At 46.0% G+C, this 131,909-nt stretch overlaps 11 protein-coding genes, 1 long non-coding RNA gene, 1 other non-coding gene and 1 pseudogene across 15 annotated transcripts; 5 read left to right on the forward strand and 9 right to left on the reverse strand.

The window, feature by feature from the left end:
* Positions 1-2,113: 2,113 nt before the first annotated feature.
* Positions 2,114-5,157, reverse strand: LOC120687551 (bidirectional sugar transporter SWEET16-like). Its single transcript, XM_039969566.1, has 6 exons — positions 4,836-5,157; positions 4,625-4,661; positions 4,283-4,493; positions 4,011-4,172; positions 3,000-3,119; positions 2,114-2,891 (listed from the first exon to the last, which is right to left on the reverse strand). The coding sequence occupies exons 1-6, from the start codon at positions 4,870-4,872 to the stop codon at positions 2,496-2,498; spliced, it is 963 nt and encodes a 320-aa protein (XP_039825500.1). The 5' UTR covers positions 4,873-5,157; the 3' UTR covers positions 2,114-2,495.
* A 2,111-nt stretch (positions 5,158-7,268) lies between these two features.
* Positions 7,269-13,212, forward strand: LOC120692257 (Fanconi anemia group I protein homolog). Its single transcript, XM_039975517.1, has 13 exons — positions 7,269-8,092; positions 8,173-8,254; positions 8,349-8,540; positions 8,653-8,717; positions 8,828-8,987; positions 9,067-9,306; positions 9,399-9,515; positions 9,657-9,845; positions 9,953-10,034; positions 10,131-11,056; positions 11,518-12,028; positions 12,106-12,296; positions 12,387-13,212. Exons 1-13 carry the CDS (start codon positions 7,332-7,334, stop codon positions 12,897-12,899), a joined length of 4,029 nt encoding a protein of 1,342 aa, XP_039831451.1. The 5' UTR covers positions 7,269-7,331; the 3' UTR covers positions 12,900-13,212.
* A 456-nt stretch (positions 13,213-13,668) lies between these two features.
* On the forward strand, positions 13,669-16,057 carry LOC120691190 (60S ribosomal protein L18-2-like). The gene is made up of 5 exons (XM_039974199.1): positions 13,669-13,802; positions 13,888-13,977; positions 14,100-14,228; positions 14,331-14,513; positions 15,649-16,057. The coding sequence occupies exons 1-5, from the start codon at positions 13,800-13,802 to the stop codon at positions 15,805-15,807; spliced, it is 564 nt and encodes a 187-aa protein (XP_039830133.1). The 5' UTR covers positions 13,669-13,799; the 3' UTR covers positions 15,808-16,057.
* Positions 15,319-15,401, forward strand: LOC120693650. The gene has a single exon (XR_005683107.1). It is a non-coding gene; the product is annotated as a small nucleolar RNA R16 (small nucleolar RNA).
* Positions 16,058-30,359: 14,302 nt separating the features above from the next.
* On the reverse strand, positions 30,360-41,258 carry LOC120687231 (putative GTP diphosphokinase RSH1, chloroplastic). Of its 2 annotated transcripts, XM_039969225.1 has the most exons (24): positions 40,978-41,255; positions 40,624-40,835; positions 38,689-38,862; positions 38,187-38,252; positions 37,975-38,067; positions 37,640-37,771; positions 37,419-37,520; positions 37,239-37,316; positions 37,090-37,161; positions 36,810-36,917; positions 36,604-36,701; positions 36,156-36,216; positions 36,008-36,070; positions 35,866-35,922; positions 35,684-35,785; positions 35,413-35,571; positions 35,203-35,334; positions 35,038-35,124; positions 34,885-34,956; positions 32,259-32,345; positions 31,732-32,182; positions 31,284-31,345; positions 31,063-31,131; positions 30,360-30,937 (listed from the first exon to the last, which is right to left on the reverse strand). In XM_039969225.1, the coding sequence occupies exons 1-24, from the start codon at positions 41,003-41,005 to the stop codon at positions 30,845-30,847; spliced, it is 2,658 nt and encodes an 885-aa protein (XP_039825159.1). In that variant the 5' UTR covers positions 41,006-41,255; the 3' UTR covers positions 30,360-30,844. The 2 variants fall into 2 exon arrangements, with proteins under 2 accessions (XP_039825159.1, XP_039825160.1); XM_039969226.1 differs by lacking the exon at positions 35,038-35,124 and having other exon boundaries at positions 30,363-30,937; positions 40,978-41,258.
* A 12,593-nt stretch (positions 41,259-53,851) lies between these two features.
* Positions 53,852-58,354, reverse strand: LOC120689689 (cleavage and polyadenylation specificity factor subunit 3-I-like). The gene is made up of 6 exons (XM_039972057.1): positions 57,736-58,354; positions 56,796-56,978; positions 56,606-56,703; positions 56,488-56,533; positions 56,244-56,393; positions 53,852-55,741 (listed from the first exon to the last, which is right to left on the reverse strand). The coding sequence occupies exons 2-6, from the start codon at positions 56,949-56,951 to the stop codon at positions 54,104-54,106; spliced, it is 2,088 nt and encodes a 695-aa protein (XP_039827991.1). The 5' UTR covers positions 56,952-56,978; positions 57,736-58,354; the 3' UTR covers positions 53,852-54,103.
* Positions 58,355-58,424: 70 nt separating this feature from the next.
* On the forward strand, positions 58,425-59,402 carry LOC120689690. Its single transcript, XR_005681387.1, has 3 exons — positions 58,425-58,720; positions 58,825-59,109; positions 59,210-59,402. It is a non-coding gene; the product is annotated as an uncharacterized LOC120689690 (long non-coding RNA).
* Positions 59,403-63,152: 3,750 nt separating this feature from the next.
* LOC120690892 (T-complex protein 1 subunit eta) lies at positions 63,153-69,083 on the reverse strand. Its single transcript, XM_039973773.1, has 14 exons — positions 68,914-69,083; positions 68,538-68,798; positions 67,508-67,633; positions 67,213-67,416; positions 66,101-66,270; positions 65,846-65,981; positions 65,645-65,761; positions 65,413-65,532; positions 65,236-65,334; positions 65,065-65,154; positions 64,594-64,675; positions 64,402-64,490; positions 64,246-64,320; positions 63,153-63,593 (listed from the first exon to the last, which is right to left on the reverse strand). The coding sequence occupies exons 1-14, from the start codon at positions 68,926-68,928 to the stop codon at positions 63,495-63,497; spliced, it is 1,683 nt and encodes a 560-aa protein (XP_039829707.1). The 5' UTR covers positions 68,929-69,083; the 3' UTR covers positions 63,153-63,494.
* A 1,913-nt stretch (positions 69,084-70,996) lies between these two features.
* Positions 70,997-73,065, reverse strand: LOC120690190 (mucin-19-like). Its single transcript, XM_039972763.1, has 2 exons — positions 71,580-73,065; positions 70,997-71,421 (listed from the first exon to the last, which is right to left on the reverse strand). The coding sequence occupies exons 1-2, from the start codon at positions 72,891-72,893 to the stop codon at positions 71,248-71,250; spliced, it is 1,488 nt and encodes a 495-aa protein (XP_039828697.1). The 5' UTR covers positions 72,894-73,065; the 3' UTR covers positions 70,997-71,247.
* A 9,241-nt stretch (positions 73,066-82,306) lies between these two features.
* Positions 82,307-88,722, forward strand: LOC120690757 (sucrose synthase 4-like). Its single transcript, XM_039973551.1, has 15 exons — positions 82,307-82,656; positions 82,738-82,864; positions 82,990-83,141; positions 83,955-84,147; positions 84,243-84,361; positions 84,778-84,994; positions 85,095-85,190; positions 85,376-85,549; positions 86,091-86,207; positions 86,280-86,446; positions 86,758-86,982; positions 87,250-87,571; positions 87,674-87,918; positions 88,018-88,156; positions 88,360-88,722. Exons 1-15 carry the CDS (start codon positions 82,328-82,330, stop codon positions 88,396-88,398), a joined length of 2,661 nt encoding a protein of 886 aa, XP_039829485.1. The 5' UTR covers positions 82,307-82,327; the 3' UTR covers positions 88,399-88,722.
* A 10,056-nt stretch (positions 88,723-98,778) lies between these two features.
* On the reverse strand, positions 98,779-99,402 carry LOC120690187 (annotated as a pseudogene).
* Positions 99,403-103,389: 3,987 nt separating this feature from the next.
* Positions 103,390-105,932, reverse strand: LOC120691090 (probable phospholipid hydroperoxide glutathione peroxidase 6, mitochondrial). Its single transcript, XM_039974054.1, has 6 exons — positions 105,432-105,932; positions 104,503-104,579; positions 104,252-104,313; positions 104,016-104,134; positions 103,745-103,912; positions 103,390-103,640 (listed from the first exon to the last, which is right to left on the reverse strand). The coding sequence occupies exons 1-6, from the start codon at positions 105,468-105,470 to the stop codon at positions 103,608-103,610; spliced, it is 498 nt and encodes a 165-aa protein (XP_039829988.1). The 5' UTR covers positions 105,471-105,932; the 3' UTR covers positions 103,390-103,607.
* Positions 105,933-106,347: 415 nt separating this feature from the next.
* Positions 106,348-112,466, reverse strand: LOC120691089 (fumarate hydratase 1, mitochondrial-like). Its single transcript, XM_039974053.1, has 17 exons — positions 112,202-112,466; positions 111,906-112,023; positions 111,265-111,414; positions 110,859-110,969; positions 110,693-110,776; positions 109,904-110,002; positions 109,758-109,808; positions 109,645-109,694; positions 109,141-109,222; positions 108,637-108,731; positions 108,481-108,547; positions 108,341-108,391; positions 107,696-107,791; positions 107,441-107,539; positions 107,327-107,356; positions 107,179-107,244; positions 106,348-106,822 (listed from the first exon to the last, which is right to left on the reverse strand). Exons 1-17 carry the CDS (start codon positions 112,360-112,362, stop codon positions 106,736-106,738), a joined length of 1,497 nt encoding a protein of 498 aa, XP_039829987.1. The 5' UTR covers positions 112,363-112,466; the 3' UTR covers positions 106,348-106,735.
* A 1,016-nt stretch (positions 112,467-113,482) lies between these two features.
* Positions 113,483-116,441, reverse strand: LOC120692838 (alanine--glyoxylate aminotransferase 2 homolog 3, mitochondrial-like). Of its 2 annotated transcripts, none has more exons than XM_039976233.1 (9): positions 116,097-116,441; positions 115,478-115,708; positions 115,218-115,388; positions 114,990-115,133; positions 114,730-114,909; positions 114,379-114,604; positions 114,141-114,254; positions 113,960-114,046; positions 113,483-113,871 (listed from the first exon to the last, which is right to left on the reverse strand). In XM_039976233.1, the coding sequence occupies exons 1-9, from the start codon at positions 116,292-116,294 to the stop codon at positions 113,828-113,830; spliced, it is 1,395 nt and encodes a 464-aa protein (XP_039832167.1). In that variant the 5' UTR covers positions 116,295-116,441; the 3' UTR covers positions 113,483-113,827. The 2 variants fall into 2 exon arrangements, with proteins under 2 accessions (XP_039832167.1, XP_039832168.1); XM_039976234.1 differs by having other exon boundaries at positions 114,990-115,095; positions 116,097-116,433.
* Between the last annotated feature and the right edge of the window lie 15,468 nt (positions 116,442-131,909).

Genomic DNA, 131,909 nt, shown 5'->3' on the forward strand with positions numbered 1-131,909 from the left:
ACGCTTTCCTCCAAGTTTGATGAGATTTGGACTTCGTTTGCTCAAGATTTGCGATTTGGAGTTTTTGTTCGCGGGCTGTCTGGGAGCAACCGGTCTGACCGGTCTGTGAAACAGGTCTGACCGGTCGGCATTTTCAAATCTCAGCCCGACCGGTCTGACCGGTCCGGCCAAGCGGTCAGACCGGTCTGACTCAGCAGAGTCGCAGTTTGAGAAGTTTTCTCGCTTTGCTTCCGTTTTGGAACTTGGGTCTTTTGGCTTTGAGATAGCTTGTCCATAACTATTTTCATTGACCTAGGTTCGAGGGTTTGCGGTGTATTGGGATATAGGCCGACAGGTTTAAATTTCGAAGAAATTTTGATCGGCTCCCATTCACCCCCCTCTGGTCGCCGGCTTCGGTCCCATATTATTATATGACCCAGATTCTCTATGTGCACGGGTGTTGAAAGCTAAGTATTATCCTGATGGTAAACTCCTTCAAGCTAAGCTGAAGAGTGGGAGCTCGTTTACTTGGCAAAGCATTTTAGCAGGCTTGGAGTGTTTCAAGCGAGGTTATATATGGCGGGTGGGTGATGACACTCAAATTAATATATGGGAAGATAGATGGATTCCTGGAAGTCATAATTTGAAGGTTCTTACCCCAAGAGGTAATATTGTGATTTCAACTGTTGATGAACTTATTAATCCGATTGATGGGAGATGGGATGAGGAGATGATCAGGTCTCTATTCTGGCCAGTTGATGTACACCGTATCCTGCAAATTCCTATTTATGATGGGCGGGAAGATCTTATTGCCTGGAACCAAAATCGGAACGGCCTATTTACTGTAAAATCAGCATATCATTGTCAGTGGTCACACAAATTTGAATCTAGAAGTAACATAGTAGAAGCAGGGGCTTCAAACTCACAAACACTATGGAAGAAACTATGGAAGCTGTCAAGTCCGGGTAAGATTAAAAATTTTGCATGGCGTGCCCTCCATGGGTGTATTCCATGCCATGTTATCTTGGTGAATAAACACATCATAAATGTGGTAAACTGTCCGGTGTGTCAGACGGAGGCGGAAGACATAAGACGCATCCTTTTCTCTTGTAGCCGAGCACGGGAGATATGGAGGTTGCTGGGTGTCTGGCAATATATTGAGAGATTATTGATGATTGACATATCAGGTTCAGTGCTTATACAAGAAATTATCAGGAATGGCGGGGAGGAAAGTGATCTCAAGGTTGGGCGAGCTGAACTAATAATCACTGGCTGTTGGTATATATGGTGGCAAAGGAGACAACTAGTGCATGGGGAAGAGATCGAAAATCCTTCCAGATCGGCAATGTCAATTACAGCAGTTACATCAAACTATTATGTTGCGTCGAAAAAGGGGGTTGTAATCAATCAAGGTTGGAGAAAACCCTCTGAGGGTTACATGATGATTAACATTGATGGTGCTTTTGATGAGATAAGAGGAGCAGAAGTTCGGGTGCTGTCATAAGGGACGCAGGAGGTGGCTTCATAGCTGCGTCACATAGTTTTCATACCCCATGTTTTGGATGCGGCGTCGTCCGAGGCTGCAGCCCTTAGGGACGGTCTTCTATTGGCACAACAGATTGGATGTACTCGAATTGAGATCCAATCCGACTGTATGGAAGTGGTTCAAACGATGCATGATGGTGGGTTCTCGGCTACCGCGGCAGTGGCTATCTAGGATGAGATTGTTGATCTTTGGAAGGAATTCTGGGAGATTTCCATTAGTCATTGTAACAGATCTTGTAATGCTGTCGCCCATGAATTAGCTAGGCAAGCTGTACTGCAGAAGAGCTCTTTTGTTTGGATTGAGGAGCCCCCTCCCTCTATCCTTCATTTGCTTGTAAACGATGTAACTGTGTTAGGTAATCAATAAAGTTTGCCTAAAGTTTAAGAAAAAACCACTCCATTTCTATTTATATATATGTCGTATTAATAATTTATTTTAAAATAAAGATGGTGAACTTTAACCAAATCTGCAGAAAATTATAGCGAACACTATACTACCCCTATCAACATATATTTCATTGTAAATTTAATAAAATAAATTGAACCAAATGTACAGAAAAATATAGCCACAACTATACGACCCCTATAATATCTCCGATCTCCATGGGCTCAAAATCAAAGTTAGATCAGCGGGCCATGTCACGCACGCCTAGCGACGGCCCAGGCATTGCAATAGGCCCAGGCTGCTGTGCATACGAGACTTTTTGAAAAAATAAATAACAAGAAGTCAGGATTGAGGAATAATAGTTCTCATGTGCTGGCCGAATTTCCAGCTGAGGCAAAGAAACTAATTGAGCTGCTGGAGAATAATAGTTCTCATGTGCTGGCCGAATTCACGACACCCGAATTCACTCCATTCCAACAGCTACTGATCTGAATTTCTCCAGGGAATTACTATACACACACACACGCTGGCCATTCGGTTCCCGTCCTCTGCGCACACAGAAACGCCGGCACCACCGCCGACGACATCACTGGCCCGCCTCGACGTCGTCGTCCTTCTTGACAGGCTCGAACCGGCCGTGGCCGCGCCCGTGGCCGTGGCCGTGGCCGTGCTGGTGCAGGACGGAGTGCAGCTCGGCGGGGGTGGCGGACGGGGACTTGATGATGCCCCCGAGCCCGTCCCGCGGCGGCGGCTGCGGCGCGCCCGACGGCTTGGGCAGGCTGAGCCCCTTGTGCAGCCGCCCCCGCCGCTGCGCCATCTCCACCTGCCCCGTCACCAGCTGCGCCAGCCCTTCCTCCTCGTCCCCCGCCTCGACGTCGCTGTCTCCGTCGTCCTCCTTGCGCGGCGGCGGCGTCGCCTTCCGGTACGCCATGTACAGCCCCAGCTGCGCCGTGCCCAGGATGAAGCCGATGGCGTTGGGGATCTGCATGAAGCGCGGTGTCAGGTTCAGGTGTTAGCTGCAGACCCTGGAAATGCAGTGAATAGGGACCGAGACGGGGTGGTGGCGATGGCATGCGGCATGCGCACGTACGCCGATGAAGTAGTCCTTGACGAGCACGGAGTAGACGCTCCAGACGCCGCCGTTGAGGAAGAGGAAGAAGGAGAGGGAGAAGGGCATGTACTCCACGCTCTGGGTCTTCACCACTGTCCGCTGCACACGCATCACCCGAAGCCATGATCAGTTCGGTTTCCCCCCCCCCCCCCCTATGCGACATGCATCCGACTGAAAAACTACGTACTACCCTGTAAATTTCACATGCCATTGGATAGTCACAACTCTGTAGTCTGTATGTCTGCTAATAATCTCTGCTGCACAATGCATTACTGCACAGATTGGTGTTGGTAAGCTACAGTGATCCGGTACGGCTGGGCACAGAGAGAGCCCGTGGAATTTCCGGGTCCCATAAAGTTACCAAGGCATATCAAGGAAACTGGACAGATCATACTCCTACTGGCTACTGTCCTACATGGGAAGAGTTGGGGATGTGGCCTTGTGGGTATGTGGATTTAATCAAGTGGTCAGGTTCAAGGAGTCAAGGACGTCTGAATTCGTGATAGATAGGCATTACTGCTTGTGGTGCGGCTATAAATCGAAGAGAATGACATCGGACCAAACACTCCCCAATGACAGACAGGTCAGGAAAGTCGGTGCAAGTGTTTCAGTGGTATTTTGGTGAAAGCTTATCTTAGCATTCTAAGGTAGTAGGCATGCCGCATGCTCTAGAAAAGGTCACTCACCAGAGATAAGATGGGCTTGCAGTTCCTACCAAGAGTACGTGAAGAGAGAGAGAGAGAGAGAGAGAGAGAGCCATCTCCAGTCAAAAGAAACAGTGACACCGGAACACGTTACTACCAAAAGTGTGAAACAAGTTCAGACGTGCAGCATCGAACTTGCTCGTCAGCTAAAAGCTAAGCTTTCGCCCAGCGCGAGTTGACTAGTAAAAGGGAGTTGGCTAGTGCGATGATACTCTGCTTCACAATCGAGTAGTACGTAGTTGGACAGGAAGCGATGGGGAGTGTGATCTTAGTCCGAGCAACTGACCATTGCGCCCAGCGGTGCGGCGTACATCCCGATGGTGAGCGCGGCGCACAGCACCCCCACGGCGAGCAGCCGGACGCGGCCGTGCAGCGCCGCCAGCGTCACCGCGACGACCGCCGCGAGGAAGCCGACGTTCACGGCCAGCACCAGCTTCACCATCTTCGCCTGGTCGAGGAACCACAAGCAGACGTTCAGTCAGAGAGCCAAGCCACCATGCATGCCGTCCGTTCAGTCAGGGAAGGTACGAGAGATGGGCGCATGAAACGAAAACGAGCCTTGGTCTCCCTGGGCGCGTAGATGAGGTAGAGCGTGACGTAGGCGGCCTCGAGCGCGGCGCCGGCGCCGTTGACGGTGACGACGAGGAGGCCGCCGGGCTTGAGCAGGCCGTAGAAGGTCCAGAGCGAGGTGCTGAGCAGGGTGGTGACGTAGGGCAGCCACCGGAAGTCCTCCGTGCTCCCGTTCCTCACGATCCGCCGGAACGTCGCGCTGAAGGATTTCGATGTCATTTCATCCAAACACAAAAGCGAAATCCCCCGTCAGAGTCAGCCCTACGCTGCTTCGAAGCATGCATCTTGCACGAACAGATAGTAGAACAGAGTCGCATGGAATCCACTCACATCGGCGACGCGAACACGAGGATGGAGATCACGTTCCCTGCGAAGAAGCACAGGACGAAAGGATACCATCAGGCGTCAGAGTGGAACGGAACTGCTGGTTGGTGCCAACAGAGGAGAGAACGCGGCGATCGATCCGGTTGGAGAAAGAAAATGGAGGAGACGAGTGGAGAGAGCCAGAGCACGATGGCTCGGCCAGGATGGACGAACTGACCTATGATCCCGACGACGAAGCTCGGATCCGCGGCCATTGCGCCCCCGACCTTGCTCTTCCGCTAGGACGGCTACGAAGAAGTTCGCGAGGATCGCCAAGACCAAGACGACGCCGGACACCGCGCGCCCAGGGTACGTGCAACCGCTCCACGGTTTGCTCAGGGTATATGTAACCGCTCCTCCACGGTTGCGCTCTACACGCCGGAGGCTCCAGAGAGATTCTGCGGCGAAAAGGCGTGTCCGCGAGGGGCCAACCGGCAGGCAGCCGGACACAACCCAAGGGGCGCCCGGGCTCCCGTGCCGTGGGCGGCGAAATCCATCTCGAACGCTCGCCCGGGACTTTCACCTGCTCCCAAACTTGGGCACCGACGGCTGACTCTGCTTTCCGCGGGAAGGTAACCACCACGTGCTCGTTCGCTGCTCATACGTGTCAGCCGCGGGGACGAGTGGAGTGCCCCGCCGCAGCTGGTAGCCTGACGCGATGCTGGTGGCTCCGGCTCGTGGTTCAGGAGCAGCAGGCAGGTACGCCGTCCGGTGAGGCGAAGCGAGCCGCGGTGTCCGGGTAGAATCGGAGCACTGCTGAGACGAACAGGCCGGATCGGACTGAGCTTAGCGAACCGAAAGGCGATGGATGGACAGCGACGCCCCGCGCGTGGCCCGCGGTGGAGGCGGATCTCGTGGCCGGGGGGGGGGGGGGGGTGAGGCCGGACGGGGAGATGGAGACAACCACGATGGCCATGCAGGCCACCGTGAGGCGGTCTAGAGCCGACACGTCGCGCCGCGCTGGTGGCGACGCGGAGGTAGCTCGTGCGCTGGCGGCCCGGCGTAAGAGAAAAAAAAAAGGGAATCGGTGGAATTCTTGCGACCGCTGGTCGGGGAGAAAGCGAGACCTGCTACTTGTTCAGATGCCTTTAAAATTTCAAAATTTTATAAGATTCTCTATCACATCAAATTTTTAAATATATGCATGAAGTATTAAATGCAGTTAAATAAAATAACCAATTACACAGTTTATCTATTTATGAGACCAATCTTTTGATTTTAGTTAACTCATGACAAGACAATAATTATTAAATACAAACGAAAGTGTTACAATATTTTACCGCTAAAATTTTATGCATCTAAACAAACAAAAGCTGGTGACATCGCCGTCGCGGCGATTGGTGCGGCAGCTGCAGCACCGCGTGCCTCGTTGCGGCTGCGAGCAGCGGAGCAGGGCCAGGCGGCCAGGGCAGTTGGATGGAAGGGCGCGGCGTATCAGGCGAGCGGTTTCTCGCTGTTCTGTTTTGTTTCTTGCCTCCGCTCGGCGCCGCGGCGGATGACACCACAGGTGATGGAAGCAGGAGGAGATCGCCGTCCGTCGAGGCGGTGTTCTCAGCTCGTCTCTGTTGGATCTATCGGGCAGGGCCTTTCCCCGCGCCTCGGTGTCCCTGCTTCACTTGGGCACGTACTCGTCGTCGGCGTCGGCGATCGACACGGCACTCGAATAACTAGCCACGGCCCACGGCAGTGTTTGCGAGTAGTAGTACCTGCCCTCTGGCCTCTGCTCGATGGAGACGCTCCGTTTGCACTTTGCAGTGACCGGGGTGGGACGCCTCCCCGGTATTGTCTCTGCTCAACTCCGAGTCTCCGATGTGACATTCCCTTCCATTTCTGTAGTCTAGACTGTTTACACGGCTCACTCTTCCTTGCCCCTGCGAGCTTTGGTGTCTTCGGCTGCTGCCCAAAGCCAGTAATGCTCAACTCGTGATGCATCGCCCGCCGGTAGGGTGGTAACGGATTGCTAGCTGTTTTTTCACAATCCAATTTAATTTTTATATATTTTTAACTTAATCTAATTAGAGTCCAATTTTTTAGGGTCTGATCTTTGAATTACCTAAATCAAATTTTAAGTTCCTTTTATTGCAGACTGTTTGTTTCAGAGCTAAACTTTAGCCCCTATCACACAAAAGAATTTATTATTTAGGAGTACCAACTATCAAATAAAATCTTTTTATCAGATAGATGTTAATTTGCGAGACAAGTCTAATGAGTCTAATTAATTCATGATTTGTTACGATAATGTTACAGTAGATTAATATACCTCATTAGATTCGTCTTGTAGTTTAATTTTGAAGTTCTGCAATTACTTTTATAATTAGATTTCATTTAATATTTCTAAATACTATTTTTTTTAATATGATATGGTCTCAAGTTTAACCTTCGGATGACCTCCGTCTCAGAACGAGAGAAAAAACAGTGTGACACTGGCACTCGTGTTCACGACGATGTCCCGAAGAAAAAGCATCAAGGTCGGACCGTTAAGACCCCACATATCTACGCCCAGGCCCACATTCTACATGGGCCAGCCCATTTCCCGGGCAACGGAGCGGCCGAGCGGCTTGTCAGGCAAGCCTCTCCCTCCCCCGCGAACGGGAAAACTGGAAAAGCAAGCGAGGGAAAACCCCACCTCGGTTCCCGCCGGAGCATCCGAACCGCCCGCTGCCATCCTCCGGCGATGGCGGCGACCACGGCCCCGGCCAGCCAGCCCTCCTCGCAGCAACCGCCGCCGCCGACCGCTGAGACCGTCCTCAGCCAGGCCTCCCGGGACCCCTCCGCCGCGGCGGCCCACCTCCCGGAGCTCCCGCCCGACGCCCTCGTCGACATCCTCTCAACGCTCTCCGCCGCCTCCCCCGCGGGCCACCTCGCCCTCCTCCCCGCAATCCTCGCGCTCTCGCCCTCCCCCTCCGCCGCGTCCGCCGCGCTCTCCTCCCTCCTCTCCGCGCCCACCTGGCCCTCCGCCACGCTCCTCGCCGTCGCCTCCCTCCTCCGCGACCTCCCGCCGGCCTACCGCAACCGCGTCCCGGCCTTCCTCGGGAAGATCCTCTCCCTCCTCCCCAGTGCCGATGCCCAGGACCTCCCGGCCATCGCGTACCAGCTCCTCCTCCTCGCGTCCAAGCCGCTCCACCCGCGCGCCGTCCTCGCGGGCCTCCTGCGCTTCTTCGGCGGCCGCCGCGGCGCCCGCGTTCGCGCCCCGCCGTCCATTGCGCGGCAGGTCGAGGGAACCGTGCTCCTGAATTTCGCCTTCGTGGTCAAGCAGGACCCCGTGCTGGCGAGGGAGGTCCTGGCCGCCGTCAAGGCCGACGCCGCGGGCGCTCTCAGTGGATTCGCGGTGGCCGTGCTGCTGTCCGTGGCGCGGGTGCGGAGGTTCAATGAGGGTGCCGTGGGTGTGCTCCGGGATGCGGCCGCGGTGTCCCGCCGGGATTACCGAATGTCGAGGTGACGGATTGCTCATTATGGTACCTATTACTCTTGTTTCCTCTACAAATGTGTTCTCACTGGAGGTGGGTGTCTCTCAGACGGTGCAAGTGGTTGCCGGATTGCATGAAAGAGGAATTGGCACGGGGCACGCAGTGTGTCGAGAAGGGATTGCTGAAAGCTGTGAGGGATTCAAATCTTGTACCTGCTATGTCAATTGTGAAGGCTGCTTGGGTTCAGTAGTTCTTTTGGGGTGTAAACTGGTGCTTATATGCAGGTCGATGAGAGCATTGTTGGGAGGGAGCATGTTTTGCCGAGCATTGTTCAGGTGGGGTTTCTCCTGTTAGAAGTCCTGGATGGTGATCGAACAGAGGAAGCTGGCTTAGGTAAAGGGGCTATGGGCACTGAAGAAATAGGCATTAATATGCTCAGCTCATTGTTTGAGATCCATGAAATGGCACGGACTGAGGTATGTAGCAAAACACTGTGACCTTTTTTCAATGAATCAGATCATATTTACAAATTGTTTCATTTGATATGATATGACATAGCGTGTTTCAATTTTCTCTACCTGAGATCAGATAATTGAACAATGCAAGTTACGGATTCTATCGGCAAAGCCTCAGCAAAGTGCACCGGTTCTCAGGTCAAATAAGATAGCAACCATAGTTAAAATTTACAAAACACAAGTTATTGTCTACGATTCCGTATATTTTACCTTTTTCAAGGAAATGTCTGACCATCTTTCCTTTACAGGTTGCTTGGATGCTTGATTCGGGGTCATCCATTTCCAATTCTGGAATACATTGCACACTTGAAGGAGCTGCTTGATTATTTTTCTTTTATGAATGACAAGATATCAACTGGTCTAATCACTTGCATCTTGCCACTCACAAAGTTCAGCCGTGATCTGAAGGTCTTCAACCTTAACAGTATTCTGGGTTTTTGCGGTTGTAAAAGGCTTTGTTTGATTGCTCTAGAGTTTAATTTTACAGGATTACATAATTCTGGTTGTGAGAAAGGCGATGTTCAGGAAGGAGGACATGGTCCGAATTGCTGCTGTAAATGCTATTGTTGAACTGATTATCGCAGAAAGCAGGAGAAACAAAGCCAATCCTTTTGAAGACTCATCCAGCCAACCAAGCTCTAGCCAACAGCCTGAAACACGTCTAGAGTTTGGTAGGGGTCTCTTTCAGGAACTAAGTGGATTGCTTCGGAGATGTCTCTCACAACAGGTATCACTGCTTTCATTTTACCATGCAACTGTTCTTATCCTTCATCTCTAGTACGTCATATGGTTCTTAGCACAGTTATTTTGCTCTTGCAGACGAGTGTCAAAGAGGTCTTGTATGAGGGTCTTGTACGTATTGTTACATCTGATCCAGCTATTGCTGGCAATGTACTTGATTTCCTCTGGCCTCACTTCCTAAACTATTACACAGAGGTAACACTCCTTGACAGGCTCTTGTTTCCATTCTGTTTGATGGTCGATGTAGACCCTTATTTCTCAAATATGTTGTAGATCTTAATGCATCCTTGCAAAATGAAGTTGGTCTCATGAGTTCTTGTTGCTGACTTGCTTTAGGATGCAGAATGCCCTATTAAAATTAGTTTGTGCTTTAAACTGGAGAATGCCAAACTATGTCTTGTGGAACCTTTGGATAGCCTGCTGTCATGTATCTCAAGAATTTTACGAATTCAGCAAAATAGTAAATGTGAACAAACACATTATGCATACAAGTGCTTTGGTTTTGCTGCTTCACAAGATAATGAGGTTCGATTTTTCTCACCGAGTTCTGTTGATGAACACCTAAAGCTTTTGACATTATGCTCCTCATTGTAGTCTTTATTCTATGTTTGTATAACCTAAGCTATTTTCAGGCTGGACGAACACAATCAAGTGACTTGTTTGTGAAGGCTTTATCAAGCATCCAAAAGTATTTGAGGATATCCCTCACAGAAGGTTTGTATACATAATAGATAAAGCAAATCAATTTGAGCTCAGTGATGCTATTCAAGAGGACATAGTTTCATGCTTATAATTTCTACATGCTGACAGACCAGCGAGGGCAAAGCCAAGATACTGGATCTCTTGCTTCACCATCTGAGATGGCTCACTGTAATAGCTTGGCTATGCTTGGAATCATTGAGGTTTTTGTTGATTTTGTCGCTTCAAAACTGGAGAAAGCCTCTGATGAATCAAAGGAAATGATAGAAAAGGAAATACTGGAGCTTGTCGATGCTCACAGTGGCTTTGAGAGAAAAACAAGCAATTGTAGGGAAAAGATTGCACGGAAAAGAGGGAATGCAGGTGATGCCATAGATAAGCACACCAATGAACCCAAGGAGAATTCAAATGCTTCCTTGCAGAAACTTCATGAAAAGAGGGGTAAATTTGTGGATTCGAGTTTGTATGAACTTTCAGTGATGTGTGTCAAGCAGTGCAATGCTGATAGCTACAACAACTGCAGTCAGCGTCCTAGCCAAACTAAATCAAACCAGAGCTCCTATCTGGTTTCTTTTGTACTGAAAGCCTTTCTTGAATTGTTCAAATCACTTGCCACAATGGATTGTGGCAACTTCAGAATAAAGCTGTATGAAAACTTAAAAAAGCTAATGCAGCCAATAATGCAGCTCATATGGCATCTTCTGTTAGATTCAAATCAAGAAAATGGTGGAACCAAGAGGAACATGACCCAAGGAAAGAAAAACATTGAGTGCAAAAAGGATCAGTTATATTTGGCTTTGGCGTGCCTAAAAGAACTCCTTAAGCCAAGTGTATCAGATCAATCTAGTGATATTATTGAGGTTATAATATCTTCAGCTCCGCCAAATGTAGAGGATATGATGGAGGCTGGCGAGCTTGACAAGAATGACACCACTATGGTTGAAGATCAAAGCGCAAAAAATGTTCATGTGCTTCTGAACATATTGAAGATGTTATATGCTCGAGTTCTTTCTCAATCACTTTTACGTGAATCCGAGGTAAAATTATTTGCAATCTGGCCTGCAAAGCAACAGTGGATGGTTTGAGATTTTACTGGATTCCATGTAGAATCAGGATGATCAGCTTCTCTTAATCAGCAAAGCAAAGACAGTGGACACCGCATGGCAGCACACTGATGCTTCTTTATTATCTATTTATTATTGATATCTGCACATTGGCTCATGCACCTAATTTCACAAATACCTGCTTACGTTTGGGGTCACCAGCTACCTCAAAAATCAAAATCAATATATTTTCAAGAAAGAATGTTAAAGGAACAAAAGAAGAGGCTGATAGAACTTTGATCTCTTAACTTGCCTTTTATTTGTTGTACCGTGGAATATGTTTGTGTTTCTGTTTAGAATAAACTATCTTTAAGTCGAGTATCATGAAAAAGACTATAAATTATTTGACTTAACTGTTCCTTTTGTAGATATACTAAAGTTCTTCATTTCTGTAGGTTGTAACTGAATTGATTTTGGGTATATCAAGAAAACTGCATCTTGAACAAAGGCATCTTCTCGGAAATTGGGCTACAGATCTATGTAGAAAAAAATCCATGCAAAGTCCCAGTATGGCACGGGAGGTGGTAAAACTCGCTATCCATCTTACACCAGCTCCAGATGACATGATTCTTGTATGTGAGATAGCCGCTGAGTTGAAGAAATTAATGAATTCGGGAAAAGACATTTCTAGAGATTCTTCTGATACATTCCATATCGTTAACTGTAAAACAAAGAGCTCTCTTGCTGCTGTCTGTCTTCAGATGGTGGAGTTATCTCTTACTGAATTGGACTGGGGTCTTGGTAAGCTTAAAGCAATGCTTACATTAGGTTACAGTTCTGCTAATATCGACGAAGATCAGCCAGCAGATGAAAGAACACAAAGGTTGGCTTTGGAAGAAGCACTTTACACAAGATCAACATTAGTAGTTCATGCCCTCTCGTCGTTTGCACACATGAGCCTTAAGGGTAGGTTGTGAGGTACCATAAAACATCCATTTTGTTCCATTTCTACACGTGGCTTGATTTTAGCTTTGCATTCTCAGATACTCAATCAGATCACTTTCTGAAATTGACTGCCAAGTTCTACAAGCTCTTAACTCGCATGTCAAAGTCCCAGATTGCACCTAAAGGCTACGCACAGTCCATTCCAAGCCTCAAGTTTCAGAAACTAGCAGAAGTAACTTGCAGGATGCTCACTTCCCAACTTTATGACTTCGTGTCTTCAGTTCAAGAGGTCTCTTTCATTTTATAAACACATTATTAATGCGCATGGCTTCTATGAGGTTTAACTTGTTTTCTGTTTTCCTTTCCTCTTGTGTCATAGAATCAGGAAACACCCAGAAAGGTGAACCTTGCTAAAATTAGAAGAGAGAGCAAATGTATCCCTGATCTTATTTATCAGATTGAAGATTATGAGAAGTATCTGATACAGCTAAGCAAGCTCACTAAGGTTAACCTTTTGAGATATGCCAAGCGTAGCGTAGCAAGAGATTTCCGAATAGAAGATAAATCTGAGGAACGAGAACAGGAAGAGGATCATACTCCAGCCAATGGTGTACCATCTGACAATGAGCCTGATGAGGATGCAGGAGGTCCAAACACTCCAGTTGAACCATATGCTGACGAAAATGCTTCTGAAAGTGAGCATGAGGACGCAGGAAGTCTGAAAGCTCCAGTTGAAGCAAATGCTGATGAGAACATTAGGTCTAGCATTCCATGTGGTAGCGCCATCCAGGAGTTTGAATCCGATGAAGAGAAAGAAATATTAGCTCGGAGTAAGAGAGCGAAGACACAACGAATAGTACAGGATTCTGATGAAGAAGCGGATGATGAATAGAGGTTTCTGTAGATAGTAGTTCAAAGCGTGTGATATAGGCAACATCAACCCAAGGAGGATATATCAGTTATAACATGTAAATATATGGTTTTGCAGAAGTTTTTATGGTTCATCAAACTCATCATATCTATTATAGGCGTTTCAGAGAACAGATGTAAAATAGGAGTAGATGCTTACGCTTCCTTGGTTTTACAATTTTCGTTGTGATTTTGAACATTAGGAGTTGCATCATAGTTCAGAACTGTGTGCGTACGCATGTTGTACTGTATGAGTGCGTGTGTTTAAAGTTACATCATAGTTCATGTTAACTTCAGTTTTTGTAGGTTACATCGCTGTTATGAATTTAAGCATGACGGTTCGTGCTATTCCAATGATTTATACCATACTAATTCATTCATTAATAGTTATATATTTTGAGAAACGAATCGACTGCCATTTTGCAATGTATGAACTGGAAGCCATGTACCAGAATATGAAAACCATGGACCTTATTTCTGCGAGTAAGAACAAATTCGAACTAGAGTATTCAAATTTCAAAAGAATCTTGGCATAACCCAGGAAATCCAAGAACAGCACTTACAAACAACAGAACGCAACAGAGTATTCAAATTATATTTTTTAACGGAACTGAAAATCCATTTTGAAATAGTTTGATTTCACTTTCCGAAACACAAATCTTAAGGAAATGAAGACAGGATGAGCCTCGGCTCGGTCGGGCCGAACCCAACTTCATCTGACCGTACATCCGCGCCGCGCACAAGCCCAGTGGCCCCGAGCCCATTTGGGTTGGCACCAAGTACCAACCCGTCCCCCCTATATAATGCTCACTCTCTCGACTCGCCATCAAAACCCTAGAAACCGCCCCTCCGCCGCCGCCGCAGGCCGCTCGCCGCTCGCGCCATGGTAACCTCTAACCTCCTCGCGAGGTTCTCGTCTCCGATTCACTTAGCGGACTGTAAGTGACGCGTAGAGCCCCTTCTCCTCGCAGGGTATCGATCTCGTCGCCGGCGGCCGGAACAAGAAGACCAAGCGCACCGCGCCCAAGTCCGACGATGTCTACCTCAAGCTCCTCGTCAAGGTAAGCCCAACCCCCGTCCCGATCTGGAGGCACCAGCAGCCTTCTCTCTGTTCCGTGGCTCGGATTTTGATTCCGCCGGCATCGCGCGCGTCCCGTCTCCTGATCTGTGCGTGTGCTCGCAGCTGTACCGCTTCCTGGTTCGCAGGACCAAGAGCGACTTCAACGCCGTGATCCTGAAGCGGCTCTTCATGAGCAAGACCAACCGCCCGCCGCTCTCGCTACGCCGCCTCGTCAAATTCATGGAGGGCAAGGTCCCCCACTCTCCCCTGGATTCCCATTTTGATTTGGTTGCGGAGTGTGCTTTTTTGTTCCTGTGGTTTTGTATGACATTGTGTTTGTTTGCGGGCGTGCAGGAGAACCAGATTGCTGTGATCGTGGGCAGCGTGACCGACGACAAGAGGGTCTACGAGGTCCCAGCGATGAAGGTGGCTGCGCTCAGGTTCACTGAGACGGCGAGAGCCCGGATCGTGAATGCTGGTGGCGAGTGCCTCACCTTTGACCAGCTGGCGCTCCGTGCGCCTCTGGGCCAGAACACGGTAATTTTCATAGCCCAACCTTGATTCTAATGTTCACTGCTCAGATAAGCTGTGGAGATGAAAAATACCCTGGACTAAGTTTCATTAGTGGGGTAGTTTAAACAATTTGTTCAACTTTAGTTAACTGCTGGTTGGTTGAAATGATTTATGATCTAAACTTTGCTCTCTATATTCTGTCTGAGTGTGCAGAGTTGATAGTTTGTTGGAAAATTTGAATACCTTTCAATTCAAACAAACTCTCCTTGTTATCTCTCAATGACGAAAACAAAGCAGACGGGCGGTCAGAACCTGATGCTATGTTGAGTGTCTGCATGTTAGTGCATTCCTTTTGAGGAAATGCATCTGAGAGCGTCAACAAGTTATTTTCCCTCCATACCCTATTGCTTGTCAATATGCTGTTAACCCTACATGAGCAATAACTTAGTTTGCTCTAGTAAATATCTGATCTAGTCATGTGATGCATATCCTTGTAAGCTGTTGCTGACATTCTTCTGATTTACTGTCGTTGAGTTGCTTAATTATGAAAATGCACCTTTGTTGATTATTTTCTTCTTGGAGATTTCTGAGGGCCAAGGATGTATAACAGGTGCATAGATCTGTATGGTTGTCTTACCAGCCCATTGCATTACTGTATGGTTGCGTTGGTGCCAAATGGTCTAACCGAATTTTTTTGTATCACCTTTCCTTTTTTGTGCTTTCCTTAATGCAAGTTCTTTTTTTGGGGGTTATCAACTCCAGGGTTCCTTTATTATCAATTTTCTATTTCTGATTTCTATTTTTTACTTGTACTATGTCATAATTGAAGAATGGCAGATGATGTATATCATCTTATCCTACACACTGAATGTAATGTGTAGACCAATACTCCGCTTATTATCTGATGCCATTATTTAACAAGCGCTCTGCTGAATGAATTGAGGCTTGATTGTTTCATTTATTGGTTCTAATGTTTGATTGTTTGAATCATTAGTGTATGGTGTTACTTTCACAATGGAAAGTGTTATGCTGGATGCTCTTGTTTGATAATATTTTCAAATATTTGGATGACCAATACCTTTTCTTTAGCTGAGCAAGAGCATTTTGTTAAGTAACTACTGCATGTAAGACTAATCTTATAATTTGCAACAATCCTCAGGTTCTGCTGAGGGGACTTAAGAATGCTAGGGAAGCTGTGAAACACTTTGGCCCAGCACCTGGTGTGCCTCACAGCCATACCAAGCCATACGTTCGCTCTAAGGGAAGGAAGTTTGAGAAGGCAAGAGGAAGGAGGAACAGCAGAGGCTTCAAGGTCTAAGTTGTCGTGTCTCATCCATGTGGTCTCACCTAGTGGACTAAATAGGTTTTGCTTGAGCCTGAGTTCTGTGTTATTACCTCAGTTCAAGACTTTTGAGGGCTATGTTATTTGTATACCGGTTCCAGGATCTGCTCAATTTTGCCCTGAATTTGCGTTTTGTATTGGAATTTGCAAGTGTTTTTGGCAGTATTATGCACTAGATGCACTGTAATCTTTCTTAACGACATCAAAGCGCAGCTAATTGATACTCGATTGCTAAGGGCGTGTTTAGTTGGTGAAATTTCATTCTGAGTGCTCAGATCAGTTGTGCAAGAAAAATGCAGGAAGCCAACTGATGTTCCCTGTCTTGTAATCTCGATTTGTGGGCGTCCTGTTAGTCTGGCTACAGTACTAATATGGCTTTGCAACTGCTGACACGTGTATTATTCTCTTCTCCTTCAACGAAACATGTTCTTAAAAGGTATTTTTTGAATAACTCGAATTATCTTTTTCAAGATATATAGGTTTTGCTATACATATTACATATAGATATATGTTGTGTTTAGATATATTGTGAGAATATATATATTTATCTAGATTTGTCAAAACAACATACAATTTAGAAGGCATGGAGTAGTATGAAACAATTTCCTGTGTTACTAAACTTGAGAACGGGTATAGTGTCTATTTATGGTGTTTAAAGAAAAAAGAGACTTTAGAATGGGTGGTGGCTGTGGTTGGTGTTGATTTGTTATGAGAGAACAGTACTGCTGACTGGCTAATCACTGGTGGCTGGTGCTGATTTACCCCTTGTTTGGTTCCCTTCAAAATTTCAAAACTTAACAAAATTTCTAATCACATCGATTCTTTGAACACATGCATGAGTTTGTCTATAATTTGCGAGACGAATTTTTTGAGCCTAGTTACCCCATAACCGGACAATAATTATCAACGAAAGTGCTACAGTACTTTACAGCTTCCCTTTTACGCATCTAAATAAGGGCTTAGTATGAGAGAAACGAACAGAGCGTAAGAAACTACCAATAGACACTAATTCCCTAATGTATAGTTTCTATGATAAATGAAGAAAATAAATCTTATTCAATTCTCTCTCTTTCCTTGCCTCATCCTATCATTTTTCTCCCTTTCTTAGTTTTTGAGTAGATATGGTGTCTTGCATGAGAAATCATGTCTATTTTTTCTCTCATTAACTCTCTTTTGATGTCACCAAATAGCTTACATATTAATTCTATAGACACCATCCTATTGGGACTGGTCTAATGCACTAATGCTCGTGTGCAACAGACATTACTTGTTTACTTTGTACCAGAGAAGAGCTATAATTATATTGATTAAAAAATATAGGGCAGGAAGCCACAAGGATTAACGTACATCCCAGATGCTACAAAGATTTGGCAAAGAACAGATAGAGGCGTGCTTGATATGCCCCGACAAGCCACAATTACACATGAAGAATGCTCATGAGTAATGCAAGATGGCGCCCCCTACTAGACAAGATGGCGCTGCCCGTGGCTGATCCCACTGGCGCTCGAGGTGCAGTCGACGGCGCCGCTTCTCCAGTACGGATGATGGCGTCGGCGGTAGCGGCGTGCCGGCGACGTGCATGACTCCGCGTCGGAGACTAGCGCCGTGCTTGGGCTGTAGTCTTGAGACGGCCGCGCGCGCGCAGGAGGTGCCCGGGGCATGTAGTCCGGTGATGCGGCGCGCCGGTGTGGACTCGCAGGAGCGCAGTCAGGGGACTCGGCGCCCGGAGGCGGATGCGACGGCCTGTAGTCCGGCGACCCTGCTGATCTCCAGAGACGGCTCACGGGCGTGTACTCAGGTGACGCCACGCGGTACGTCGTCGGTGTCGACGGCGAGTAGTCCGGGGACGCGTCGCGGCTCGTCGTCGGGGTCGACGACGGCGCGTAGCTCGCTGACGCCACCCTCCAGCCGCAACGGACCAGCGGCGTGTACTCCGGCGAAGCTGGGCGCGATGGGGAGCTCGACGGCGAGTAGTCCGGGGACGCGGCGCGACGCAGGGACGTCGGCGGCGGCATCGGTGGACCGAGCCGCAGAGCTGTCGACGGCGCGTGCTCCGGCGTCCCAGCCCTCCAGAGAAGGCTCACCGGCGTGTACTCCGGCGACGCGGCGAGCCAACTCGGCGCCGCCGCCATGGGCGAGTAGTCCGGGGACGACGGGCAGCGGCCGCCAAACTCCACAAAAGAGAGGACCCGCGCCATCAGCGCAGCAGACTGGAGCCGGACGGGGAGAAGGGAGTAGGCGGCGATCGAGCGGCGGGAGGGCGAGAAAGGGGAAGGCGGCGGCGACGAGCTGGATCGGAGGCGAGCAGAGGATCGGTAGGCGATGAGCGATCGGAGTGGGGTGGGGAGACGACAGATGTAGGCACACCCACACGGTCGCGTGGGGGGCAAGGCAGCGAATCCGAGTTGCCAAGGAGCTTGCTTGGACCCCACGCGAGCTGAGGCGGTTCAAATTTGAATTGGAGATGGTTACAGCTTTCTTCTTTCTTTCTTCAAGGTCAGCCGGTCAGGGGCGACGCCAGTCATTTTTTCTGGTGCACGTGCACCAGGGTGCAAGTGAAGCAATTACATAAGAGCAGGTATAATGGCCGGCTGGGAGCTGGCGACGTGCGACATGGGAGGAGGAGAGAGAAGGCAGCGGGCAGCTCGCAAAATGCCGGCCTCAGCAGGCGGAAACGCGCTGCGCGGACGCCGATTGATTGAGTAGCGCTGCAGCAGCGGGCCCCGCCACTGTGCCTATACGCTCCCAGCCGGCTGCCAGCTGGGACTATTAGCCATGCTCTAAGGATGATGCACCAGGATTCTCGTGCGTCTAGCCTCGCCCATGTTCAGGGTTGCTAATGCTTCGTGCGTGACCGTGGAATGGAGGGCGACAGGCCTAATCATCTGATCGTGTGTGTTCTTGTAATTTGAAATAAAAAAGAACAAGAAAAACAAAAAAAGAATGAGAAATTTCCAGTGCAGAGTTTATGCGTGCTAGTCCAAGAAAAATCATTAAGTCCATGTTTCGGATACAGTTTTGAGTTTCTTTTGTGCTGCAATGCAAATGTGAGCACAATATATTGATATCTTAGAGCATCTCTAACAAAGCCCCAATAAATATCTTCTGATAATATATTATTGGGATATCTCAATACCACTTTCATGAGTTCCGGTACCACTTCCATGAGTTATTGATTGATATGATTTTACAGTTTTCGAATAATCTTATTCCAATACAACTAGATATTGGGAGAGCCAAAATTTTCTTTTTATTTGAGAGAGTTGAGGTGAAATATTAGAATAACCTAGACCTGATCACGAGCCACCCGATCTGATAAACCCGACCCAACCCGCCCGAAAAAATCTGACCCGACCCAACTCGACCAAGTAACGGGTCAGATACAGGCTCAAATATTTGAGCCGAAACTCAAAAATAAAGAAAATAGATCCAACCCGAATATTACACACAAAAATATGGGCCAACCCGACCCAACCCGACTATATCATGGGTCGGGCGTGGGTCAACATTTTTTGACCCGAACCCGGAAGTGATCTGACCCGAACCCGACGCGACGGATGATCAAGTCTAGAATAACCCAATAATAATTGATGAAAGAAAGAGGTACTGGAAAACTGCTGTAGATATTAACAATTTATTGGGAAAAAGAGTTTGCTAGTGAAGCTCTTACCCAAGCCATGCCACCACCCACCACCAGTGCTAGCATACAAAACCACGAGCTCAATAAACATGGCTGTTACATTTTCTCATTGATCCAAAAAGTTATATATATATATATATATATATATATATATATATATATATATATATAGGGATTACACATGGTAGATGTTACATCTAACATAAATTTAATGTTTCAATTCTTCCTCTAACAGCTCAATAAACATGGCTGTTACAGCAGCCTTAACAATGGCTATTACCATTACCTTAACCATGAGTTTCATGGCCTCAATTGTAACTGCTGTTTTGATGAGATCAAATAAAGTATTGTAACACTCCCCCCTTTGATTGAGTCCATCTTGAGATCAACATGTTTCATATATATATATATATATATATATATATATATATATATATATATATATATATATATATATATATATATATATATATATATATATATATATATATATATATATATATATATATAGGGATTACACATGGTAGATGTTACATCTAACATAAATTTAATGTTTCAATTCTTCCTCTAACAGCTCAATAAACATGGCTGTTACAACAGCCTTAACAATGGCTATTACCATTACCTTAACCATGAGTTTCATGGCCTCAATTGTAACTGCTGTTTTGATGAGATCAAATAAAGTATTGTAACACTCCCCCCTTTGATTGAGTCCATCTTGAGATCAACATGTTTCTTTTAATTCCTTTGAAAAACCTTGTGGGAAAAAATAGGAATAATTTGTCTGATGATTATACATGCCTTGGTTTATCTCTAGAAAAACTCCGGTGGGGAAAACATGAGATAAGGCATATGCTTGCATCGAACATTGTCTCATTAAAAACTTTGTATGAGAAAATATGATGGTAAAAACTCATAAAAGAAAAATGTGCAATGTGAAGCATTTAATAAGGTCCATCATTCAGAGAGTCTCCCCCTGAAGCTTGCAAATCTCTGAGACGTCTCATACCGATTCCCTTGACACATTTCTCGAACAAGGAAGTAGGTAGGGACTTGGTAAAGAGATCTGCCAGATTATCACAAGACTTTGTCTGTAAAATTTTTATTTCTCCACTTTGCTGAAGCTCGTGTGGATAAAACAATTTAGGAGTAATATGTTTGGTGATATTGCTTTTGATGTACTCTGTTTGCATCTGTGTAATACAAGCGGCATTATCTTCATAGATAATGGTGTGTGATTCTGAGGAACCAATACCACATGATTTCTCAATGTGATTTATCATTCTGCGGAGCCACACGCATTCACGTGATGTCTCAAATAGTGCAATGATCTCAGAATGATTTGTAGAGGTAGCCACTAAAGTTTTGTTTAGATGACTTCTATGATATAGCGGTTCCTCCATGAAGGAACACAAAACCAGTTTGTGATCTAGCATTGTGGGAATCAGACAAATAGCCAGCATCAGTGTATCCAACCAAGTTAGAATCATCAGTTTTCTTACAATTATTTGATTTCATCAAAACAATAGTTACAATTGAGGACATGAAACTCATGGTTAAGGCAATGGTAACCGCCATTGTTAAGGCCGATGTAACTACCATGTTTATTGAGCTGTTAGATGAAGAATTGAAACATTACATTTATGTTAGATGTAATAATCTCTATATATGTAACTTTTTGGATCATTGAGAAAATGACTACAGTTTACTACATCCTGTCTCCAAGATTTTCCTAACAAGTTATCAGCAGCTTCTTCCAATTGAGCAAAGACACTAGATTACCAGTTTACAAGGGCATGAATGGCCCCTAGATCATCCTCCTTTGAAGCTGGTTCATCCCTCCCAAGAAACCTCCGTGCGCGACTCCTTTGCCGCATACTGGATGCACTCCTTCGGACTCCCCAGCATCACGCTCGACATGGCAGGGGCTTCTTCAACCGGGGAGGAAGACGTTGCAGCGGCAACGCTGCTGCCTTGAGAGCTGCTAACAGCAGCAACTCCAGCACCAACGCGAATCATCGTGGCAATTCGGTGATGCCACAGAGAGGACCCGTCATGGTGACAGCATACTGTCCTCGCCATGGCCGGTCGTTCTATCCCTGTGGCGATGACGGATCCTCCTCGCCGGAGTACACGCCGGCGACACCGCCCAACTCCCCAACTCCGGCAACGCCGCCGGAACTCCTCCTCCGCAGGATGATCGCTGCACATCGTGGAGCTCCGTTCTTCTCCATGACTGTGGGCAGCTCTAGCAGTATCGCTCCGGCGACACCGCCTCCACCTCCACGGCCGGCTAACTCGACTGTCGACCGCCCGACCGCAACCGCGGTGGCAACCAAGCCCACCGACCCCACTCCGACCGCACCAGCGGCGGCCACCGCGCGCACCGGCCGCCGCTGTAGGATCAAGAACACCGACTAGAGGGGGGGTGAATAGGCGGTTTAAAAACTAAAACCAACAACACTAGAGAAAATTAATTAGTAACAAAAAAAAGCCCTATGTCATGCTACTACTAACTCTAGTTGGGTTTGCAACCTAGGGTGACAAGATACAAATAAAGCTCTAGTAAAGTAAATTTCTCAAAGTAAATGAACTAAACAAGATGAGCAAGAGATGTAACCGAGATAGACACACGAATTTATCCCGTGGTGTCGATGACTTGCCGGTCACCCCTAATCCACGTTGAGGTGGATACAAAGTTTCAACCGCTCCTCTATCAAGAACACCTCTTGATCTTGAGCAGGCTTGAACTAATGAACCTCTCCACACCTCGATTCCACTAGAGTTGCTCTTCACCGCTCCGGCGAGGTGAGCACAAAGACCTCTCACAACCAAATCGAGGCTCCACCACAATCTTCTTGGTGAGCTCGTCGATTTCACTTCTCCAAGCCGTCTAGGAGGCGGCAACCTTCAAGAGTAACAAGTTGATGACGCTTGCTTGAAGACTCCCTAGTGCCCCAAAGCTCAAACACTTGATGCAATGCACTAGGATGCTCTCACACTCTCAAGAATGCAACCACTAAGCAATGTGAGTGAGAGGAGGAGAGGGCTTGCTCTAGAAGGTCAAGAATGCTTTCAAATGTGCCAAGAGAGCCCCCCACGGCCGGCCATGGGGGTATATATAGCCCCTCCCTCGAAATCCAACCGTTATGTTCAAACTGCGCAATCGCGGACTGTCCGCTTCACAAAAACTGGACCATCTGCCATTCAAAAGCAACGGCTAGAAATGCATTTAATGCGTGTCAGAAACGACCGTTTGAGCCCTGGCGGACCATCCACGCCCCAGGGGCGGACCGTCCGCAGTTAAAAGTTCTGAACCACCAGAGACGAACATCGTCTCTGGTACCAACTCAAATTAGCCGGCGGACCGTCCGCGCCCCAGGGGCGGACCGTCCGCCGTTCAACCATTAAACCCAACCAGAGATGCAGCATCTCTGGTACAACACTTCTAAATGACCGGCGGGCCGTCCGCTCCCCAGGGGGTGGACCGTCCGTCATTCAACTTCCTTTTTCACCAGAGACGACACAAGTCTCTGGTACACTCTTAATTAGTGTGGCGGACCGTCCGCCCATTTAGGCCGGACTGTCTGCCAACCAATTTTAATTCCCACCAGAGCCAGATATGCTCACTGGTACAGGTGCGGACCGTCCGGACACAAGGTCCGGACTGTCCGCCTTTAGGCAGTTAGCTCACAAACTTTAGATTTTTTTCAAACTATTTCAAAAACATCGTTAGCCCTCATGCATGCATCTAGACATTTTGAGCAAAATGGCACTAAATATCCGTCAAGCACGAGTACACAACCCCTCTTGATAGTACGGCTATCTATCCAACAAATCCGGTCACTTTTCATCCACTAAACACTTTGTGACCGGTAAAATGCAAAAGCCCTAGTTTATACCTTTGCCTTGAACCCGAGCTTTGCACATCATCTCCAACACTCCATACGTTCACAATCAAATACCTTTCATTCGTGGATCAACCTATACTCATTATCTCAAATGAAATCGTTAATCCACAAACCATTGTCATTAACTACCAAAACTCGAATTAGGAGCCTAGATGCTTTCAATCTCCTCATTTTTGGTAATTGATGACAACACTAATTTTGGAGTGATAAAAAGTGTTCAAGTCAACTTTATACACAAGGCATAATGTGGACTTGGAATTGAACTTTGGAAGAACTTACTCATTTTTCTTGAAAAATTTCAGAATATGATATGAATAAATTCACCTAAGTTCGATGAATAGAGAGAACTCCCCCTTGACATCTGCTTATAAATTTGAATGATTACCAAGAGCACATTTATATATGAACTTTGAAATTTTGACGGAGTTTCCCCTACAAGTGGAAATCGAGGCATACAATATACAATATATATATATATATATATATATATATATATATATATATATATATATATATATATATATATATATATATATATATATATATATGATAGAACTTGATATGATTAGCACAACCTCAATAAGCCACAAAGATGAACATAAATCATAAGAGTATTACAGGCCAACATAGTTTATCACACATTTCAAACCAAATGTTCAAATCCAAACCACAAATCACAAACCGAGTCCATGCAAGACATAAAGCATAAACATGTAATGTAATAGAGTTCAACACAAATAAACATGAGTAGCAAATGGAAGACAAATCAAATAGAATCTCCAAGTGAAATCCATGAGCTCCCCCTAGATCTAAGCATCACTCCAAGCCTCTTCTCCCCCTTTGGCATCAATTTCCAAGAAGATCAATCCATCGGCGGCGGAAGTGGTGGCGGTGGGTAGAAAGGCTAGTGCGAGTAGAACTCCGGAGGCGGCACTGTTGCTGGAAACACTGAGTAGAAGTGATCCGAGAACCCAGTGAAGGCAGCATTGAAGGTGTCAAACCTCTGCTCAAGCAGCTGAAGCTGCTCAGAAGAAGGCATGTCCTCAAAACGAGAGTACAAAGCTGCTATGTCTGAGTGTAGACTCTCCTGAACACCTCTCAGCTATGTCATCCTAGGCTGATACATGGTCTGACTGATGTGCTCCTGCATATGTTGAAAACCCAAATTCATCTGGTTCTGCATCTGAGTAGCCAGTCCCTCAATCTGAGTAGACATCCCCTGCTGCATGGATGCAAAGTATGGATCAAAGTACCCGGCTGGAGGAGCCCACTGTGACTGCACAGGATTTGGTGGAGGTGGCATAGCATGTTGTTCTGCAGCTCCTCCCATGGGACCACCAACATCACCCTCATCATCATCCTGCTCATGTTCCTCCTCATCCATAGCATCACTAGGGAAAGGAGTCAATGGCCTCATAAGAAAAGTAGTCTCATTGTTGAACGGCCTGAATGGAGTGTGTTTACATTCACAAATCCCTCTGAAGCTAGTCTTGGCCTTAATAATGGACATGATGTAAGGTGCAAAATACAGGTTCATCTCAAGGTTGAGTCTCAGATCTGCAAACTGATCCATGATAAGAGCAATTACATTGATTCTATTTCCATTCATGACATTTGAGATCACATTCCACTAGAGACCTCTAACCTTGTTCTTGTTTCCACTTTTAGGCATAAAAGTGACTCTTGCAATTTTATTAATCACTGCAGGATTATGCCTAAGACCTTGGGTGCATCCAAACTCTCTATCAATCCCCACATTAGCAGGCTCATAATAAACAGGATAATTATTTTCATCTAGAGGATTTTCCAATACGATGTTCATACTTTGCTCATTTGTGATAAGATCATAGTCTAACTGGTTTGCAGCAGCAAATTGAGGAAATGTAGCATAATATATCCTCATCCTAGTTTTGCACCAAATCTTTTCTTCTTTCATGCTAATTTCTAGAGTTGCATAGAATTGTCGAATAACGGTCTCATTCTAATCACACCTATGCTGCAGAAAATAGACTAATCCCATTTGCTCAAACCTATCAACTAGCTCAGTCATAACTGGTTGTGATCTCATATAGGCCAGGTCTATGGTTTGATGCTTAAAGACTGTTTTCCTAACCATATGACCAAAGTAGGCATCTTATTGTACCTGAGTATGAAAGTAGAGGATGTTTGTGTCACTTTGCTGATGAAATTGATTGATTAACCTTGCATTAGAATAGGACTCAGCCGTCCACTGTCTGCTAGGAAGACTCAGTCCCATGAGGGCTGTGATATCATCCTCCTCACCCTCAATGTCCTCCTCTGACGAGTCATCTCCAACACCACCAACTGAGGATGCTGCAGCCATATCACTTGGATTTGGAGCATAGTCCTCATCATCTGAATCATCACCATCTCTGTCTTTTGGAAGTCACAGCCTTCTTGATTTTAGAAGTAGTGGCCTTGAGTGTCTTCCGGAGTGGCCTGAGATCAAGAATTAACCATAAGAACTATTACTAAAGCAATAGAACCAATCCATTATGATATATGTCAATTCAGCAACCAACTGAAAAATCTGACACTGGCAGACCGTCCGCACTTCTGAACGTGGACCGTCCGCGGTTTACTGAACCACCATGGCGGACCGTTTGCGGTCATCAGGCGGACCGTCCGCGACCCATCTGTTCTGCGCAGGAACACAAGAATCGCCCCCAACTTTGATTCACCCATAATTTGAGTTTTGATTCAAATCCACCAACTAAATTTTAACCATAGCATATCCTCATCACTAGGAACAAGATCCCCCAAGTATTTTTAAGAATCCATGGTCCAAAAATAGATCGGAGCACCTAACCCTAACTCTTTCCAATGATGATATCCAAGAACAAGAGTTAGGGATTTGACACAATACCGAGATGACATGATGGAGAGTTGCAAGAAGAGTCCAGAGAGGTTCTCGGACCGTCCGGGAACCACGCCAAAAGTCGTGCCCCTTAAGAGCTTCTCCCACGTGCTTGAGAGAGAAAGAGATGGCTATGGAGGGTTGTGTTGTCGGTTTGGTGGGGGGAGAGAAAGCGAAATCTAAATATAAGTCAAGTCAGACCGACCCCACTGCTCTGCGCAGGCGCGGACTATCTGCTATATCCGGGCGGACCGTCCGCTTCTGAATTTTTGACACAGACACCCGACTGGAACAACCTCTGGTAAATTTTTCCCAACACAGGCGGACTGTCCGCGGACCCATGGAGGACCGTCCGCGCATTGCTCAGTAGACAACCCATCGGTGTATCCAAAGCTTGCAGGTTGAACCGATGATCAGTGAACCATCCGCAGTGTAATATTGTGATTTAGAACTTCTCTGCAGAGCCTTTGGTAAACAAGTCTCATGAACGGCGGACCGTCCGCCTCTTACCCGCGGACCGTCCGCTCAACCAAATTTCAGACAGTCCAGAACTTTGTCAACTTTCTCAATTCTAACTTCAATTAGGGATCATTGCTCATATAAAAATCCAAAAAATCTCAAATCTTGTATGAAAACCTTCCAAAGACTCATATGAACTAGTTACAACAAGAAATCAAAAATAAGTCAAGTAAAATCATGAAAACTAATAAATGGCTCAAAAAGCTTCAAAAATCAGAAAATTGAAACAAATAATGCATGAAAGAACCATATTCCACATGTGCTAGTTTTCAAGCCACATTTGAGAAGTCAATGATATTGAGCTCATTCCTCAACTTGCAAAACCGAGATTCATCCAAAGGCTTGGTGAATATATCCGCTAATTGATCATCCGTGCCAATTCCATCAATCTTGATATCACCCTTGTTCACATGATCTCTAAGAAAATGATGACAGATATCAATATGTTTGGTTCTTGAATGTTGCACCGGATTAGTTGCAATTTTCACGGCGCTTTCATTATCACATAATAATAGAATCTCATCAAACTTCACACCAAAATCAAGAAGAGTTTGCTTCATCGGTTTAAAAACTAAAACTAACAACACTAGAGAAAACACCGATTAGAGGGGGGTGAATAGGCGGTTTAAAAACTAAAACTAACAACACTAGAGAAAATTAATTAGTAACAAAAAAAAGCCCTATGTCATGCTACTACTAACTCTAGTTGGGTTTGCAACCTAGGGTGACAAGATACAAATCAAGCTCTAGTAAAGTAAATTTCTCAAAGTAAATGAACTAAACAAGATGAGCAAGAGATGTAACCGAGATAGACACACGAATTTATCCCGTGGTATCAATGACTTGCCGGTCACCCCTAATCCACGTTGAGGTGGATACAAAGTTTCAACCGCTCCTCTATCAAGAACACATCTTGATCTTGAGCAGGTTTAAACCAATGAACCTGTCCACACCTCGATTCCACTAGAGTTGCTCTTCACCACTCTGGCGAGGTGAGCACAAAGACCTCTCACAACCAAATCGAGGCTCCACCACAATCTTCTTGGTGAGCTCGTCGATTTCACTTCTCCAAGCCATCTAGGAGGCAGCAACCTCCAAGAGTAACAAGTTGATAACGCTTGCTTGAAGACTCCCTAGTGCCCCAAAGATGCAATGCACTAGGATGCTCTCACACTCTCAAGAATGCAACCACTAAGCAATGTGAGTGAGAGAGAGGAGAGGGCTTGCTCTAGAAGGTCAAGAATGCTTTCAAATGTGCCAAGAGAGCCCCCCACGGCCGGCCATGGGGGTATATATAGCCCCTCCCTCGAAATCCAGCCGTTATGTTCAAACTGCGCAATCGCGGACTGTCCGCTTCACAAAAACCGAACCGTCCGCCATTCAAAAGCAACGGCTAGAAATGCATTTAATGCGTGTCAGAAATGACCGTTTGAGCCCTGGCGGACCGTCCGCACCCCAAGGACGGACCATCCGCAATTAAAAGTTCTGAACCACCAGAGACGAACATCGTCTCTGGTACCAACTCAAATTAGCCGGCGGACCGTCCGCGCCCCAGGGGCGGACCGTCCGCCGTTCAACCATTAAGCCCAACCAGAGATGCAGCGTCTTTGGTACAACACTTCTAAATGACCGGCGGACCGTCCGCTCCCTAGGGGGCGGACCGTCCGTCGTTCAACTTCCTTTTTCACCAGAGACGACACAAGTCTCTGGTACACTCTTGATTAGTGTGGCGGACTGTCCGCCCATTTGGGCCGGACTGTCCGCCATTCCCACCAGAGCCAAACATGCTCACTGGTACAGGTGCGGACCGTCCGAACACAAGGTGCGGACTGTCCGCCTTTAGGCTATCAGCTCACAAACTTTAGATCTTTTTCAAACTATTTCAAAAACATCGTTAGCCCTCATGCATGCATCTAGACATTTTGAGCAAAATGGCACTAAAGACCCGTCAAGCACGAGTACACAACCCCTCTTGATAGTACGACTATCTATCCAACAAATCCGGTCACTTTTCATCCACTAAACACCTTGTGACCGGTAAAATGCAAAAGCCCTAGTTTATACATTTGTCTTGAGCCCGAGCTTTGCACATCATCTCCAACACTCCATACGTTCACAATCAAATCCCTTTAATCCGTGGATCAACCTATACTCATTATCTCAAATGAAATCGTTAATCCACAAACCATTGTCATTAATTACCAAAACTCGAATTAGGAGCCTAGATGCTTTGAGCCGCCCGACCGCAGCTGCGACGGCCAATGCCCGCCCTGGCTACCGCCACTGCATCATCAAGATCGGGCATGTCCCGGCAGAGATGAGCGGCGACGGCGCGGCACGACGCCCCCCACCCTCAGGTGAGGGGGAGGCCTGAGCAGAGCGGGTGAGACAGGTCCGGGCGCCGGCGAGTGGTGGCGGACGACGCGACGTGGCAGCGGCGTATCAGCGCTCGCAGCGGCGGCGGCTGTCGACGACGTCCTCTAGTGTACGGCGAGGCGGGCCAGCCTGGTGCGGCGCATTAGCGCGGCTGCGAGGCGGACCGCCCTGGCATTGGCGCATCAGCACACGCCCAGGCGCGGCAGATCGGGCAGGCGTGGCCCGGCGAGGCGCGCCCGGCGCCACGCCGGCGCCCAGGCATGGTGCGGTGGCGGCGAGTCACGGGTGGAGGTTAGCCCCCCAACCCTAGCCCGAGCCGGTCCTTAAGGCCGGCGGCTGCTGGGCCGGCCTGACCGGCCCAATAAGGCCGCGCCGGCCTCCCGCCACGTCGAGGGTGATGAGGGGAGTCTGGAGGAGTGCATCGAGCATACGGCAAAGGAGTCGCGCATGGAGGTTTCTTGAGAGGGATGAACCAGTTTCAAAGGAAGATGATCTAGGAACCATTCTTACCCTTGTAAACTGGTAATCTCGTGTCCTAGCTCAATTGGAAGAACCTGCTGATAACGTGTTAGGAAAATATTGGAGACAAGATGATGTAAACTGTAGTCATTTTCTCATTGATCCAAAAGGTTACATATATAAGGATTACACGCGGTGGATGTTACATCTAACATAAATGTAATGTTTCAATTCTTCCTCTAACAGCTCAATAAACATGGCTGTTACAGCAACCTTAACAATGGCTGTTATCATTGCCTTAACCATGAGTTTCGTGGCCTCAATTGTAACTGCTGTTTTGATGAGATCAAATAAAGTATTGTAACAACATTGTCAATTAGGCTCATATGACAGAAAGTTGAAACAGAGACGCCATCTACAAACACATCAACACATTCTTTATGTTATTGTCGTTGCAGTTGATTAACTAGTAAAAAAATGTCACTACGTGAATCCACAGAAGTTTCTCCTGTAAAATATAGAGATGCCAGCATTCATCAAAGCACTGAACTCTTCTTCATGGAGATAGACTGCCACATGAACACTTTTCCATTCCCTCTATACAGAACAAAGCAAACTACTTTCTTATCGTCATCTAATTATACAATTAACCACTCACAATGCAGCTGCAAAAATTAGCAGAAGCATGAGATCCAGTCCCCAGTTTAGAATACCATTCAAACTGAACCAGATGACAGGTTATTCGAAGTGTGCATGTACCAGTCAAAATTTTCCATTGCAAAATTGGAGCTATACAATAAAATTTACAGGCAGACTATGAGAAAAACCAAATGCGGACAAAATTTGGGAATTAGCGTTCCAGGTCAAAAATCTAGCTGCACATTCAAGTAGACAACTAGTATATGTAAGCCACGGAAGGGGGGGGCACAGCCTTTATCAATCTTTTTTAAGGCTGTCTATATCAACCAATCGATCCCTGCACTAACAGTAACCTACTCGCTCTGCTATGTACACTCTCTTTTAGAATGATGCATTTATCTGGTTCTAATTTGCTCCCCCTTCAATGTCTGCTTCCACAGAAAAGGGAAGGGTTCCACTCGCTCACCAACCAAGATCTGACCAACAAAATTACTGAGCGACCGATGCGGTGCTTCCAAAATTATCTCCATCTTGGGGGAGATAATAGTGAAGTGGTGAACTAATGTGGTCACATGAGTCTCTCAATATCCACTAGCACTCAAGAACACCCAATGGACACCAGCTACATCCAACAGACCAGCCAAGAACACCATGAATCATGTCAACACTTGAGCATGCACTGACCTGCAAGTAGAGAGAATATTTAGGTAGAATGCTAATGTAGAAGAACATGCTTGAAAGACGAATACCAGACAGCACAAGGCGTCATGCATTCATGACTGGAGGTAATATCAGTAAAGCAAGCATACCACATTCTCATAGCTTCCCTCAAAATGGAACAGAATTACACCCATTCCCCTCCTTTTATTAACTTCTGCCTGGAAAACACAAGAAGATGATTATGCACTAACAATACAAAGAGGATGTATATCCAATTAAGTGGATGCAAAAATCAGTAAAATAACTGAGAAAATAGCTGAATGGCCATTGGAAAAAATGAAAAGATGGACATTTCACACAGTTCCCTTACCACACAAGAACATATGGTAATTCCACAGGCTGTTAAAGCTGATGTAACTTCCGCCATCATCCCTGTGAATGTCATCAAATTAATTCACGAGATTTTGCAAACATTACCAATCAAATATTGATCACAATATTTTTTTTGAAAAGATAGAAAATGCAAGGAATAATTAGTACAAGGTAGTAGCAGCTACAAATAAGAAGTATTACATTTGACAAAAGAAAAGCAACAGAATGCACAATTGTCGAATCAGCCTCTTAAAGGTGGTTAGGCAAATAGCTATGCACAGAGAACACACAGCAATTGCACAAGAACAAGTTTGCAGTAAAGCTCAGATAATACTTCAAAGTAGATAGGATACAAATCAGTATAAATTTTCTCTTTAGTACAACAGTACAGCAAAGGAAGAGCTAACTTTAAAAGGGCCATATAGGGAACTTTCTCAATATATTACCTTTTCGGTCAACACAGGCTATGCAAAACCATTGGACAGAGTTGCCTTCCGCATTATGCCAACCAGAAATCTTACCAGATTTCCAGTGATCCAAACCAGGGAAAACTTCCTTACAGGCGGAATTGCCAGGGTGCGTTAACTCACTGAAGCTATCACCTCGAATTGCAGAATGACCATTAATTTTGATGCCCAATTCCTTAAGAGTTTTATTTTGCTTTCCATTGACCTTTGGATGAACATTATTAACAGGTAAAAAGCCATTGCTACTTTTGTTGACAAAGGATAATTTATCTGAATTTAGTATCTTCTCCCAGTTGAATTTACTATCTTCATTCTTGGTGCTTGGAATTGAAAGCTCACTGTCACTTTCATCTTCAAGATCAGCAACAAAATTATTAACTGCCTCAGCAGTAATTTCAGCAGCAGAAAGGGCAGCTTGCTCCCTTAAGAACTGGATAAGGAAAGGATTCATTACTGCAACCATCTGATAATATATGAAAATAATTTAAAATGATAGTAACACATACTTTCATAATTTTGTGTCTAGCGCTGCGAGTTTTGGCGTGCTGTAGCCACTGCTGGTGGCGCTGGAATGCATATTTACTGGATAATTTCTGAAACAGGAAACAAATATGTTGAGTTAATCCAGATGCTCATGGATATAATACATTTTTGCCAATGCAATTGCTCCCTTGAAGTCCTCCTGACAGATACAGTGCAGTAAAATGAGGAGCGTTGTGATACTACAAACATATATGTAGTCTAGACATGCATCCAAGTTGTTACAACATTAAAACAATATTTTAAAATACAGTTGCAGTTAGTAGGCAGTAATCACACCTTTATGCCCTTATGTAGGCCAGTAGCCTTGATGGCTGCCTTCATATATTGATTAAGGGCATTGGCATCAGATTGGTTATGCACCCAATGCCCTAGGCTAAAAAAACGACAGACTGGTTGATTCACTTAAAATACATGTCCTCTGGGAAAAAGAAAAGTAGCATTTGGTCTCATGGAGATGCTACAATGCATGCGTGTATTCACAATACGGATCAGTCAGAAAACAATGAGAAAGATATCATGAATCAGTTAACATGTGTTGGGGGCGCCACCTTCGGCCATCGACCGAAGGCCCGCGCGCAGTTTGAATGCAACGACAAGGTCTCCTCCCGGCTCGGCAAGCCGAGCAGTCAAAGGGCTTCAAGCTTCGGGCGAAGACCGAGGCGCCTACGGCGAAGACCGGTTCGCCACAGGCGAAGACGAAGAGAAGCGAAGAGTGACGAAGACCGAGGCGCCTACGGCGACTACGGCGAAGCTTGAAGCCCGAAGCTTGAAGCCCTTTGACTGCTCGGCTTGCCGAGCCGGGAGGAGACCTTGTCGTTGCATTCAAACTGCGCGCGGGCCTTCGGTCGATGGCCGAAGGTGGCGCCCCCAACAACATGAAAACAAGGAAAGGTCCATGCCGATCCCTGCATGCACAATCTCTCTTAGGCCCTGTTTGGGGGAGCTGCAGCTTCTCCAAAAGCTCTACTAGGAAAAGCTCCATTTGCTTTTCTAAGAAGCTGCTTTTCAGAGAAGCTAACCATGTTTGTTTGGGGGAGCTTCTGAAAATGCGCTTATCGGCACAAGAGGGAGCTCGGGCGGCATGGCCGTCAGGGCCTCAGGGGAGGGGAGCTCCAGCCGGCCACGAGCCTCGGCCACGCCGCCTAGGGGAGCTCACCCCGCCAGGCCCGAACCCCAGCCGCGCCGCCCAGGGGAGGGAGGCCGCGGCGACGACGGCAGGCGAGGGAGGACGCAGCGGCCGCGGTGGGCGAGGGAGGATGCGGCGGCCGCGGCTCGGGGCGAGGGAGGATGCGGCGGCCGCGGCTCAGGGCGAGGGAGCGCCGCCCCTGGGAGCTCGCCCTCGCACCGGCCGCGCGCCCAGGGGAGCTCGTCCTCCTCCGCGCCGGCGAGAGCTAGTCCTCCTCCGCGCCCCTCTCGTCGACCTCCTTCACACCCCTCCGCGCCGGCGGGCGGGCTCATCCTCCTCCGTCGCACCAGCGGTCGGAGCTCGAGTGGAGGCGGGCGGAGCTCGGGTCGAGGGTGGATCCGTCGGGCGGAGCTCGGTGGAGGCAGCCGGCGGGCGGAGCTCGGGTGGAGGCGGCCGGAGCTCGAGCGGACGCAGCCACCAGTGGTTGGAGTGGGGGAGAGACGAGGGAGAGAGTGGAAGGGAAGGAGAGGTGAGAGACGAGGAAGGGGGCGGAACCGCAAAAGCTCGGGAAGCTCCTCCGTTGTTGCTTTTCGCTTCTAGTGTAAAATGAGCTTTTCCAGCTTTAGGATTGTGAGAGAAACAATGCCGTTTGGGGGAGCTTCTCGCTTCTGGAGCTTCCCGTAGTCGCAGAAGCTGGGAAACGCTCCCCCAAACAGGGCCTTAAACTCAGTATGCTTGTAACGGGTTAGTGGCTTGGTGGCTGTTTTGTAGAACAATGTCTTAACTCTTAAATTGAAACAAGAAGTGCCACAAATTCATGTGTCCTATAAAGGAATTACTCCCTCCGTCCCGGAATTTAGCTACGTTTAGGTTTGTCGTCAGACATTTGTATCTTTGACCAATAATATCTCTGAAAATAATTTGTTTCAAATAGAAAAGACCATGTTGTGATATTTGGTTTCACGATGAATCTATTAACATCATATTTACTTTGTCAAGTTATAGCTAATTCCCCAGGTATTCCAAGGTTTTTATTTCAAGATGTACACCGGTTGGTGGAGAATAGAATGATCTATGAAGGCCTGACTTGGTAGAATCTGGACATAACCTTTTGAGCAATCAACAAGAATCCGAAACACTCGGTTATTATCATATTTCTATCAGAGGGTTGTCAAAATGAACTATGCATCTCTCCAATACTATCTCCAGTCATGAATACATAACGTTTTGGACAAACAAAATGTTTTGCAAATGTTGGTCATACGCTCCGATAAATTTTGAGAACTACGATCTCCAAAGGTTCCAATCAGGAAAACAAGATTTTAAGGGCAAAAATTGACCAATAAGCATGTAAACACTGCAAAAGTTTGACAAAGCCACAGTTGCATGTATCTTGACAATTGCAGAATAGTAAAAAATCTAGAACAGAAAGAAAACATGCAGTTTAAGAGAGGAATACTGACATCGTAAGTTATAATCTCCACCACTTCAGCATTTGCAAGTACATGGATCGGCGAAACTAGATTGCCGTTCACCTGCAGAAGAGCATACGAATTATGAAGACAATAATGGAATTCATCCTTAACAATGTATAGTCATTTTTCTTCAAAAGTTACCTTTGCTGCAATCATTTTGTTGCCAATTTCAGTATGGATCAAATAAGCATAATCAACCACTGTGGCATCCTTAGGAAGGTTTTTAATCTACATGTAACAGCATATTCAGACCCCCCAAAACAGGATATATGCTATTAAGTAATGTCTCCAAGTTCATTGTCTCACCTCGCCTTTAGGAGTAAACACAAAAACACGACTTCCCAGAAGATCTCGGGTGATTGTATCAACAAATTCCCTAGAACTCATATTACCAACAAACTCTTCTTGCCATTCGCGGATTGCGTTGAGCCAACCAATCTATAAAAGATGGTAAGCTATTCAAATAAGCTTTAAAAATAAGCTTTAAAAACATCAGTATTAAAGAGCATATAATACCCTCAGAGCAAATCCTGTATTGTTGAGGCAGATTACTTTTCCCTTGGAATTTCTTCCACTTGATATTCCAGGGCGAACAGGTCCAGAAACCACCCCCCTTCCACTGTAATGTGCAGCAATGCCTCTTTCTGCTATTAAATCCATATCTTCTGTTCTAATCTGCAATACAGTTAGAATTTTTAACATAAATCACAATGAACAACAGAATGAAAATACATTCTTTGATTGAGATTTGCCTTTTTAAATTTAACAAATTAGCAGGCAGCATTACCTGAACTTCCAAATGGAACATACTCTCATTAAGAAATGGTATCACTGTTGTGTGTAGACTTTGGTAGCCATTAGGTTTTGGAGTTGCAATGTAATCTTTCACCTGTTGCAACAATTGATTGCTAGATAAAATGGTATAATTCACAAAAGAACATTGAATAGGACAAAAGGTAGATAACTCACAGCTTGAGGAATCGGTGTCCATATGCCATGAACAAGACCAAGAACATGATAGCAGATCTAAATTCAATTAAACATACTTGTGACTTATGAGCCAATAAAAAATTCAATGTATAGGCGTATTGTAATTTGTTGTTAGGTTTACCTGTTGTGCAGTGCACAATGGTCCAACACCATTGCAGGATTTTGGTTTTATGATGATCCGCAGCTAAGCAAATAACAAGTAGTTATTTTACAAATATGGGATATTCAAAAGGGTAATATAAATAGTATGAAATTTCGGAAAGACGTACCTGAGCAACCTGGTTCACCTCATTTATTGAACTCTTGGATTTGAGGGTAGTTTTGTAAATGCTGAAAGATGGCTCGTATAATAAATAATCCACCATATAAACAACCATATCAATTTCAAACTAAGAACCAGAGGACACTCATGACATAATATTAATATATTTTGATTGATCTTTTGGTTTAAACTGCAGTTGAGATGCATAATTAAGCAAATGAGCATGCAGGTGCTACCCTACCACAAAGCAGTGAAAATGTGTAGCAAAATGGTACATGTTATGATCTCATAGGAAATGAGTTGCAAAATTATGCAAGAAAGATCTAGGCAATACTATAGCATGTCAGCACTACAGCAAGCATAGACTATATTCAGTTTGACATGAAATAGATAGAACTCTCTTTGGAGTATCAAGCCAGCAGCACTTTTAGTTTAATGAGATGGCATGTGCTCACCTGTAGAGCTCTTTGTAAACAGAGCGCACTTCTGTCTCAACACTCACAAGATCAAGAAACTGATCCTCAGCAATCTTTTGCCTTAAAATTTTATTTGCCTGGAATTGAAAAGTCAAAAAGTAATGCCATCCATTGCAAACGCAAGAGAATGATGTTGAATCATGCTGTAGCAATCAGAACATATAAGTAGCAATCAAACACAGCACCTCTTCCAATTCTTGTTCATGAGCCTTGTACAAGTCTTCAACTCTTTTCCTTAGTTCAACAAAACCCATGGGGTTCACGTACATGAAGGATAGATATTCCAGCTCAGACTACAAAGACAAAAGCTGCTGGTCAAATGGAAGGAAGAACTAAGAGAGAAACATCAGATATTCCTCATAAATGAACAGATACTCCACAGATCTACAGAGAATTAAGAGCCAAAAAACAATACAGTATTAAAGTTAGCTCTTATATGTCCTAGGCAACATCAACAGCAGATACCTTTATTCGGTACATCCCAAGGAGTTTTGCTAGAGGGGCAAAGACCTGCAATGTCTCCATGGCGATGGCATACTGCAAGAAGTTGTCCTTAGTGCTTAGAATGAAAGTATGGTGCAGGCGTGTCTTAAGTCACTGGAACAAGAATTCACCTGCTTGTGCTGGGGCATATGTGTGAGAGTACGCATGTTATGCAACCTGTCTGCCAGTTTGACAATGATCACACGAACCTACAGCATTGTTTTTTTATATATACATATATTTTAAGTAAGAGCTACAGAAGTAAATCTTTTTCTGATAAGATAGTCCATATGTGATTAAAAAAAGAATACCTCTTCTGTCATGGCAAGAAACATCTGCCTTAGGTCTTCTGCTTTAAGATCTTGTTTCGAACTACCCTCACTTTTGCACTGAAGTTTACCCAACTTAGATACCTACATTTAAAATGGAGCAGGTTTTTGGCATTCAATTTACTACATAATCCGAAATATGTATATATAAACTGCAGCCATACAAAAAAAGAAAGGAAAGATTGAAGTCACCAATAGTGTACCTTTGTCTCCCCTTCAACAATGCGACGCACAGTTGGCCCAAACTCATTTTCTATTCTTTCAAAGGTAACCACATCTGTATCTTCAACAGTGTCATGTAATAAACCAGCAGCAATTGATTCCCAGTCAAGTTCCTAATTACGTAAATTGAACAGAACAGAACTTAGGTTCATTGTGAATACTAGGGACAATTAAAGAAATCACATCACCATAGTGTCAATGTTTTCACAATCAAGTTCCTAATTATGTCCAATGAGATATAAAACTTTCATTGCTACTAGACCCTAGGGAAATTCAAGGAAAATACATCACCAGTGTTAACAATATTACTACTCACGTGCTCTCCAAGAATACGAGCGACTTCAACAGGATGAATAATGAATGGCTCTCCACTTCGCCGTTTTTGTCCACTGTGTGCTTCATATGCCAACTGCAATTATTAATGACATATCATGAGGCAGCCATTCATGCAGGCACTTCCACAGAAAACAAAAAGTTCATAAATGCTTTCTAAAATAGCATGGAAGGAAGATATCGTGTATCAGTTACCTTCAAAGCGTCATGCACAAAGTTTAACTCTTCAGGTCGAAGATATGAAACAACTGGATTGAGATCCTGTTATATAAATGCAGAAAACAATTGTAATTCACTAGGATTGAAGTCAACTCTTGCTTCACATAAGGAACCTTAGCATTAACGCTAAGCCATGCTTCACCTAAGGACTACCAAGTTACAAAATACAGTGGTGTTGGGAAAAAGTGGCATGGTTGGTGAATTGAATGTATTGTGCTCAGCCCAGAACTTCTACATTTTCAGAAGTTCTCAAGGAACTTGACTTCCTCTTCCTTTTTAGTTAAAACCTGTGTTGGCACCACGGAAGTGGAAAAGAAATTAATTCCGTGGTGTTCAACTACCAGGAACAGAACGATTCCTTACTCCATGCATATGCTAACATTTATGCTAAAGTTAGAGGTACGATGGCGAGCATCATACATCATTTCTTTAAGAAAAGGAACAAGCCAAACACTGTTGTAGTTATCAAATGACACACCTCCCATAAAGTCTCTGGGGGGATGAAGGATTCAGATGATGAATAGCAGTAAGCTCTCCATGTTGGGTCGACAGGAGTAGACCAAGGTCTGACAAAACTTTCAGAGTAAGCAGGCGATGAACCATAACCAAATCTCCCTTTATTAATGTCCTCATCCAAGGTGATGTGCAGTAACTGAAAGATAAGCAACAGGCAATAGAAAATAACTCAACTATTTTTATATAGAACCAACAATAATGTGACTGTAGAAACTAAAAAATGTAGCATGCTAACCAATGGAAATGTGACTGTAGAAACTAAAAAATGTAGCATGCACAAAACAACCAAATGCTATCTATATGTTTCCGTTGTCAACACACCAAGAACAAAACTTAACTACTAGATATTGTACTAGAGAACGTAGTCCTGTAGTTTGTTATAACTGTGTATTCCAGGGAAAACTGGTGATAACTGTGGGTGAACACAACAGAACTTTAGACGGTTATTAAGGCATCCTCGAGGAATGGTCCATTCGGTGTGGAGTCATTCATATATTTTTTTTCTAATCTAAGAAGAAAACAACCTCAAGTTTGTCTGTGAGATTGCTAAATTCTTAGGAGCACAGCTAGTACTTCCACCAAATATTGGCTACAACAGTTACAATAGATCCTTGCAAAATTTAAACAACTGTCAATTGGAAAACTAAAAATGATATCATTAATCCTATTATGCTCTGTGACAGAAAGGATGTCATTCTAGAATGCATGCTATCAAACTCTTATATTCACCACTGACACATAAAAAGCACAACATTGCATGTGTGAGATAAGCCAATGTCTAAACCACACCTATCTAGTAACAGATAGAATAAGTTTAAAAGTACACCTATTTATTAAAAGATAGAGTATGTCTACTCTACATTTATTAAGTAAAGGTATAGTAGAAAACCATGTCTAGACAGCAAATACACGAAACATAGAAAAAAAAGGTCAAGGAGGCCAATAGAAAACTGCATGCAAACCAGATGGCAAAGGAGAAAAGGCAACAGTATAAAGGCATGTCAGTTATTGATTTATCAAGTCAAAAGCAGGTACATGGAATGATAGTAACTGCTATACAGGTGATTACAGGATGCTTGACTACTTCAGGGAGGACCGCTGAAACTGAAACTGAATCTATCCAGAGCTTGTTTACTTTGGAACTTAAAAATGCCATGCCATGCATGCAAAACAAATTCCAGATTGTATTGTTCGTTAAACTCAATTACAGAATAAAATGGTCCATTTACTAGAGTAATTCTGATTCAATTGGATGGACTGTAATGTTGCTGCTGATGATATAGCATTCAGCTAGTCAGTCAGTCAGTAGCAAAAGCAATGATTGCCAGTTTGCCACAAGAAGGAACAAGCAATGCATTTTGCTCGCCTATAAACCTAGATAAATGATACAGAATTATACTATACTATACTCAAAAGCCAGTCTTTCATGAAGCCTCGTGCAATCAATTAGTTCACCTCTGTAACTAAATCATGATATATTCTACTGGCATTGAACAACGCTCACCAAGACCATGAGAACATCAGGCTCTATGTCTAATATAAGTTATTCTGTGAATACAATTAACAGGACCTGCTAGCGGAAATTGTAAAACTGATCATGTGAGGTAACCAAATAAATGCATAATGAAATAAAACAGCTAACTGAATAATTGTAAAATAAAAATTAAATCTGCAAGTAGAGCACATTTTAACTTCTTATCCTGCATAACCTAGAGGCTAGAGGGCTCAATTTGAAGTCAGATAAAACATGTTTGCTACTAGAATCATAGAATGGAGAATCGATCGAATAGGGGACCACTACTTCCACTAAGTTGGCCCTAAGTAGGCAGAACACGAAATCCATATCCACACTATGGCTCCAAATAACAGAAACAGCAAGAGAGCAGCAGCGACGCACCAAGTTGTTACTCCGTCGGGATCGCCCACGCCTCCTCCAGCCGCCTCCGGCCTCGGCGTGGCCGCAGGAGGAGCACTGGGCGGTGCTGGCGAGCGCGCCCGTGAGCGCGCGCGGCGCGTTCCACGCGCACGAGAGCACGCTGCATTCGTAGGGCCTCCCGCCCCCCTTCCACGAGGTGGCCCTGCACGAGCTCACGCACTCCAGCGACGACGCTGCGCACAGAGGCACCACGAAAGGCGTCACACCCCCTGAAGGAAGCGGCGAAATCGAGAACCCTAGGCGGCGCAGCGGAGCCCGCAGGACCGAATCGCGCTGCGGCGGCGGGGAGGTGGGGAGAGCGGATGCGCCCGTTACCTGGCACGGCGGGCGGCGGGGTCTGCATGGCGCGGCGCGGCGCAATCTCATCGGCGGCGCGGAGGCCCTCGCGCGGTCGCCGCCGCCTCCGGTGGGGGCGCGAATTGGGCGCGGGGAGCGGCGAGCCGGGGTCGAGACCGGGAGAGGAGAGGGGGGGCTTTGCCGAGGGGGAAGGAGGGGAGGGCGGAAGAACTCGGAGAAGGGATAACACGAGACGGAGGCCACACAAACGCCGCGGCCGTGGTGAAACGGAACAGGGAAGGGGCGGAGGGGGGGTGCGTGCGTGACTGCGTGCCCTGCCTGCTGCCCTTTTCGCTGCGGGTGCTCTGCTCTGGACTCCGCAGCTCGCCGGTCTCTCTTCCTATTTTCGTCTCGCCGGGCGATCTGGGTGGTTCTATCTGTGTATTTTTGTCTGGTCTCCTTGACGGGGTGGCGTGGATCACTGGATTCTAGGGCTGCGCTCCACTTGTATCGTGTAGTACAGCTGGTCTGAGCTCACCGCCGGCAAGGCAAGGTTCCGCAGCTCTGTCTTCACAATTCAGGCTGTGCTAACGGGAGAAATTTTGATATTTAGGACTGACTTGGCAGGACTCGCGTCTTTAGGGATCAAGTTCGCAAGCCTTTCAAAATGAGAGACTACAGCTGTGAAGTGTTTAAAAATATGGGATTATCACCTTTTCTTGAGTTTCTTTAATTTTCTTTAACTTCTTCCCTCTCAAAGGCACATAAACGGACGGTTTTTCCCTTCTGGCTGTCCTCATCCCGTGAGAACGGATCGGATTGAACTCACGCGCTCCAGGTCTTCGCTCGCTGCTCTCGGCGCCCGCCGGCTCACCGCTCTCCCCGCCCCTCGCTCTTCCCGGACGCCGCTCTCCCCGGACGCCGCTCTCCCCACCCTGGTTCTCCCCGGCTGCCGCGACCGGCACCGCCAGCCGCACCACCACGACGTCGCGGGTCCCTGCTGTGCCGCGCGGCCATGTCGCAGTATAGCATTGGCGCCGCGCGGAGCAGGGGGTCTCGGCGGCAGGTAGAGCAGGCTCGCCGGGGCTGCGGTTTGGGGGACTGCAAGTGGCACGGCAGTGCGCAGCAGCGCCCGCCCTGGGCAGCGCGCGCAGCGATGGGCGCCGTCGCCCTCAAGCCGCTCCCTCCATGCCCGCGTGCAACTGGAGCGGTGAGAGGGTCGCGGCCGGAGGTGGGGGTCGAGGTGGGCGGCGGGGAGAGGAAAACGGCCAAGATGGAGGTGGGGGTCGAGGTGAAGGGAGGGGACGGCTGTAGGAACAAGAACACCGGCGAGAGGGAGGTGAATAAGCGGTTTAAAATCTAAAGCCAACAACTCTAGAGAAATTTAATTAGTAATAAAGAAAAGCCCTATGTCATGCTATTGCTATCTCTAGATGGGTTTGCAAACTAGGGTGATAAGATACAAATCAAGCTCTAGTAAAGTAAATTGCTCAAAGTAAAAACTAGAATTAAAGTGAGCAAGAGAAGTAACCAAGCTTGACACAAGAATTTATCCCGTGGTGTCGATGACTTGCCGGTCACCCCTAATCCACGTTGAGGTAGATTCCAAGAATCAACCGCTCCTCTATCAAGACCCTCTTGATCTTGAGCCGGCTTGAATCAAGGAACCGCTCCACACCTCGATTCCACTAGAGTTGCTCTTCACCACTCAGGTGAGGTGAGCACAAGACCTCTCACAACCGAAATCGGGGCTCCTCAACAATCTCCTTGGTGGAGCACCACGAAATTCTCTCTCCAAGCCGTCTAGGGAGTGGCAACTCCCAAGAGTAACAAGTCGATGACGCTTGCTTGAAGTTTCCCTAATGCCACAAAGCTCAAACTCTTGATGCAATGCACTAGGAAGCCCTCACACCCTCAAAAATGCAATCTATAAGCAAGTGTGTGTGAGAGAGGATTGCCTTAGCTCTATGAAGTCAAGTATGCAGTCCAAATAGCCAAAGGAGACACCCAATGGCCGGGCATTGGGTATATATAGACACCCCTTCAAAAACTAGCTGTTACACTCTTTTCTAAGTCGCGGACCATCCGCGTTTCAAAAACCGGACAGTCCGCCGTTATAAACCAGTGAGTCAGAGTGCATTTAATGTGTGTCAGAACTAGCCGTTAAGCCCTGGCGGACCGTCCGCTCCCCAGGGGCAGACCGTCCGCAGTTAAGAGATCTGACTCACCAGAGACAAACAAGCTCTCTGGTACAAAATCGAATTAGCCTACGGACCGTCCGCGCCCCAAGGGCGGACCGTCCGCAGTTCACTTTTCAGCCCAAACCAGAGAAACAACATCTCTGGTACAAATCTAAGATTAGCCGGCGGACCGTCCGCGCCCCATGGGTGAACTGTCCGCCGTACAACTTTGAAGCCCACCAGAGAGACACCCTCTCTGGTATATTTTTGAAAAATAGTGGCGGACCGTCCACCCACCTGGGCCGGCCTGTCCGCCAGACCACCAGAGCCTCTGCAAGTCCTCTGGAACTGGCGCGGACTGTCCGCCCCTCGGGTGCGGACTGTCCGTCGTTACTCAGTCAGCTCTCAAACTTAGACCTTTTCAAATCTTTTCAAAACGTCGTTAGCCCTCATGCATGCAACTAGACATTTTGAGCAAAATGGCATTAAGGTCCTGTCAAGCACGAGTACATGACCCCTCTTGATAGTACGGCTATCTATTCAACGAATCCGGTCACTTTTCATCCACTAAACGCCTTGTGACCGGTAAAATGCAAAAGCCCTATTTTATACCTTTGCCTTGTGCCCGAGCTTTGCTCATCATCTCCAAAACTCCATACGTTCACAACCAAATCTCTTTCATCCGTGGATTAACCTATACTCATTATCTCAAATGAAATCGTTAATCCACAAACCGTTGTCATTAATTACCAAAACTCGAATTAGGGGCCTAAATGCTTTCAATCTCCCCCTTTTTGGTAATTGATGACAACACTAAATTTTGGAGTGGTAAAAGTGTTCAAGTCAACTTTATACACTAGGCATAATGTGGACTTGGAATTGAATTTTAGAAGAACTTACTCATTTTTCTTGAAAGTTTCAGAATATGGTATGAATAAATTCACCAAGTTCGATGAGTAGAGAGAACTCCCCCTTGATATGTGCATATAAATTTTCATGAATACCAAGAGCACATATATATATTTGAGAATTTTGACAGAGTTTTCCCTACAAGTAGAAATCGAGGCATACAAGATACAATATATATATGATATGAAATTTAGCTTGGTTAGCACAACCTCACAACCACAAGATGAACATACATAGATAAGAGTAGCACAAACCAACATAGTTCATCACACATTACAAACCAAATGTTCAAATCCAAACACAAGTCTTAAACAGAGTTCATGCAAGACACAAATCATAAACATGTAATGCAATAGATCAACACAAATAATCATGAGTGGCAAGCGGAAACCAAAAACGAATGATCTCCATGAGAAGTCCATGAGCTCCCCTAGATCCAAGCACTCCAAATCTCCTTCTCCCCCTTTGGCATCAATTGCCAAGAAGGTCAATCCATCGGCGGTGGAGGATGTGGTGGTGGGTAGAATGGCTGGTGCGGGTAGAACTCTGGAGGCGGCACTGGAGCCGGAAATACCGAGTAGAAGTGGTATGAAAACCCGGTGAAGGCTGTGCTGAAAGTATCAAAGCGCTGCTCTAGCTGCTCCTGCCTCTGCTCAAGCTGCTCAAACTGCTCAGAAGAGGGCAAATCCTCAAAGCGTGAGTCAAGAGCTGCTATGTCTGAGTGTAAGCTCTCCTGAACCCCCTGCATCCGAGCCATCATGTGCTGGAACATCTGTTGCTGCATGTTCTGGAAGTTGAGGTTCATCTGATTTTGCATCTGACTAGCCAACCCCGCAATCTGAGAGGACATGCTCTCCTGCATGGGTGTAAAATATGGGTCAAAGTAGCCAGCTGGAGGAGCCCACTGCTGCTGAGCTGGAGGATGCGGTGGTGGCATGGCATGCTGAGTTGCAGCTGCTCCCATGTGAGCATCATCATCACTATCATCAGCACCATCTTGCCCCTGTGCTTCAGCATCCATATCATCTCCAGGGAAAGGAGTCAGAGGCCTCAAAAGAAAAGCATTGTCATTCTTGAATGGCCTGAAAGGTGTGTGCTTGCTTTCACATAACCCTCTGAAGCTAGACTTAACCTTGATGATGGACATAATGTATGGAGCAAAATATAAGTTCATCTCCATGTTAAGCCTCAAATCTGCAAGCTGATCCATGATAAGAGCAATGACATTTATCCTATTTCCGTTCATGACATGAGATATCACATTCCAATAGTGCCCTCTAATCTTGTCCTTATTGCCACTCTTAGGCATGAATGTGACTCTGACAATCTTATTGATCACTGCAGGATGATGCCTCAGACCCTGAGTGCCCCCAAAGGTTCTAGCAATGCCAAAATGTGCAGGCTCATAAAACATGGGGTAGTCATTCTCATCTAGAGGGTTTTCTAACACAACATTTACACTTTGCTCACTAGTGATGAAATTATAATCCAATTGATTTACCTCAGCAAACTGTGCAAATGTAGCATAATAGGTTCTTTTGCCAGTTGTCCACCTAATTGTTTCCTCAACCATGTTGATCTCTAGAGTGGCATAGAACTGACGTATCACAGTTTCATTCCAATCACACCTATGCTGCAGAAAATTTGCTAACCCCATTTGCTGAAATCTATCTACTAGATCAGGCATGATTTGTTGTTGTCTCATATAGCCTAGGTCAATGGTCTGATGTTTGAATACATTTTTCTTGACTAGATGACCAAAGTAAGCATCTTTTTGTACCTCAGTTTTGAAGAAGAGGATGTTGGTGTCACCAGGCAAACTGAACTGATCCACTGCTCTTGCATTGGCATAGCTCTCTGCAGTCCACTGTCGGCTAGGTAGATCTAGCCCCATCAAATCTGTAACATCATCCTCAACCCCCTCAGTCTCTTCCTCTGAAGATTCATCACCTGTATCTCCTACTGAAGATGCTGCAGCCATCTCACTGATATTTGGAGCATAGTCCACATCATCGGAGTCATCACTGTCTCTTTGTCTTTTGGAAGACATAGCCTTCTTGATTTTAGAAGCAGTGACCTTGATGATCTTCCGGGGTGGCCTGAGATCAAGATTTAACCATAAGAACAATTACTAAAGCAATAGGATCAATCCATAATGATATAAGTCAATTCAGCATTCTTCTGAAAAATCTGACACTTGCAGACCGTCCGCACTTCTGAACGCGGACCGTCCGCGGTTCATGAATTACCACGGCGGACCGTCCGCGTCCAGCAGGCGGACTGTCCGCGACCCATCTGTTCTTCGCAGGAACACAAAATCGCCCTTAACTTTGATTCATTCATATTTTGAGTTTCGATTCAAATCCACCAACCAAATTTTAACTATAGCATCTCCTCATCACTAGGAATAAGATCCCCAAAGTATTTTCAAGAATCCATGGTCCAAAAACAGATCGGAGCATCTAACCCTAACTCTTTCCAATAAAGAAATCCAAGAACAAGAGTTAGGGATTCGTCAAAATACCGAGAGGACATGATGCACAATCTTGAGAAGAGCCCGGGGATGTTCTCGGACCGTCCGGGAACCACGCCAAAAAGCCTTGACCTTGTCGTCTCCCCCACATGCTTGAGAGAGAAAGAGAAAGAGAAAGAGCCTTTTGGATGTTGTGTGCGGTTTGGTGGGGAGGGGTGAGAGTGACATCCATTATAAGGCAAGTCTGGCCGACCCCACCATTCTGTCCAATTCGCGGACTGTCCGCGGTATCCTGGCGGACCGTCCGCCTTTGAATTTTTACACTGCAACCCGACTGACACTGCCCTTGGCAAATTCTGCACAGCCTCTGGCGGACCGTCCGCGGTCCTTTGGCGGACTGTCCGCTGTGTATTTTTGCGGTTGACAACTTCTCTGCAGAGCCTCTGGTGGACAAGTCTCATGAACGGTGGACTGTCCGCACCTTACCCACGGACTGTCCGCAGCACCAAATTTCAGACAGCCCAGAAATTTGCCAACTTTCTCAATTCCAACTTCGATTTGGGATCATTGCTCATATAAAAATCTAAAAATCTCAAATCTTGCATGAAAACCTTCAAAAGACTCATATGAGCAAGTTACAACAAGAATTCAAAAACAAATCGAGCAAAATCATGAAAACTCATAAATGGCTCAAAATTACCTCAAAAAATCAGAAAAATGAAACAAAGAGTGCATGAAAGAACCATATGCCATATGTGCTAGTTTTCAAGCCACATTTGAGAAATCAATGATATTTAACTCATTTCTTAACTTGCAAAACCGAGATTCATCCAAATGCTTGGTAAATATATGCTAGCCGTGCTCACGATTATGAGCGGCCCAGATCCTCCTTTTGATTAGTGGGGTTGTCTCCTTCCGACGAGGGAGGTGCCTCTCGGGGTTACCTTGGTGGCTTGGTTTTGGTTTGGTTCTCAGTAGTATCATGTTTAATCTTGATTAATTACTATGTAACTGGGTTAATGGTAATTCATCAACTCGTAGTAAATAGCTTTAATAAAATTTTGCCAAGACTTAAAAGCTAATGCAGTCAGTCAGCCAGCCTAGAGCCTCATAGTTTGTGTTATACTAGTTGAGTACAAGTTGTGTACTCACTCTTGCCTCTTCTCTACTTTTTCCTCTTGGCTACGCTACTGCTGCTCAGTTCCTGCCGACACGAGGGAGTTCGTCCAGCGCTACCAGGACTACGAGGACTTCTAGGCGTTCGTCTCCCAGTCGACGTCCCTGTGGCGCCCTGCTCAGCTTCGGAGAGTTTTTACCGTATTTGTACTTCGCTTCCGCTGTATCAGACATTTTTGTCATTAATGTAATAAATAACATTCGTATTCGCTTTATTATATCTTTTTACGTGATATGTGCTATGATATACTGTTCATTCTGTTGTATATACGTGTGACTTGATCCTGGCACGTATATGATTGCTCGGTTTATGTCCTTTTATAAACCGGGTGTTACAGAGCACCACGAAATTCTCTTCTCCAAACCGTCTAGGGAGCGGCAACTCCCAAGAGTAACAAGTCGATGACGATTGCTTGAGGTTTCCCTAATGCCACAAAGCTCAAACTCTTGATGCAATGCACTAGGAAGCCCTCACACCCACAAAAATGCAATCTCTAAGCAAGTGTGTGTGAGAGAGGGTTGCCTTAGCTCTATGAAGTCAAGTATGCAGTCTAAATGGCCAAGAGAGACACCCAATGGCCGGGCATTGGGTATATATAGACACCCCTTCAAAAACTAGCCGTTACACTCTTTTCTGCAAAGTCGCGGACCGTCCGCGTTTCAAAAACCGGACAGTCCGCCGTTATAAACCAGTGAGTCAGAGTGCATTTAATGCGTGTCAGAACTAGCCGTTAAGCCCTGGCGGACCGTCCGCTCCCCAGGGGCGTACCGTCCGCAGTTAAGAGATCTGACTCACCAGAGACAAACAAGCTCTCTGGTACAAAATCGAATTAGCCTGCGGACCGTCCGTGCCCCAAGGGTGGACCATCCGCAGTTCACTTTTCAGCCCAAACCAGAGAAACAACCTCTCTGGTACAAATCTAAGATTAGCCGGCGGACCGTCCGCGCCCCATGGGTGGACTGTCCGCCGTACAACTTTGAAGCCCACCAGAGAGACACCCTCTCTGGTACATTTTTGAAAAATAGTGGCGGACCGTCCGCCCACCTGGGCCGGACTGTCCGCCAGACCACCAGAGCCTCTGCAAGTCCTCTGGAACTGGCGCGGACTGTCCGCCCCTCGGGTGCGGACTGTCCGCCATTACTCAGTCAGCTCTCAAACTTAGACCTTTTCAAATCTTTTCAAAACACCGTTAGCCCTCATGCATGCAACTAGACATTTTGAGCAAAATGGCACTAAGGTCCTGTCAAGCACGAGTACATGACCCATCTTGATAGTACGGCTATCTATCCAACAAATCCGGCCACTTTTCATCCACTAAACGCCTTGTGATCGGTAAAATGCAAAAGCCCTATTTTATACCTTTGCCTTGTGCCCGAGCTTTGCTCATCATCTCCAAAGCTCCATACGTTCACAACCAAATCTCTTTCATCCGTGGATCAACCTATACTCATTATCTCAAATGAAATCGTTAATCCACAAACCATTGTCATTAATTACCAAAACTCGAATTAGGGGCCTAGATGCTTTCAACGGCGGGGCGACCTGGTGCCGGCGAGCGAAGAACTGTGAGAGCGAACGGAAGAAAGGAGCGATCCGATCCGGTCTAACGGAATGAGGACAGCCAGAAGGGCAAAACCATCCGTTCATGTGCCTGGGAGAGGGAAAAGATTAAAGAAAATCAAAGAAACTCAAGAAAAGGTGATAATCCCATGTTTTTAAATACTTCGCAGCTGGAGTCCCTCATTTTAAAAAGCCTGCGAACTTGATCCCTAAAGACGTGAGGCCTGCGAAGTCAGTCCTAAATATCCAAATTTCTCGTGCTAACGGGGGCGTTCCCAGATTTTTATGATACGTTTTTCGACTGACTGAACATATAGTCGTAATGGTTGGGAGAATCTTCTTGACAAAAAAGAAAAAAAGATTGCATGCATGTCTTATTCAAGCAGTCCAGCCTTTTTTTTGTCCATTCCTCATTTGCTTTTGGGGTTGTTTCGACCATTGACCAGCAACTAGTAGAAGAAATGAGATGTTCCATGATCACATGGCCATAGCCAGCAATCGCATGTGCAGGCTAGGATAGATTATTTGCGGTTGTTGTTATCTAACCACGTATAAAGAAGGACTACTCATATGACATGTAACATGTGGAGGATATCCTTAGTATTTTCCAACGAAGAGCAAGGAACGAATAGCTAGGTTTCTAAAGGTCTTCGCCTTTGCGCCTTATCTCCATGTGTATTAGAGAGCAAGACCATCCATCGATACTATCGAATCGGCTCCTCTTTTCTTTTATTTCAACTTATTTTCTCTCACAGAACACTATTGAATCAGCCGATATCAACCAGCTTATAGAACAAAGTTTGCAGCATTGATGTGATCCTTTTATGGAAAATATCTTAGTGTTCTTACTTCCTCCATTTTTTTACATGTTGTATTAGGTTTATAATAAATCAAACATAGCTAACATTGATCAAGTCTATAGAAAAATACAGCAACAACAATACTATCTAGCATATGTGACGTGTAAATAAAAATTTAGTTAATGTTATTATTTGGTATTGTCAATGTTATTATTTTTTTATAAATTTAGTTAATGCTGATCAAATTTGACTTAGAACAGATCTAATGTGACGTGTAAATAAAAATAGAGAAAGAAAATTCTTATTTTCTCCGTAACCTTGGTTTTCTTGCGTCTTTATGTTGCGTTGCGGTCCCAGATTAGAGATACGTTTTGTTGGTGCCACAATTTGTCACATGGCAAGTTATGCACACCATACTAAATCCGGCAAGTGTTTGATTTCGTGCCCAACGTTTCTACTGTCTCGGGCCATCCATCATCATGCACTAATTTCGAAGTGAAGTCATGTCAAAACAGGTGTCTCAATCTTTTTAGGGCCACAAAGATCTTGCAGATCAAACTCCCTGCAAAAATAAAGTTTAGCAATCTTTAGAAGGCGAGCAAATGGTCTCCAAACTCCGTAAATGAATGAAACTCCTTCCCAGAACCAGATCCACCACTTGGATAGCACCAAGTCCAAACTTTAGAATCCAGCCCATTAAATTAAACAATTAGCATAGCACCAAGTCAACGATGTTTTGTCTCATGCATATAGATCTCCCGCCACAAAAGCTCGTATATATAAATCTATTTTTGCTGAGCTATTCAGTTTTTTCGAGGGAAAAAGATTGATCATTAAGCTTAATTAGGTCACATTACAATCTATGACCACAACATGCTGTATACATGTAGAAATTTTAGTTAACCAAACCTCAGAGATGAAAGCTCGTCTAGCACTGTTGTATTTTGCTCTCTATTGATCTTGACCAAACAAACATTTCCCAACATTCTCATGATGTTTTTGCTATCTTCTTCCAAGCTTGCATAAATAGAACGATTAATTACATGCTTAGTAAGAGCAGCCACACAACTAAAACAATTAGACTCTAAAATCACTGAACTGTGACACCATTGGTGTGCCAACTGGACCTGATCATGGCCACCCGACCCGATAAATCCGACCCAACCCGTCCGAAAAAATCCGACCCAATCAAGTGACGGGTCGGGTACGGGCCGAAATTTTTGACCTAAAACTAAAAAAACTGATAGAACCAAAAAAATTACACACAAAAATGCGGGCCAACCCGACCCAATCCGAACCTAACGCAACCCGACCATGCCACGGGTCGGGCACATGCCAACATTTTTTAACTCGAAACCCGAAGTGACCGGACCCGAACCCGACCTGACCCAATAGATGATCAGGCCTAATGCCAACCAGGAGCCTTCCCTACATGCAAGGAGCTCTACTTCTCCGGCTGAGGAGTAACTGAAACACGTATATCCATTAAGAGAGAAGGACTTGTCCCGTGTGATCCTGTATGATGAGCCCTACAAAGGCTTCTTCTCCTATCGTCTCAACATAACTTCCATCAACATTTATTTTAATACATTCTTCCTCCGGTGGTTGCCACAAGAGCATCCTATGTTTTTGTTTTCCCGCAAAAATATTGTGAGGAAACTTGCCTTTCACATCATCTATAAAAGTTCCGTTATTTTTGCAAAAAAGTTCCTTGCACACTCCATCCCGTTTCTATGCACTATAGTCTCATCTCTTCCTTTTTATATCCATCCATCTCTTGCTAATAAGCTCCTCTTCATTATTCGCTCCTTCGTTACTGAACTAGCTAGCGTATGTAACATCGATCGATTGATCGAAGAAGAAAGAAAACAACCTAGTACACAATCACTCAATATAATGGCGGGCAAGATCAAGACGGTGGTGGTGCTGGTTCACCCTACTAATGGTTTGGAAACCAAACCAAAACCATACCAAACTATTTTATTATTATTAACACACTTTAGAAACCAAACCAATTCCACCCACTTGCTATTCCAACCAAACCAATCCAAACTACTTCTCTTATCTCCCAATGCAAACTAAACCAATAGTTTCAACCCAAATCTTCAAAACGATTTTGAACTACTAGGTCAAATCCTCTCCAACTAATTTTAATATATTCTAGGTCGTCAAAGCGATTTTGAACGGCAGCCATGGAGGAGATTGAGACTACGACGATGATGATGGCGGCAGCAGCACGAGCTCGGGCCGGGGTGCGGTAGGACCCGCTACCGAGCCAAGTGCTTCGACTGGGCGTGCGCGGACACATGTCGAGAGACTGCCCGAAGAAGAAGAATGAGAAGGCGCTGCTCACCGACGTCGACGAGGACCCAACGCTGCTGTGAAGAGTTTGACTCCGCCATGTCGTGTTCAGGGGGAGTTTGTTAGGTTAAACATGTCATGGTGTGTTCCGTGGCGTGTGCGTGAGTCTAGCGTGTGCGTTGGTGTCGCTAGGGTAGGTGGTTCGCGAGTGTGTCCTCGTGAACGTGAGTCTGTCTCGCCATGGGCACGCCTGCGCGTGCACGGCGCGGTGGTGTCGCATGCGGAGCGTGACGTGTTCAGGTCAGTGGGTCGCGCGGGGAGGCTTGCTCCGCGGTGATCACGTCGAGTGAAGTGGGAGAGGAGTAGTGGTGTGCGTGGCGCGGGTCCTGCGGTAGAGGCCGCCATGACCAGGTCGAGCGCACGGCTCGGGGTCGTGGATGCGCACGTTCCGCGTGGACCGGGCGCGACGCCGTCGTGGAGGGGAGCTCCCCGGCCTACAAGAAGCCCCTGTGCTCCCCAATTGTACTTTGCCGAGTCCGTTTTATCAATCAAAGGCCAAGATACAGGAGCTATCGGCTCCGCGGCGTTCGTCGCTGAAAAATATTGTTCATCTTCAACCTCGGTCCGCTGGCGAGTGAGAGAGCTAGAGCGAGCGAGGATGACAGCGAGCCTGCGGAACACGCGTTCCCGGGCGTTTCCAACAGGTGAAGCTGCGGCAGACGGCGGCGGTGGAGCATCCCCCTTTGTCGGAGTTCCAGCCTTCCAGGAGGTCGTCCAGCTCGCTGCGGTGCTCAACAGCGACCACACCAAGGACTCCTACCCGCAAAAACTCGTCGAGGGCATGACGGTGGCGGAGCCGGTCAAGTGTGTGCGACCGCCGCAGCAAGTGCGGCGAGGACGGGTCCCACATCCCCACGGTGAAGCCGTCGTCTGCGCCGGGGAAGAACAAGAGCATCGCGTCCAAGGTGCTGGCCTGCCTTGCGTGTGCCTATCCATCTCCATCTCCATCTGCCTCTTCCTCTTCCTAGGCGTCACGCTACTTCGTTCTCTGATCAGTGATAGGTTTGTGCTGCAGCAGGGGAAGAGTAGTGTACAGAACCTGATTGATAAGATTGCACTGTATGCGTGCGAATTCAGTCTACGGTGTAATTTACAGAGCCTGATTGATAAGGTTTATTCTACTGGTTGCCTGAAAATTCTTGCGGTGTGACACTAACATCATGTAGATTGGTGTGGCAGATGCATTTGTATCAAGTGTTGGAATTGAACCTCCCAACTGCATAACAGATTGACAGTAAATACATGGGAACAACCAAATCACCAAAAACCAGTTCGAATTTCAAAAAGGCTAAGTGACTTTGTTGCATTTGCTGCTAATGTTACAAGGAATCTGCAAGCAATTCTTTAACTTCTCTTCAGAAGATTGCATGAAACATAACCAGCATACATCAATTGCGAGTTTGGAACAACCAAGTGAGAGAAATTAAAATGAACTTGAAAAAAAGACACAGGCTAACAAGAAAAGATATTCTCAAAGAAGGTTAACATTGTAATGGTAGCTGTTAGTAGAAACTAGTACAATGTTACAACTCATGTTTCAGAGGGAGGAGTACATAGGCTCAGAGCACTAACCATTTCGTGTTTTCAACAACTGTGGTACAAGACATTTTGATTCCAAAAAAAAAAGTTCCACTCTCTAAATGAAGTCAAATGTTGAATTAGTAGATGTTGGACAAGCCTAAAGCATGATCTTGGCACCTCCAGATCAAGAGGCTGAAAGTGGGATTGGTCTCACAGCACCCTGTATGCGACGGAAAGCAGTCTTGATCCGTTCTTTCAGTGTAGCATTTTCACATTCAACATCACCACTCCTCCCATCCAATTGTGCCACATCTCCATCGACGGATATGACAAATTTCCCTTCTTCTCCAACTTTAACATCACCAAAAAGCGACGCCATAAGAGAATACACTACCTTTAGTGCTACCCTTTCTGTATCTTCCTTGGTCTTCGCTGCTTCTTCAACCGGAACAAGTTTTGGACCCTCACGGCCTATGTTCAAGACTACAGCCACCACAGAATCAGACACCATGTCGCTAATGGGATCTGATGACCATTGCAGCGTAACATAGCTTTCTGACTCTAGGCGAACTGTCACTCGTTCATGCACAATAAGTGTTGGAACATCAAATTCTTCAGTTGCTGACTCCACGCTCTCGTATATTTGCTTCAGCCTGTACTTTATGACTTCAAAAGAACCAGAATAAGGGACCGCAATGCGTTGAGTGATGTTAGCTGTAGATAACTGTGTGAACACTCGGAGATCTTCAGGAGCCATAATCTGATATGTGAATCCTTTTTTCACAAGTAAGCCACCTGAAGACTCTCCACCTTCTGGTACGTTCTCTGCCAACCTGCCAATAGTCTTGGCCATTTTCTCACAAGGGAAATACATCTCCACTGATTGGCAGTTCTTGGGAGAAACAATTTTGGTGTTTGTTCCATCAAACTGAGAAATAAGTTTCTGTTTAAGCCTTGACATTTCATTTGCTTCTCCATGTACAAGAATAATGTTGGGTGGCTGAAGTTCATCCAAAAAGTTGCTTGTCTGAGGGAAATCAGCATGAGCTGAGAAAGATATATAGTGAACCTGCATATGAAGAGGAGCAGTGAGCCCATTAGCTAGCATCACTTCTCTTGGCTCGTTGATAATGGTCTTTGCAAGGGTTCCCTCCACAACATAGCCTGGAATAACACAAGCATTCTTCTTATCCGTGCACCACTTATCAAAAAGCTGCCTAGAGAGACCACTCTGAAGACCACCTGGACTAGCCATCACCACTGAAGGACCTACATCATGAAAGTTTTCAATGCTATTCAAGGACTCGATATGCTTGAAAACAAAGGGATTGGACTGCGCAAACTGGTTCCGTATCCTTTCATTCATGGAGTTTATGTATGTCTGGTAGACAGCCATGCACCTCTTTGCAAGAGGGGAGGCATAATAGATTGGAATCTTATGGAGCTCTGGGTGCTTGGACCAATATTCATCAAGGATAAGCAACAGTTCTTGTGCTCTGCCAAGAGCAAATGCTGGGATAAGAACACGACCCCCCTGTGAAACAGTATTGTGGATGACCTCAGTAAAGCGCTTCTCGCGTACAATCCTGGGCTGATGTTGTTGTATGCCATAAGTTGACTCAATAATGCAAATATCTGGGGAGAACTGTGGGAGCTCAGCAGCTCGTAGGTGGCGGTCTTCTTCACGGGAGTAGTCACCAGTGTAAAGAATGCGCACACCAGCAATATCCACCATGAACATGGCAGCACCAAGTACATGGCCGGCAGTGTAGCACCAGAAACGTATGCCATTAACTTCCAACGTCTGGTGGAAATCGATAACCTGTGCAAAACTTTTAGATTAATAAAATTGTGTCTTCCCTGAATAAAATAGTCTTTGAACAATCACCAGCAGAATTCTGCATCTTCTTTAAAGATGAAATATAATATTATGCTTTTGGGGGGAAGTGAGCAGCTACGGTATGCTGCACTAAGCAGAGCATCATGAGCAGTAGCCATTATAAGGATTGTTTGCCATTCAGAGTTGCACTAACATAAGCATTTAAAAGGGTAAAACAGGTGCTAACATGATGAGGTGGAGTTAAAGGTAGAGAGATCAAATATAATTTCACTATGGAAGAGAAAAAAAACTATACACCACACACATCAACAACTTCAGCATCTTCAAGCACACATTCTTCCCATCTAATACACATGTTATGTGCTGGCTTAGTTATGTAACAAGTTATGTGCTAGCAAGACACTAGCTATATTCCTCGCAAAAAACCACAAGCAAGGGTTTTGCTGCGGAAAGAGAAACAACCACAAGCAAGGGCATAGCATACCTCAATTTTCTCCATAGAGAGAGCAATGTCATTCTCATTATACAGCATATCCTCCACGGAAACTTTGCTGACTTTGACATAATCCGTAAGCATCAGCTTGTAAATAGCCTTTGTGGCATGGGTCATAAACACCCTGCCCTTGAACGTAGTCTGCAGAAATTACCAAGGAAATTTCAGGCACCAAGCAGCATCATAGCAACAGTCTCGCAGCACCCAATAGCACAAATCTGTAGGCAAAAATTACCTTCTCCAGGAAATAGGGCAGCGAGGCGGCATGGTCCAAGTGAAAGCTGCATTTTTGCAAATTAGGCATGCAGAGAGGCAGGAGTAAGTCGTCAAGTCAAAGGAGGGGGGTTACTGACTGGGTGATGAGGAGGACATCTATGGTGGATGGATCGATCTCGTCGAAGTACGGCAGCGCCGCCATGCCGGAGTAGGCCGGGTGGATGCCGCAGTCGAACTAGCCACATCACAACAAATGCACCAATCAGCAACAGCAACGAATCCAAAAGCAGGTAAGGGTTTGCCATGGAGGGGCTGGGGATTGCTTACAAGGACGGTGCGGCCCTTAAAGGTCATGTGGACGCAGGAGCGGCCAACCTCGCTGCCGGCGCCCAATGGCGTGATGACCATCTGGTCGCCCTCCCGCACGCCGGAGGTCGGGCGCTTTCCCGCCAGCGAGCCGCTCGGCGCGGCGACGGACGCCATTGTTTTCCGACGGAGATTGATAGTTAACTGAAAAATAAGGCCAAGTTATACATCAAATGGAGTTGATAGTTCATTAGTATGCAATTTTACAGTTACAATCACAAGAGCCCTCAAGGAAAAAAAAAGAATATTGCAGTTACAATAGCATTAGTAACACTGATGGTCCAATACAACAGCTAGTTGTGATTGCGGCTCCTTTTTCACAGAAAGGAAAAATTCATGATTCATCAGATTAATTAAGGATACACCTCTGACCAATACCTTTGATACAAATCAGCTTAAAGAGCTTGGAATACTGCGGGCAGAATTCTATACCTATCATTTGATGTATAACTTTACCTGCCAATGCAACCCCTATGATGCCGTGTAATTCTACATCTGTTGCCTAGGTTACTTTCAGTCTATGCTAATGTCAAGGTAAAAGTGTACCTGCATATCCTCTATGAATATCATTTGCAAGCCATGTTAATGTTTCCTTTCTTAATTTTATGCTTATTTGTTGAAGATGTAGTTTACAAAGTCCCTCAAGCATCTTGGTGTTCATTCTGCAAAATGGAATGTTACCTACTATATACACACACAACTACTGCTATATCTATACACAGTTAGAGCTCAATTCAACCAAGAATCACGCATGACAGAGCATTACAATTAAATTGACCGTACATCCGCACTGTTATCCATGGCAAATCAACATGCATATGCATAAATCTAGACCTACAAATGCAGCTAGATCTACTAAAATCCAAGCAAGGGGAGGAGAGGAGAGAGTGCAAAGTAATACCTGGATGGAGCTGTATCGATATGGAGCCTGACGATGGGTTCAAGCACTCGGGCGTCGGGACTCATCATCACTGCTGGCCGCAGATCCTCTAGCAGGGGCGCAGCAAGGACTGGAAGGAGCCTCACGAAAGGAGCTCGAGTCACCAGATGCGGCCCACGCAGCTTAGCGGCGGCCGCTGCTACTGTCTCCGAGCGTGCGGCCGCCGTCACGAGCAGGAGGAGAACCCGCGGCCGCGAGGACCCGAGCGCCGAGCAGGAGGACGGGGCCGAGCTGGAGGATGGGGGCAGACCACCCGAGCGTAGGCCGCCGACCGGGAGGAGGTGCCGCGCCGGAGCCGAGCGCCGCACACTGGCCGGGAGGAGGCGCGCCCCGCTGCCGTGCGCCTCGAGCGGACGGTGCGGTGGGCTGGTGGCCGAGCACGAGTGTGCGGTGGAGGTGGGGGCCTGGACGCAGGGGCAGGCGGGCACCAGCCGCCGGCCGCCGCGGACGGTCGGGCTGGAGGCGGCCGATGAGGTGGAGTGGGGGGCTGGTGCCCGGGGGCTGGGGAGATGGGAACGTCCGAGGTCAGGGTTTGGAAAAATTTTTGGTGGAGGGCTGCAAACCCCGCACGGTGCTGCACCGTCTGATCTTCGCCGCGTGGACGGAAGAGAGCATGAAGGGGGGTGTCTATTCGCAGCGCGCGGGTAGCCGCGATTGCATCGCACATGCCGCCCCGCTACAGCTCCTCCATCTCCAACGCTAACCGCCTCCTGCTCCGACCGTCTCCGACCACCTCCACCTCCAACCGCCTCCGTCCGCCTCCGCCTCCGCCTTCACCTCTGGCCGCCTCCGCCTCCGCCTCCCCCTTGCGACCTCCGCCTCCGGCCGCCTCCACCTCCGCCTCCTCTGCGACGCGTGCGATGAATAGACGTCCCCGCATCGAACAGCACCTTCCCTCGGCTTGGCTCCGTGCTGAAAAAAAGGCAACTACGGCTTGGTTCCTTCGGTAAGTGGCTCGGCTTCTCGTTGCAATGATTGTTTTCCTCATCAGATCACGGCCGCGAACACCACACAACTAATATTGGCCATCGCGCCTCTTCATCGGTGTAGGCACGGCAACTTCTCGGACGCCACCACCGTCATGGTAGGAGGTGAAGGGTCCAACAAGGACGATGACCCTACCGCTAGGTATGTTGGCCCACGATGGCAGGAGGAGGAAGTAGTGTCATGGTCTCATGGAAGCCGAAGGATCCCAGGAGGACGCAGGCTCAAGGGCGGTAAGGCTTATGGTGCCCTCATCTCATCTGCCTTCACTTGCCATAGCACCACCTGCGCACAAAGACGATGGTTTCATGGGTAATCGTGGAGGTGAAGGAGACGAGCGAGAGAACACAGGTACAATTGTGTCCTTCATTAATACTCATGCATGTTTTTGTTAAAAATTTTAACCTCTGTAGATTGATCATCCATAAACCATGATACACATTTTGCACAGAATAAGTCGATCACCATGGGAGTAGACATTGTTGAAGCTAATGGCGATGACAATACACTCTTACATTGTAATATTTGCTGTTGTTCTAATAGTCATTTATTTCTCAACTCGTTGTATGACCCAGCCTGCTCAACTCATCCCCTGTAAGAAATACTCCCTCCATACTATCTTTTTTAGATGTCGTTAGAACATACTCCCTCCTTCCCCGTTTGTAGGGCGCATGATCATTTTCAGTTTTTCTCCTAATATAAGACGTGCAGCTTTGGAATTTGTTACGTACGAATTAACTCACAGAAGCAATTACTCCCTCCTTCCCCGTTTGTAGGGCGCATGATCATTTTCAGTTTTTCTCCTAATATAAGACGTGCAGCTTTGGAATTTGTTACGTACGAATTAACTCACAGAAGCAATTAACTCACAGAAGTTGAGCAGCCCAGCGACGGGAATAAAAATGGACCGATCTCTGTATTTTCTCCATCCATTCCATCCTGATCCTTTCTGTTTTCTTCCCATGGCTAGCGCTCCCGCCGCCGGCAACAAGGTCGTCGTCGGAGGTCGTCCTCTCCGACGACGGCTGCGGCGAGGTCGTCCGCTCCGATGGTGATGGCGCCCGCGCTGACGGCAACCAGGTCGTCCGCTCCGATGGTGGCGGCGAGATCGCCCGCGCCGACGGCAACTTGGTCGTCCTCTCCGACGACGACGGCGAGGTCGTCCGCTCCGACGGCAAAGAGGTCGTCCTCACCGACGACGGCGGCGAGAACGTCCGCTCCAACGGCAACGAGGTCCTTTCCGACGGCAGCGAGATCGTCCGTTCCGACGGCTGCTCCGACGGCAACAAGGTGGTCCTCTCCGAAGAGGATAAACAGGCAGCGGAAGCTCTCGTGCATCTCTCTTCTTTGCCCTTGGAAGTGTACATGTCAAGTTTCTGCAAGTACGAAGCTTTCAGGATAATGGGGCCGCTCTTGATCCCTTCCTACTTCGGTGCCCACACAAGCGACGTACGTGAAGCTGCGTTTGCAATGGATGCAATCCGCCGAGGTGCAACCATGAAAAGATGATTTAGACGTATTGGCAAATGAGAATGTAGAAGATGCTATCCATGTTTCAAGAATGTTAGGATTTCTTTTTTAGGTTGATGAAACAATCTTAGCATCCGTGTTTACAATATGCATGGAACTGTACCCGCCGGCAATATGCATGGTACTGTTACATCAAGGATATGTGTGACTACTGTAAGCTTTCATGCGAGTAATTCAGAGTGAGATGCAAATGATAAGTTCATTAAAATTAAGGGATTACAAAATTCAGAGCTTACATAATCGATTAAGGTTCAGAGATTACAAAGTTGACTAAACATGATCACACAGAGGCTAGAAACTCTATTGCTTCTTGAACAATCGTTGGATCACATGACAAAGTTTTTGGCAGTATTCCTAATCTCTCCAACGTCGCCTTCTTCATGTGAGGCACAGGGTAGTGTTTCCCTCCTTTTTCTTTGAGTATCTCCCGTAAGCAACCTTGAAGAGTGAGGAATACTCTATTCGACCGACCAACTGGAAAATTCCAATAAGCTGCTTCAACCTTTTGCACAATTTCATCAATGGTTTTTGGCATGCCACTCCTTTGGAACAATGCCTGTATGGCTGCAAACAATCCAAGGTCCAACACGTTTGTGTCGGGGGAATTCGCTGGTTGACATGTCAAACGGATATCCCATCCATCAGCTTGAGCCGCTGCACAAAATTCAGGATCATCAACTGGGATATGACTTCGACAATTGTCCTGTTGAATCCATATTGTCTCATGTCGTCCCTCACCTGGCAATTTTGCCTTGATATCGGGCAACATCTTGTCAATGAGATACCGTCTGATTACATCCCTTGTCACTGATGTGATTGGCTTTGTGATCAGAGTACCACGTGGCCTATTAGGACTCTTCCTTTTAGCAGGTTCAGTGGTAACGAATGCATATATGCCAATCTTCCCATAAAAAACACAGACATTTTGATCATTGAACCAAGGTCGAGATTGTCCACCAAAAAACATAACTTTTTCAATGTAACTTTTGCTCTTGCAAGTTCGACGAGGTCTTTCTTCACCCGGCGCGCAATAATACTTTTGATTCGCTTTAGTCCTATAGTACCATTTTTCATCCGCATGGATCGCATTGTACATATGTTTAAAGACTGGCTGGTGAGGAACTGTACCTGGTTCTAACATCTTGAGAGCATGCTGCACCCGTGCCTTCTTATTTTCATCTGTAAGAAATGGCTTGATGGCACTCGAGTGCCGTTCAATTTTTCCCTCTTTCAACCGCCTATGGACATGACTATTGGACACTCCCAGCCTTCTTGCTAGATCTTCTAGAGTTGTTCGGTCTTGAAATGGTATGGCAGTGATGGCTTCCATTGGAAGTTCAATTCTTTTACGTCCACAATGCCCCACTCTCTTGTTTATGACAGCATGTATTCCTCCCCTTTTTTGGCCTTCTTTCCAAATGCGCTGGACACATCTGAGTGAAACATCCATAGCCAAAGACACATGCAACGACAACCCTTCTGGCAAATGGCCTCACACTGATCCCTCTAATAGCATGGCGTATACTGCTTGCTTTGTGTCATCACTGTATTGCTTCCGTTTGCTAATATTTGTACCTGAGCAATAAAATAGGTCATCCACTGCTATGAACACCATCCTTTATCATGAAAAATGTGATAATCTTACCAGAGCTGCTACCTTGACCAATATTAGAACCAAAGTCCTCGAATATGTTTTCAGTACCATCCTCTACATCTGTACAGTAAGGCAATACATCATGAAAAGGCATTACATTGCATTCAGATCATGAATTACTAATGCATGGCAATTGTGTAAAAGATACAGGGCATTACCAGGCATTGCATTCAGATCAGGCAGTACTGATCCCTGGCCATTGTGGTGTCCATCACCACTAGCATCAGGAGCTTGTTCATCTTCTCTAGCGCCCTGAGCAGGTGCATCTTCTCCGGCGTCCTGAACTTGTGCATCTTGTGCAGCGCCCTGATCTTGATCTAAGAATTTGACATACAGTTTAGCGACCAAAACAAGAGCGAAAAGAAAGACATAACTTCAAGTAATGCAGCAACCTTCTTCAGTCTGATGAAAAAATATGGGGTTGTCAAAATAAAAAAAAAATCCTCTTGCACCTGATCCCAGTCAATCGGGTTACTTATATGAACCTGATCCTCTTGCCGCAGCTCCTGATCATCCTCTTCAGGCTCATTTTCATACGCTGGAACATTGAGATCAATTCCATGAACAGGGTGTAGATCTGCCATGGCTAAGTGGAGCTCAAGGAAAGGAGTGGCGATGGGAACAGGATAGCTGGGCAGGCCTATTTGTACACATGAATTCCATTTTCTTTGGCGCGGATTGAAAATTTTAGATGTAATTCAAATTTTCGGTGGGAACTGACGTCTCCTGAGAGGGATGAGCGCGAGGACGGGAAAGTTTTTGGCGACGGGAAAAAAATAAGCGCCTGAAGGAAAGGGATTTAGATTTGGCGAGGGAAAAAATAAGCGCCTGCACGATTTCAGGGCGGGAGAACATTTGCATGCCGCCATGCAAAATTCCATTTGCATGCGGCCATGCAAGGCTGCATGCGGCCATGCAACAACTCTAAGATCGAAGCGATGCCCTTTGCTCTTCACAGTATTAATGCAAATCTTGGTACCTGTGTTATTTGCTCATGCGCCCTACAAACGGGGAAGGAGGGAGTAAAATTTTAGCTTATTTTAGTACAATTATTTGACCAAATTTTTAAAGAAAATCATAAAAGTTTATGACACCAAACAGATATATTATAGAATATATTTAATAGGGAATCTAATGATACATATTTGATATCATAAATATTATTACTTTATTGTATAAATTTGGTCAAACTTGAAAAACTTTGACTCTCCAAAAATCTTGGAATGCCTTATATTTAAGGACGGAGAGAGTATGTTTCACACTTTAGCGCACGGCAAGATTAACAAGAGGCTACATTCTTGCATCAAAAAAATTGGGAGCAAACAAACCATGATCCACGGCTCCCACCAGCTATATCACAACACGGCAGCAGTTAACAGATAAATGCTTGGCGTATCTCTCCTGTTCTGAAACAAAAGGGCTAGCACTGCTTCTAAAACAAAAATTCATTACACATGCAGTGTCCATAAACACACATTACATGTGCAGTATGGCACAAGATCTGACCCACAGGTGATTAAAACATGAAGCTACAAGGTTGGAGTGACTCGGTTTACCGCCTGCGCATGCCCCTCCCACCACGGCCTCGCATTGCTCCTCCACCACGACCAGCCATCGCACCAGCTGCAGCCTCACCTTGTGCACTCTCCGACTAAGTACCACACAGTTCACAGAAAGGAAATGGGACAATTAGATTAAATTCAAGAATTAATTACATTGAACAAAACATTAAGAAATTGTTTGCAAGGAGCATCAAAAGTAGAAGGCAAGGTTACTGAAAACGCCAAGCTTTTGCAGAGAAAGACCTTATTGATCACAAGTAGGCTCTAGGGGATGGCAAATGTCTAATAAGAATCTAGCACCATTCTATATGAAAGACACAGAGGCTAGGAGAAGACAAATGTTATGGTCATGCTTAACTTTAAAGATCTTGACAGGATTGAAAATGTGCAATTTAAAACAGCAAAATGGAGTCCTTGCAAGCTGAACTGATCTATCAAAACAATTAATCCAAGTCCCATCTCTACTACACAGCATTCTGTGACCATTGATCACTTATACTGATGCAAGCATTTCCAGCAGAGGAGATTGATTGGATTTAATTTATTGCACATCGGAGATGGCTTCCGATAGATTGGATTAAATTTATTGCACATATGAGATGGCTTACCCATGTATCATTATGAAGGAAAGTGCATTGGCACAAGAAAATTAAAGTCTGAACTCCACTCAAGAAACAAAAGAAAAGTAGTGGGGGCTCCATTTTTATTATAATGAACAGTACATATTTCAAGTTCCCTCACCTTTGGGTTTTTCACAGTTTCGTCAACACTTAGAATAAGGCACGAAGCTTCAGTTGCGGCATTTATAGCATTGATCTGAACAACAAAAGTTTCCAGACATCAAGATGTGAGATTAAACTAACATGGATTGTTGAATTTGACCTAATGCATGGTTACCTTTACAACAGCAGGTTCCCACACAAAGTTAGCAAAAGAATCAGTAATTCCGCCAGTGTTTATGTCTACACCATAATTAGCACCTTCACCTAATACAAACAAACAGTGCATCAGAAGTCAGTAAAAAAATAAACAGCTACTGTGCAAATGTATACACTAAGTTCAACATAATAAAGCTTAAAAGGAACCAACCAGATGCATGCTTCTGCCTGAGCTTATTAAGCACATCAGTTGCGTCAAATCCAGCATTATCACAAAGTTGTCTTGGGATAACCTGAAGAACATTTCTATGAGTGGACTTCACGTTGTACAATGTCAAAGCAATACAAGTTAACAAAATCAAACAAATAATCAACATGGCCCTTCTTGACAGAAAAACAAATGCAATAATTAGAAGATAGAAGATAAGTAGTGCCAGTACTGGACTGACATGAATCATCATAATGCATATGTTCTTGATTTCATCAGAACTTAAAATCAACGGCAGCACATTCAATTTATCCTTACAAGTTACAATTAAAGGAAAAAAACAAGTATCTGTTCCATTCATTGTGGATTTAGCAATGGAGATTTCTCGCTCTGGTTGAAAAGCTGCTAGTTTATTAAAATATGCACATCCCTGAATCAGGCAAGGTAATAAAAGTATGGACCAGGAATATGTACCTCAAGGGCTTTAGCAAACGAATTAACAAAGAACTGAGACTTCCCAGCAATGGTCCGTGCATGCTGTCTGAGATATTTGCTTATTTCCATCTACAAAGAACATAAAAATCAGCCTAAAGTTTAGGGGAAAAGCTGAATCAGTCATCTTGACAAGTTGAGAACTAGGCATACATCAATAGCACCACCACCCGGCACAACTGTAGAGTTCTTAAGAGCTCTCCTCACAATCATGATGGCGTCATGGAGACTTCGTTCAGCTTCCTCGATGAACTAGCATAGAAACATAATGTAAGCACATCCATTTCAGTTTGTTAAAAATAGGTAATGAGATGTGTATAGATAGAAGACCTGGTCTGCGCCACCACGGAGGACAATGGTTGCTGTCTGTCCAGAAGGGCAGCCACTAAATATGTTGAATCTTTCATTACCTACTTGTTTTTCCTCAAAGACCTCACAAGAACCAAGTACCTTTAAAAAAACAAGGTACAGAAACCAGCTTGCATTCAGCACCAAGAAACTACTATAAACACACACTGGTAATGATCAACAGATCACAAGCAAATTGGAATGGCATTTTCACCTCATCGATGACATTATTTACAGAAGTTTGAACCATTCCACCAGTTGCTGCAGCCACACGTTGCAAATCCTCTTCTGTAACACGACCGGCACAGAAAATATCTCGATCTGCAAAATACTGTATAGAAACACATTATCTAAGATAGCCTGCAGAAGTAAAAGATAGAAAAACAGGGTGATTACAATAGAAACATTAGGATACCTGTGTTGCAAGATCACCAATAGCTAGCCGAGATAGAACTATCTTTGCCCCGCTTTTTACACAGTTATCCAGTTTGTCATAGATAATGTTCCATTCAGCATCAACAATTGATTGGTATTGTAGGGGATCTGATAATCTACAGGTATGGTAGAAGCATAAAGGAATATAAGCAAAAGAGTAAAAAGCGCACAGCAGCATAAGCAAAGATTCAGATGCTGTTCTGTAGGTGGGGCTTGAGTGAATCAGTAAGGATACCTGATCTCTGCATTTTCCTTCTCAGATTTTAATTCTAGTTCAATGTTCAACAAAAGAATCTTCGGATTTAGGAACTTCTTTGGTTGTTGCTCAAATCCAGCATATGAAAATGTCTTCTTGAATGCAACACCATTCACCAGGAAAGAATCTCTCATGGTACCTCCAGGAACCTAATGTACATCACAATATCAAGATTCAATGTCTAGCAAAAAAACACTACACATCATGTGTTGCAATACTAAGATTTAGGGCCTGCTTGATTGTTATACTAAGATTGACAACGTTTGCCACATTTTCTTCCAAGATTCGACTAAGGTTAGTTTATCAAATTGTCAGCCACATATTAGCTAGCCTAGGAGAATCTTGACACACCATTCTTACTCACTGACATGTGGGCCTGAGCTGGTAGAAAAAGAATATTGCCACAGTTTGTGGCTACAACCAAACAGAAAGTAACTTGGTCAAAGTCGTCTAACCATAGGTGCGTCAAAGTGTGGCATGGTTTGGTTTCAAACCAAATAGACCCTAAACCTAAGGGGATGATAAATCTATATGCCTGAAAGATAGCAAAAACTATCAGCAATTGGTGCTGGGTGTATCCAACTATCCATCAACAACAACATAGCCTTTTGTCCCAAGCGAGTTGGGGTAGGCTAAAGATGAAACCCAAAAGACACAAAGGTCAAGGTTCAGGCACGTTGATAGCGAGTCTCCAAGCGCTCCTATCCACAGCTAACTCCTCAAATGTATCCAACTATCCATAAATTCGATAAAATATATCCTGGCACAGGTTTTTTTTCTTAAAAGAATCCCTTTCAGTCTGTGTAATAAAGCCTTTGCTGTAGGGCTGATCCCCTGAGAGTCTGGCAGAATGAAGTCATCAACTAAATGGTTAACTTGTTGTTCCTGAATCCAAAGTATGCCCATTCTACAGCTCAAAACAGATAGAATGGCACAATCCTTCTAGAAAGAAAGATTTCTTTTACTTGATTACCTTGTAATCAATCCTTAGCATATCATTCCTAAAGTCAAAATGATTATACATCAAGAACTAATTTCTTAAGACTGTTCAACCAGAATAACATCATGAAAGTGAACATTGCAATAATTACCTTTTTAATCCCAATAAGATTAAGCCTGTCATCATTGCCAATGGCAAGGACAGCATCCACAACCATAGAAGCAAAGAATTCCTTTTCACCACCTATAAGTTTTGATGACAATGTTGTGGCAGCACACTTGGCTAGCAATGATTTCTTCTCTTCCAGGCTTTTCCCTTCAATGCTAACTGCCAGTTCTTTAACCCTTTGAATTGCCTGGCAGAAATTGATGTTTATCATAAACAACTTTGGAAAATTGCAGAGAATGAGTAGGGAGACTGTTCAAAGAAAGCTGGTAGCTACAGACCATATTACCCGCAGCCCTGTAGCTGCGGATTAGACTGTGGGGGTGCACTCCATCCTCAACATAAGGTTTTGCTTCCTTCAAGAACTCTGCAGCTAGAAGCACCACAGTAGTTGTCCCATCACCAACCTGAGTTAATGAAGAATTTAAGGTCAAGATGTCACAGTTCCATAGTAGCGCAGATTGATGAACCAAAGGGTCCAACCCTCTTCAGCTCAATCGATAACACTGTTTTTTTGTTTAATAAAGGTGGGCTCGTTCCAAGAAACTAGTCAAATTGAATTAACTAAAGATGGGCATCCTTAAGTTACCACTTCCTATGTTTACACTTCTATTCCATAGTCTAATGAGAATCAATCCGACACAAAATAATATAGCCGAAACAGGTTGCTCAATCAGATAGCGTAACTTTATAGAAGAACCAGCAGACCGGATGTAAAGTCAACTGCTGTGATACATAAAACTTTGATATGAAAAAGATCCTGCCCAATTAAAAACTGCAAGCCCTACTTTAACTTCGATGAATGTCAGTAAGCTTGTCGACAGAAAGATTCATATAGCTCAAAATGAAGCAATGAACTTCTTGCTCGTGCAGGCAAAGAAAAATCAGACCAAATTGAATACACAAAATAAACAATAGAACAAATCTTTAAGATGCCCTTTCTTCATGCCAAAGGCCCAGATAACAATGGACATATCTAGTCCAAACAGCACATCAGAAATTCGGATAGTGGATTCAGATTATCCACTATCCACATAGCAATTCTACACCATATAGCTCAACTTCGCAGCCTATCCACGGCTAAATTGTGAATTCATAAGTCATTCCCCAAAATTGTGCACCAATCACACAATAGCAAATCGATCCTACTTCACTAAGATTAAATGGCAGGACATCATACAATTACTTTCAAAGTTCTTAACTGCCGCCTGCTAACAGTGGCAACCCATAGCCCAAAGAAATGCATCTAGCAGATCACAGAGAGGCGGGTTTCCTCTCCGTCCGATCAATTATTTGTAGTTAGACGGGTACCTCGGAGTCCTGTGACTTGGCGATGTCGACGAGGATCTTGGACGCGGGGTGCACGATGTCGAGGAGGCGCATGATGGTGGCGCCGTCGTTGGAGATGGTGACGCTGCCCTTGTCGTCGTGGATGAGCTTGTCCATGCCCCGGGGCCCCAGCGTGGTCCGCACGATGTCCGCCACCGCCGTGCACGCGTTGATGTTGCTCACCACCTGCGCGCCCCCCTGCGACGTGTCCGTGCCCTCCTTGAGCAGGATGATCTGCGGTTGCTGCGGGAAAGAAACGGGAACGAGAAGACGGACATCAGGATCAGTGAACCGTAGCTTAATGGGGAGCGGCGGCGTGAATGGACTGGGGGTTAGGGTTCCCTTGGGTGCCACCTACCATCATCGACGCCATGGTTGGGGCCTTGGGGGCTGGGCGAAGCTTAGGGTTTGGAGTGTGAGGGGGAATGTGGGAGATCTGAGAGGAGGGAAGGGAAGGAAAGGGTTTTGCTGTTTCGGTCGAGGTTTTCGGATGGAGATCCGGCACGAGGACACGACTAGTGTCGATTCTGAGTTCTGACTGATGCAGTGTCGATTCTGACTGATGCTGGCCCAATGGGCCGCAACAGTTCTCACTTGGCCCGTTGATATTTTATCAAAATAGGTCAAAAAAAATCTAAATCATCTAGCAAATTCGGCTTTTGCAATTTCATCTTCATATAAAATAGTGTCAGGTTTGCACCTTGTTATTCCACTAGAATGTTAGTGGTCAGAATGTACCTTAGACGAGGAAGATGGTTTTAGTTTTAGCACATCTGTGTAAGATCCGAGGTCTTCCACAATACGTTGCTAAAGTGGTGTTAGAAATAGAGAAAGAACAATTGAGCACCACCTACCACGCTACAGCTGCCCGCGCTTGAAAAATGAGGAGCAGTGCGCGTACGAGCGCTGGTTCCATCTTACTATCTTAGGCCTTGTTCGGATACCTCGGAACGACTCCATCTTGTATCCTTGCTAGATTTAGATTGTCGTTTATTTTCCGCTACACATCAACAAAGGGGCAGGGTACATTTTACAGGTCTAACGAAGCTTGAAATGAAAATTATACATCTTCATCAGGCAGCATTTTTTTAAAAGATTTCATCAGGCAGCAATTATGGTTGGCTCTACCACGTCCACGTACTGATCAGCTTTCTTTTCTTAAAGGGTACCGTTGATTATCACGGAAATATTTTTCTTCTTATACAATTATAGACATCCTTAAGATTACCTACTTGAAATGTAAATGGCAGAACTTCAAATTGTGGCCATCATCCGCATGAAAAAGTCCATAATGTTGACATGTTGTGACTTGCTGATTGTCAAGTGCAAATCCACTCACCAAAGGTAATTAAGATTAATAACATTTAATTAATCTAGTTCAAATGCTTAATGTTCATGAGCACTCGCTACGTGGAGAGCGCACTGATGACTAGCCCCAAATTCAGCTAAACTTCACTAACAGAAAACTTATAGATAACTACAGGCTACTGGCTTCCCTGAAAGCAAAACTATATAACACCTAAAAAGAAAATTAATTACAGGGTCATTCTCCCATTTGGTGATGCCTGCTCAATGAAGGTGAAACAGACCGAAAAATACCACAATAAACCTAAAGGAGGAGCAAATGTTGAACTATGTTGTCTTTGTGGTGAAAATAAAAAGGGGAAAATCAAGACTCCAATCCCTTTACATTAAACAACCGGGTAACTTTGATAAAAATACAAATGATCACTATAATGAGGAGGCCACACAATCCTCCATGCAGAGCTCTGGTCAAAATCAGTATATTACAGTGAGGAGCTTGTAATGCTCAACTTTGAATGCATCTGAATCTGGATATTCAGATCCTACAGCCAAAAGGAACCCACAAAGAACAAATGTAACCAGAAAGTGTTTTCAGCCATGCATGAATACTAGGAACGTGGAACACTACACACCCAACATTTTTTACAAAAAAAAAAGAGAGAGAAAAGACTTAGTCTGCTTAAGCCACTATCTTACTTAGTTTATCCAAGGAGCAAACGGAACACGCAAATTATGAACAGACTATCAAAACATAATCAGCTAGTGACCATGAATGCTAGGATTTCAAATGTATACACCCATCACCAAAGAGATAAAGGATACTGACAGCAAAAATTGCTAGTTAGATGATTCATGGATGAAGGTGGCAATGGCATCATACAATTACATGGTAGAGGATTCAAACAGCATGCCATCAGAATATAAACTCCACTAAGCATAAAAAGGTGAGGTAAGAAATGTCCAGATGAGACTAATAACTGGTAATGATCATTCGAAGATTCAAGTTCAAACATCCACCATGATGTGAAATATCAGCTATGCAAAAGCCAACCTTAAGGTCATATAAACATCTTATGTTGTCTAAATATTGCATGTCTGATGTCTCACATCAAAACCATTGACATTCTAGCAAAATATGTGCAGAACTCGCGCCACAAATATTAGCTTTCAAGATAATATATGATACAATACATAGATTATACAAATCAAAGAATATACTGTATGTAAAGTTGTAAATTTGTAGTTCATACTTGATAACAGCATAGCTGCAAACTATTCCCCCAAAGCCACAGGTATAGCAAAGAGTTAAAAACAACTCACAAATCTCGTGCCAAGGATGGAGTACAGTGGTAGTACAATATTACATCAGGGTGCTAGAAAGACATTCCTAGTCTGCCAATTTGTTCAAGCGGTGAATTGTACTCCTGGCAAGCCTATTTGTAGGGTCGATCTTCAGAACCAAAAGCAGGTCCTCTGCCCCAAGCCTATATTTCTCCGTGCTTTCATAAAGGAGAGCACGCTGCACTAGCACTGAGACATTCTCCTTATCTTGGTCCAGCACCTGCACATGAGAGAAAACCACAGAGACTCACTAATCGGAACACATTTTTGTACCATCGTTCAAGTCTTCTAGTAACAATCACATCATGCTAAACCAGCTACCACATTAATCAAAGTACATTTCAGGGTAATCAATACGTCTATAGGACAATGTGTTACCTTTGAGCAGTCAGCGATGGCCTTCTTGTACTCACCAACCTCCTTATATGAGGAAGCCCTTGAAGACAACACCTCGACAATGTCAGCATCTTTCCCTGATTTCTCAATTAGCACAACAGCCCAAGACAACCACTTGATGGCATCAGCATACTGCCCTCCCTTGTAACTATCCATCCCTTTGGCCTTAGCAGCCGATACTGTCAATCCGGATGGTGGCGGTGGCAGGCCGTCCAGCTCTGTGGTTGCACCACCACTATCACCACCATTAAACTCTGCCTCAACATCGACCCAACCATCCATCTCACCAAACATGTCACCCCCACCACCACCATTACTCACAGCAGTTGCAGTTGGTGCAGCTGTGGCCGAAGCGAACAGATTGTCCAAAGGATCCACACTAGAGTTCGCTGCTGCAGCCGCAGGGGTAGGCGCTGGAGCTGATTGGGGTGGAGCCGTAAAGCTTGAAGGTTTCGTGGCACCAGAGCTCTGGAAAGCCCCGAATCCTGCGTCAGCGCTCTGGAAGCTCCCAAATCCAGCGTTGGCGCTGGAACTCACGCCCTGGAACGCCCCAAATCCCTGATCCGGCTTGACCGAACTAGCCTGCTTAGCCGCATTCATGGACCCCGGCTTCGCCACAAATGGATCTATCGAGCCAAACGGATCCTTCTTCTGCCCCGTCGGCTGCGCGGCGGCCGTCGCCGCCATGCCCGCGGGCTTCATCGGCCGGCCACCGATGCCATATCCACCGGAGCCCATCGGCGCTCCGGTCGTCTTCGGGAGCGCGCTCGCCATGCCGCCCATCGAGAAGGTAGAGCTGCTGACGCTGGCATTGGGATTCACGCCGGTGGGCCTGGAGGCCTGCGGCGCCGCGGCGGATCTGAGCGGCACGTTGGCCTGGGCGCGGGAGGAGCCGGAGCCGCCGAGCGCGGAGCCGAGGAGGTCGCTGAAGAGGGCAGGGTTGTTGGCCTGCGGGATGCCGAGACCCGAAGAGGGCGCGGCGGAGGACCAGCTCCGGCCGAAGATGTCGCCGACCATGGAGGTCGGACCGGATCCGGGCCCCGCCGCCGCCGTCGCCGCGGCGGGGGACGGCTGGTGGGTCCACGACGGCTTGGCGCTAGTGGCGGGCTGGTGCGTCCACGATGCGCCGGTTGCCGGCCTGGTGGAGGGGTTGGCGGCCGCGCCGGGGCGCTGGTCGCGGAGGGGGCGGGAGCCGGAGGAGCGGGAAACGTTGATGCCGAAGTCGAACTGGTACGAGTCGAAGGAGGTGGTGGTGGGGCGGGAGGAGGAGGAGCGGTCGCCGGAGTAGGAGTTCATGGCGGCCGGTGCCGGAGATCTGCGAGGAGGATCGGGAAGGGAAGGGAACGGTGGGGGGGGGGGGGGGGGGGGGGGGACGGTGGCTTCCCTTCCCTTCTTTATTGTTCTTTATTTGTTCGTTTGATTTTTGTTCGATTTTCCGACCCCCTTTCGCGACTGGTCATCTCTTTTGGTTTCGAAGGAGGGAGGAAAGAGGCGGATTGGCGGAAGCTGCGTTGGCCGGTGGCCCGGTGGGGCGAGCACGATGGCGGGTAGGTGGCGGGTGCGTGCTGGGCCTGCTGGCTGGGATGGAACCTGGAAGTGGAAAATGTGCGGCGGCTGGGCTGGGTTGGCCTTCCAGTTGTTTTGGGCTTTCAGTTAAGGTACAGTAAGCCCGTGGAGTAAACATGGTGGGCCGCCCCCGACTCGGCCTGCCAAATGCGGCCCAACTTATTTTTGGGATTTTCTTTTTTGTGTGTTGGTCGATTTCTGATTTCATTTTGTTTCTCCGTGGCTACTGGCAAGTCTGAGCTAACGAGCGTCGAGGCGGCATGCCATGGAGCGAGCCACTCTTGGGCCCTGTTTGTTTCCCCTAGTACTACTAGCATACGATTCCCGAAAAAAGAATTTTCAATGCATGGAGTACTAAACGAAGTTTATTTGCAAAACCTTTTCACGGATGGGTGTAACTTTTCACGACGAATCTAATGATAGTAATCAATTGATGATTGGTTACAGTAATGCTACAGTAACCATCCTCGAATCGTACGGTCAAAGACCTCATTAGGTTCGTCTCGCGAAGTAGAGTAAGATTGTGGAGTTAGTTTTATAAATTGAATTTATTTAGTACCCCTAATTATTAGTCAAAATTTTTGTATTACTAGTACTTGTGAAAACCAAACAGGGCCTTGGGCGGAGCTGGCAGCGTCAAGCTTGCCCTTTCCTGTGCACTGCGTGTCAGTGTCTGTGCAGTTGAGCGCAGTGTCAAAAAAATTTAGCCGAGTTTAGTTTCTTGTGCCAAAAATTTTTGGAATAGAGTCTCACTAATTTATTGTATTAAATAAAGTTTATCTACAAAACTTTTTGTATGTATGAGTTGTAAATCGCGAGACGAATCTAATGTGCCTAATTAATTCATAATTAGCGGATGATTACTGTAATATTACTGCTATAAATCATAGATTAAGTAGACTTATTAGATCCGTCTCGCGATTTATAACCCATCTGTACAAAAAATTTTGTAAATAAATTTTATTTAGTATTTCATACATGTATTCAAATATTCGATATGATGTTTTTGGGTGTAAAATTTTGAAATCTAAACATGAACATGGCAGTGTGGTCGGTCGCTAGTCAGGTCTCAACTCGACTCGACCCAAGAAACAGGGTCTGGTCTACTCCCTCCGTCTCAAAATATTTACATTTCTAGATTTAGGCACGCATACCAAAATAGATGGAAAATGACACTTTTGCCTTTGAAAAGAGCCTCCTCTGCCACCTTGTCATGATTCCAGAGGAAAAAAACACAATTCCAATAGTTAGGTTCATGCGGTGCCATGAGCCTCGTCCAAGAGCTTCTGGAGCCTTCCTGGCTGCATCGTTGTTTTGTTCTTTCGTTTTTTTATTTCTTTGTTCCCATCTTCTGGTAATTTGCAGCTGCCCGCTAGTACCATGCACAAGACATGATAGTTTATTGTGCACTTTTATTTGGGACAAAATTTGAATGGTAGATGTGCAAATATTGTGGTACGGAGGGAGTAGATGACTCGACTCGATTCCAGTTTCTCTGTCCTCCTTTGCATCTTGCAACACATGGGCCCTGGACAAATTAAAGCCTGGGCATGCATAGCGCACGCACTTCGCTTCGTGCGTTCGCCAATCATAACAGATTGCACTTCAGAGATGCTCCATTGCTCGATGCTCGTTGTCCCTTGATTGGTCCAGAACCTCCGTTCCGGAGGAACAAAGCCGACTTTAGAGCAACTCCAACCCACATTTTATTTGACCTCCTACTCTATATTTAGGAGAGAAAAAGAGAGAAAATCTCTCCAACCAAACTCTTATCTCATTCCTAACTTTGAGAGTCACTCAAATCTCTTGACCTCCCCTCCTACTTATAGGAACAGAATAAGAGTCTCTCATCCTTTGAGAGAGCTGTTGGAGACCATTGTCAAATAGAAGAGAGAAATAGAATGAGAGACTCTCATATAGATAAAATAGGAGGCCAAAAGTAGGAGGTGTAACACCCAGAAAAACAGCAGACGGTCCGCTAGGAAGCGGGGGACGGTCCGCCCAGTTAACATTCAGATATATTACCTCCTTTGTGGGACCCGCCTGTCATATCTTCTTTCCTCCTCCTCACGTCGACCAGAGACGAGCTCCGCTCGTGCTCTCGCACCGCCGTCGCCCCCTTCCGTCGATCTCCCTCCTCCGGCCACCATACCTCGATTCCTCGTGCGAGCACCTTCCCCAGCACCTCCTCCACCTTTCCCAACCCCCAGCCCGGCTTCTCCCCGGTCGGAATCGCCCCCAACCACCACCGGTCACCATTGGAGCCTCTTGAGCTTTGCTCCACCGTCGATCTGCCTCTCCGGTCGTCCTCCGCCCGAACCGACCCCGGGAATGGATTCGTAGTGAGTTATTTGTACTCCCCGGCCTTTTTCCCCTTCCGTTGTGCGCCGCCGGCGCCGGAGAACGGCCGCCGCCGCCGCCGCGTTTGCTGCCGCCTGTTGTGTGGTGTCAAGGGATATGAGTCGCGGACGGTCCGCCTAGGAGGACCGGACAGTCCGCCGGTCAAGTTAGAAGTTGCCCAGAGACGATGTTGTCTCTGGTGGGGTTCGCATGATTGAACTGCGGACGGTCCGCTATTGGAGAGCGGACGGTCCGCTATTGGAGAGCGGACAGTCCGCCGTAGAGTCAAGAGTTTTGTCCAGAGATGTTGTCTTCTCTGGTGGTTTGACAGAGTAAAACGGCGGACGGTCCGCCAAAGAGGGTCGGACAGTCCGCAGTATAGATTGAAATTTGTCCGGAGAGGTAGCTGGTTCTGGTGGGTCAGCAGAGTTGTACTGCGGACGGTCCGCCACTTGGGCGCGGACAGTCCGCAGGCATTCCAGTTGAAGTATATTAGTTGCATCATTGAGCTGCACTCAATTATTTCATATGCATTCGTGTAGCATCCGCCGTTGAGAACGTCGTATTCGAGGTGATTGTGGCACCGCAGGAGCAGCCGGAGCAAGCCCAGGAGGAGAGGCGTGAGAGCCCGGCCCAAGGCCCAACTGACCCCAGTTCTGAGCAACAGCCACATGGCAAGCCCCGGTGCACATCCTATTAATTTAAAATTATGACACTTATATATGTATTTATTACTTTTGCATTACGTTTAGGAGTTGTTTGAAACCCTAGTTGCATTAACCCTAGGTTTCATTGAGTTATACTAGTATGTATAGGACGATAGAAATGCTATGCTAGATAGGGTTCGGTAGAAGTCGAGTAATTTTTGGTTACTCGCGAGATATATGATAGTTTTATGTTTCCATATATGAGTTATTCATCTTGGGATGAAAGTCTTGGAATGAATAGAATCTGAGACCGGGCGGGAGAGATGTAGTTCCGCCTGTGTCGGTTAAGGACCGAGCCGTTGTTGGTCCTGCTGATCATGTTTGAACTGTATTAACCACATGCCGGGAGTAGGAGGTAGTCAAAACCGGTAAGCCGAGTATTGCCTCATTTCGAAAGTACAGGACTCCTTCCCACCTCTTAGGGCGAGTCGAGTAGTCGCGGAGAATCGGGATGCATGTATTTACTTTTGGTGGTCTCTCGTTGAGCTCGGCTGACTATACGCTGGTGGGGCGGTCCTGTAGTTCGAGACGGGGAGGGAATGGTTGGCTCGTATAGTCCGACGGGGCAAATGCGTGCCGTGTTGGTTAGGTCCACCTTGTAAGGTTAAATCGAATCGATTCGCCGTCAGTCGCTCTCGGATATGAGCACCTTGATCACTGCGTCGCATCGTAGTATTATGATGGAATGATGAGTATATTCATTTATATATGTTAAGGAACACATTGAACTATTATGGATTACACCACTATGTTTGCTATAGTTGGTTTTAAGCAAAAATTGGGCTATAGTTAAATTATATAGAATCTGAAGGTAAAATATGGAAATTAAGTAATTACTTTAGTCGCTGTTTTCTACAAAAATAACCACCAGTCAAAAGCCTTACATGTCTAGATAAGTGGGCTAAGTTATACCCACTGGTCGGGTAAGCCTTACTGAGTATTAGTATACTCAGGGTTTGTTGCCACAATTATTTCAGGGCACCCGGACGTTGACTTCTACACCTGCTGCGTTAAGTTCATCCGTCGGGACGTAGAGAGATGAGAGATTGTGGAGCCACTTAGTTAGGGGTCGCCTCGGCGTATAAGTGTGTTAGTCGTAGACTCTTACCTCGGTTCGAACCTTAGTTCAGTAATGTAAAGTTTGTAAATTAGGTATGTTTTAAACTTGGTTTGTAAAATTTACGGTTGAGTTTTGTATATATTGTTGTATTTTTAAATATATGTCGTGTTTGTACCATCTGCGCCCACCTTCGCGTGGGACTATCGGTGTTGTTTCGATCGGGACATGGGTTAGGAAAGGATCGCCAAATTAAGCCGTTAATCTAATGCGCCCGATGTGTTCAAATGACGGCTATTACGCTTAATTAGAATTTTAATTTGGTGGTTCTGTCACAGGAGGTGGGTTGGAGTTGCTTTTATGCCAGTCTGGTCGTGTGCATCTCCTCCGTCCAACAGCAGCTAAAGCCGTACCCCGTACGTAGCTAATTAGGCGCAGCTAGTCCAGGAGGGGCAGTCACGAACTGCAGCATTTACAATTTCAAATTCTCAATCTTTCGAGAGAGAAAAAAATCTCCAAAGCTATCTAGTCGAACAAGAAACTTAAAAGGCACAACATCACAGCGCGAACCGACCGATCGGAATTTTCTCGCCGGCGCCCATGCCCATAACTCCAGAAGCCCACTGCTGCCGCGGGCGGCGAGCCGACCGACCGGAATTTTCTCGCCGGCGCCGTGCTGCCGTGCTGGTGCTGCTTCTCCGATCTCAGGCGATCCATCGGAGCGCGGGCACGGCCTCTCCGAACGGGCTCGCACTGTTTCGCATGTTCAGAGCTGAGACATGGTACAGGGGGCACGACGTTGCATCAGAAAGACCGGGCCGGAATCCCCATCGGCCCGTCGATCTCATCTCTCGCCGTTGGTCTGTCGAAATTAAAGATTTAGGGAGCTGGAATCAGATCCACCTACAGATCTGCAAAACTAACATTTCAGTAGGACGCTTTAATCTCGATTCTTTTCGCAGTAATGGTAATCGGGCACCGGTTTTTCCCCAAGATCATCGCCTGGATGGGTCAGCGCGGCGAGAAAAAAGATTGGCTTCTTTCTCAAGAATGCGCTGAGGAAAAGGACGTGCAATGTGCGTGTCAATTAATGCTTATCCGAGGGAAAAGGACGCAACATAACGGAAAAGATGTTATGGTTATGGAAATGGATTTTATAAAGTATGGTTTGTTTTTTATTTGGATGATATATTCTAGGGAATCCCTAAGGACAGAAAACATGATAGAGCATATTCGAGTGAGAAGTAGGCAGGGCTGTCATATTAGTGGTATATTAGCACAGTGCTGAAGAATTCTTTAAAAAAATGACATCCTAGATAAGCTCAGATATGGCCATATGGGTGGTGTCACCAGCATCAGTGATCCTTTTTTTTTTGTATATACTCCATAACCTCTCTTGTTTTCATTTTTTTTAATTTCACCCCTACTTTGGTGGTCAATAATGATCGCGCCTCTCTTATTACAACTTTGTTGTGTTGATCACAATCGACCACCAGAGTAGGGGTAGAAACTACATTGCTTTTTTTTGTCTAACAATTCTCCTTCTCTCTTGAAATGTTAGTTTGTGGTGATCATAGAAAGTAGTTTTGTGTTGCAACGTATTAAAACCTCAGTGGACGCATTCACGAAAGAAGAGTGCCTAATTGGCCTAATTGGAGGAGCGAGCTATCAACTCTGACATGTGTTGTAAACACCCATGATATGAGCAGGTCAAGTGGTGTCCAGAATGGACGAGTTTCCATTGTTCCTTTTCTTTTCTCCTCTCTCCTCTCAAGATGAGTTTGCATTGGTTTAGTGCATCATGGATGGCCCTGAAGTCGGGGTTTATATTTCCTCTCACTTTATTGAGTTCTCTAGAACTATTGGATTGCTGGTATTTTATTATGAGGCATTAGTAGAGTGACGATTTACACGTACTCAATTGGCTGATCGCATTTCCGAACAACAAGAATTGCCAACAAAAATTTAAACTTAATAGTTTTTCGTGTTGTAAAAACTACTGTACATCCGTTCTTAAATTATGACATTTAGGATAAATATTATATATTCAAAAATAAAGGCTGGCTGTAAACTAGCACCTTGTGTTAACTAAGGATGGTAACCTCAGTCTTATCTTTACATTATCGTCGAGCCTTAATTTTCTTTTGCAATACTGCTCTAGTAAACTCTTATGCTCTATATATTTTAGTCACTGATGCTTAACCATTTTTCTTCGAGAACAAGTGCTCACATAAAACGCAACCTTTTCAACAAGGTAGAGAAGAGGACAGTCCAACCAAAAAAAAACTAAAAGTTAGCAAGTAAACAAGAAGTTGGAATTATGCAGGTTTCATAGCTGCTAGAACATGCTTCTCTGGCGGCGGCACCATGGAGGCAAATTCAAAGGAACTGTTTACGATTCATTATTTGCGATAAAATGGAACACATGCTGTAAAGTAATGTGACTTTGTGAGATGCTGCCGCCCATGGAAAAGGTGACCTAATCTTTTGCGATTAGTAAAAAAAAGTTGCCCTTTCTTCCTGACATGTTGGCATTCTAATTGCACACACAGGGCCTAATTGGTTGGATGCCAAAAGTTGCCAAGCCAAAATGTTGGCATGCAATTGATAAGGTGTCAAAATATGAAAGAAATTTGTCACTTTGTTAAGGAATTGTAGCCCAAAAAAATTGGCTTCCAACCAAACGAGTGCCGAAGTTTTTTGGCGTTGCCTATATTTTGACTTGGCACATATTGGAAGCCAACCAATCAGCCCCACATTCTCGAAGGAACAGGACATAATCGACGAAAACCAGAGCAGCGGCCGACGGTTCGGCGGTGTCCATAGTAAAAGCCCATGATTCGAGAGCGTGATCAAGTGGTGCTGCCCTGTTCGGAATGGACGATGAATTCCCGTTGGCCTGATCCGAACCCGATCATGTCGATGCGCCCCCTGAACGTGGTGCTCGAAAGCGCATGGTTGGAGACCCAGCACACAGTACGAGCGTCCAGGTCCAGCACCATGACTCCATGAACCATGATGGTGTGGAGCAGGTGCTCCTAGGCTATTTTAGCCTATAGATCTGTCGGAGAGTGCCGTCGGCCATGACCATGACCTAACATCTCTGTTTAAAGACGCCTACAGAGGCATCTCCCTCTCGGTTTGTCCCTTGTTGATGAGTCGATGACCACCCCGTTGGCCTGTTACAGTGACCACAAGTTGCTACTCCCAACAACCTGTACACGTTGCTAGTTACTCCGTGGTAATTTTCGTGATATTTTTTTCGAAGAAATCTTGCATGTATGACATATTAAATAAAATTTATTTACAAAATCTTTTCACGAATAAATGCAAATTTGCGAGCCGAATCTAATAAGTCTAATTAGGCCATGATTAGATACAGTAATGCTACAGTAATCATGCTCTAATCATCCTCTAATTATACAGTCAAATGCCTTTTTAGATATGGACCATGGTTGCAGAGATGGTTTTGTAATTAGACTTCATTTAATATCTCTAATTAGTTATCAAAGTTGCGAAAAATTTCACTAAATTTTTTCGCCGCCCAAACCAAACGCGGCCGGATTCGTAGAAATGATGCAGCGTCTGCCCGGGAACCCCAGATTTAGGGCTTGTTTGGTTGGAGGCCTGAGCCTAGCAGCTGCTCTTAGGTAGCAATCTAAGCCCCATGCTCATGAAATCGACCGCCTGGAGATGTTGCCTAGAAATGACAGGCTCAAACCAAACAGGCCCTCAGTCACCAGTGCAGAGAGCACACACCGTCACACGCAAAGAAAAGTAAACAAGAATCCATCTCATCCGGTGCACGGGAGTACCGAGCACGAGCCGTGTGTGCTGCCGCTGCTGACCGGAAGGGTGCGAGACCGTCGCGTTCGCGTCCGGCGTTCCGAGGAGGCCAAACTCGTGCAGTCGTGCTGCCTGGGCGCGGCCAATTGGCCAAATGGTTAAACCCCACGTCAAAACGGCGGCACCCTCGCTGTCCGCCCACGTGGCGCCAAGCTCCATTCTTTAGCCATTCCTCCCGGCCGCCCGGTCGCTTTCGTCGTGCTGCTGTGTGCTGTCTTCTCGGAAGCGTCTGGTCGCCTCGATCGCTATGAAACTAAGCCAGATGTATAAAGGATTGGCTGTAAAATACAGTAATATTTCGTTTGTATTTAATAATTATTATCCCACTATAAATTAACTAGTTTTAAAAAATTCATCTCGTAAATTATAAACAAATTATGTAATTAATTATTTTATTTAACTATATTTAATATTTTATTTATACGTTCAAATATTCGATTTGATGGAAAATTTTGTAAAATTTTAGAATTTTGAAGGCATCTAAACAAAGAGTAAGCCACACATAATAAATAAAGGGTAAAACTGTAAAAGGAGGAGGAAAAGTTGGAGGAAACGGAACCATCTTGCGGCTTCCATGCCTGGTTTCCCACGGACCCAGGCGCCGCTCTGCAGGCTCAGCTAACGCTGATCTCATCTTCATCCTCTCATCTAAATGGCGGTCTGCACCAAAGTTTTAATAGCTAGCTATAGTTTTCGTTATAGATGGCTATAATTGCTAGAAAAAATAGTCGCTAAAGCCAGCTATAGCCTATTAAATACTGGTTATAGCACTATTGAATTAAAAAAAACTAGTTATAGTCTGCTAAATACAGTAACAGCAGGCTTGCCGCTAAAAATCTTAGCGAGCGATTTAAAATATTTTAGTATGCACTAACCAAAGCCACTTTCTGATGGGGTCCACTTGCCGGTGTGGAGGAAGTCTCCCGGCCTTTCCTTCTTTCAATTCAATCCTTCCTTCCCCCCACTCGAGCCGAGCTTTCCTTCGGAAGTTCACGAGGCTGACACGCCGGCCCTGCGCCGGGGGACCCGCTCGTCAGCGGGGCGCGGCCCGACGTTCTTTCTAGACGCCACGCAACCCCTCACGCAGAGAGGCGTGTCGCTGGATGTGGATCCACTGACCCATTGGGCCCACTCCGTGTCGCGACCTCCTGTCGCTACATCCACGGACCACGGACGTACGGGTCTGCGGGCACACGTTCGCGACTCGCGAGGCGATGCCCTCGCGGAGTCGCGGGGGCTACGCGTCCGCACTCCGCAGGAGGGGCAGCGCCGCGCGGTTCCACGCCGCGTGCCGCGTGCGTCGTATAAAGTTGGGCATCTCCTGCTCTGTTCTCGCCTCCCCTCTCCCCCCTCACCGGCCGCCACCACCGCTACCGCCACCACACCACACCACAGTCGCGGCCGCAGGCCAGGAGCGCGCGCGCGCACGAGAGCCGGCGGCAGCCATGTCCGCCCCGAAGCTGGACCGCAACCTGAGCATCCGCGACCGCGTCGAGGACACCCTCCACGCGCACCGCAACGAGCTCGTCGCCCTCCTCTCCAAGTAAGCGCCCGCCACCCCCCACCCCCTTCCCTCGCCGCGCTCGCGGGCCTCTGGCGGTTCTTCTGATGCGTTCGGCGGCAGGTACGTGAACAAGGGGAAGGGCATCCTGCAGCCGCACCACATCCTCGACGCGCTCGACGAGGTCCAGGGCTCCGGGGGCGGCGCGCTCGCCGAGGGCCCCTTCCTCGACGTCCTCCGCTCCGCGCAGGTGCGCCGCCGCGCATCGCGCGCTCGCTTTTCCGTTGGCGATGTGGCCTTTTTTTTTCCTTCCATTTTTTCTGCCGAGCTGCGCTGAGCTACTTGGCGTTGCGTGCGTGAATTCCCGTCCCGCAGGAGGCGATCGTGCTCCCGCCGTTCGTGGCCATCGCCGTGCGCCCGCGCCCGGGGGTGTGGGAGTACGTCCGCCTCAACGTGCACGAGCTCAGCGTCGAGCAGCTCACCGTCCCGGAGTACCTGCGCTTCAAGGAGGAGCTCGTCGACGGCCAGTATGTGCTGCTTCCCACCCCCTGTTCCTGTCCTCTGTTTCGCTTTTGCGGGAATTCGTGGCGGTCTTGTTTAATTTAGCTTCTGTTTTTTTTTCGCGTGTACTAGTGGTCGCGGTGTATGTTTGGTGAGAGGACGTGGGGCTATTGGGCTGTTAATCGAGGTTTCCGAGAGGGGAACATCACGGAATTGACTTGGGTTGTTCAAACAAATAAACTGTGTCCTGAATTGCAGTAGCTTTGTGGAGATGCGCTTGTTGGGCCTCAGTCATGTTGACGCTCCATGAGTGGTAAATATGGCAAATATGTACACCTTTTTTTAAGCCAACACATGCTTGAGGACGAACTATCGTTTCCTAGATTGATGTATGCAGTAAGTTGGTAGAAATAGCTTTCATTTTGCTGTTCTGTGCTAGAGCCCGGAGCTCTGCTTTTGAGAGATACCTGATATAATGAACTTCCTTTTTGTACTGTTTTTATGTTCAGGCTGTGTTTAGTTCCTGAATTTTTTTGGGGTTGGGTACTGTAGCACTTTCGTTATTATTTGACAATTAATGTCCAATCATGAACTAATTAGGCTTAAAAGATTCATCTCGTCATTTACAGTTGAACTGTGTAATTAATTATTTTTTTCAACTGCATTTAATACTCCATGCATGTGTCCGAAGATTCGATGTGACGGGTACCGTGGGAAAAATTTTGGGAACTAAACAGGGCCTCAGCCGTAATGTTCAGTTATCGTTTCCTTACAAGAGCATCTTTGGCTATTCTGAGTATTCTTATCAACACAACTTTGAACTGTATCCAAAACGGCAGGCACAATGATCCCTACATGCTTGAGCTTGACTTCGAGCCATTCAATGTCTCAGTCCCACGCCCAAATCGGTCATCCTCTATTGGAAATGGCGTGCAGTTTCTCAATCGACACCTGTCTTCGATCATGTTCCGCAACAGGGATTGCCTGGAGCCCCTGCTGGATTTCCTCCGTGGCCACCGGCACAAGGGTCATGTAAGTTCTGATACATATGGAAATTTCGGGGCAAAGTTTTGTCTAATCTTATGTATGGTGTTGAACTACTGAAAGATATATGTGCGTGGTTATAGGTTATGATGCTAAACGATAGGATACAGAGCTTGGGGAGGCTTCAGTCTGTGCTGACTAAAGCTGAGGAGTACTTGTCAAAGCTTCCAGCTGACACACCATACTCACAGTTTTCTTACAAGTAAGTTTTGATCTGAATGCTAGTTTCATATAGTACTTGAATGGTAGTAGTTTGGCATCTTCTTGGTAGTGACTACTCTTCTGGGGTCTTCAATTTCTCAATAAACCCTGCATGTACCAGATGCGAACTATTTTAGCTTTTGATTTGCAATGGTTTGAAGTTTCTCAAAGCTGATCTAGAAACCTTTTGGATGAACAGTACTTCCAACAACTTAAGTTCATGTATATTGTATAAGCATTATATGCTGGCCATTTTGACATACCATTGATCTGGCTTTGCATATGTATCTTTTCTAGAATGATCTACAATATCTCTTTGATATATAATAAAATCCAATGTTTCTAATATGTCACATTCTAGAAGAATAGTTGGCTGTAACACATGTATCTGATTTTTTTTCTTTTGTTAACATTCAGATTTCAAGAATGGGGCCTGGAGAAAGGTTGGGGGGATACATCTGAACATGTGTTGGAAATGATTCATCTACTTCTGGATATCCTTCAAGCACCTGATCCATCTACACTGGAGACATTCTTGGGGAGGATCCCCATGATTTTTAATGTTGTTGTAGTATCCCCTCATGGATACTTTGGTCAAGCTAATGTATTAGGTTTGCCAGACACAGGAGGACAGGTAAATTGAGGGCGTTAACTGTGATGTTGGAAAGACCAATCTTTTTCACGACTCGTCACTGTATGTATCAATTGTCATGAGTTTACTTTGCTGGTTTCAGATTGTCTATATACTGGATCAAGTTCGTGCATTAGAGAATGAGATGGTTCTTCGGTTAAAGAAACAAGGGCTCGATGTTACCCCAAAGATTCTCATTGTAAGTTCATTTTTATTTTACTTGTTTCAAGTTTAGCATATTTAGAATGGTGTATTCTCTCTGTACATGCTGACAGCTGAGTTGCTTTGTTCCACTATTCCATTCCATTTTTGTTGCGCTGTTTGTATACTGGTACAGTTCCTTAATTCCATTCCATTTCATTTGCTTTTTATTATGTGGTTAAGGTTACTCGGCTGATACCAGATGCAAAAGGGACATCATGCAATCAAAGGCTTGAGAGAATTAGTGGAACACAACATACATACATATTACGAGTTCCTTTTAGAAATGAAAATGGCATACTGAAGAAATGGATATCAAGATTCGATGTCTGGCCATACTTGGAGAGATTTGCTGAGGCGAGTATTATTTGTTCCTTACGGTTCTTACCTTGCAAACAAAACCTGAGATGATTTTGAACTGTCTTCTTTCAATGAAAATAGTTCCGAGGAAAGTACCTTGTGACTTGCATGACAGAGTGTAAATAGTAATTAATTAGGTAGGATATCATACTCGGTACATATTGAGAATGGAGGAACCAGCTAGGTAGCACTATATGCCTTGGACTACCCTAAATTTTGAGATTTTCTCTTTCACTAGCTAATAATTTGATAAACTTCAGTACAAAAAAAAATGTAGAACATGTCGACACACGTACTGGTTAGGACTACCCTAAACTAAAATCTTGGTTCCACTAGAAAAGGACTTGAGAGTTCTGAGGAAAGTACCTTCTTTTAATAAAAGTTCAGAGAAAAGTACCTTGTAATTTGCATGGCAGATGTAAAGTATTTCCCTTTTAATTACTTACGTAAAGTAATTTAAAAAGTGAGGATAAGTTTCGTCTTAACATACATGGATTTCTCATATTTGATAGAAGGCTGTAATTCTTTGTTTATACAGGACGCTGCTGGTGAAATTGCTGCAGAATTACAGGGCACTCCGGATTTCATAATTGGAAACTACAGTGATGGAAATCTTGTGGCGTCGTTGCTGTCTTACAAGATGGGAATTACCCGGGTATGCCTTGTTAATTTTACTTGAGGTCTTGCATCTGTTTCTTTACTAATTACACGAGCACATTTCTTGCAGTGCAATATTGCTCATGCTCTCGAGAAGACAAAATATCCAGATTCAGACATATACTGGAAGAAGTACGATGAGAAGTATCATTTCTCTTGTCAGTTTACTGCTGATATAATCGCTATGAACAATGCTGATTTTATCATCACCAGCACGTACCAAGAAATTGCTGGAAGGTTTTCTTCTCTCTCCTGTTGGTCGTTGTAATCATTTTCGTTACTTGAACATTCACCAATTAATTTGATTTCACAAAGAAGCATACTGAATCATGCACACATGCAATTAATACACTATTTTTTTGGAAACGAGCTAATATGCTAATATTAAGATACTGTATTGGTTGTAACCAGGGTAGGATGTGCAAATGTACAATAAAAGCTTTTCATGAATTAATCTTGCATGGGTTCTGATTCGTATGGATACTAGCTATCATTCATTTCCTAGAAGATGCTCATACTTATTTTAATTGTTTCTTTCTCTTTCTCAGCAAAAACACTGTTGGACAGTATGAGAGCCACACAGCTTTCACCCTTCCTGGTTTGTACCGTGTTGTCCATGGGATTGATGTCTTTGATCCAAAGTTCAATATAGTCTCTCCTGGTGCGGACATGTCCATATATTTTCCATACACAGAGAAGGCCAAGCGGCTCACTTCTCTACATGGTTCAATCGAAAGTTTGATTTATGATCCAGAGCAAAATGATGAACACACGTGAGTACTTTATGCTACCTTCGTCCTTTTTTGAGGTTCTTTAATTAAGGAGTTGATGTGGATGTCTTTTACAATACTCTTCTAATTTGGTCTCTGAAGTCATTGCTGATGATATGGTTACTGCTTCGCTTGGGTTGTTTTGTGATTTATTTTGTGTGACAATGTATTTGACACGATTTTTATTTGGTGGGATTGTGGATACTACTACTAGTGTCTTGTCACTCTTTGTTCATTTCTTACGATGACAATTGTTCCTCTAATTTGCAGTGGGCATTTGGATGACCGATCAAAACCCATCCTCTTCTCCATGGCAAGACTTGACAGGGTGAAGAACATAACAGGTCTGGTTGAAGCTTTTGCTAAATGCCCTAAGCTGAGAGAGCTGGTAAACCTTGTTGTTGTTGCTGGGTATAATGATGTAAAGAAGTCCAAGGACAGAGAAGAGATCGCAGAGATAGAGAAGATGCACGAACTTATTAAAACCTACAACTTGTTCGGGCAGTTCCGTTGGATCTCTGCTCAGACAAATAGGGCCCGCAACGGTGAGCTCTATCGCTACATAGCTGACACTCACGGTGCCTTTGTACAGGTAGGCTCTGAATCTTACTTACAATTTGGTGATTCTATAGACGACATACGGATGCTCCAAATGGCTTACATGCTGACTTGAAACATGTCATACTAACTGCAGCCAGCCTTTTATGAAGCATTTGGTCTCACTGTCGTGGAGGCCATGACCTGTGGGCTTCCTACTTTCGCGACACTCCATGGAGGGCCAGCTGAGATTATTGAGCATGGCATCTCAGGCTTCCACATTGATCCGTACCATCCTGATCAGGCTGCTAATCTGATAGCTGATTTCTTCGAACGGTGCAAGCAAGACCCCAGCCACTGGGTGAAAGTATCTGAAGCAGGACTTCAGCGCATATACGAAAAGTCAGTCCTGCCAATCCGGTTTAGTCAGCATGAATTCATGCCTTCTTTTTTCACATGGTCTATTTGTCTGATGTTTGTTTTCGTTCGGGCGTGTACTAGGTACACATGGAAGATTTACTCTGAGAGGTTGATGACATTGGCTGGGGTCTACGGTTTCTGGAAGTACGTGTCGAAGCTCGAGAGGCGGGAAACAAGGCGCTACCTTGAGATGTTCTACATATTGAAGTTCCGCGAGCTGGTATGCTCTGTTCCCAACTCTGTTTGCTTACAATATATAAGATGAAATTGTGTTGCAACATGTTAGAAATGATATATTGCCGTTCCGACAAGATTAGGTTCAGTAGAAATCTTTACAAACAGGGTTCTTCCTTGTAAGATTGATTTTTAGATTATGGTTTACACAATGTAAGATTGATTGGTTTCTGCTTTCCCTGCGCGCAGGTGAAGACGGTGCCGCTTGCAGTTGACCAGCCACAGTAACTGCTCCTCCCCTTCGTAGCTTGCTCGGCTGCTACTATCCCCTTCTCGGAGGGATGGGCATGCAGTGATTGAGGTGCGGCGGATGATAGCTAATAAAGTGACATTTATGCGCCCGTCTGTCTTGTGCTGAACCTGGTTCCTCCGTGACTTTATTGGTTGAACATCTTGGTTTATGTACATATTTGTAGCGTCAGGCTGCAGGTGTCTGCTGTTTGTGGTCGGTACTAGGTTATTGTAGCTCTTGCTGTAATACCGTCAAGATGTTGGCTGCAATTTCTTTACAAGGCAGGCAAGCACTGGTGAAGTGCTGATAATTACAGCTTACTCTGTCGCCTACAGGTTCGACCTCCTCCACGGCGTAGACCGCGGAGCTTCTCGTTGCCGTCGCGTCCTACTACTCTCCCCGTCTCATTGATCCTTCGGCTAGGAGCGAGCTCCACCATCTGCCATCGGCGTGAGTTTTTGTTCGCTCCGGCCGCCATTACCACCGCCGTAGGCTGTCTCCGCGCTACGAAGGCCGCACCTCCGGCGGCAGGGGAAGGAATCCGCCATTTAGATTCAGGCGAGCAAGCCTGACGAGAGAGGCGAGCGGTGCCCCATGATCAAGCCAGTCGAGGCCGTCCGTACCTGATCCGCTTCTGGCCAGCACCGGCCCTGCCGGAAAGTGCCAATGGAGCGGCCCTCGTGTCGCGCGGCCGCCGCCGCCGGACTGTCGGAGGCGGCGACGAGCGAGGAGAGGTTGGCGTAGAGGTAGACGATGCGGATGCAGAAATGACATTTCTAGGAGGGGACACCCACTCACCCGTCTCAAAAAATATTTTTTTAGAATTCTAATTTTTTATTCAAATGAAAACATATAGCAAAATATATTAAAAAAATAAATTTTTTATCATAAGTCTATTGTGATACGTAGAACTTTAAAAAATATCAAATCTATATTTTAGCGTATGTAATGATTAAGAGTGTGAAATCATAATGTATAACTCACTCTACTCTCTCATACAATTCAAGATTTATTTTGTGTTTTTCACACTCATAATCATTATATATATATATTAAAATATACTTTTGATATGTTTTCTTGTTCTATAATCAAAATAGACCTGTGGTACAAATTTTACTTTTTTATGTGTTTTGTTTTTTTGAATTAAATGAAATTTTGAAATAAATTTGAAAATTATTTGTAGTGGCCGGCGGACCATCTGCCCCACCTGGGCGGACCGTCCGCCTATAATGACGTTAGGATATCCGAACCTTTTGAAGTGAAGTTTGGACGTCCGAACTTTGTGTAGTGAAGTTCAGATGTCCGCCAGCAGACTGGACGGACGGTCCACGGTGCTATTTTTTTGAATTAAAATTTTTTTGGAATGAAATTGAAAATTATTTGTAGTGAAGTTCGGACGTCTGAACCAACGGACTACCCGCCCCTAAGGGCGGACCGTCAGCGGTGCTATTTTTTGAATTAAATAAATTTGTGAAATAAAATTGAAAATTATTTTTTAGTGAAGTTCGGACGTTCGAACAGCGGACTGTCCGTCCCATATCCACTGTGCTTAATTTGAATTAAATAGATTTCTGGAATAAAATTGAAAATTATTTGTAGGGGCGAATGAGGACAGGACCTACCCCTACAAATGGTATTTTTAGGTCAGGTCACCCCCTACAAATGCGTTGACAAGTTCATTGCGTTAGTGCTAAATGTTGTAGATATGTTTCATTTATCCGTATTTCTATCTCACACTTCAAAGCTTCATGGGATTCCCAAAGGAAACAAAAAAAATTAATGAACTCATCAAAACCATGCTAGGCCGTTGAGTACTAGAGTACTCCCTCCATCCTGAAATGTAAGGTATTTTGATTTGTCATAAGTTAAACTTCTTTAAGTTTGAAAAAAATTATAGGAAGAGTAATAATATTTTGAATGTCAAATAAGAACGATTAGATTCATTATAAAATATAATTTCATAATTTACTAATTTGACGTGTTAGATGTAAACATTTTTCTCTATAAATTGAGTCATACTTAAATTACTTTGACTTAAGATAAAATGAAATACCTTACATTTTAGGATAGAGAAAGTACGTGTATGAAGTGAAAAAGTTGACTATGTAATAAAAGAAAGATGTCGATACCTCTGGACTAGGGTACCCCCTCTTGCTGTGTCAAGACTCGTAGTTATCCGTAACTACGCCCAAAGTAGCTGAGCAACCGGACCCCTGGGGTCCGACTCCATCTCACCGGACCAACGGTCGCGGACCCGCATCCCGCTCGGGGACGGGTCCGGTGTCACCACGTGTCCCGGAGAAGGGAGCACTCAGACAAAACAGCCGAGGGCCCCGGACCTCCCACGGGGTCCCGGACCCCCATATACTATCCGGACCCCTCGGCAGGGAGGGAACAGACACCCCGCCTGGGGGGTACGGAGCCGCTGCGTATCCGCAGACGCAGATACGCGCGCGGCTGCCAAGCTTCCTCGGGAAGACTTGGCCACCTACTGCATTCAATGCGGGAGGCGTTAAGTGCGCTCTGCTACAGCAGAGCCAGAGGAGACTTTCACCCGACTGTACTGTTGATCGCGCGTTACCAAGGTACACTGTACAGCCGCTGGCGCCACTCACGCCACGCACGTCAGTCTGCTACACCAGTTAGACACGACAACTCGGCGACGGAGTATCATAACGCCTACACGGTAGACCCAACAGTCTACGCCGCAACCTACACTGTCTCAACGGGCGCCTCGCCGATGAGACATGAGAAGACCCCCCCCTCGGTCAGAGAGTGTATAGGACGATGAAGTGTATCCGACAAGAGATTCTCCATCACTGTAGCACCACTACTGTCTAGTAAAATATACATCCTTGTTGGGCCCACCTGTCGGGGTCCGACGCCTGTGTACGCGTCCTCCTTGCTCTATAAAAGGGAGACACCCGTTAGAGAAAGGTCAGGTCCAAAAGAGGACTGGAGGGCAGAGGATAGACTCATCCACCGACACTAGAGCAATACTACTCTCAAGTGGACGTAGGGTATTACGCTCCGACGGCCCGAACCACTCTAAAATCCTCGCGTGTTCTTGCGTTCTTGCCCCCAAGCTAGATAGGCCTAATCGCTTAGCGCAATCCCGAGTACACCCCCTCGGGGATTAGGCGGGTGCGTTCCGCCACCCGGCTGTGGGTACTCTAAAAAACCCACAACAAAAGAGTTATTGGTGTAGCATTACATGGTCGTCAAAGATCTCAACAGTTATGTTTATACATGTCCAGGTAATTATTTATGTGATATTCTTTGTTATGACTAATAAGGCACTCGGTCTTGTGTTTGAACTCGTCAAATATATCTTTATTTCTCTCCTTAGAGCTTACTAGGCAATTATGTCCGTGTTGCTACGAGCAAAGTTGGTATAAATATCGGAAACGTATAGTTATCCGTGTGTTAATTTGTAGGGATCTATATCATCGAGTTGTGGACGAAGGGCTGGTTCGACTCGTACACGGGATGGACTAAGTCCACCTGTCAATAACACAAGGACTGTTCGACTACACGGTTGTTTACACCGTTTACATAGTGTGTAAATGCTACTCGATTGTTAGCCGTGTAGGCCGATTAGCCATGTAAAGCTGTGTAAAACCATTTTGACTATTTAAAAGGCCGTTTAAACGATCGTGTATTCCGACTATTTGCTAAATGGTGGGTGACCGACCATTCACCGTTTAATGTTTAGGCTAACATTCACAACACGGACTAAACAAAAAATTTAGATGGAAATCTTACATATTTTAGAAATAGGTATAGAGTAGAAAATACATCCATAAGTTGCTACAAAAAATCATATAAATATATACAACGACATAATATGTGTCAGCGGGGACTAACTAATTTAGAGTTTCGGACCTTTAACTTAACATACGATCACCTGGATTCCAGTAGAATTTGATTGACGGACTAAAAAATCATTGCTTGCTTTAGCAATAATGAAGATAGAGATAGAGATTATACCCGCCGCCAGAACCGATCACCTTACACTAATTAAGCTTAGGTAAAACAACCAATTATATATGCTGCAACTCGATCTTATTTAATTTAGGCAAATAGGTCCTTGATGTGCCTCACTCTATTAGTACTCCCTCCGTCCTAAATTATTAGTCGGTTTGATTTTTCTAAATACATAATTTTATCATGCATCTAGATATATATCATGTCTAAATAAATAGTAAAATTAATATATCTAAAAAAGTTAAAATAACTAATAATTTGGAACAGAGGGAATATGTCATTGCAAAATGCTATTCTTACTGTTGGATCTAGCAAGAAAAGGCACATTGGGTTGTTTGTTTTAAAGAAAAAAAAAGGACTGAGGCGGTTAACTCCAGAGGCCAGATGCGGAGTATTTGCTTGAACATGCGATGGGTCCTACATGGCTACATCTCACAACAAAATTCCCTTTAAGCTACTGTGACAGGAATAGGACGCAAGAACTTTTGCCTATTTGTATGGGGTTCCGAGCTGCAGATAGACCAGCTTGGACGTACAACTGAACAGCGAAGTCCAACTTGCAAAAATTATAGAATTTATTTACTGGTGACGAACTGTAGTAATTAGTAACTGTCTATTCAAGATCGAGGTCCAGATTGCGCCCACATATGAATATCTGAAGAGACGGCAATGCGTCCTTGATGTAGATTGAAATGTATGAATATATAAATGCAAGTTGAAGTAGTAATTTCCCTTCTGCATTGCTAATAATAGCAGTACTAGTAGGAGCAAAGGGGCCAGCGATATCATATCTTCTCTTTGCGGATGATAGTATTTTTTTCACAAGAGGAGATGCGAAGAATATTCAGGCTCTAAATGAGGTGCTGCAGGTTTACAGTGAAGGTTCTGGACAGAGGATCAATCGTCGGAAATCTTTAGTTTTCTTTGGTGTTCATTGTCCAGAACAAATCAAACAAAGAGTGAAGACACATCTGAATATACAGAATGAAGCATTGCAGTCAAACTATTTGGGAATGCCATCTTGGGTAGGTTGATCACCTTCTAATACCTTTAATTTCCTACCAGATCGAATGTGGAGAGTGGTAAGAGGATGGAGTGATCGACCCCTTTCTCGGGCGGGTAAGGAAGTCATGCTGAAATCAGTGATACAAGCAATTCCAATTTATGTGATGAGTTGCTTTCGACTGCCAGCTGGAATATGTGATAAGATGAGAATGACAATTTCAAATCATTTTTGGGGGATTGAAAATGGGAAGAAGAAAATGCATTGGCGATCATGGGAATGGTTAACCACACCAAAAGCTTTGGGTGGCATGGGCTTTCGAGACATGGAACTATTTAATCAAGCAATGTTGGGAAAGCAATGCTGGAGACTCCTTACAGTACCACATTCTCTTTGTGCAAGGGTGCTAAAAGGCCGTTATTTCCCTCATTGTGATTTTTGGTTCGCACCACAGCCAAGAAGTTCATCTTTTACATGGCGAAGTCTCATGCATGGGAAGAAGCTGCTGGAGAAAGGTATATTATGGAGAGTGGGAGATGGGAGAAGGATCTAGTTAACAAGAGATTGTTGGATTGAAAAATCTTCTTTACTGAAACCTATTGTGCCTCTTCCTGATGATCTCACAGTTCATTTTCTTGTAGATGAACAATCTGGTGATTGGAATGAGGGCCTTATTCGGACATGCTTCACAGAAGATGATGCAGATAAGATCCTAAAGATCCCATTGAGCAAAACTACCTATGAGGATTTCCCAGCCCGGCCACACTCTAAATCAGGTATTTATACGGTCAAAACAGCATATTCCTTGATGAGAATGGAAAGTTTTCATAGATTTATGAGTGCTAATGGCAAAGGAGAAAATTCATATCAAAAGGAAAATTCTAAAATGTGGAAATGTCTTTGGTCTATTCAGGCGCCGCCCAAGATGAAGGTTATGTTATGGAGGATGGCTCACAACTGCTTGCCGACAGGTGCTCAACTCAAACTTCGAAACCTACATGCCTCTGATCTGTGCTGCTACTGTGGTAGGGAAGAAACGGTGCAACATGCTATTTTAACGTGCCAATATGTATATGAAATTTGGCGTGAAATAAAAAAGTGTTTTGGCATCAGATGCAAAATCCAATATTTGGCTTCAATCAAACAATGGCCCTTTGATTTCCTAGATGATGCTACTGATGAGGATGCAATGGTCTTTACCATCACAGCTTGGCATATTTGGGAGGCAAGAAATGCTATACGTAATGGTGAAAAGCATATTCATCCCAATAGAGTTGCAGAAAGGGTCAAAGCTTATGCACAAATGGCATTGCTGCACTTATTTAAATCACCAACATCGCATAGGTGTGAATCTGAATACTCTGTTCCAAAGTGGATTCCACCGCCGGATGGATGGTTGATGATTAATGTTAATGCAGCAACATATAAAAAGCCATCTCGTATGGGTGTTGGCTTTGTGGTTCGTGATCATAGAGGCAATTTAATTGCTGCTTGCTGTCAGTTAATACAAAGATTTGATGATCCAGAGCTAGCTGAAGCAATAGCCATAAGAAGAGCTGTCTCCTTTTCCTCAGAGTACAACTTGCAGCAAGTTGTTGTGGCCTCTGACTGCTTAGGTGTTATCAAGAAGATAAAATCCAAGGTCTATGATAGATCTAATGTGGGAGTTATTGTCCAGGATGTTAAAAACTTGATCTGTGAAAATCCTTCTGTAACCTTGACCTATGTTAGTAGGAGGTGTAATAAGGCAGCTCATGTGTTAGCTAAGCAAGCTGATGTGTTTAAAGATGTAGTTTGGTTTAACGAGTCTCCTGAGATTATTCGGAATATAATATGTAATGAACGTTTGATTTAATATATTGCTGCCTTGTTATTCTAAAAAAAACAGCAGTAGTAGTAGTGCTCATATGGTCCTACATCATTCAAATGATTTTTATCCATCCTTTTTTGTTTTATTAGTGCTCAAATTAATCAACATCAGAAGTCACTACCTGCCTGCATCTCTGAAGATGCAGCCTGCCTTTTTAGGTTATAGAACAACACTACTTGCAGTATACAAATCGATATACATAACATGTTCACGTCCAAAGTCTCCTTATTTTTTTTTTTTTTGCCTCAGCAGACAGAAGTGCAAGTTGGCCGGTTGACATCGTTTTTATGTGCCGCCGCTTCAAGTACGAAACTGAATTAAATTTGCTTTGCTGCCAATCAGATGCGAGAGTTGACTTACCCAAAGCAGGAATTATCTTAATTTTTTTAATTCCTTTCAGCAAACAAGAAATCATGTGGCTTTGATATGACCTGGAACAATCATGTGACTGTTCATACATTGTTGGCTTGTTGCATGTATAGTACACAAGCATCAAAATGTAGGGAGCCTGCATGTATAGTTTGTTTAAAAAAACAAAGATAAGCTTGACGGAATTTTCTATCAATACTGGATACCGTCCTATGTTTCCCAATTGTCACTCGTAGACGAAGCTGAGTCAGCTCTATTGATCACTATAGTTTCTTCCCAGGATCAAATAATTGACCAGGCAAATTCACACCCATTGGATTCCTGCAAGAAAAAAAAAGAACAAAATGCTATCCTGATTGTTTGTTAATGACCACGGCATTTGGTGTTTCATTCGTCAATTCAAATGCTTAATCTACCAGTTCTTGTTTTTTTACTGTTTCCAGAATCAATCAACTTACAACAGCCTAGACTCAACGCCAATTGGGATTTAATTAGGCCTAAGTACCCAACACTGCTACAGCCGATCGTCACTTAGAAAATTTCTGCTCTTTGATTTGCTGCACTACGCCACTACCTATATATGTCAACACGGCACCGAGCCACTAGAACAGGCTAATAATTTTTAACATTAAAATATATCCTTTTAAGAGAATGAATAAATGCCTACCAGTAGCTAAATAGACTAATTCACCAGTGCAAGATTTACTTTCTCTATTCTCTATTCAATGAAAAATGCAATTTTGGCATTTGAAAAAAGAAATCCACAAAAAGAGTATGGTCCTAGAAATTGGACCGACCCACTTTATTATCATCCCTCCCTAGTTACCCTCAACTACCATCTAATTAAGTGGTCAAGTTTAATTTCCTTATGTAAAATTTAACTTCTGACCATATTTTTAGAAAGCCCGGTTAGTTACATGCTGCTAATAAATACTTCCTCCGTCCTGAAAGATACTAGTAAGATATTTTGGTTTGTTCTAAGTCAAAATGTTCTAAGTTTGACCAAATTTATAGAAAAGAGGAGTAATATTTTGAACGTAAAATGAGAATAATTAATTAGATATATTATGAAATATATTTTAATATGTATTTATTGATGTGTCAGATGTTAATATTCTTTTCTATAAATTTAGTAAAAATTTAAACTACTTTGACTTTGAACAAACCAAAATATTTTATATTTTAGGATGGAGGGACTAAGAGTATGAGGCCACTTGTGGAGCTACTTTAAGATCACGGGCCATATCCCCCTTCTGTGAAATTTCTAAAGATTAAGCTAGCTACCACTACATGTCTATGTCCATGTTGCTGCAATTTGCATGCCTTCGTGCATGTCTACAACATCTTGCGCTGATACCGTTCAAAATGTTCAATGCTATAGAAGATAATCTAGTTTCACATCCTACCACATGGATTAGAAAAGTAATATTTGGCTGAGGAGAGAAAGATGGTGAAACATCATTTTTGCCCCAAGCCCTACTGATAAATTCTTCTTCATCCCTCTTCTTTTCTCTCTTCGTAATCCTCCCCTTTCCACCCGAGCATGGTAATCAATTGAAATTGTTAGTCAAAGTCATGTCTTACATTTCTAGTGGGGACAATGTTAGGTTTAGTTGTGAGCAAAATATAAAAGGTGAGGTACCCCTCATCCATCATCTTTTCAGTTGAGTTAGATTCAATACCTTGGTTGTTATGGTTCTGGTGGACATGACAAAAAATTATAAGAATAGAAATGGATATTATTATTAATGATCAGTGGAGCATTTCTGTTTTTTTGGAAAAAAATAGGATTTACATAATTTTTTCCTAAGGCCCTGTTTAGTTCCCAAAAATTTTCCTACAGTACCCGTCACATCGAATTTTCGGACACATGCATGGAGCATTAAATGCAGTTGAAAAAATAACTAATTATATAGTTTAACTGTTTCATTGGAGATTAATCTTTTAAGTCTAATTAGTTCATGATTAAATATTAATTTTCAAATATCAATGAAATATGCTACAGTACCGAAACTCAAACTTTTTCGCGAACTAAACACAACATAATATGTCTTATGAGATGCATATAAAAAAAAATCTCGAGTCAGTGATAGTAAGATGCAAGCAAGAGGAGCTGTCCTCACTTTTGCACAATTAGTTATTAGTTTACGACCAAGGGCATTTGGTTCTCCATCCAGATCCATTTGTATCTTGCTCTTAAACGAATCATTTTACATTATTTCATTAATCTATACAGCACATGTGGAGGTGAAGCCCGCCTTAGATATTTATAAGCTACATGTTGCAAATAAAAAAATTTGGACCGTATGCATCATCCCTCGATTCCTATTCACGTAGACTTTGTAACGAGTTGAAACAAATATTTACATGTGTGAAGTTGCATTAACATTTTTCACCCCAAAAAATAAGTGAGAGCTGCTATTTTGTCTGTACTTGAAGTAAGATATTGAATTCCGCTGGCACGCTACTCCCTCCGTTTTTATTTACATGTCATATTGTATTTGTTCTAACTCAAATTTGACTGACTTTAACAAAATCTATAGAAACATATATCGACAACTATACTATCTAATATATGCACTATCAACATATACTCCCTTGAAATAGGGAGGTCAATTGATCTGATTAATTTCCGAAAGAAGCCATGTGGCTTCGCTATGACTTTCTTCATCTCTTGTTGCTATTTACAACTGGCCAAACTTGGTGCTACTCATATCACTCAAGCACTTATGTTAAAAATCAGCATATATAGTTGATTATTCTTCCAATGGAATGGAAGAATGACCAAACCAGGACATGGTAATGTATGCTGAATCCTCTCCTGTGTTTTCCCATTGTCATTTGTATAAGCAGAGTCAGCTCTGCGTATTACTGACCACAGTTTCTTGCTGTGCTTGATTGGATTGTGTGAGAATTCTGCTTATTAAGTGTACATCTGGTTCAACGAACATGGGAATTATGTTTGCTGATTAGTTCAGAGTTGTATTAGGGTGGCACATCTCAATGTGCAAAGAATAGCCCTGTCTCCGCTGCCTAGAACGCCCAGTGCAAAATTTTATCAGAGTTGCATACTTGCATTCCAGTAGAGAGTAACAAATAGTAACACACCATTTACAAAACCATGCACAGTAACCCAGCGGACAGCTTCAACTTCGTTCTGTGCTGACACCCGCCCAGCTGCATTATATCTTGGGGCATGATTTGCCGGAGCCGCCGTCCGCCACGACGGCGCGGCAGAGCGGACAGGTGACGTGCGACCGGAACCACCTGTCCACGCACTCGGCGTGGAACCGGTGCCCGCACCGCGGCAGGATCCGGCCGGTGTCGCCGTCCCTGAGCTCGCCGATGCACACCGCGCACTCCACCTTCCCCTCGCCGCTCTCCTCCGGTTCCGAGGACGAGCCGTGCACGTACACCGGCAGCGCCAGGAGGTCGTCCTCCTGCAGGCCGCGTCCCGCCCGCGGCGACGCGCCCAGCATGCTCGCAGCCGAGGAGGACGCCCCGACCGCGGCACCGCCGCCTGCCCCCCGCGCCTGCCGAGCAACGGCGTCATCGTCCTGGCCTCTTCCCGAGAAGAAGATGCGCCAGACGATGGCGGCGAAGAAGAGCACCGCGACGATGACGTTCCCGGCGACGGCGGCCTTCGCGGCCGACCCGTGCAGGTTCCACTACATATGCGGCGCCGGAGGGGTGCCGTCCGTTGCCGGCGGTGGCGCGGTGTCGTCGGACGTGAGGAATCTCCTTGCCATTGCGCCCCCTATGGCTTGTGGACTCTCGCGGCCGGCCAGAGAGAGATCAGGAGATGCCCTGTTGGCTGTTGCTCGCCGGTCGCCGCGAGGTTTGGCAGCAGGCAGCAACGCTGTCGTGCTTTATATCTATTCGCTACGGACGGGAGCTAGGAAGAGCAAGCCATGGACGTCGCCATCGGCGCCAGCAGAGGATCTCCTCAAACTAATCTTCCGATGAGCGCGTGCATGCGCTGCAAATACAAAATAGCGGCGGTATCAGGCCAGCGTGCACAGCAGACGACGGTGAATGTCCAATCAGTTAGCAGCGTACGTACACATATGTAGCAGTCAGCTGATGGTCTGTATGCGACTGAAGAAACTACTTGTATATTTTTTTCCTTCAAGAGAACGAAGGAGAGCAGCATATTTTTGTATTAGACAGAAAAATTAAGAGCATCTCTAAGAGTACCCAAAATACATCCCAAATTTTTTTGTTTTGGAAGTAAATGAAAAATATGGCTCCAACAGTGGCCTATCCCAATGCCCAATCACTCCGCAGTTCCAAAACCGAAGCCATCCAAAGCTATATTTGCGACTCGAGGACAAGCTCCCAATCCCGCCACACGCCAGTCATATTTCGCCCCTCTTGGCTCCGTGTAGCATCGTTGGGCGCAGCACCCGGCGGGCGATGCCGACACAAGGTCCGTGGGGAGACGCCGGCGCAAGATCCGCGAGCCCTGCCCCCATCTCAACTGTTCTGCTGCGGCATCGTCGAGTTTCTGCAGCCCCGTGCAGTTGACCCGGCCCATGACGACCTCACGCTCAGCAGTCCGCCAGGTACAAATTCGAATTCTTGTTCCTCTCTTTGTGCTCACGCTCACGTTTTGAACTACCAGACAGTGTCTCCGGTCCGGCCAACGACACTTCTGTAACACTTCACGGCAAGTCTATGAAACCTTACGACCCAAGCTTCGTCTACAAAGGTCCTTAGGGCCATAAAAGACAAACCATATCCAAGTCAGGGAATGTCCAACCCTATCAATGTTGATAGTAGCAACAATGGTACCAATGAGAATGGACCTCAAGAGGCCGATATATGGAAGCGACCAATGGGTAAGAAGAAGGTCAAAGAAGCATTGCGACGGGGTGGGGGTGATGCTTATGTGGCAGCTTTAGATCATTTGTGGGCAAAAAAGAAAGAGTTTGATGCAGAGAAAGAACAGAAGAAAGAGGATCCCCTTCCTAGAAGCCAGCCAGAGGATGCCGCAGAAAAAGAAGAATAGGAAGACTGTTGCGGATCTCGCCCAGGAAGTAGCTGCCCTCGCAGAGATGTGTAGGGACATACATCGCACCAACAACACCCTTACTAGGTCTGTCCTCCATCTTCTCAAGAAGGAGGATGTTAGAAAAAAGCGAAGTGACAATGAGGATGTTGGTCGCGATCCTAAGAAGGGTAAGGGTCCTCTTGAAGTTTTAGTTAGAGAGAGCACAAGTATTAGTGTCAAGTCTGTTAAAGTCTAGTTTGAATAGTTTGGTTTGCTCTAAAGTTTAGATTTGTTTAAGTGTCAAAGTGTAATAAAGTTCTCTCCATATATTGAATAAAGTGATCCATCATTAATTTCTCTGGATATTTGTTTTTGTCTCCACCATGCTTTGCATACAAGGTAACATGAAGTAAGTGTGGGGGAGAAGAACGACGACCAAAACAGAATCTCCGACGACAAAATCTATGGAAAACAGAAAGTAACGTAACCAGAGTCTCGCACGACGAAGCGGAGCGCCACAGGGGCAAGCCGCGCGGCCCTATAAACAGGTCGGGCGGCCCACTGCTGGCCCCACCTCGGATGATTTCCGTCCACGGCTCGGTTTGCTTCCTAAACTTTCTATTTTTACACGAGTTGCTTTCCGTTTCGAATTAAATTGAAGATGCTCTGTTATAATATGCTTTCCAACATGAAAAGATGTTTTGCTTAGTGTTAACCTAAATATGAGTGTTGCGTGATTATATTACTAGAAATCTTGTTGCTGTTGGGAGCTTAAAAGTACATCATGTTCGCTTAAGATGGATATAGTAAGAATAATGAGACCCTGATTCTTTATATCTTGTCGCTGGAGAGAATTTATTTCAAAGATTAAAACTGATAGCTAAACTTCTCCTTTGTGATGAAAGTTATGTCCCATTAGAGCCATAGGAATATTTGCGAACCCAGTTTATAAGCTGCTTCCTTTGTGTTATATATATATATATATATATATATATATATATATATATATATATATATATATATATATATATATATATATATATATATATGTCCCATTAGAGCCATAGCAGAACTAGCACGACTGTGTATGCCACATTTATTTGTCCTACAACATAGTATACATATACATAAGCTGAAAGTACAGGGTTATATATATATGCTCCTGAAGCAAGCAAGCCTGTGAGCATTATTCACATCACATCCAGAACGCCACTGGATCGTCTGCCGGGTTCCCACCTTTGTGAGATTGGTACCACAGGGACGCATAGCCCCGACGGCGGGTAGTCCGCAGATCTCCCAGCTTGTCGTACTTGAGGGCAAACGAGGTCATCTTCACGTCGCGAAAGTAACGGCCATCATGGTCGTCGTGCACCCGCCGGCGGGACTCGACCAAGCAGAAGTTGCTGTCGCCCTTGTACACGAGCTTAGCGCCAAAATGCAAGTCGTCCGGACGAAAAAGCACGTCGACGCCGAGCCTCCATGTGGGCACGGTGTCGCGCGGCTCAGCATCGGGCGGGACGTCGCAGCAGCAGACGCGGCCGGCAGCTCCATCCTGTTTGTACCAGCAGATCCCAACCCAGGCGTCCAGCTCCCTGTCATAGTGGGCTTGCCCTCTGAACGGCAGGGTCCACTCGCCGAGGTAGGTCCAATCCAAGCGCTCCATGTCAAAGGCGTAGGTGCTGCACCGGTCGCCGTGAATTCTCGCCGGACTAACGTCGGGGTTGTAGCCCCACACTGACATGAAGACTGTGCGCCCGTCCGGGTGCACGGCGTAGCCGCCGACGGAGGTGGAGTCGAACGGCTGATCATGTTCGATGGTGGTCCATGACCATGCGCCGGAGAGCGCCGCCGGCTCCGGCCCCAGCACGTCGACGAAAGGGTAGGAGAAGCACAGGAACCTGTCCCCGACGGAGGCGTACACGGGTCTCTGGCCATGGTTACCCCGGGAGTAGGTGTTGGGGCACACGGTCATCGACAAGGTCGCCGTGTCCAATACGGGGATGCCGGGGCTGGATTTCGCCGGATTCATTGCGAAAATCTTGGTCTCATGGCCCGCCACGAACCACGCGCACTGGTACGCCTTGATGCGGACCAGCGGGGAGTCCGCTTGTTGGCGAGGGCTGTTCTTGTCGTCGGCGTCGGCGTCGGCGTCGGAGACGACGAAATCCTCCTCGCTCACTCTGTAGATGCTGTAGCCTTTATCCCAGTCGTCCAGCACCAGATAGAGATTATGCTTCTGCTGCACCGCCGCCGCCGGCTTGGCCGTGCCACACAAGCAGCGACCCGACGATTGCGTCCTCATCTCCATCTGCGACTTGCCCGACCCTTCTACCTTGTCTAACGTGAGATCCTGCGCCCCAAGATTTAATTTACACAACCTGGAACGCAATATGTATGGACTTACAACTTGCATATATATATGCCAGGAATCGCGACTCCTAGCCGGAATCGGACTGCACCCCGCGAACGAATCGGGACCCAGTAGTTAAGTCGGATCCCAGACGGAAAAGAAAATCAGATCCGAAAGGGAAAACTCTTGATTTCTTTTGGCAGGCTAATGGGCCGTAAAGATTGTTAAGCGTGCCGTCGGTCTGGTCGGTTTTTTTTTTAATCAGCTACTCCTGGGGTTTTCAGGTTTCGGCATGTCCGGGCCTGCCCAATGCACCGGCTGGTCGGGTTGGGTTTGTGCAAGATATTCTCCATCTTTTTTAACAGAAAACCTCAACAACCAACACAGATAAAATCATAAAAGTGGCACCTTTGCATGGCAAAATTATGACCAACACAGGACACGTTGGGTGCTATTTACTACTAGTAGTTAGGGTAGTACAAGATTGGAGAACCATATGGAAGAAAAAGAGCAAATGCAACTCCAAAGTTCGAAACACGGCCTTATTACGACATTTCAGGGGTTCTGAAGCCTGAAGTGCCCGACGCTATGCAGCAGTGCACCTTAGCTCCAGCCTCCAGCAATATGCATGGCTCAAAAACTCCCAAGCAGCTTCTTTATGTCCTTCTGCAGAGACTCGCAACGCAAAAGATAGTGTTATGAGATCAGATGATAGAGGAAAGCTCAACGAGCAGAGCACAATCCCAGCAGTGCTGAGGTTCAGAACTTACCTGGATGCTCAGTGGGTAAGTCGTTGGGGCGTAGCGCTCCGCAACACGCCCCTGTTTGTCAACCAAGAACTTGGCAAAGTTCCATTTGATGTTGTCGCCAAAAGGGCCGGTTTTGCTGGACTTGAGGAACTTGTAAATCGGCGCAGCATCCTCACCGTTTACATCAACCTTACATGAAAAATGGAGGTAAAATTTTATCATTGATTCTTGGCTGTTTTCAGCTTAGAAACGTACAAAAGGAGGTAGAAGTATTATGTGTGCGCAATTGTACCTTGTCAAAAATTGGATACTTGGCCTCGAAGCGAGTGCAAACAAACTGGACGATCTCCTCGTTTGTGCCTGGCTCTTGCCCACCGAACTGATTGCATGGGAAAGCAAGGATCTCAAAACCTGAAGTCACACATCAAATTTTAGGACGTTATCAGTAAACATGGTTCAACTAATCTGCATGATCAACTGAGAGCATAAATAAAAGAAAGGTACTCAATGAATTCGAATATAACCCACCCTGGTCCTTATACATCTCGTATAGCTGGCCAAGCTCCGTGTAGTTGGAATTGGTCAAGCCACTGCAATGGTTACAGACAAGCAGCTCTGTTAGTTCAACATTAGCAAAGTTTCCTTTTGAAAAACATTACCTCGGCGAAGATTCATGAGGATATGAAGCACAACAGTACAAACCAACAGAAAAAAAGGAGAAACTGTTCCATGACGCTTAAAATGAAACAGAGAGGAGCGATAAAGATTGCTATGCATACCACCGAGATGCGACATTGACGATGAGGAGAACCTTCCCCTTGTAGGTGCTCAGGGGCACGTCTTTGCCGCTCGCATCCTACGCGCAATGCAAATGCATACATCTTTTGAGTCACGACGAATCACAAACGGAAACATATCAGGTGCAAACCAACTTTTTCGTGCAACCCGTGCAAACTAAAATCTAAAGGGAAAAGTCCGGTTTACACCCTCCAACTATCGCAAAAGTCCAATTTTCAACCTTCAACTACGAAACCGGACAACATAGGACATACAACTGTCAAAACCGGGCAAATTTGGTCTGAGGTGGTTTTTGAAGGTGGTTTTCCATTTTGTGAGAATTAAAAATATTCAATTTTACACTAAAAAATTTATAAGTAATTTATTATAAATAATTTATTTTAAGTTAAAAAATTATGAAATGAATATCAAAAGTTTTCTAAAAATATAACTTATTTATTGTCACATGACTTGTAAGCTATTCAGATATAATTTTATTATATTCATAATATTTGGTTGCTTGCAGTTATGTCTATTATTTTTAATAACTAAGATTCAAATGGAGCAATAATAGATATGTTACATTTTTAGAAAAATTTTGGTACTTGTTTCATATTTTTCTGATTTAAAGTGAATTAGTTTTGATTTTTTAGATCTAATTAGATTTATTTTTTTTTAGAAAATACAAAACCGCCTTTAAAACCACCCCAAGGAGCAAATTTGTCCGGTTTTGACAGTTGGATGGCCTATGTTGTCCTATTTTGTAGTTGAAGGTTGAAAATCAGACTTTTGCGATTTCGAGAGTGAAAATTGAACTTTTCCCAAATCTAAACCACCGGATCAACATCTAAAGGGCATGGGAGGATTGGGTAACTTTACAATTAACCACGCGTGTCTTGTGCATTAGTAAATAGTAAGGGAGCAGGCGGACCTTGACGACGAAGTCGTGGACGGAGCTGGCAGCAGCCATGCTGAAGCTGAACCGCAGAGCAACTGAGCAAGCAGCGCGAGCGAGCTTGCTAGCAGGCCGCTAGCTGAGACGCTGAGCAAGTGAGCAACGGTGCACGGTACGGCGCCGGGGATGCCGCCGGATTATATAGCGGACGGGCTGCGCCGCGCCGCGGCTGCTGGCTGCGCGCGCGCTTGACAGTTTCGTCGCCGTGACGCGGCCGGGTCGCTGTCGCGTTGGGCAGCCGGTGTTGCGCCACCTGAGGCACAGAGGCAGGCAGCGGCAGCTGGGCGAGATTCTTGGTCCGTACAAGGAGATGGAACCGGGAATGGTGGCGCGGGAGGGCATAAACCCCAGCATCTTCCCTCCTCATCAGCCTTGTGCCCTTGTAGTTAACGCCCGAAAACATCATTAGCACGGGTTTATTAATTTGGCTTCGTGTTTAGTATAGAATCCGACAGCAGGTAGAAGATCAAGAATACGTACGAATACTTGCTTCCAGGTTTCCATGGGCAACTGTCCAACAAACACTAGAATGTGAATACAGGCAAGAACATCAGCAAAATGATCCAGTTTTTTTACTGTTCTACAAGCGTAAGTGACGAGGTTTCTTACTTGAACTCTCTTAATTGACTGAACACCTTCAACAAATCTGACATCATCAGGAGTAATTGCTGTGTAGCATGACATGGTTTCCATAATATGTTGATAACTCCAATAGTTTTTAGTTTTGTAACATGTATATAGTTACACAGCCGGAACACGTAGGGAACATGTTTACATGATAACAGAAGAACTAGAGTTCAGAAATGTGAACATCCTTCGGCACATAATTCTTGTTTTTGTAAAGATGAGAAACGGCTGTATGGATAAAACTGACCCAAAACGAGGAGAAAACTAAAATGCATGTATTTTGCTTGTTTCACTTAAGATGAATGGTAATTATTTTCAGAGACAGGGTTGCCATTTCATTTATTGCACATAACACTTGCCATCTTGGGGAAAAAGTTGTGCAAAATGATGTCCAAGAGGGGGAAAAAGGCATCTCTTCCAGTTAACCAAAGTACACTGCTCCCTATTTGAACAGGAATGAATGTTATTTTCTCAGGCACCATGGGCCGTACAAAAACATGTCTCCAATGGGGTGAGGAGCTAATGATGATATGAAATATGATTTGCTTTATTTACGGATGGGCCAGCATCATGAATTCTGACATCACAGGCAACCAATGAAACTCAGATGTGGCAGCCTGAATGCTTCAAGAAACATAGCTAGCATGGGGTTATCAATCAGAAGGGCCAATCATTTTCTCTGGGACGACAAGCTCATGGAATTCATCTTCCGTTAATACTCCAAGATCTAGTGCAGCTTTCTGAAAAAGGGGGGAAAATATTAGTATATGAAAGTTTTAAAAGCATATTATATGCTGGAAAAAGTTTAAAAACGTGCAAAATCAACAAGTTATAATTTTCATGGTGATATGACAACATTAACAAGCAGCCTAAGAGGATAAGAGAGATTGGAGAATGAACCAATATCACAAGTAGTGTCCTGATCCAAATAACAAGTTTCAGACATTTAATGCCTAAAGAATTGAATGGTAGGGGTAAAAGACATGAACTTATAATGTGTGCAGTGTACAAATCACCCTAAAGCTTAGCCTAAAAGAACAAAGCTACACTGCAGAGCAAGGCCAATGCAAACAGAAATAAATAAAGCAAAGGTCACCTTTAATGTGGTTCCTTCTTTGTGAGCTTTCTTAGCTACAGCTGCAGCATTGTCATAGCCAATTTTCTGCATTCATTCCATAATTCAGTGTGATTCACAAGTTTTTACATAAAAAAAACAGACTAATGCAAAGTTGCATTTTACTTACAGGATTCAAAGATGTCACCAACATCAGAGACTGAACAAAAATACCAAGAAATTAGTAATACACCTTATGTTGAAAATATATGCAAGTGTCTCAGAAATCCTGATAGATCGTTACCTCATGCAAAAGCTGTGAAATTCTCTTATGGTTTGCTTGAATTCCCCGGACACAATTTTTCTCGAAGGACACAGAAGCATCTCCCAACAATCTCAATGACTGTTGAAAAAGGAACAGTGAATAGGTTAAATTATAACATGCTTGCAGTGAAAGCATGAGGCTAAAGTTAACAAATTACAGTAACAATATAAGGCTATTCAAATATTAGTTCCTATGGTAGTTAAGCATATTTAAGTATGGTAATAGATATCATACTCGAAGTAATCCAGCTGCAATCATTGGCTTGAAAACATTCAGTTCAAAATGCCCATTCGCACCACCAACTGTAACACCAACATGATTACCCATAACCTGCAATACCACAAATCCAAATTGCTGAAGTTTAGATGCAAGTCAAATGCATTACTAAAAAAAGAAAAATAATAAGACAACACAACATGGATGATGGATCGGTAGCAGTTCCATTCAGGTACCAAAAATCAATTCTTATTTACGGAAGGTAAAGGTTAAGAACTCCTCACAGAACCATATTCCATATGTCTAGTATACTATATTAGCAGCATTTATTTGTACTAACACAACTGTTTTTCATCGGTGGATATCCAGATACTCAGGTTTCTTATCTAATGTTGAGTTTTGAAGCAGGGTAAAAGGCATTTTGTAGACAAATAAACAACTTGATTTACTAGTGTTCCTAGAGAAAATGAGAACCACTTATCTCTAGCAAGGTTTCTGTCTAAGCAGCCTAAAAGAGTACAAAACATGAAGATAACACCATAGAACCATTTAGTATCTTAAATATATATGACTAGAGTAATTGTTTTTCAGATAAGCAATAGCTCTCCATCAAGAGGACAAAGCAAACAATAAAATCCTTTTTCATAAAATTAAATAGGGTACCTGAGCGCAAACCATGGTCAGAGCCTCACACTGTGTTGGATTAACTTTTCCCTGAAAAATAGTTGAACCTGGAGTTTTACCATGGTGTTTTAATTAAAAACATGTTACAACCATACATAATACATGAACAGTCTGCTTACAGGCATGATGCTGCTCCCAGGCTCATTTTCTGGCAGGATTAGTTCACCAAGACCACAGCGAGGGCCACTGTGGTCGTGTAGGAAATATTAAGCGCATGCCCCAGAATACTAGAAAAAATATTTGACATATAAGAAACAGAGGATTGGAAAAATGACCTTCCCAGCAAGCGTATGTCGTTTGCTATCTTCATAAGGGACGCAGAAATTGTGTTTACGGCACTACTGCTCTCAACAAAAGCATCATGTGCTGCCTACTTGAGCCAAAAACAAAAAAAAACAAAAACAAAAAAACAGATGAGAACACACAGTGATGAAATAATACAGACCAATCAATACAAATCTAATTAAAAAAAAAGTTCGCAAGATGATAAAACTGAAATCCTGGTTCTAAGTCCAGTATCCAAGCAAGAAAAGGAAGGATTTCTAATACAGAGAACAAAGCCCACCAACTAGCATCAAATAAAACATTAGAAAGTGATGTGCATATTTCAAATACTCAACTTGAAAACAGAATATGTATTATTCGGTTGGTTTTGGTTTGTAACTAGTTGTTTTTGTTTTCTCAGGCAACATCATTTACCAAATGCCCCTATTGATTACTATGCACCAATACTTTTCTCGCCCTACGTGCAAACAAGGCTTATACGTTCAACTACTAACCAAAGCTTCAAACTTGTTCTCAGCTGTCACAAAGGGTAGATTTGTTTCCTTGGCCACTGCAGCGGCAATTTTGACATCAAATCTGAAAAATGCAAATTTAAGTATTTAAGAAACAGCATGAATAATAAAGATTAGTGATGCAAGGAAAAGATTCTGTCTAAAGATATCTGAAATCAAGTCATATAGTAATGATTAACCATTTCAAATTCCAGACAGTACTCAAATCTTCATATATCAGTACTTTTAATCCAGAAACAACATATGTAAATGGAGGTAAACTAGAAAAAGAAACTTAATGGAACTAAATTACTAACAAATTAATCTGGATTATGCCATAACACACTGGATGATAGGGTTACATGGATTCATTTCCCCAAAACAATTTGGTGATAGACTAGTAAGAACAATAAATGAAATTGAGAATCCAAAAGAGAACAAATTAAATTTAGTTCATAATAGGTATTGACGTAACCAAACCATCTCAAAAATGAATTCTGAGATTACCCTTTCTTAGTGTTCAAGCCAGTTCCAACTGCAGTTCCACCTTGAGCAAGCTGCAAATCAAGGCAAATGATCGGTATGTATTCATTTGAGGAGAACTAAAATTAGTATCATACCTGGTACATCCGAGGTAATGTACAATTAATTCGGTCAATTCCATATTTGACCTACAAATAGAGTTCAAAACAGTTCATAAGTCTATCCAATAATCTCAAGTGCATGGTAATAATAAGAATAAAAGATATGGTGCAACAAACCCTACCTGTGTAGTGTAACCACTGAACTCCTGGCCAAGAGTTAACGGGGTGGCATCTTGGGTATGTGTACGTCCGATTTTGATTATGTCATTAAACTCGACAGACTGCACAGTGAAGTTAGCAAATTTGTGAGAACAGTGTATGTGCTATATAATATATGAAGAATATGCTGTGTCCTCTAACTACTGGTTCATTTTACCGGTTACGATATCTGCATTGTTTAATCTTATCAGTCAATTAAATGTTTATGCATTGTTTGTTCTATTTTCTAGAGAAATAAAGTAATATAAGTGCTGCTCTCGCAATGTAAAATGCTTATATGCAACAAACAGATGAAAAGAACACTAAAGTAAAAGGCACATGTACATTATAAAAAGAAAATTGGTCTCAAGTGATCACATGGGTATGGGATACCTCATTAGAATTAAAATCTTGATATCAACTTTAATTAATGAAAGTACTGTTACTAACTTGGTGCTTTGATGAGACTATAAAGGACTGCTACAGTGTGAACATGAGTTAGCGAACACTCTAATACTTGTGTGCAACTAATGCCAAAATTAAGGGTACAACAAAAAGATCCTTGACAAGTTTCCAAATTTATAATGTTTTTATCTTGAACCAAACCCGTAATGAACAGGCACAAATGCACAGTAGAATAGCTGATAAGATTCCTGGAAACTTTGTAGACGGTTCAGCAGTTGTGGTTTAAGAAGCAGACTACCACAGTCCACATATTGAAGCAAAGCCAATAGGTCAAGAAGTTCCTATGGAAGGAAGGAAGACAATAATACCTTTGAGTGAAGTGAATCATGCAACTGTTGCAAACTTGGGATAAATTTTGAATTGATCTCGACAGCAGCTGCTATATGCATAACCTGGATGTCAACAATATGAACAATAAACATCTGCAGCCAGCAGAGCGCATTGAAATAAATATAAATAACAGTTAAAGCTTACAGTGGGAAATGTATCATTGGAGGATTGTGACCTATTCACGTGGTCATTAGGGTGCACAAACTTCTCACCACGCTTGTGTCCAAGAATCTCAGCTGCCCTATTTGCAATTACCTAATTGGGGAAACATACCATAAGCAATTATGACATAGAAGCCAAAAAATAAACCAAGTGCACAACAATATATATATCTTAGAATTAGCTTAACAGACTAACTTGCATACAAAAAATGAGCAAAGAATATAACGTATGGGATAGTTTCTGTTACTGCAGTGTCTGGGAGTACAACTTAGCTTTACACACCTTAGCTGGGATTATTATTTGAAGCAACAGTTATATATATAACTCTAAAATTGACATGTTCAATACAATATGTGGCATAAAGTTATTGTATGGGTAGGGCATCAACCTCATTGGCATTCATGTTGCTTTGTGTGCCACTACCAGTTTGCCAGATAACAAGTGGGAAGTGATCATCCAGCTTTCCCTCTGCGACCTCCTCAGCTGCCTGCATTATCGCCTTGCCTATTGTTGGATCAAGTCCATACTCCATATTCACCTTCAAAAGTCAAAAGGAAAAGTTATCCATACATGCATGATATGTGAAAAGGTGGAAGTATATAGAAAAGTTCAAGCTGGCACTAAATGTGGTTTCTATCTGTTATCAACAGCGCAATCTGAATTTGGATAAAAACAGAGTACAAAGCATCTATCTATATGGCACACAACAAGTTGGTTCACAGAATTTGTAGCAAGCTGGAAACTGGAAGGAGAAAGTAGTCTTTTGTGTCATTTCCTAAGTAAAACGAAGTATAAGCTGTACTGTGATGAAACTATCATATTCCATTTGTAGCTACATATATTTGCTGGGTCAAACAAACAGGAAAATCCAAAACTGTCATCTCATCTCCAAAATGCTTTGGGCGCATCATGCGATAGTTATTACAATTCCTTCCATGAGATTACCGAAATCGCTTTTCAAGCTTGCAGTGCCCTACAAGTACAAGCAAAATAAACGCATCTACCCTTTACACGCAGAAATTTAAATACCTTAGCGGCGCACTTTTTGAGCACGCCAAAGGCGCGGATGATGGGCACGGGCATCCGCTCGCGCTCGCCGCCAATGTCGAAGTTCTGAAGCGACCTCTGCGTCTGTGCACCCCACAGCCTGCCCGGAACAGAACACAACAGCCCGAACCGTCAGATCAACCGCACTACCGCAGCATCCAGGCTGCCGCGACACGAGCAGATCAAAACGACGCGCGACGAACTAGATCAGCCGAACGGAGCCGCTCGGTATCTACGGGGGGGGAGGGGGAGGGGGAGGGGAGGAGGGAGCCACGCACTTGTCGTTGGGGACCTGGATGGGGCCGAAGGTGTCGCGCTCCTCGCGGAAGCCGGTGGAGATCGGGCGGGTCAGCGCCGGGCGGAGGAGCAGCGCGGCCGCGGCCGCGGCGGCCGACGGGGAGCCGGGCACGCCCGCGAGGCGGCGCAGAGCCGTCGCCATCTCGGGTGATTCTCCGCTGCGCGGGTCCGCTGCGCGGCGCGGGGACGGAGCGGCGGCTGGTGAATGGGGGAGAGGAAGGAGGGGCACGGGGAAAGAGTGAGGGAGAGTATCGGGGAGTGGGTTTAATGGGCTGATCTCGCGCGTGGGTTCTGTATCGGGTGGTGGAAGTTGGTTGCGGGGCTGCCTTGCTGGAAAAGTTGGATCTGATTGGCCTTGCTCGCGGAACGCTCTTTTGTTCAGGAATCAGGAATTCAGGATGCGAGATGGTCAGCAAAGCTATCGGCATACGTTGACAGTGACACAGCCCAATTCGGTCTCAGGGTCATAAGAATATATGAAATAAATAATATCAAACGATCAACATTAGATTCATTGTTTTCACAAAAAAAACATTAGATTCATTGTAAAATAATGTTTATAGTTTACTTCTTTGATATATGGTAGTAGATGCAAATATTTGTTCTAAATTTGGTCAAATTTGAAATGGTTTGATTTAGAACAAATTAGAAGTTATTTCAGTAGAGAAAATACTCCATCCGTTCTTTTTTATATAACACTGTTGACTTTTTTCTTCAACTTTGACCAATATTATTTAATTAATCAGTTAGCTAAATGAAGTGAAATGAGTACCTTTACGTCTATTATCAAGAGTCTCTTGAATCTAACTTGAAGATTTTGCTATTTGCATAAATATTTGTAGAAAAGGCAAATAGTCAAATAAAGAAAAAAAGTCAATGGTGTCATATATTTAAAAACGGAGGGAGTATATTTTTTATAGATACTTGCCGTAAAAGTGACACGTGGAAGTTCTTGTCACATCCAGTGGGCTCCTATTCGTGACATGGAAATATATTGTACTCCACTTTAGTTTTCGTCTTTTCGACATGGGCATATACCCAGGAGTACTTGGGACTTAAGTGACGCACTTAACGAGGTTAAAACTTAATATATATTCTAATAAATTAGGGTCTTATGTTAGATTGTGTGTCGATTTCAAAATACTACTTACATTTTATTTAACTCTAATAATGTTATTATTGGAAAAGCCACATCGATGCCTAGCTTGCCATCACCCACCTGGCCTAGTTAACAAGTACGGAAAATTATTGCCTCACGAAAATGGAACTCAAAACTAGTCCATAGTTTCAAGTGATGACTGATAGGAAGTTCCAACTGGGCCACCCAATATTCCTGGCACGTTACATGGCAAACGTATATAAAATGGTGGTAACCAAGACAACCTCGTCTTCTTCCTTTGGTTCATGAATCTCCGTTTCATGATTCCATATTTTTTCTCCAGGAATTACATACTGTCGATTTCATAATGGAGATAGTCAGATAGGCTGCAATTTCAGTTACTCCAGGTAAACTCAGATACAGCTAGCTGCCAAACGTTTGCAAGGATTGCTTCCATATGTACACCAACCAACACCATCTTTGCAACGTCTGCGCCAGCAGTTAGCGCTCAGAGTTTCGACAGCGCAATGTCCATCACTTCAACGAAGAAGTCTGCATGCAGAGATTAAAAGCGATTAGCCCAAATGCTATTAGATAATTAAACTAGTGTTAAGGATTGTTACCGAGCAGATTAACGTACCAGCATCTTCCTTGCTGAAGCACAGAGGGGGTGTGATCCTGAAGACGTTCCCATAGAACCCGCCTTTCCCTACCAAGACGCCCATATCTGAACACAGGAAGTGGCAGCGTTTCATGTTAGAGAACTCTATTCGATCTCGGCGTTAAAGGATTTCTACTGCTCAAGAAACAAGAAGAGGTACCTTTCATGTGTTCCATGGCGTTGCAGATCTCCTCTCTGGCCGGCGTCTTGAGCTGGCGGTCGGTCACGAGCTCGACGCCGAGCATGAAGCCCGTCCCCCTCACGTCGCCGATGACTGCAAGAACACAAAGGGGACCGATTGAGCGGGATCGTTGTCAGAAAGATAGATAGAAGCTCTCGAATTCTCCACGGAACATCTCGCTCGAGCTCGACCGGTCCGACGGAGATGCGAGCCTCACTTTCGTGCTTCTCCTGGAGGCCACGGAGGCGGTCCTTGAGGTAGGAGCCGATGACGAAGGCGTTCTCCTGGAGCCTCTCCTTCTCGAGCACCTTGAGCACGGCGAGCCCGCCCGCGGTGCACAGCGGGTTGCCGCCGAAAGTGTTGAAGTAGCAGCGGCGGGTCAGCACCTGCGCGATCTCCGGCGTCGTCACCACGGCGCCCAGGGGGATGCCGTTGCCGATGCCCTGGAGAACATTATTGGGTTGGGCAGGCACGTCGTCGTCAGGTTCAGAGCGCAAGCCGCTGGGCAAGGAAACAAAGCAGGAGGAAAACTAACTAAAGATGAGGTGCCACTGCCAGGGCCCTGTACCTTGGCCATGGTCACAATGTCGGGGACGACGCCGTGGGTCTCGAACCCCCAGAAGTGGCTGCCGACGCGAGCGAACCCCGCCTGGACCTCGTCGGCGATGCAGAGCCCGCCGGCCTTCCGGACCTTCTCGTACGCCAGCGGCAGGTACCCCGGCGACACCTCCACGATCCCACCGACACCCTGCACTCACAAGCAAATAGCTTCATCTATTAGCTTCAACTTGCTCCTCGTGCGCCAGCGGCCGCGTCAGTGTAGCGCACCTGGATGGCTTCGGATATGAAGCCGGCGACCTGGCCGGTGGTGCCGAACTCGATGATCTCCTGCACGTCGCGCGCGTACTTCTCGGCGTCGGAGCCGAAGGCGCCTCTGTAGGGGTCCGGGTTCACGGCGTGGTGCACGCCGCTCTTCAACACCGCAGGTCATCAAAAAAAAAATCAGAGAACGGCTTCCATTTCAGCACAGATTCAGTAGTACAGAACCGCAGGTACCTGGACGACGTTGAACTTCCAGTTCTTCTGCGCGGTGGCGCCCATGGTGCCGGCCGCGTTCCCGTGGTAGGAGTTGCGGAGGGATATGATGTCGTGGGAGCCGGTGTACAGCCGCGCCATCAGGATGGCGAGCTCGTTCGCCTCCGTGCCGGAGTTGGTGAAGAACACGACCTGCGTGGGCATGCCGAGAACAAAACGGCATCATCAGGAAACGAGAGCGGCGTCGGCGCAGGACAGGACGCCAGCAGTCGCGTGCGCACCTTGAGGTCGCCGGGCAGCTTGGAGGCCAGCGCCTCGGCGAAGTCGGCGATGGCGTGGTTGAGGTAGAGCACAGTGGAGTGCTGCAGGCGCCTGGCCTGCGCGGTGATCGCGTCCACGACGTCGGGGTGGCAGTGCCCGCAGCACACGGTGGCGATGCCGGCGAACGCGTCGAGGTAGCGCCGCCCGTGCTCGTCGTACAGGTACTGCCTCTTCCCCTCCACGATGTTCAGCTGCAACGTCGCAACACAACACAGCAACCTGGTTAGCATTCTGCCAAGGCTGGCTAGGCTATACCACAACAAGCCATTTTTCCCCTTGATTTTTTTTGTCGTCCAATGGGATCTTAATCCAGCCCCCAACCGTCTAAATATTTCTTCTTCATACTGTACACTTCTTTTTGCAAACCGAGTAGACAAGGGAGAATGTCGCCAAAGTTTGAAATTTGAATCGAGGGTCAAGAAAAAAAGAAAGGGAAAAGCCCAACCATCAGGAAACCGAGGAATTCTCGAATGCCACAAAAAAAATGCTAGTTTCTATTGCCGCAGGAATCAAGAACTGGCCGCCGGCATGGTGGCCGCAGATGGATAGATCTTCCTGGGATGGGATCGATCGACGTACAGGCTTGGAGTAGAAGTGGAACAGCGACGGGCTGAGGTACTCGGCGCGCTTGCGGGCGATCTCGGCGGCGCTCGGCCCGTCGTAGGGCAGCGGCACGTGGTCGAACGCCGGCATTCTCGGGGCGGCGGCGGCCGTCTCGGCCGCCGCGGCGAGGCGGGAGAACCTCCGCACCAAGTTCCCCGCCCCCTGCCGCATCATCGCCACGCGCCTGCGTCTATCCGCAGAACAATCCGACGAAATTATCGGATGATTCCTCCTCTCCTCCTCAAATGACGTCGGCTAATCGCGATTGGTTTTTCCCACTTGGGGCGCAGGAAGAGGGGAGAGGAGGCGTGGGATGGGCGTGATTTAGGAGGAGGACGGGAGGGGTTTATATCGCCGCGCAACAAACTGCAAAGCAACGCTGCGAAAAAAAAAATTGGCGTGCCAATACCTGCGGCCGACCAATGGCCAGCTGCCACGTCGACACGTTTCGAAAAAATTTGAGCCCGGTCTCGAATCTCAGGCGTGTAATCCGTTACGGATTTGCGAAATCATGATTCATGAGCAGCATGCGACAGTGATTCCAAGAATCTGAATTCAGGAGATGTTAGGGAATTTATGGGCAATGCATGCACAGCTGGCCCCAAGAATCTGGAATTTTTCCATTTCCTTTTCCGGGTGGTAACGGCGCGTTACCGTCGTGCTCGAGCGGAAAGAACAGGTGACGGTGCTCCAATTTTACCTGCGGGTCTCTAGTGATATCCCCAACCAATGGTTCATTGCACCTGGACGGAGTGGTGTGTTTGGCACCGTCCCAACTCTGCTCCGCTCCGCTGGTTGCTCCTCCCGGCCGCTCTTGCTTCCAAAAAAAAAAACGTCTGGTGGCACTCCACGGAGGCTCCAGCTCCGGGCAACGACAGTGCCGGACGCTCCACGGAGCACCAGCGGCCGTGAATCAAGCTCCGGCACCGCAAATCAACCATTGGCAACTTAGAACCGACCTCCACCGGCCGCGAATCAGGTGAGAATCGAACTTGGAATTGCCGTTTGGTAGCGCTTAACTGATTCTCGCGCGGAGCGGAGCCGCGGGAGCAGTAGCCAATCGGTAGCTTCTGTTTGCATTGGTCGATGGCGAATCCTAGAAGAACATTCATTCAGGCTGATTAATTGGGAATACACCTTCCATTTTAAATAAGAGGCTTGATACGGTGCTTGAGAGGAACCACTGGTTCCTCCCTCCGCAAATTATCTGGAGTGTTGATTTAATCGGGAGTGTTTTATTTTAATTGAGGGCAGTTTAGTCACTTTATCCGGTACAAATACATTTCGTTCTTCTCCTAACCCACGGTGACCACCTGGCCTGGGCCTTTCGCGACGGTGGCGGCGGCCTGCGTGTGGCCTTTCCCCGACGTTGGTAGTATGCACCCGGCCATTCCCCGGCGGCCACCTGCGCGCAGCTCTTCCCAGGGGCGGCGGCCTGTGCGCGGCCTTTACTCGACAGTGGCAGCGAGCAGTGCGCGACCCTCCCTCGACCGTCCCACCCGTAGTGGTGTTACATTAAAATTCAGGCTACGGAATCAAACAACACGAACACAATCGCGGAGTGTTGAGATCATTCTAACCCACCTAACGAATCGAATTCTAACTCTTTGTCATCACAATTCACAAGTCACAACCCCAGGGACATGCGGCAGCAGGGCCTGGCCGGCGCCGGCATTGGCACAGTCCATCGTTTTTATTCTCCAAAGTGATTTATATTGTTTAATGATAAAAAGGTATGAAAAGTACTAAAATACCCTTAAGATCATTTCCATATGTGGTTTCTGGCCCACAAAATAATAGTTCATGGTCCACATATTTAGTTCTTCATAACTGGTTCCTCCCACTTTTTAACCATTGGATGTGGATCCCTCAATGACTCATAAAATCTCTAAGCACAGTAAAATTTCTCTTTAAATAATTTTTTAAAACAGGTTTTAGAATTATAGGGATTCAAGACATATTTTAACTGGATTGGCATATAGCTTAGGCTCCTACAGCCAGAGGTGACGTCACGTGTAAAAATTTTTTAACTACTAACTAAGCTTAAAATTATCATATAATTCTGAGAAGTTATTCCGGTCCTGAAGGAGTGCACCATGGTCAATTTGGAATTGGCTTCACCCCTTGCTACAGCGTCTTTCTAGACTCCTAGGTGAACATATGGCAGGTGATTTTTTTAGAGTATGGTCAATCCATCTGGTCCCATTGGAATTGGATTTTCTTTCTCCACCTTCAGCTAGCAATGGTGTTTTGTGATTGTAAAATTGCTGATGAGTGTCACGAGCCAAGAATACGCTGTTTACGATTATTTAAATGTGGGTCTCACAAAATAACTATTGTTTTTAACTTTTTTTTCTTTGCTTGAATACTAAGACCCCGTTGCACCCTAATATCCTATGAATTCCACACGTAAAATTGAGTTTAATCTCACATAAAAAAGCCCCTCTCTTTAATAATTCATTTAGAATTTCATGTCCACGTTACATTTATGTTGTTACTGAAAATAAGCAAATCCCAAATTCAACTGTTAGGTCCTTTGCTTGACCTGGAGAACCAACGACTATGACAAGGAACATATTAACTCCTGGTTAGCCAGAAGAACTTGCATCCTTCCTATGTAAAATACGTGTCCATTTGTCTAAAAAAAATACATGTACATCCAGTCATTCGCATTCATGCAGCGCAAACCGAACCCATATCTGTTTTTCAATGCACTTCTTTTAGATGGACTCAAATCAGGCCCTGTTTAGTTCCAAAAATTTTTCTACAGTACCCGTCGCATCGAATCTTCGAACACATGCATGAAGCATTAAATGCAGTTGAAACAAATAACTAATTATACAGTTTAACTGTAAATAACGAGATGAATCTTTTAATCCTAATTAGTCCATGATTGGACATTAATTGTCAAATAACAACAAAATGCTGCAGTACCAAAAACCAAAAAATTTCGCAAACTAAACACACCCTTATTAGTCTCATCACACATAACACATATTCCTCTCAAAATGCAACTGAATCAGGTTGTTTTACTTATGTGTTCCATCGGCCTGCAGTGTATATATGGAGTATGTGTATATATGCTCAGGCACGGGTCCAGAATTTGAGAGTTGGGTATTCAAAAATTCAAAAAATATAACTTTTTTATAGCTCAACTTTCATAAATTGCAATGATAAGTTTCAAAATAAAGACCGAATTTATCACTAGTCCTCTCACCTTGCACTCAAGCTTGATTTCGCTCAGACCTGCTTATGCTTGCTCCTCCATGCCCCACATGAGCACAATTGCTGGAGCGGCGGAGCTGTGGAGGCCCTACCACGCTGGGCGAAGTGGTAGCGCAGCACCCTGGCCTCGTGCTCCACGCCGTGCACGCCTGAGTCCTGGGCCCCTATTTGACTGCGGGGCTGGTCAGGCCTGGTCAGGCCGTTGTCTGCATCCCATGGCCCGACCAGCTACCACGCCCGTGCGGCCGATCGTCTACCCGGTCGCGGAGCCCCTGCTACGGTTCGTCTTCGCGACCGATGAGTCCCTACCTTCATCTGGCCTCATCGATGGCGCCCTTGCCATCAGGATTGCCGATTTGAGGAGCAAGGGTTTCGGTCTTGCGGCTGGGGATTGGAAAATTGAGGGACCGAGGAGGCACACATGCGCTTGGCCAGTCGATCAGGCTGGCTAACTGGATGCCTGACCACTAATGGACCTGTGGGCTGTTGTGAGGAGAGGTGGGATATGTGCTACCATGATTTTCAGCACCAAGCAGAACCTAGAAGTTTAAAATCCTATTATATTATGTAATGTTCTTATTTTTTATTCATATACATATGCTACACTACATATATAAAAAGTTTTGCCAAAAATAATGGGTATTCACTTGGATACCCTTGCTACCACGTACGCCAGCCACTGTATATGCCGATGACACCATTCTCCAGCATATGTCAAGTGAACTAGCTGAAAGGTGCGCGATGGTGCAAATCGGTAAACATGATATTTCTTCCGTTAAGCAAATCAATGGATGACTATTAGACAAATAAGGTCTGACAACGATTAGGGAACACACTGTAATGACCACAGTCAAGCAAATACGTTTAGTTGCGATGAGACGTAACACATTTCAAAAGGTCACATCCCATTTTTGTTTATGTGATGATGCAATCACTACTACAGAATACATCATCGCAAACGCCCCATTACTGCCGGTTTGTTTCGAACCGACGGTGATAGTCTATCACCGCCGGTTCCAAATGAACCCGGCGGTGATGATAACATATCACCGCCGGGTCGTAATATTGTAAGGAATCGGGTGCTCTAGCCTAAGATGGGGAAGGGGTGAATTAGGCACTAATAAAAATTTTGACCTATGGCTCCAACTAGTTTGCACAAAACTTAAACTAAAACAAGCTATCTAGATGTGCAACTAGGTTGTTCTAGTGTGAAACCCCTATCCCAAAAGAGTTATGCTCTCTATAGCCTTTCCTAACAAAAAACTACTCTATGAAAGTAAAGGCACAAAGATTGCAAGTAATAAAAGCGGAAGCTTAAAGAGCGGGATAGGAGATAGCAAACTCTTGACGCGGGTGTTTATCCCGTCGTTCGGTTAGCCATAAAGGCACACCTACATCCACGTTATTGTAGCACTCACTAAGAGTATTGCTACTCGGCCACCAAATCTTTTCCGTGAACACAATCACGGTCACCTTGGCCCCAGGTTCCACTAAGGAGCTTCTCCACAAAGGATGGGGGTCTCCACGTCCCCCGCACAAAGATGTCGTCGCCGCTCCACACCAAGTCGGAGGGTCGATGACGTTGCCGGCGAGCTTCACGCTCCAAGGTGCCGGCACACCAAGCTCTTGTTTTGGTTCACTAGAGAACCACAGCACAAAGGCTCAAGGCCTTGCAATCACACTCACTAAGAGCTAACCTTTACACAACACTCTCAAAGTGTGCTAAGGGCTAAGGATATGATCTTGATGCTTTTGTATGGCTTGGAGATGTTCTTGGGTGTGTGTGGGGGATGTCCAGCAACTCCAGCAAGCTTCAAATGGCCGGGGTGAGGCTTATATATAGGCCACCAAGTCTTTTAGCCGTTGCTCCAACGGTCAGCAAAATTCTGCGTATCACCGGAAGAACCGATGCCTCTGGCTGAGGTAGCATCGGTTCTTCCGGTCACTCATAACCCGAAGTAGCCGTTGAACTCCTGACAGCTGACGCAGTGATCATCGGTTGAACCGATGTTTTGTACCGATGCATCACCGGTTCATCCGGTGCTTAAGAATCTTCTCCTGGGCGCTGACGTCATTGCACCGACGCATTACTCCGATGCACCGTCAGTTGAACCGGTGCTGAAGAATCTTCTCCTGGGCTCTTGACATCGTCTCTGGAACATAGGACGCCCAATGCACTGATGCCCCTTTTTGACCCGTCGGTTCAACCGGTGCCTATAGGCTGACTTGGCTTCGATTCCCTTCTGCACCAGAATTCCATAGCGTCGGTTCTTCCGACTACCATCGGATACACCGATGCCCTTGGCGTCGGTTCTTCCGGTGCTACTGACCGAAGAGCTTTCAGGGCGCTGCCCTGAGACCCGCGTAGGGGCGGCCCTTCGGGCCTTGCTACGCCTATCTTTTCTTTCTCTTTGTCATCACTTGATCCTAAAAGCCTGAGAATGGTCATCTTAACAATCATATTAGTCCAAGTGTTGTGTTGTCATTCGATCACCAAAATCACTTGAAATGGCATAAATGGTGCCATGTTCCTTACAAATATGACCCGGCGGTGATGTGTTCTCCACCTATTTTAATTCTTCTCACCTCTCCCCTCCCTTCATACCACCGCCGCCCCCACAGCACATGGCGGCTCGCCTCCCGCCGCCAGCCCACAGCGCACGCCGCCCCTCTCCCTTCATTCCTTCTCCTCCCTCTCATTCCCCATCTCCTCCCCTCTCCCCTCCTCTCCCTTTCTCTCCCCAGTGGCGGGGAGATCCACGCGCGGCCAGCCGGCCGCCGCGGGAGCTTGACCTCGGGCCTGCGTGGGAGCTCGGTGCGGGACATCCACGCGCGGGAGCTCGACCACGGCCATCGCGGGAGCTTGACTGCGGCCGGCGCAGGAGCTCGGCGCTTGCGGCCAGATCCACGCCGCGGCGGCCGTCACACAGGGCGCCTCCGCCGACCCTTCCCCTTCCCTCTCTGCGGCCGGAGCGGCAAGTGCGGCGGCGGCGGGAGCGGCGAGATCCGGTGCGGTGCCATGCGAATCGGCCTCTGTGAGGTGCGGTGCCCCTCCCCTCCCCTCCTCACGACTGCCCCTAACCTCGCCTCCCCTCTCTTCCCCTGCAGGTAGGGAAGCGGCGAGCACGCAGCGGCGGCACGGAGCAGGGTCCGGGGGCGGCGCGGAGCGGGCCCAGGGCGGCGGCGGCGAGCAGAGTCCACTGCAAGAGGGCTCGTGGGGCGGAGACGGGCTGGGAGTAGCAGGAGGGTCGGCGCCTCCTCTTTGCGGTGGTGGGCAGCGGGCAGCAGGAGGGCCGCTGCCTCCTCTCTGCGGCGGCGGGCGGCGAGCTGCAGGGGACCGCCACTTCCTCTCTGTGTCGGCGGGCAGCGAGCAGCAGGAGGGCTTTTTTTTGTTTTGGGACAGGTTCAACACCGCCGGTTGTGGAACCGGCGGTGATGGCCCTCCTTATCACTGTCGAGTTAAATCCAACACCCCTCAAAACCGGCGTTGATGGCCATTTTGAACCGGCGGTGATGTGGGGCGCTGGAGTAGTGAATGGTGGTTCTATGCATGCTTAATAATATGCAATTATTGATGTGAGCTTCTGGATCAATATGAGTAGATTTGTTACTCCACTATGGACTTGATTTTGTATTTTTCAAACACATACAAACAAACTGGTTCTTAAAATATTGTGCAAATAAAATACACTTGTCTCCTTGATTGTTAACTTCTCTCATAAAGCTTTGGATTGTAATAATAATTCTTCCTTTTTTAAAATTCACATCCTAGTCCCTCTTCAGAAAACAAATGCTGCAGGCAACAAGTTGTTAGCTCAGGGACCGAAGGGGCAACCAGAGGGGGGGGGGTGAATGGGAGCCGATTCAGAAATTCTTGCAAACTGAAAATTCGGCTTAGTCCCAAAGTGCTGAAGAATCTTCTCCTGGGCTCTTGACATCGTCTCTGGAACATAGGACGCCCAATGCACCGATGCCCCTTTTTGACCCGTCGGTTCAACCGGTGCCTATAGGCTGACTTGGCTTCGATTCCCTTCTGCACCAGAATTCCATAGCGTCGGTTCTTCCGACTACCATCGGATGCACCGATGCCCTTGGCGTCGGTTCTTCCGGTGCTACTGACCGAAGAGCTTTCAGGGCGCTGCCCTGAGACCCGCGTAGGGGCGGCCCTTCGGGCCTTGCTACGCCTATCTTTTCTTTCTCTTTGTCATCACTTGATCCTAAAAGCCTGAGAATGGTCATCTTAACAATCATATTAGTCCAAGTGTTGTGTTGTCATTCGATCACCAAACTCACTTGAAATGGCATAAATGGTGCTATGTTCCTTACAAATATGACCCGGCGGTGATGTGTTCTCCACCTATTTTAATTCTTCTCACCTCTCCCCTCCCTTCATACCACCGCCGCCCCAACAGCACATGGCGGCTCGCCTCCCGCCGCCAGCCCACAGCGCACGCCGCCCCTCTCCCTTCATTCCTTCTCCTCCCTCTCATTCCCCATCTCCTCCCCTCTCCCCTCCTCTCCCTTTCTCTCCCCAGTGGCGGGGAGATCCACGCGCGGCCAGCCGGCCGCCGCGGGAGCTCGACCTCGGGCCTGCGTGGGAGCTCGGTGCGGGACATCCACGCGCGGGAGCTCGACCACGGCCATCGCGGGAGCTTGACTGCGGCCGGCGCAGGAGCTCGGCGCTTGCGGCCAGATCCACGCCGCGGCGGCCGTCACACAGGGCGCCTCCGCCGACCCTTCCCCTTCCCTCTCTGCGGCCGGAGTGGCAAGTGCGGCGGCGGCGGGAGCGGCGAGATCCGGTGCGGTGCCATGCGAATTGGCCTCTGTGAGGTGCGGTGCCCCTCCCCTCCCCTCCTCACGACTGCCCTTAACCTCGCCTCCCCTCTCTTCCCCTGCAGGTAGGGAAGCGGCGAGCACGCAGCGGCGGCACGGAGCAGGGTCCGGGGGCGGCGCGGAGCGGGCCCAGGGCGGCGGCGGCGAGCAGAGTCCACTGCAAGAGGGCTCGTGGGGCGGCGACGGGCTGGGAGTAGCAGGAGGGTCGGTGCCTCCTCTCTGCGGTGGTGGGCAGCGGGCAGCAGGAGGGCCGCTGCCTCCTCTCTGCGGCGGCGGGCGGCGAGCAGCAGGGGACCGCCACTTCCTCTCTGCGTCGGCGGGCAGCGAGCAGCAGGAGGGCTTTTTTTTTGTTTTGGGACAGGTTCAACACCGCCGGTTGTGGAACCGGCGGTGATGGCCCTCCTTATCACTGTCGAGTTAAATCCAACACCCCTCAAAACCGGCGTTGATGGCCATTTTGAACCGGCGGTGATGAGGGGCGCTGGAGTAGTGAATGGTGGTTCTATGCATGCTTAATAATATGCAATTATTGATGTGAGCTTCTGGATCAATATGAGTAGATTTGTTACTCCACTATGGACTTGATTTTGTATTTTTCAAACACATACAAACAAACTGGTTCTTAAAATATTGTGCAAATAAAATACACTTGTCTCCTTGATTGTTAACTTCTCTCATAAAGCTTTGGATTGTAATAATAATTCTTCCTTTTTTAAAATTCACATCCTAGTCCCTCTTCAGAAAACAAATGCTGCAGGCAACAAGTTGTTAGCTCAGGGACCGAAGGGGCAACCAGAGGGGGGGGGTGAATGGGAGCCGATTCAGAAATTCTTGCAAACTGAAACTTCGGCTTAGTCCCAAAGTGCTGAAGAATCTTCTCCTGGGCTCTTGACATCGTCTCTGGAACATAGGACGCCCAATGCACCGATGCCCCTTTTTGACCCGTCGGTTCAACCGGTGCCTATAGGCTGACTTGGCTTCGATTCCCTTCTGCACCAGAATTCCATAGCGTCGGTTCTTCCGACTACCATCGGATGCACCGATGCCCTTGGCGTCGGTTCTTCCGGTGCTACTGACCGAAGAGCTTTCAGGGCGATGCCCTGAGACCCGCGTAGGGGCGGCCCTTCGGGCCTTGCTACGCCTATCTTTTCTTTCTCTTTGTCATCACTTGATCCTAAAAGCCTGAGAATGGTCATCTTAACAATCATATTAGTCCAAGTGTTGTGTTGTCATTCGATCACCAAAATCACTTGAAATGGCATAAATGGTGCTATGTTCCTTACAAATATGACCCGGCGGTGATGTGTTCTCCACCTATTTTAATTCTTCTCACCTCTCCCCTCCCTTCATACCACCGCCGCCCCCACAGCACATGGCGGCTCGCCTCCCGCCGCCAGCCCACAGCGCACGCTGCCCCTCTCCCTTCATTCCTTCTCCTCCCTCTCATTCCCCATCTCCTCCCCTATCCCCTCCTCTCCCTTTCTCTCCCCAGTGGCGGGGAGATCCACGCGCGGCCAGCCGGCCGCCGCGGGAGCTCGACCTCGGGCCTGCGTGGGAGCTCGGTGCGGGACATCCACGCGCGGGAGCTCGACCACGGCCATCGCGGGAGCTTGACTGCGGCCGGCGCAGGAGCTCGGCACTTGCGGCCAGATCCACGCCGCGGCGGCCGTCACACAGGGCGCCTCCGCCGACCCTTCCCCTTCCCTCTCTGCGGCCGGAGCGGCAAGTGCGGCGGCGGCGGGAGCGGCGAGATCCGGTGCGGTGCCATGCGAATCGGCCTCTGTGAGGTGCGGTGCCCCTCCCCTCCCCTCCTCACGACTGCCCCTAACCTCCCCTCCCCTCTCTTCCCCTGCAGGTAGGGAAGCGGCGAGCACGCAGCGGCGGCACGGAGCAGGGTCCGGGGGCGGCGCGGAGCAGGCCCAGGGCGGCGGCGGCGAGCAGAGTCCACTGCAAGAGATCTCGTGGGGCGGCGACGGGCTGGGAGTAGCAGGAGGGTCGGCGCCTCCTCTCTGCGGTGGTGGGCAGCGAGCAGCAGGAGGGCCGCCGCCTCCTCTCTGCGGCGGCGGGCGGAGAGCAGCAGGGGACCGCCACTTCCTCTCTGCGTCGGCGGGCAGCGAGCAGCAGGAGGGCTTTTTTTTTTGTTTTGGGACAGGTTCAACACCGCCGGTTGTGGAACCGGCGGTGATGGCCCTCCTTATCACTGTCGAGTTAAATCCAACACCCCTCAAAACCGGCGTTGATGGCCATTTTGAACCGGCGGTGATGAGGGGCGCTGGAGTAGTGAATGGTGGTTCTATGCATGCTTAATAATATGCAATTATTGATGTGAGCTTCTGGATCAATATGAGTAGATTTGTTACTCCACTATGGACTTGATTTTGTATTTTTCAAACACATACAAACAAACTGGTTCTTAAAATATTGTGCAAATAAAATACACTTGTCTCCTTGATTGTTAACTTCTCTCATAAAGCTTTGGATTGTAATAATAATTCTTCCTTTTTTAAAATTCACATCCTGGTCCCTCTTCAGAAAACAAATGCTGCAGGCAACAAGTTGTTAGCTCAGGGACCGAAGGGGCAACCAGAGGGGGGTGAATGGGAGCCGATTCAGAAATTCTTGCAAACTGAAACTTCGGCTTAGTCCCAAAGTGCACACCCAACCCTAGAGTCCTAGGCACAGTGTGGAGTAGCTATGGAGGAGCTATACCAACACAAGAAAGCCCTAGGAACACAAGCAAACCAACACGAAAGCAAACAGCGAAAAGAGGCAGCAGAAAATACGAAGGTATACTCACCGGTTAAACCGACATGCACAAGGGCACCTCGTTGGTTTAACCGACGTGCAGAGCCTACAGCAGTGAAAACACCCACACCGGTTAAACCGACGCTACGGTTTAAACTGCGTCGGTTCAACCGGTGATAGAGCACCAGATGATCCGACAAAATCGATCATGAGCGCCGGTGTGGTTGTCCAGAGGGACACCAAAACTCAATCTAAAGCACCGATTAAACCGATGCTAGCAAAACCGAAACACCGGTGCAGTTGTCCAGAGACTTTGCAACACGAATCAAATAAACACCGATTGAACCGATGATAGAAGACTTCTATACACCGGTGCAACAAGCAGAACACCAAAACCCTAACACTCGAACTCTTACTCACTGGTTGAATCGATGCACCATGTTCAAAACGTCGGTTTAACCGGAGATAGGTAAAAACTCAGCCCGACGCAAAAACCCTGTTTTCAGCCTGCGCCTTGTCAAGAATTCGATGTTCGAGGGATCAAATCAAGTCCACATCTTACCAAATTTTGGGGGCATGATCACAAAGGACTTGTGAACACATCCATGGAAGGAATCGACGAATCACTCCATGGTTTGAGAGGAATCGAGGAAAAACCGAGCTAGAACGGGATTTTCTCAAGAACGTGAAAACTTCAAGAACTTCGATCCTAAAAGGCTCATGATTCCTAGAGATTTTGCACTAGGCAAGAGGGATTAGAATCACTTCAAAGAGCTCAAAGAACCATCACGATCTCATGCATAAGAATCGACAAAGGAAAATCGAATTCATCCAAAAGTAAGCACAAAGCGTACGAGATTGAAATGAATTCAAAACCCCGGAGGGCACAAGGAGGATTGGGCCTCCTTTCCCACACAATCTCAGTACAAAGTCTTCAAGAATCCATCCCTAAAATCCTAAGCCTAGAGAGGAAGGAGGGAGGAGGAAGAGAAGAACAGAGGAGGCGACTGGGAGGGAGGCGGCGGCTTGCTGTCCAGATGCCCAGAAAAAGAGAGAGAGAGCGGGGGGTGAGGGGGTTTTTAACCCCAACAACTCTCAACCCCAAAAGACTAAACTACCCCTAGACTTAATTAAATACTAGAAAGCTCGTAGGGGCAAAACCGGAAAAAGATACAAGGACTCATCCGACGGTCGAGGTTCTTTCTTCGAGTCAAAGTCTTCTCCGTGATGCCGCCACGTGGATGAAGCTCCGGTCCGCTGTTTTGGAGGGTCCGCGAAACCCAGGTAGGTGGCCGGTTTTGAGAAAACCGCCAAAACTCCACGCACGGGAAGATTCCCGCCTCCACGCCGTGGCCCTAGACGTCGTTCCTGCCTCACCCTTCTGACGGCCCTAGACGCCGCCCGACACCCGTCACCTCTTCGCCCGCAGCAAAGCCCTAGACGCCGTCGACGCCCGTCGCTTCCGTCAGTCCCGAGACCGACACCCGTTGTCACAGAACAGTCCAAATAATACCAATCAAGTGCAATAATTAACACTTAAACTCAAACCAAAATTACTGCACTCAACCAGTACACTCAGACCGCTTGCTGTAACCAGGATCGATTACACAGGAACTCTCACCAAAAGACAAGCACAGATGATTACCGGCAACAAAAGCGTTCAAAGCCATTTACAACCCGAGTTAAACAGAAGCACCAACTTAAACTACAACAAGCGTTTACAAGCTAGTTTTACAATTCAAACCTCAAAGTTCAAATGCAGCGGAAAGTAATTTAGAGTTTAAAACAAGCTTCAAAATACACTACGATAACCAACGTCGCAGACAAAGACGAGCTTCACACCTTGCCCACTGATGTGAGGCTCACCTGCCCGAACTTCATGGAGAAGACGGGACCCACTCGACCGACCAACCCGGAGGAAGTGGTTGACCGATCCACGAGGCGCAGATCTTCTCGGAGTCCTCCGAAACGCATCCTGCTAAAATATATGGCAACAACAAGCCTGAGTATTCTAATACTCAGCAAGGCTTACCCGACTATTGGTATATACTTAGCCGACTCCTAGACATGCAAAACTGTTTGGCTCTGGAGTTATTTTGCTGAAAAGCTACTAACAGTGAATCCTTAATTTCAGTATTTTAGCTCAAGGTTATTATACAATTACCAACTAGGTTTGCACCAACATCTAGAGCACGCATGGTTGATCACATTATCTTTTCAGAGTACCACGGCAAACATTCTCAGTTCAATCTCATTCCACTTCTTTACTACGATGTGACGAAGTGACCAAGGTTCTCTTAACCGAGAGAGATGGCGAATCGATCCGATTTAACCTTGCAAGGTGGACCTAACACACACATCACATATAGGCCCCGTCGGACCCTACGTGGCAACCCTTCACATCTGCACACCGAATAACCGAACTGCCCTGCGACTCGGGACTGCTAGCCCCACCGATACTAACGAAGGGTCAGCCATGAGTTTGTATACTAGCTCCACTGGTGAAGACAGTATCAAGTCCGCCTACCGGTGCACATATGGTACTGAGCTTACCGGTTTCGACTACCTCCTACTTCCGGCATGCGGTTAGTACTGTTCAAACTCGGTCAGCACGACCAACAATGGTACAGTCCTTAATCGACACAGGCAGAGGCTTACTTTCCATTCATTCCATATCCATAACCAAATCCATCTCCGCCCGGTCTCCATTTTTCCTTTCTTCTTCTCAAGGATTCATTCCCCAGAAACTTTTCCATAAGTAACAAGACATATATCTCGCGAGTGACAGGAATCACTCGACTTCTACCGAATCCTATTTAAGCATTGCAGTACTAACGACCTGTATACTAGTAGAGACACTGGGTAGCCAAGATTATGCATCTATGGTTTCAATCAAATCCTTGAATGTAAATGCACAATACTTTAAATATAACATGGAGTAATTAAAATAAGGGTCATGCTCCGGGGCTTGCCTTGCAGGTCAGCGGGGTTAGCGGCTTCTTCGGGAGCGCGCTCAGCGGTGTCCTCCTGCTACTCTCCTGCCTGCGGCTCCTGGATCGGCTCAGCAACCAACTCGTAGACGGCTTTGCTCGTGACGTCTAAACATATCAAAATGATACCATGCAAGAATTAAAATGGTGCAATGAAATGATGCAAGTGCTCATGATGAAATGACAACACCGAAAGAAAGATTATTTGGCAGCACAAAAAGGAAAACTGCGGTTAGGAGCGAAACACGCGCAGGAACATGCATGAATAAATCACAAAACTTTACTATCATGAAAATACATTGATAACACATGCAAGAAAAATTTATTAACAATTATTGAGAAAACAAAAAACATTTACTTTGCTACTAGTTATAATAAATCGAGCATAAATGGATTTGCAACACACGCAAAGCTTTTACCCATGGAAATTTTTCAGTGAACTACATGTGCCACGAGTAAGCTACTGCATAAATTTCATAATTTTTAGAGCAATGGAACAACCGACATTAATTAAACTAGCTTAAACACAACCCAAAATTTTTAGCAGGGCAAAAGTGACATTTCCCAAGCACCAGTATTTTTCTTCTGAAGATCTTGATTTTAGAAATCTAAAAAAATTTATTTCGTATTTTTCTCATTTTTCTCCATTTTTCTACAAATTACCAAACTTTCAGCCAAAAAAAATAAATAAACATGGAAAACAAAATGTAAAAGAGGGGGGCTGACGACTGGGCCCCACCCGTCAGGGAGCCCAGCCCGCCCCCTCCCTCCCCTGCTTTGCTCGCCCGGCGCACGGCCAGGCCACCCCGCGGCAGCGGCGTGCCTTGCCGGCGAGGGCCGGCCGGCGGCGCGGCGACACTGGCCCGCGGCCAGGGCGGAGCGAGGATGCGGGGCGCGCGCGGGGCAAAGCACAGGGGCGCGCGGAGCAGAGCGGTGGCGGCGCGGGGGCGCGGCGGTCCGGCCCGGCCGTGGCCGGCAGGCGGCGGAGGCGGGGCGCTCACGCGGCTAGGGGCCCAGGCAACCCCCGAGAGCGAGGCGGCGTCGCGCGAGGCCGCGCAGAGGCGACCCGTGGCGGGCCCAGCGGCGGCCATGGTGGAGTGGCGACGTTCCAGAGGTGGCGGCCGCGGAATCCGAAGGGGAAAAGGTCGGGGAGAAGGAGGAGAAGGCAAGGAACCTCACCGTGCACTCGAATCAAGCTAAGGAGGGCCGGGAGAGAGAGCTCGATGAGGGGGCGAAGCTTCAGGCGGCAACAATGGCGGCCGCGGTGGTCTGGACGCCGATTTGGCCGGGGAGCGGCTCAATCGAGCTCGAGAAGGGGTGGTGGAGCTTCGGGGCGAGGCTAGGGAGGTCGGGGCGCGGAGGATTGAAACGGAGTGGCGAGGTTCGGCTGGAGGGACGTCGACGGCGAGCTCTGCTCGTCTCGGCTCCACGCGAGCGCGAGGAAGGAGAAGGAGACAGGAAAGAGAAGCATCCAGGCTCGTGAGCGGATAAGGGCGACGCAGTGCGAAGGGCGAGGATCGCCGGCGGTCGTCGCGGTATGGGCGCCGAACACAGTGACGAACAGGGAATCAACAGTGGAGTTTCAACGAATTTTGACCCAACTTTAACCAGCCGAAACTCAAATTTCCGTATAGGAACTTGAAATTTGGCCAAAATAAAGGTTGTAGAGGAGGAAAAGATCTACAACTTTGCTTTTGGGCGAAAGTTGATTTGGAGCTCGGATTAGGGAGAAAAACGAGATCGAACGTGGCTAAGTCGAAAGTTACTATGCGAACTCGATTATCGCTAATGACAGTGATTAACCCTGATTAGCAATTAAACACATGATTAGCACCAAAAGATTAACACCGGGTGTTACACCCGTGCCTCCACGACTTGGCGTCTTCAACCGCCGTCCGCCTCCTTGGTTTTGTGGCGCAAACCAAGAAACCCGCCTTCCATCGCCGCTTGCGCCCTCGATCCAGGAGTGGACGCCACAGCCGCCGCCCGGCACGAG

The sequence above is a fragment of the Panicum virgatum genome, chromosome 9N, assembly GCF_016808335.1.
Source record: "Panicum virgatum strain AP13 chromosome 9N, P.virgatum_v5, whole genome shotgun sequence".
Taxonomy (NCBI): Eukaryota; Viridiplantae; Streptophyta; class Magnoliopsida; order Poales; family Poaceae; genus Panicum; species Panicum virgatum.

Bases quoted from the DNA above. Each gene is read 5' to 3' on its own strand.
- LOC120692257 (XM_039975517.1), top strand. From the start codon at position 7,332: ATGGCGGCGACCACGGCCCCGGCCAGCCAGCCCTCCTCGCAGCAACCG. The intron at 8,988-9,066 runs GTCTTCAACCTT...TTAATTTTACAG, and splicing joins AGTTCAGCCGTGATCTGAAG to GATTACATAATTCTGGTTGT. The intron at 12,297-12,386 runs GTCTCTTTCATT...CTTGTGTCATAG, and splicing joins TCGTGTCTTCAGTTCAAGAG to AATCAGGAAACACCCAGAAA.
- LOC120690892 (XM_039973773.1), bottom strand. The intron at 67,634-68,537 runs GTACCCGTCTAA...TCATTAACTCAG, and splicing joins CCAAGTCACAGGACTCCGAG to GTTGGTGATGGGACAACTAC. The intron at 64,676-65,064 runs GTACATATTCCT...AATGTTCTTCAG, and splicing joins CGTTTGCTAAAGCCCTTGAG to GTTATCCCAAGACAACTTTG.
- LOC120691090 (XM_039974054.1), bottom strand. From the start codon at position 105,470: ATGGCTGCTGCCAGCTCCGTCCACGACTTCGTCGTCAAG. The intron at 104,580-105,431 runs GTCCGCCTGCTC...CATTGCGCGTAG, and splicing joins TCCACGACTTCGTCGTCAAG to GATGCGAGCGGCAAAGACGT. The intron at 103,913-104,015 runs GTACAATTGCGC...TTTTCATGTAAG, and splicing joins AGTATCCAATTTTTGACAAG to GTTGATGTAAACGGTGAGGA.
- LOC120687231 (XM_039969225.1), bottom strand. From the start codon at position 41,005: ATGCAGACCCCGCCGCCCGCCGTGCCAG. The intron at 35,923-36,007 runs GTAAACCTAACA...AATTGAATTTAG, and splicing joins CATTGTGCACTGCACAACAG to ATCTGCTATCATGTTCTTGG. The intron at 31,132-31,283 runs GTAAGGGAACTG...TGTGTTTTCCAG, and splicing joins TTACCATATGTTCTTGTGTG to GCAGAAGTTAATAAAAGGAG.
- LOC120690757 (XM_039973551.1), top strand. From the start codon at position 82,328: ATGCCCTCGCGGAGTCGCGGGGGCTACGCGTCCGCACTCCGCAGGAGG. The intron at 82,865-82,989 runs GTGCGCCGCCGC...CCCGTCCCGCAG, and splicing joins ACGTCCTCCGCTCCGCGCAG to GAGGCGATCGTGCTCCCGCC. The intron at 84,995-85,094 runs GTAAATTGAGGG...TGCTGGTTTCAG, and splicing joins TGCCAGACACAGGAGGACAG to ATTGTCTATATACTGGATCA.
- LOC120689689 (XM_039972057.1), bottom strand. From the start codon at position 56,951: ATGGCGTCCGTCGCCGCGCCGAGCGGCTCGCTGGCGGGAAAGCGCCCG. The intron at 56,534-56,605 runs GTCAGTAACCCC...GCAAAAATGCAG, and splicing joins GATGTCCTCCTCATCACCCA to CTTTCACTTGGACCATGCCG. The intron at 55,742-56,243 runs GTATGCTATGCC...AGTTTTGCACAG, and splicing joins TCTCTATGGAGAAAATTGAG to GTTATCGATTTCCACCAGAC.
- LOC120692838 (XM_039976233.1), bottom strand. From the start codon at position 116,294: ATGATGCGGCAGGGGGCGGGGAACTTGGTGCGGAGGTTCTCCCGCCTC. The intron at 115,389-115,477 runs GTGCGCACGCGA...ATGCCCACGCAG, and splicing joins AGCTGCCCGGCGACCTCAAG to GTCGTGTTCTTCACCAACTC. The intron at 114,605-114,729 runs GTACAGGGCCCT...AATGTTCTCCAG, and splicing joins ACATTGTGACCATGGCCAAG to GGCATCGGCAACGGCATCCC.
- LOC120691190 (XM_039974199.1), top strand. The intron at 13,978-14,099 runs GTAAGCCCAACC...GTGTGCTCGCAG, and splicing joins ACCTCAAGCTCCTCGTCAAG to CTGTACCGCTTCCTGGTTCG. The intron at 14,514-15,648 runs GTAATTTTCATA...AACAATCCTCAG, and splicing joins CGCCTCTGGGCCAGAACACG to GTTCTGCTGAGGGGACTTAA.
- LOC120687551 (XM_039969566.1), bottom strand. From the start codon at position 4,872: ATGGCCGCGGATCCGAGCTTCGTCGTCGGGATCATAG. The intron at 4,662-4,835 runs GTCAGTTCGTCC...GCTTCTTCGCAG, and splicing joins CTTCGTCGTCGGGATCATAG to GGAACGTGATCTCCATCCTC. The intron at 4,494-4,624 runs GTGAGTGGATTC...GAAATCCTTCAG, and splicing joins CTCGTGTTCGCGTCGCCGAT to CGCGACGTTCCGGCGGATCG.
- LOC120690190 (XM_039972763.1), bottom strand. From the start codon at position 72,893: ATGAACTCCTACTCCGGCGACCGCTCCTCCTCCTCCCGCCCCACCACC. The intron at 71,422-71,579 runs GTAACACATTGT...TCTCATGTGCAG, and splicing joins CCATCGCTGACTGCTCAAAG to GTGCTGGACCAAGATAAGGA.
- LOC120691089 (XM_039974053.1), bottom strand. From the start codon at position 112,362: ATGGCGACGGCTCTGCGCCGCCTCGCGGGCGTGCCCGGCTCCCCGTCG. The intron at 112,024-112,201 runs GTGCGTGGCTCC...TGTTCCGGGCAG, and splicing joins ATCCAGGTCCCCAACGACAA to GCTGTGGGGTGCACAGACGC. The intron at 110,003-110,692 runs GTATTATTGTCT...TTCACTGTGCAG, and splicing joins ATGATTCACTTCACTCAAAG to TCTGTCGAGTTTAATGACAT.